Source organism: Anomaloglossus baeobatrachus, chromosome 3, assembly GCF_048569485.1.
Source record: "Anomaloglossus baeobatrachus isolate aAnoBae1 chromosome 3, aAnoBae1.hap1, whole genome shotgun sequence".
Taxonomy (NCBI): Eukaryota; Metazoa; Chordata; class Amphibia; order Anura; family Aromobatidae; genus Anomaloglossus; species Anomaloglossus baeobatrachus.
Window position 1 is genome coordinate 141,906,892 of NC_134355.1, and position 144,179 is coordinate 142,051,070.

A 144,179-nucleotide genomic window follows, 5' to 3' on the forward strand; every position below is an offset into this window, starting at 1 on the left:
ACTGTGGATCCCACCAAATACAAGACTTAAAATGAAGGATAAGTCGCAAAGGGAATTTCACTGTGCTACAATGCGGCGTAGCGGGGCTGTGCAACCACCGCCTGCCCAATCAAGTGCATCTGCATGCTCTTCATCTTCTGTGACTGTGGGGACAGCAGTCACACATGCTTTTTCACGATGAACTTCCACCCGTTTACCTGTAAGCGGGAGTGTGATTGGCCGGTCGTCACTTGTTTTGGAAGTGGAAACAGATGGTATTGTTGAGCTGTCAGACATCGAGAGAACCACCATTGGATGAAGGCAACATTATATCCACGCCTGCACCTTCATAACAGATTGGCTGGACTACCTGCAGTTAATAATTGCGTTCCAGAAATGGAAAGGAGTGTAGAATGCACATATGTTGTACCTTGCTTGGCAGCAAAGGAACATTAACTCAGTATTCCAGACAATTTTAGGATGGCAGAAAAAGTGTCAGCTCTTTGGGCAAACTAAATAGCGTGGCAAAAGTGGGCAGGTGGGTACAGTGGCCGTGTTCTGTGTGTACCAGGACAGTAAAGGAAGCCTCACTTTCTATCCCTCCTAATGATGAAATGCAGCAAGGAATTCCCTGAGTTTGCTATAAAAATAGCGTTGCAAAATGTCCATGAGGGTGTCATGCAGAGGTGCTGGAAATAGCTTGCCACCAGTGGGGCACAAATGGCGTACAACAGCCATTTTAAGCATGCCACTAACTTGCAGCATTTTTTGCTATTATTATAGCTTATTAAAAACAGAGCAAGAGGGTGTAATGCAGAGGTGTTAGAAATACCTTGGCACCATTGGGGCACAAATGGAGTACAACAGCCATTTTAAGTATGCCACTAACCTGCATCATTTTTTGCTATTATTATAGCTTATTAAAAACAGAGCAGGAGGGTGTAATGCAGAGGTGTTAGAAATACCTTGGCACCATTGGGGCACAAATGGAGTACAACAGCCATTTTAAGTATGCCACTAACTTGCAGCATTTTTTGCTATTATTATAGCTTATTAAAAACAGAGCAGGAGGGTGTAATGCAGAGGTGTTAGAAATACCTTGGCACCATTGGGGCACAAATGGAGTACAACAGCCATTTTAAATATGCCACTAACTTGCAGCATTTTTTGCTATTATTATAGCTTATTAAAAACAGAGCAGGAGGGTGTCATGCAGAGGTGCTAGGTATAGCTTGGCACCAGTGGGGCACAAATGGAGTACAACAGCCACTTCTTGGATGCTACAAACTGGCAGCATGTTTTACTATTATCATAGCTTATTAAAAACAGAGCAGGAGGGTGTCATGCAGAGGTGCTAGAAATAGCTTGGCACCAGTGGGGCACAAATGGAGTACAACAGCCACTTTTTGGATGCCACTAAGTTTACTTAGTGTTTGCTAGTATAATGGCTTAGTAACAATGAGTTTGAGTGTGCAATGCTGTGGTGCTGCAAATAGCTTTGCACCAGTGGGACAATAATGGAAGTCCAACAGCCACTTTTAGGATGCCACTAAGTTTACTCAGTGTTTGCTAGTATAAGGGCTTAGTAACAATGAGCTTGAGTGTGCAAAGGACATGAGGGTACAGTGGCAGGGTTGTGAGTCAGTGTACAGGAAAGGAAGCCTCACTTTCTATCCCTCCTAATGGGGAAATGCAGCGAGGAAGTCCCTGAGCTTAGCTACACAGACGCTGTTATCTTCTGTAGCTGTTAAAGTCTGTTTCCACGGCCCTGACTGTCACCTATGGCTCTAAGTCTGCTGTTATTACCCTTACAAGCAGTATCGGAGACAGGAGCTATGCCAGCAGTGACTGACACCCAGACGCAGAAGAGATAATGGCATCCGGACAGGCAGATACCCGTTTTTATAATGCAGGGACATGTGACATGGACATATTATCACACATGCCGTTGCTTCTCTGGCTTAAAGTCCACCTAGCTGTGTGTGTGTCTGGGATTGGCTGACATGCTGGCCCGCCCCACTACACACGCGCGCTTAGGGAAGGAAGACAAGGAAAAAAAAAAGGCGATCGCCATTATCCAAACAGCAGTGATCTGAATGCGCTGTTCCCGCACACTATACACTGAAATTTCATAATATTGTGAGTCATAGAGTGACTTACACTATTACAGCGGAAAGCCAGCTAGTAATTAGCTTGGCTTTTTGCTGCTAGAACCGTTCTCGAACGTAACTAGAACTATCGAGCTTTAGCAAAAAGCTCGAGTTCTAGTTCGATCTAGAACAGCCCCCAAAATCACTCGAACCGCGAACTGGAGAACCTCGAACCGCGAACCGTGCTCAACTCTACAGACGAGCTGAAGGCTGCTATCAAAGCAACCTGGGCTTCCATAGCACCTCAGCAGTGCCACAGGCTGAATGCCTCCTTGCCACGCTGCATTGATGCAGTAATTCATGCTAAAGGAGCCCCGACCAAATATTGAGTGCATTTACTGTACTTTTCAGTGGGAGCCAACATTTCTGTGTTTTAAATCATTTATTTCAGTTGGTCTTATATAAAATTCTAATATTCTGAGATACTTACTGTTGGGTTTTCATTGGTTAACATTAACAGAAATAAACACTTGAAATAAATCACTGTGTGTAATAACTCTATATAATATATGCGTTTCTCTTTTTGGATTGAGTTACTGAAATAAATTAACTATCCGTTGATATTCTAATTTAATGACATGCCCTTGTCAATTTGAACTAGTAAAACAGGTGTACAAAAACCGACTTGCATCACTAAATATTTACATATTTTTAATAAAAAAAATATTGTGCTGCCTTGCTTTTGCCTTTTTGTGAGTTTAAAATACAGGAAAAGCATGCATAGTTGTAATTCAAATGCAGCAGTCTAGATTCCAGATACATCATATCACTGATCAATTAGGCTGAGTCTGCTACTGCTGCTGGTGCATCTGTTATATCTTCTCCACCATTTGAATCTCTATATCATTTGCAGACTACTACTCTTATTTTATTTACTGCTGCATAATATTTAATTATATGTTGTTTGTTCAATGCTGTGATCACTATGTTGCAAATCGATATTTTGGGAAAAAGTTTCTGAACCTGCAAATTTGAATTTATTCATTTTTTTAACAATTAAGTCAATATGTGAGGAATAACCTTTATGGTAGCATCTGTTAGAAGCATCCATCCCAGACAACTAATAAAAAAAAATACATTAAATTACTGTACTTCAAGCTCATTTTTTTTCTTATAGGAGCCTATATGTGGTGATTGTTTTTTTCATGTTTGTTCAAGCAATAGATCTTGGGATTTGTTGTGTTTAAAGACAACAAAATGAAGATCACAATCTATGTCATTGGCCAGGTAATTAATGGCGGAGTTATTTGGTTGTCATGTTGCCATGGCTAGAATATGTTTCGGGACAGGCAGCATTCAGATAAAAAAAAGTCAGGAAATAGTGCAATAATTAGATGATAAGCCTGCTTTACACGTTACAATTACACATGCGATCTCGTATGCAATCGCACATGCCCCCATCGTATGTGTGGCACATTCAGTTTGTTGTCCGTGTCTCACAAACGGTTAAATCCTGTCACACGCACTTACCTTCCTAATGACTAGAGTTGAGCACGGTTCGTGGTTCGTGGTTCTCCAGTTCGCGGCTCGAGTGATTTTGGGGGCTGTTCTAGATCGAACTAGAACTCGAGCTTTTTTGCAAAAGCTCGATAGTTCTAGATACGTTCGAGAACGGTTCTAGCAGCAAAAAAAACCAGCTAATTCCTAGCTGGCTTTCCGCTGTAATAGTGTAAGTCACTCTGTGACTCACACTATTATGAAATTTCAGTATTCACATAGAGCCACAGCCACACCATGATTTACCAGATACATATATAAACGGTGAAAACCATATTATGTATGAAAGACTGGATGGGGACTGAGGATGAGTCGTAATAACTATGAGATAAAGAGAAACACACGACCAAGTATCCAAATTGCAAAGGTGAAAATCTTTATTAACAAAGGGGTAGGTGCGGGGCGGCACGGAACAAGTAGGGACACGGACAATCAATCTCCAACCATTATGTATTGCATTTAAGAATTATTCTATGCTGACATAGTCTAATCATCTGCACATATATGTATAATCAGACATAAGAGTAAACCACAAGAAGTAAGAATTTATTGATGATCCATCCTTCATCACAAGATGGGAGGATGCGTGTAACGCATGTTCCGCGGTCTTCATGGAACTATTAGTAGAATCTAACACCAAGAGCATCTCTAATATTGATACACTATTGGATGAAGCTCAGTCTAAATTTAAAGAGACATGTCCCTTGGATCAGATTTCCATTTTTGATTCAAGATTGGAGAAAAACCTTGATGGTTGTGTCAAAAAAATCCACGACACACAAGCTAAAAAATGGGCTCGTGACTCACGTGATTTTGCTCAAAAGATGGTTTATTCATGGAGACAGGATCCCACTGGATCGCCTAGGGCTGCTCGCGCCTTCTCCTTCTCATCCCTATCTACAGTTAGCGACCAATCAGATGCACCTTCTGCTCAATCTAGTATTACCACCCGATCTGGCCTATTGATTGGTAGACCAAGAGAGAACAAGACATCTACCTTGAAATCAAATAATTATAGAACTCCAGGATATAAACATTCCAACAAGGTAATTAACCTTAGTTCATATGTCTTGTCCCCTTCCGATGTCTCACTTTTGGAAAAGGGTCTCTCCTTTTCACCACTGCCAGATTCGACAGATTTGTAGCAACTAAGGATTTGCACCTGTTTGCCCGCTCTTTAATTTTTAAAAAATATTTTTTTGATACTAATCTTCAAAAACTTTTTCCCACAGAAAAGGAACAAATAGCCCTACGCGATCTTGAGCAACTGGCCATGGAACATTTCACAACTGAAGGAGGTAAGATTCCTCCTTCAATACGTCCACGGTCCAGGAAGTTCCCTCCACTGTCATCTTGCCCAAATGTGGAATTATTTGTACAATTGGTCTGTAAGGAATTTGATAACATCCCAGCAGGCATCTCACACGATAACCTTTCTTGGCAGGAGCGCACTAGATTACGTGAGTTGCGGACACTACCTGGAGTGCTTCTGAAGCCTGCAGACAAGGGTAGTAGCATTGTGGTGTGGCCAAAGGATCTCTATGAGAGGGAGGCGTTTAGACAGCTTCGGGATAGGGTCTGCTACAAAAAGCTGACCTTTAACCCCTTGTCTGCCTTCACTGCCTCTCTCCATGTGATCCTGAAAACTGCACTCGATAACAATGTTATCACCCAAGACTTGGCTTCAGCCCTCCATGTGTCCGAACCAGTGATTCCTACACTGTACCTCCTGCCAAAAATCCATAAAGATGTCAATTTTCCTCCCGGGAGACCAATTGTTTCTGGCCGAGGCAACTTCCTGGAACATGTCAATCGTTGGATTGACACTAAATTACAGCCGCTCGTGGAAGGATTACCATCTTTTATTAAGGACACTGGCGACTTCCTTAGGAAGGTCGACGGACTGAGTATTGGTGATGATTCCATGCTGGTGACGGGGGATGTAGAATCCCTCTACACTAGCATTAAGCATGGTGACGGACTTCGGGCCACCCGATTCTTTCTAAATATGTCAAATCTATCATCTGACATGGTGGCCCTTATCATGGAGTTATTGGAATTTACTTTAACTCATAATTTTTTCGTCTTCAAGGGGTCCTTTTACCTACAGCTCCAGGGAACAGCAATGGGGGCTTCTTTTGCCCCCTCGTACGCCAACCTGTTCCTGGGGCTGTGGGAGAGGGACGTCTTCCTGTCTGATCGGCTGCCATCGATGGACCGCGTCCCCTTTTGGACGCGGTACATCGATGACATCTTCTTGATCTGGCAGGGTACGCAGACGGAGCTCCATGACTTCATGAAGGTCCTTAACCTTAATGACTTAAACATTCGTATTACTTATACTCACCATGCTCAGTCCGTCAACTTTCTTGACGTTATCGTCAAGAGAGATGCCCTTAATACTGTCCAAACTGACATTTTCCGCAAGAAGACTGCTGGTAATGTGTTGTTGCACGCGTCCTCCTCACATCCAGGCCACATGATCCGATCAATTCCGGTGGGCCAGTTCCTGCGCCTCCGTAGGATCTGTTCCACCGATCTGGATTTCGAAACCCGAGCCCTAGACCTTAAGCATAGATTCTATGATAGGGGTTACAGCAAGCGGTGTGTGAAAAGAGCCTACAACAGGGCGAGACATTCTACACGTCACTCCCTGTTGTATGCTCCCCAGAGACCTCAATCGCGGGAAACCCTGAGATTTGTCACAGACTACCACGGCCAATTTTCGGCCATGAGATCGTGCCTGCAAACATTTTGGCCGGTTTTGCAGGCCGATCCGATTTTGGCCCAGATGATCCCTCATAGGCCAATGCTGAGTATTCGTAGATCTAAAAATCTTCGTGATCACCTCGTCGCCAGTCACTATGACGAGGGTACTCAGCTGCCTCCTTTTGGTCCTGTGGCCCCTCGCACTGGCTGTGCACCTTGTGGTCGCTGCGTGGCCTGTCCAAATGTGGACAGGATAGACACGTTTACGGACTCGACAGGTGAAAATACTTTCCCCATTAAGAAATTTATTTCTTGTACTACATCGGCGGTCATTTATTATGCCACCTGCCCCTGCCCCAAAATATATGTCGGTTTAACAACTAGGCAGTTTAAAGTACGTATTCGGGAACACGTTAATGGGATAGTCGCAGCGGCCAACTGCTCTGATATCCTATCACTCAAAACCATCCCACGTCACTTTAGACAATACCATCAATGTGATCCGACGGTTTTAAGGGTTAGGGGCATTGACCGCCTTGATTTAAACATCCGTGGGGGAAAGATTAGTCATAAATTAGCCCGGATGGAGACAAGATGGATCTGGACACTGAAAACTCTTCACCCTCTAGGTCTAAACGAGAATATTTCCTATGCCCCATTTTTGTGATACCCGTGGTCCTCTTTTAGTAACAGGAAGTGGTTTTTCTGTGTTTTTATGTATAGTACTTATTTTAATCTTGTTATATTTTAGGCGTCTTCCTTTCGCTTTTATGATTCAACATTGAGGATGGAAGTTGGAGTACTGCACCATATGAAGAGGTTATTTTATCTTCCTCATGAGGATATTTGGCTGCATCATGCCAGAAGTATAACGACTTTGGACAATTCATGTTATATGTTCATCGTCCTGTTGGACATATATGACTTGACGTGGGAGTACTGTGTTTACTGTCATGGTTAACATTACGCATGACAGATACTATATGTCTATTCTATTCTCTAGTGTAAAAGATCCATCCATACCAGTCACTATGTATAGTGTCATTTTTATCTTATCTGGCATGTCCCCTGACATTCTACATATATATATGTATGTGTTATATATATATATATATATATATATATATATATATATATATATATATATATATATGTATATATGTATAGATGGCCCCCTGTGTTGTATAAAAGAGATGTAAATTTATGTTTACATCTATAACAGGAGTCTTGTTGCGACATATGGGGACTATTTTGAGATGTATGTATCTATCCTCATACCCCATTCTTTACATATCAGTGTTAAAACTTTATTTTCTACATCACTTGTTTGAGTGCTGGTGCGCATGTCCAGGAGCGGTGGTGGTCGCTACGCCGCCGCGCCGCCTTTCTCTGTGTGACGTCCGCTCGCATGATGGCCACGTGATGCGCACACGTGGCGATCATGTGACCGGAACTGTCGGACGGGTGGCGGCGCGGTCAGGCGCTATGCGTCCCGCGCTGCCTTGGATACCACTTGCGTCACTAGCACGTCAACCGGTGCTGATTGGTTGACGTCCCCTTTTTAGTCTGCACTTCCCTTCACTCGGTCCACGCCCCCTGACGAAGGCTTCACCGCCGAAACGGCCGTCGGGAAGGACACGGACGCCTCTCTCTGACCTCCCCAAGTCTCCTAGGTATAGTGTGCCACTGCTCTTTCCTCTCCACATATTTGAACCTTGAATTGTTTCCCTGATCCCTGATGTAATTGTATACGCAGGTTAGGTATGGTAATATTCAACCTTAACCCTTTAGCTGCAGTTCAGTTCTGATCAGGGACTTTCATTGTTAGGATGTGAATGAATTTTCTTTACGTCCTACAGTGTCACACTTTAACCTTTCCTGACTTGTGTGGTCATATATGTAATTTGTTACCCTCTTCTCCTACCCTCATATTGATGATGGATACCATATGTGTATAATTGGTTTTAAGGACCTATATTGATATACTATGAATGAAATATTTTTTTCATCTTACAGTGATATATCTCTGTTTGATTGAATTCTCTTTGTGGTTATATACCCACTTTTCTTACTTCTTGTGGTTTACTCTTATGTCTGATTATACATATATGTGCAGATGATTAGACTATGTCAGCATAGAATAATTCTTAAATGCAATACATAATGGTTGGAGATTGATTGTCCGTGTCCCTACTTGTTCCGTGCCGCCCCGCACCTACCCCTTTGTTAATAAAGATTTTCACCTTTGCAATTTGGATACTTGGTCGTGTGTTTCTCTTTATCTCATATGAAATTTCAGTGTATAGTGTGCAGGAACAGCGCATTCAGATCACTGCTGTATGTATAATGGCGATCGCCATTTTTTTTTTTTCCTTGTCTTCCTTCCCTAAGCGCGCGCGTGTAGTGGGGAGGGCCAGCATGTCAGCCAATCCCAGACACACACACAGCTAAGTGGACTTTTAGCCAGAGAAGCAACGGCATGTGTGATAGGATGTCCATGTCACATGTCCCCTGCATTGTAAAAACGAGTATCTGCTCGCCTGGACGCTATTATCTCTTCTGCGTCCTTGGTGTCAGACATCACTGGCGCAGCTCCTATCGCCGATACAGCTGTATTACGCTCCATACTCAGCGCTGGACAGCTTACGGATAGCACTTTCTATCAGTCCTTTTAAGGGCTCATACCGGCAGGGTCAGAGCCATAGGTGACAGGTCCTGAAAGCAGAGTTTAACAGCTACACAAGATGACAGCGTCTGTGTTGCTAAGGTCAGGGATTACCTCGCTGCATTTCCCCATTGGGAGGGATAGAAAGGCAGGCTTCCTTTCTTCTACCCAGAGACCCACAACCCTGCCACTGTACCCTCCTGCCCTTTGCACACCCCAACTCATTGTTACTAAGCCATTATACTAGCAAACACTGAGTGAACCTAGTGGCATCCTAAACGTGGCTATTGGACTTCTGTATCGTCCCAGTAGTGCACAGATATTTGCAGCACGTCTGGCTGCATTGCACACTCCAACTCATTAGAACTAAGCCATTATACTAGCAAACATTGGGTGAACCTAGTGGCATCCTAAATGTGGCGATTGGACTTCTGTATAGTCAAACTAGTGCAAAGATATTTGCAGCACGTCTGCCTGCATTGCACACTCCAACTCATTATAACTAAGCCATTATACTAGCAAACACTCAGTGTACCTAGTGGCATCCTAAACGTGGCTATTGGACTTCTGTATAGTCCCAGTAGTGCACAGATATTTGCAGCACGTCTGGCTGCATTGCACACTCCAACTCATTGTTACTAAGCCTTTATACTAGCAAACACTGAGTGAACTTAGTGGCATCCTAAAAGGGGCTGTTGGACTTCCATTAGTGTCCCACTGGTGCAAACCTATGTGCAGCACCTCTGAATTGCACAATCAAACTCATTGTTACTAAGCCATTATACTAGCAAACACTGAGTGAACCTAGTGGCATCCTAAACGTGGCTATTGGACTTCTGTATAGTCCCAGTAGTGCAAAGATATTTGCAGCACGTCTGCCTGCATTGCACACTCTAACTCACTAGAACTAGATTATTATACTAGCAAACACTGAGTGAACCTAGTGGCATCCTAAACGTGGCTATTGGACTTCTGTATAGTCCCAGTAGTGCAAAGATATTTGCAGCACGTCTGCCTGCATTGCACACTCCAACTCATTATAACTAAGCCATTATACTAGCAAACACTCAGTGTACCTAGTGGCATCCTAAATGTGGCTATTGGACTTTTGTATAGTCCCAGTAGTGCACAGATATTTGCAGCACGTCTGGCTGCATTGCACACTCCAACTCATTGTTACTAAGCCATTATACTAGCAAACACTGAGTGAACTTAGTGGCATCCTAAAAGTGGCTGTTGGACTTCCATTAGTGTCCCACTGGTGCAAACCTATGTGCAGCACCTCTGAATTGCACAATCAAACTCATTGTTACTAAGCCATTATACTAGCAAACACTGAGTGAACCTAGTGGCATCCTAAACGTGGCTATTGGACTTCTGTATAGTCCCAGTAGTGCAAAGATATTTGCAGCACGTCTGCCTGCATTGCACACTCTAACTCATTAGAACTAAGCTATTATACTAGCAAACACTGAGTGAACCTAGTGGCATTCTAAACGTGGCTATTGGACTTCTGTATAGTCCCAGTAGTGCAAAGATATTTGCAGCACGTCTGCCTGCATTGCACACTCCAACTCATTATAACTAAGCCATTATACTAGCAAACACTGAGTGAACTTAGTGGCATCCTAAACGTGGCTATTGGACTTCTGTATAGTCCCAGTAGTGCACAGATATTTGCAGCACGTCTGCCTGCATTGCACACTCCAACTCATTATAACTTAGCCATTATACTAGCAAACACTGAGTGAACCTAGTGGCATCCTAAACGTGGCTATTAGACTTCTGTATAGTCCCACTAGTGCAAAGATATTTGCAGCACGTCTGCCTGCATTGCACACTCCAACTCATTATAACTAAGCTACTATACTAGCAAACACTGAGTAAACTTAGTGGCATCCTAAACGTGGCTGTTGGAATTCTGTATAGTCCCAGTAGTGCAAAGATATTTGCAGCACGTCTGCCTGCATTGCACACTCCAACTCATTATAACTAAGCCACTATACTAGCAAACACTGAGTAAACTTAGTGGCATCCTAAACGTGGCTATTAGACTTCTGTATAGTCCCAGTAGTGCAAAGATATTTGCAGCACGTCTGCCTGCATTGCACACTCCAACTCATTATAACTAAGCCATTATACTAGCAAACACTGAGTGAACCTAGTGGCATCCTAAACGTGGCTATTGGACTTCTGTATAGTTCCACTAGTGCAAAGATATTTGCAGCACGTCTGCCTGCATTGCACACTCAAACTCATGGTTACTAAGCCATTATACTAGCAAACACTGAGGAAACTTAGTGGCATCCTAAACGTGGCTGTTGGAATTCTGTATAGTCCCAGTAGTGCAAAGATATTTGCAGCACGTCTGCCTGCATTGCACACTCCAACTCATTATAACTAAGCCACTATACTAGCAAACACTGAGTGAACTTAGTGGCATCCTAAACGTGGCTATTGGACTTCTGGATAGTCCCAGTAGTGCAAAGATATTTGCAGCACGTCTGCCTGCATTGCACACTCCAACTCATTATAACTAAGCCATTATACTAGCAAACACTGAGTGAACCTAGTGGCATCCTAAACGTGGCTATTGGACTTCTGTATAGTCCCACTAGTGCAAAGATATTTGCAGCACGTCTGCCTGCATTGCACACTCCAACTCATTATAACTAAGCCATTACACTAGCAAACACTGAGTGAACTTAGTGGCATTCTAAACGTGGCTATTGGACTTCTGTATAGTCCCACTAGTGCAAAGATAGCTGCAGCACGTCTGCCTGCATTGCACACTTCAACTCATTAGAACTAAGCCATTATACTAGCAAACACTGAGTGAACCTAGTGGCATCCTAAACGTGGCTATTGGACTTCTGTATAGTCCCAGTAGTGCAAAGATATTTGCAGAACGTCTGCCTGCATTGCACACTCAAACTCATTATAACTAAGCCATTACACTAGCAAACACTGAGTGAACTTAGGGGCATCCTAAACGTGGCTATTGGACTTCTGCATAGTCCCAGTAGTGCACAGATATTTGCAGCACGTCTGGCTGCATTGCACACTCCAACTCATTATAACTAAGCCATTATACTAGCAAACACTGAGTGAACCTAGTGGCATCCTAAACGTGGCTATTGGACTTCTGTATAGTCCCAGTAGTGCAAAGATAGTTTCAGCACGTCTGCCTGCATTGCACACTCAAACTCATAGTTACTAAGCCATTATACTAGCAAACACTGAGGAAACTTAGTGGCATCCTAAACGTGGCTGTTGGAATTCTGTATAGTCCTAGTAGTGCAAAGATATTTTCAGCACGTCTGCCTGCATTGCACACTCCAACTCATTATAACTAAGCCTCTATACTAGCAAACACTGAGTAAACTTAGTGGCATCCTAAACGTGGCTATTGGACTTCTGTATAGTCCCAGTAGTGCAAAGATATTTGCAGCACGTCTGGCTGCATTTCACACTCCAACTCATTGTTACTAAGCCATTATACTAGCAAACACTGAGTGAACTTTGTGGCATCCTAAAAGTGGCTGTTGGACTTCCATTAGTGTCCCACTGGTGCAAACCTATGTGCAGCACCTCTGAATTGCACAATCAAACTCATTGTTACTAAGCCATTATACTAGCAAACACTGAGTGAACCTAGTGGCATCCTAAACGTGGCTATTGGACTTCTGTATAGTCCCAGTAGTGCAAAGATATTTGCAGCACGTCTGCCTGCATTGCACACTCTAACTCATTAGAACTAAGCTATTATACTAGCAAACACTGAGTGAACCTAGTGGCATCCTAAACGTGGCTATTGGACTTCTGTATAGTCCCAGTAGTGCAAAGATATTTGCAGCACGTCTGCCTGCATTGCACACTCCAACTCATTATAACTAAGCCATTATACTAGCAAACACTGAGTGAACTTAGTGGCATCCTAAACGTGGCTATTGGACTTCTGTATAGTCCCAGTAGTGCACAGATATTTGCAGCACGTCTGCCTGCATTGCACACTCCAACTCATTATAACTAAGCCATTATACTAGCAAACACTGAGTGAACCTAGTGGCATCCTAAACGTGGCTATTGGACTTCTGTATAGTCCCACTAGTGCAAAGATATTTGCAGCACGTCTGCCTGCATTGCACACTCCAACTCATTATAACTAAGCTACTATACTAGCAAACACTGAGTAAACTTAGTGGCATCCTAAACGTGGCTGTTGGAATTCTGTATAGTCCCAGTAGTGCAAAGATATTTGCAGCACGTCTGCCTGCATTGCACACTCCAACTCATTATAACTAAGCCACTATACTAGCAAACACTGAGTAAACTTAGTGGCATCCTAAACGTGGCTATTAGACTTCTGTATAGTCCCAGTAGTGCAAAGATATTTGCAGCACGTCTGCCTGCATTGCACACTCCAACTCATTATAACTAAGCCATTATACTAGCAAACAATGAGTGAACCTAGTGGCATCCTAAACGTGGCTATTGGACTTCTGTATAGTTCCACTAGTGCAAAGATATTTGCAGCACGTCTGCCTGCATTGCACACTCAAACTCATGGTTACTAAGCCATTATACTAGCAAACACTGAGGAAACTTAGTGGCATCCTAAACGTGGCTGTTGGAATTCTGTATAGTCCCAGTAGTGCAAAGATATTTGCAGCACGTCTGCCTGCATTGCACACTCCAACTCATTATAACTAAGCCACTATACTAGCAAACACTGAGTGAACTTAGTGGCATCCTAAACGTGGCTATTGGACTTCTGGATAGTCCCAGTAGTGCAAAGATATTTGCAGCACGTCTGCCTGCATTGCACACTCCAACTCATTATAACTAAGCCATTATACTAGCAAACACTGAGTGAACCTAGTGGCATCCTAAACGTGGCTATTGGACTTCTGTATAGTCCCACTAGTGCAAAGATATTTGCAGCACGTCTGCCTGCATTGCACACTCCAACTCATTATAACTAAGCCATTACACTAGCAAACACTGAGTGAACTTAGTGGCATTCTAAACGTGGCTATTGGACTTCTGTATAGTCCCACTAGTGCAAAGATAGCTGCAGCACGTCTGCCTGCATTGCACACTTCAACTCATTAGAACTAAGCCATTATACTAGCAAACACTGAGTGAACCTAGTGGCATCCTAAACGTGGCTATTGCACTTCTGTATAGTCCCAGTAGTGCAAAGATATTTGCAGAACGTCTGCCTGCATTGCACACTCAAACTCATTATAACTAAGCCATTACACTAGCAAACACTGAGTGAACTTAGTGGCATCCCAAACGTGGCTATTGGACTTCTGCATAGTCCCAGTAGTGCACAGATATTTGCAGCACGTCTGGCTGCATTGCACACTCCAACTCATTATAACTAAGCCATTATACTAGCAAACACTGAGTGAACCTAGTGGCATCCTAAACGTGGCTATTGGACTTCTGTATAGTCCCAGTAGTGCAAAGATAGTTTCAGCACGTCTGCCTGCATTGCACACTCAAACTCATAGTTACTAAGCCATTATACTAGCAAACACTGAGGAAACTTAGTGGCATCCTAAACGTGGCTGTTGGAATTCTGTATAGTCCTAGTAGTGCAAAGATATTTGCAGCACGTCTGCCTGCATTGCACACTCCAACTCATTATAACTAAGCCTCTATACTAGCAAACACTGAGTAAACTTAGTGGCATCCTAAACGTGGCTATTGGACTTCTGTATAGTCCCAGTAGTGCAAAGATATTTGCAGCACGTCTGGCTGCATTTCACACTCCAACTCATTGTTACTAAGCCATTATACTAGCAAACACTGAGTGAACTTTGTGGCATCCTAAAAGTGGCTGTTGGACTTCCATTAGTGTCCCACTGGTGCAAACCTATGTGCAGCACCTCTGAATTGCACAATCAAACTCATTGTTACTAAGCCATTATACTAGCAAACACTGAGTGAACCTAGTGGCATCCTAAACGTGGCTATTGGACTTCTGTATAGTCCCAGTAGTGCAAAGATATTTGCAGCACGTCTGCCTGCATTGCACACTCTAACTCATTAGAACTAAGCTATTATACTAGCAAACACTGAGTGAACCTAGTGGCATCCTAAACGTGGCTATTGGACTTCTGTATAGTCCCAGTAGTGCAAAGATATTTGCAGCACGTCTGCCTGCATTGCACACTCCAACTCATTATAACTAAGCCATTATACTAGCAAACACTGAGTGAACTTAGTGGCATCCTAAACGTGGCTATTGGACTTCTGTATAGTCCCAGTAGTGCACAGATATTTGCAGCACGTCTGCTTGCATTGCACACTCCAACTCATTATAACTAATCCATTATACTAGCAAACACTGAGTGAACCTAGTGGCATCCTAAACGTGGCTATTGGACTTCTGTATAGTCCCACTAGTGCAAAGATATTTGCAGCACGTCTGCCTGCATTGCACACTCCAACTCATTATAACTAAGCCACTATACTAGCAAACACTGAGTAAACTTAGTGGCATCCTAAACGTGGCTGTTGGAATTCTGTATAGTCCCAGTAGTGCAAAGATATTTGCAGCACGTCTGCCTGCATTGCACACTCCAACTCATTATAACTAAGCCACTATACTAGCAAACACTGAGTAAACTTAGTGGCATCCTAAACGTGGCTATTAGACTTCTGTATAGTCCCAGTAGTGCAAAGATATTTGCAGCACGTCTGCCTGCATTGCACACTCCAACTCATTATAACTAAGCCATTATACTAGCAAACATTGAGTGAACCTAGTGGCATCCTAAACGTGGCTATTGGACTTCTGTATAGTTCCACTAGTGCAAAGATATTTGCAGCACGTCTGCCTGCATTGCACACTCAAACTCATGGTTACTAAGCCATTATACTAGCAAACACTGAGGAAACTTAGTGGCATCCTAAACGTGGCTGTTGGAATTCTGTATAGTCCCAGTAGTGCAAAGATATTTGCAGCACATCTGCCTGCATTGCACACTCCAACTCATTATAACTAAGCCACTATACTAGCAAACACTGAGTGAACTTAGTGGCATCCTAAACGTGGCTATTGGACTTCTGGATAGTCCTAGTAGTGCAAAGATATTTGCAGCACGTCTGCCTGCATTGCACACTCCAACTCATTATAACTAAGCCATTATACTAGCAAACACTGAGTGAACCTAGTGGCATCCTAAACGTGGCTATTGGACTTCTGTATAGTCCCACTAGTGCAAAGAAATTTGCAGCACGTCTGCCTGCATTGCACACTCCAACTCATTATAACTAAGCCATTACACTAGCAAACACTGAGTGAACTTAGTGGCATTCTAAACGTGGCTATTGGACTTCTGTATAGTCCCACTAGTGCAAAGATAGCTGCAGCACGTCTGCCTGCATTGCACACTTCAACTCATTAGAACTAAGCCATTATACTAGCAAACACTGAGTGAACCTAGTGGCATCCTAAACGTGGCTATTGGACTTCTGTATAGTCCCAGTAGTGCAAAGATATTTGCAGAACGTCTGCCTGCATTGCACACTCAAACTCATTATAACTAAGCCATTATACTAGCAAACACTGAGTGAACATAGTGGCATCCTAAACGTGGTTATTGGACTTCTGCATAGTCCCAGTAGTGCACAGATATTTGCAGCACGTCTGGCTGCATTGCACACTCCAACTCATTATAACTAAGCCATTATACTAGCAGACACTGAGTGAACCTAGTGGCATCCTAAACGTGGCTATTGGACTTCTGTATAGTCCCAGTAGTGCAAAGATAGTTTCAGCACGTCTGCCTGCATTGCACACTCAAACTCATAGTTACTAAGCCATTATACTAGCAATCACTGAGGAAACTTAGTGGCATCCTAAACGTGGCTGTTGGAATTCTGTATAGTCCTAATAGTGCAAAGATATTTTCAGCACGTCTGCCTGCATTGCACACTCCAACTCATTATAACTAAGCCCCTATACTAGCAAACACTGAGTAAACTTAGTGGCATCCTAAACGTGGCTATTGGACTTCTGTATAGTCCCAGTAGTGCAAAGATATTTGCAGCACGTCTGCCTGCATTGCACACTCCAACTCATTATAACTAAGCCACTATACTAGCAAACACTGAGTAAATTTAGTGGCATCCTAAACGTGGCTATTAGACTTCTGTATAGTCCCAGTAGTGCAAAGATATTTGCAGCACGTCTGCCTGCATTGCACACTCCAACTCATTATAACTAAGCCATTATACTAGCAAACATTGAGTGAACCTAGTGGCATCCTAAACGTGGCTATTGGACTTCTGTATAGTTCCACTAGTGCAAAGATATTTGCAGCACGTTTGCCTGCATTGCACACTCAAACTCATGGTTACTAAGCCATTATACTAGCAAACACTGAGGAAACTTAGTGGCATCCTAAACGTGGCTGTTGGAATTCTGTATAGTCCCAGTAGTGCAAAGATATTTGCAGCACGTCTGCCTGCATTGCACACTCCAACTCATTATAACTAAGCCACTATACTAGCAAACACTGAGTGAACTTAGTGGCATCCTAAACGTGGCTATTGGACTTCTGGATAGTCCCAGTAGTGCAAAGATATTTGCAGCACATCTGCCTGCATTGCACACTCCAACTCATTATAACTAAGCCATTATACTAGCAAACACTGAGTGAACCTAGTGGCATCCTAAACGTGGCTATTGGACTTCTGTATAGTCCCACTAGTGCAAAGATATTTGCAGCACGTCTGCCTGCATTGCACACTCCAACTCATTATAACTAAGCCATTACACTAGCAAACACTGAGTGAACTTAGTGGCATTCTAAACGTGACTATTGGACTTCTGTATAGTCCCACTAGTGCAAAGATAGCTGCAGCACGTCTGCCTGCATTGCACACTTCAACTCATTAGAACTAAGCCATTATACTAGCAAACACTGAGTGAACCTAGTGGCATCCTAAACGTGGCTATTGGACTTCTGTATAGTCCCAGTAGTGCAAAGATATTTGCAGAACGTCTGCCTGCATTGCACACTCAAACTCATTATAACTAAGCCATTATACTAGCAAACACTGAGTGAACTTAGTGGCATCCTAAACGTGGCTATTGGACTTCTGCATAGTCCCAGTAGTGCACAGATATTTGCAGCACGTCTGGCTGCATTGCACACTCCAACTCATTATAACTAAGCCATTATACTAGCAGACACTGAGTGAACCTAGTGGCATCCTAAACGTGGCTATTGGACTTCTGTATAGTCCCAGTAGTGCAAAGATAGTTTCAGCACGTCTGCCTGCATTGCACACTCAAACTCATAGTTACTAAGCCATTATACTATCAATCACTGAGGAAACTTAGTGGCATCCTAAACGTGGCTGTTGGAATTCTGTATAGTCCTAGTAGTGCAAAGATATTTGCACCACGTCTGCCTGCATTGCACACTCCAACTCATTATAACTAAGCCCCTATACTAGCAAACACTGAGTAAACTTAGTGGCATCCTAAACGTGGCTATTGGACTTCTGTATAGTCCCAGTAGTGCAAAGATATTTGCAGCACGTCTGCCTGCATTGCACACTCCAACTCATTATAACTAAGCCATTATACTAGCAAACACTGAGTGAACCTAGTGGCACCCTAAACGTGGCTATTGGACTTCATTATAGTCCCACTAGTGCAAAGATATTTGCAGCTCGTCTGCCTGCACTGCACACTCCAACTCATTTTAACTAAGCCATTATACTAGCAAACACTGAGTGAACCTAGTGGCATCCTAAACGTGGCTATTGGACTTCTGTATAGTCCCACTAGTGCAAAGATATTTGCAGCACGTCTGCCTGCATTGCACACTCCAACTCATTATAACTAAGCCATTATACTAGCAAACACTGAGTGAACCTAGTGTCATCCTAAACGTGGCTGTTGGACTTCTGTATAGTCTTACTATTGGAAAGATATTTGCAGCACGTCTCCCTGCATTGCACACTCAAACTCATTATAACTAAGCCATTATACTAGCAAACAGTGAGTGAACTTAGTGGCATCCTAAACGTGGCTATTGGACTTCTGTATAGTCCCAGTAGTGCACAGATATTTGCAGCACGTCTGGCTGCATTGCACACTCCAACTCATTATAACTAAGCCATTATACTAGCAAACACTGGGTGAACCTAGTGGCATCCTAAACGTGGCTATTAGACTTCTGTATAGTCCCACTAGTGCAAAGATATTTGCAGCACGTCTGCCTGCATTGCACACTCCAACTCATTATAACTAAGCCTTTATACTAGCAAACACTGAGTGAACTTAGTGGCATCCTAAACGTGGCTATTGGACTTCTGTATAGTCCCAGTAGTGCACAGATATTTGCAGCATGTCTGCCTGCATTGCACACTCCAACTCATTATAACTAAGCCTTTATACTAGCAAACACTGAGTGAACTTAGTGGCATCCTAAACGTGGATATTGGACTTCTGTATAGTCCCAGTAGTGCACAGATATTTGCAGCACGTCTGGCTGCATTGCACACTCAAACTCATTGTTACTAAGCCATTATACTAGCAAACACTGAGTGAACCTAGTGGCATCCTAAACGTGGCTATTGGACTTCTGTATAGTCCCAGTAGTGCAAAGATATTTGCAGCACGTCTGCCTGCATTGCACACTCCAACTCATTATAACTAAGCCATTATACTAGCAAACACTGAGTGAACCTAGTGGCATCCTAAACGTGGCTATTGGACTTCTGTATAGTCCCAGTAGTGTAAAGATATTTGCAGCACGTCTGCCTGCATTGCACACTCCAACTCATTATAACTAAGCCATTATACTAGCAAACACTGAGTGAACTTAGTGGCATCCTAAACGTGGCTATTGGACTTCTGTATAGTCCCAGTAGTGCACAGATATTTGCAGCACGTCTGGCTGCATTGCACACTCCAACTCATTATAACTAAGCCGTTATACTAGCAAACACTGAGTGAACCTAGTGGCATCCTAAACGTGGCTATTAGACTTCTGTATAGTCCCACTAGTGCAAAGATATTTGCAGCACGTCTGCCTGCATTGCACACTCCAACTCATTATAACTAAGCCTTTATACTAGCAAACACTGAGTGAACTTAGTGGCATCCTAAACTTGGCTATTGGACTTCTGTATAGTCCCAGTAGTGCACAGATATTTGCAGCACGTCTGGCTGCATTGCACACTCAAACTCATAGTTACTAAGCCATTATACTAGCAAACACTGAGTGAACCTAGTGGCATCCTAAACGTGGCTATTGGACTTCTGTATAGTCCCAGTAGTGCAAAGATATTTGCAGCACGTCTGCCTGCATTGCACACTCCAACTCATTATAACTAAGCCATTATACTAGCAAACACTGAGTGAACCTAGTGGCATCCTAAACGTGGCTATTGGACTTCTGTATAGTCCCAGTAGTGCAAAGATATTTGCAGCACGTCTGCCTGCATTGCACACTCCAACTCATTATAACTAAGCCATTATACTAGCAAACACTGAGTGAACTTAGTGGCATCCTAAACGTGGCTATTGGACTTCTGTATAGTCCCAGTTGTGCACAGATATTTGCAGCACGTCTGGCTGCATTGAACACTCCAACTCATTATAACTAAGCCATTATACTAGCAAACACTGAGTGAACCTAGTGGCATCCTAAACGTGGCTATTGGACTTCTGTATAGTCCCAGTAGTGCAAAGATATTTGCAGCACGTCTACCTGCATTGCACACTCCAACTCATTATAACTAAGCCATTATACTAGCAAACACTGAGTAAACCTAGTGGCATCCTAAACGTGGCTATTGGACTTCATTATAGTCCCACTAGTGCAAAGATATTTGCAGCACGTCTGCCTGCATTGCACACTCCAACTCATTATAACTAAGCCATTATACTAGCAAACACTGAGTGAACCTAGTGGCATCCTAGACGTGGCTATTGGACTTCTGTATAGTCCCATTAGTGCAAAGATATTTGCAGCACGTCTGCCTGCATTGCACACTCCAACTCATTATAACTAAGCCATAATACTAGCAAACACTGAGTGAACCTAGTGGCATCCTAAACGTGACTATTGGACTTCTGTATAGTCCCAGTAGTGCAAAGATATTTGCAGCACGTCTGCCTGCATTGCACACTCAAACTCATTATAACTAAGCCATTATACTAGCAAACAGTAAGTGAACTTAGTGGCATCCTAAACGTGGCTATTGGACTTCTGTATAGTCCCAGAAGTGCACAGATATTTGCAGCACGTCTGGCTGCATTGCACACTCCAACTCATTATAACTAAGCCATTATACTAGCAAACACTGGGTGAACCTAGTGGCGTCCTAAAAGTGGCTGTTGGATTTCCATTAGTGTCCCACTGGTGCAAAACTATGTGCAGCACCTCTGAATTGAACAATCAAACTCATTCTTACTAAGCCATTATACTAGCAAACACTGAGTGAACCTAGTGGCATCCTAAACGTGGCTATTGGACTTCTGTATAGTCCCAGTAGTGCAAAGATATTTGCAGCACGTCTGCCTGCATTGCACACTCCAACTCATTATAACTAAGCCATTATACTAGCAAACACTGAGTGAACCTAGTGGCATCCTAAACGTGGCTATTGGACTTCTGTATAGTCCCAGTAGTGCAAAGATATTTGCAGCACGTCTGCCTGCATTGCACAATCCAACTCATTATAACTAAGCCATTATACTAGCAAACACTGAGTGAACTTAGTGGCATCCTAAACGTGGCTATTGGACTTCTGTATAGTCCCAGTAGTGCACAGATATTTGCAGCACGTCTGGCTGCATTGCACACTCCCACTCATTATAACTAAGCCATTATACTAGCAAACACTGAGTGAACCTAGTGGCATCCTAAACGTGGCTATTGGACTTCTGTATAGTCCCACTAGTGCAAAGATATTTTCAGCATGTCTGCCTGCATTGCACCCTCAAACTCATGGTTACTAAGCCATTATACTAGCAAACACTGAGGAAACTTAGTGGGATCCTAAACGTGGCTGTTGGAATTCTGTTTAGTCCCAGTAGTGCAAAGATATTTGCAGCACGTCTGCCTGCATTGCACACTCCAACTCATTATAACTAAGCCATTATACTAGCAAACACTGAGTGAACTTAGTGGCATCCTAAACGTGGCTATTGGACTTCTGTATAGTCCCAGTAGTGCACAGATATTTGCAGCACGTCTGGCTGCATTGCACACTCCATCTCATTATAACTAAGCCATTATACTAGCAAACACTGAGTGAACCTAGTGGCATCCTAAACGTGGCTATTAGACTTCTGTATAGTCCCACTAGTGCAAAGATATTTGCAGCACGTCTGCCTGCATTGCACACTCCAACTCATTATAACTAAGCCTTTATACTAGCAAACACTGAGTGAACTTAGTGGCATCCTAAACTTGGCTATTGGACTTCTGTATAGTCCCAGTAGTGCACAGATATTTGCAGCACGTCTGGCTGCATTGCACACTCAAACTCATAGTTACTAAGCCATTATACTAGCAAACACTGAGTGAACCTAGTGGCATCCTAAACGTGGCTATTGGACTTCTGTATAGTCCCAGTAGTGCAAAGATATTTGCAGCACGTCTGCCTGCATTGCACACTCCAACTCATTATAACTAAGCCATTATACTAGCAAACACTGAGTGAACCTAGTGGCATCCTAAACGTGGCTATTGGACTTCTGTATAGTCCCAGTAGTGCAAAGATATTTGCAGCACATCTGCCTGCATTGCACACTCCAACTCATTATAACTAAGCCATTATACTAGCAAACACTGAGTGAACTTAGTGGCATCCTAAACGTGGCTATTGGACTTCTGTATAGTCCCAGTTGTGCACAGATATTTGCAGCACGTCTGGCTGCATTGAACACTCCAACTCATTATAACTAAGCCATTATACTAGCAAACACTGAGTGAACCTAGTGGCATCCTAAACGTGGCTATTGGACTTCTGTATAGTCCCACTAGTGCAAAGATATTTGCAGCACGTCTACCTGCATTGCACATTCCAACTCATTATAACTAAGCCATTATACTAGCAAACACTGAGTAAACCTAGTGGCATCCTAAACGTGGCTATTGGACTTCATTATAGTCCCACTAGTGCAAAGATATTTGCAGCACGTCTGCCTGCATTGCACACTCCAACTCATTATAACTAAGCCATTATACTAGCAAACACTGAGTGAACCCAGTGGCATCCTAGACGTGGCTATTGGACTTCTGTATAGTCCCATTAGTGCAAAGATATTTGCAGCACGTCTGCCTGCATTGCACACTCCAACTCATTATAACTAAGCCATAATACTAGCAAACACTGAGTGAACCTAGTGGCATCCTAAACGTGACTATTGGACTTCTGTATAGTCCCACTAGTGCAAAGATATTTGCAGCACGTCTGCCTGCATTGCACACTCAAACTCATTTTAACTAAGCCATTATACTAGCAAACAGTGAGTGAACTTAGTGGCATCCTAAACGTGGCTATTGGACTTCTGTATAGTCCCAGAAGTGCACAGATATTTGCAGCACGTCTGGCTGCATTGCACACTCCAAACTCATTATAACTAAGCCATTATAATAGCAAACACTGGGTGAACCTAGTGGCGTCCTAAAAGTGGCTGTTGGATTTCCATTAGTGTCCCACTGGTGCAAAACTATGTGCAGCACCTCTGAATTGAACAATCAAACTCATTCTTACTAAGCCATTATACTAGCAAACACTGAGTGAACCTAGTGGCATCCTAAACGTGGCTATTGGACTTCTGTATAGTCCCAGTAGTGCAAAGATATTTGCAGCACGTCTGCCTGCATTGCACACTCCAACTCATTATAACTAAGCCATTATACTAGCAAACACTGAGTGAACCTAGTGTCATCCTAAACGTGGCTATTGGACTTCTGTATAGTCCCAGTAGTGCAAAGATATTTGCAGCACGTCTGCCTGCATTGCACAATCCAAATCATTATAACTAAGCCATTATACTAGCAAACACTGAGTGAACTTAGTGGCATCCTAAACGTGGCTATTGGACTTCTGTATAGTCCCAGTAGTGCACAGATATTTTCAGCACGTCTGGCTGCATTGCACACTCCAACTCATTATAACTAAGCCATTATACTAGCAAACACTGAGTGAACCTAGTGGCATCCTAAACGTGGCTATTGGACTTCTGTATAGTCCCACTAGTGCAAAGATATTTTCAGCATGTCTGCCTGCATTGCACCCTCAAACTCATGGTTACTAAGCCATTATACTAGCAGACACTGAGGAAACTTAGTGGGATCCTAAACGTGGCTGTTGGAATTCTGTATAGTCCCAGTAGTGCAAAGATATTTGCAGCACGTCTGCCTGCATTGCACACTCCAACTCATTATAACTAAGCCACTATACTAGCAAACACTGAGTGAACTTAGTGGCATCCTAAACGTGGCTATTGGACTTCTGTATAGTCCCAGTAGTGCAAAGATATTTGCAGCACGTCTGCCTGCATTACACACTCCAACTCATTATAACTAAGCCATTATACTAGCAAACACTGAGTGATCTTAGTGGCATCCTAAATGTGGCTATTGGACTTCTGTATAGTCCCACTAATGCAAAGATATTTGCAACACGTCTGCCTGCATTGCACACTTCAACTCATTATAACTAAGCCATTATACTAGCAAACACTGAGTGAACCTAGTGGCATCCTAAACGTGGCTATTGGACTTCTGTATAGTCCCACTAGTGCAAAGATATTTGCAGCACGTCTGCCTGCATTGCACACTCCAACTCATTATAACTAAGCCATTATACTAGCAAACACTGAGTGAACTTAGTGGCATCCTAAACGTGGCTATTGGACTTCTGTATAGTCCCAGTAGTGCAAAGATAGTTGCAGCACGTCTGCCTGCATTGCACACTCCAACTCATTATAACTAAGCCATGATACTAGCAAACACTGAGTGAACTTAGTGGCATCCTAAACGTGGCTATTGGACTTCTGTATAGTCCCAGTAGTGCAAAGATATTTGCAGCACGTCTGCCTGCATTGCACACTCCAACTCATTATAACTAAGCCATTATACTAGCAAACACTGAGTCAACTTAGTGGCATCCTAAACGTGGCTATTGGACTTCTGTATAGTCCCAGTAGTGCAAAGATATTTGCAGCACGTCTGCCTGCATTGCACACTCCAACTCATTATAACTAAGCCATTATACTAGCAAACACTGAGTGAACCTAGTGGCATCCTAAACGTGGCTATTGGACTTCTGTATAGTCCCACTAGTGCAAAGATATTTGCAGCACGTCTGCCTGCATTGCACACTCCAACTCTTTATAACTAAGCCATTATACTAGCAAACACTGAGTGAACCTAGTGGCATCCTAAACGTGGCTATTGGACTTCTGTTTAGTCCCACTAGTGCAAAGATATTTGCAGCACGTCTGCCTGCATTGCACACTCCAACTCATTATAACTAAGCCATTATACTAGCAAACACTGAGTGAACTTAGTGGCATCCTAAACGTGGCTATTGGACTTCTGTATAGTCCCAGTAGTGCAAAGATAGTTGCAGCACGTCTGCCTGCATTGCACACTCCAACTCATTATAACTAAGCCATGATACTAGCAAACACTGAGTGAACTTAGTGGCATCCTAAACGTGGCTATTGGACTTCTGTATAGTCCCAGTAGTGCAAAGATATTTGCAGCACGTCTGCCTGCATTGCACACTCCAACTCATTATAACTAAGCCATTATACTAGCAAACACTGAGACAACTTAGTGGCATCCTAAACGTGGCTATTGGACTTCTGTATAGTCCCAGTAGTGCAAAGATATTTGCAGCACGTCTGCCTGCATTGCACACTCCAACTCATTATAACTAAGCCATTATACTAGCAAACACTGAGTGAACCTAGTGGCATCCTAAACGTGGCTATTGGACTTCTGTATAGTCCCACTAGTGCAAAGATATTTGCAGCACGTCTGCCTGCATTGCACACTCCAACTCTTTATAACTAAGCCATTATACTAGCAAACACTGAGTGAACCTAGTGGCATCCTAAACGTGGCTATTGGACTTCTGTTTAGTCCCACTAGTGCAAAGATATTTGCAGCACGTCTGCCTGCATTGCACACTCCAACTCATTATAACTAAGCCATTATACTAGCAAACAGTGAGTGAACTTAGTGGCATCCTAAACGTGGCTATTGGACTTCTGTATAGTCCCAGTAGTGCAAAGATAGTTGCAGCACGTCTGCCTGCATTGCACACTCCAACTCATTATAACTAAGCCATTATACTAGCAATTTATGCTGCCAGTTTAAGGGCCGTAGTTGCATTGTCAGGGATATTTATTCTTTATTATTCTGCTGTTAATAAAGCTAGACCACCGCAGCAATCTACACCACCTCTCAATTTTTACTACCACATTTTCAGTGCACAATCTTGTCGCAATCAACATGAGTGGCAAAATGACAGATGCTGGTGGAAAGGGGAAGAGGCATGGTGGAAAAGGAAAAAAAGGGTTTGTCCGTGGGGAAGGTGGCAAAGCTCCATTATCATCTGCTGAAGATAGACCATCTACCAGCAAAAGTAAGATGTCTACTCCTTACCGTGGACAATCTGATGTGCTCCCTTTTTTACGGACACGAACAACAGGAACAAAGGTAGATGATGGCCAAAAAAGGAAAATGCTTGAATGGATCTCAAGTGGTCCAACAAGTGCCCTCTCAGCCACTTCAAGTACCGCATCCAAAAAACACCAGTCCTCTGAGTTGTCATCCCAATCCAACTTGCTTTCTCCCAGCTCTGAAGTCTCCATCAGCCCTGCACAGTATGGTGGAACTGAGATGGCTGAGTCTGCAGAGCTGTTCAGTCACACTATAGCCTGGGAATCAGAGGTCTGCTCCCAAGCTACATTGAGTACAGACCAGGAAATGGTCTGCAGTGATGCCCAGAACCTTTGTGACTCTGATTCAGGCCATGAGGACCAAGTTTCTGAGCATAATGTTGACCCTTTGTCACAAACTGTAACACCTGTGGTTATAGACAATGAGGAACATACTGATGACGATGAGACGCAGATACCAGATTGGGATGACAACTTAAATATTCGGTCAGGGCAAGAAAAGGCTCGGTCTGAGGGTGAGGGGAGTGCAAACACAACAATTGATGATGAAGTTCTAGATCCCACCTACTGTCAACCCACAGTCAGGCACTCGAGGAGGTCAACAGAGGTGGTGGAGGAGGATGCAACCGACGACGAAGTTACCTTGCGCCTTCCTGGACAGAGTCGGAGCACTGGTAGCACGTCTACAACTGCATCATCAGCCACCACTCTGCCTCTGAGCACTAGTCGGGGGGGCTCAGCAGGTCACATGCCCTCTAAGCCTTGCCTAGCCTGGTCCTTTTTTGACATAGAAAAAGATCGCCCAAATTATGTGATGTGTAAAATTTGTCATGATTCTATTAGTAGAGGTCAAAACCTCAGCAGTTTGACAACTTCTTCCATGAATCGTCACATGAATAAATATCATATGTCCCGGTGGGAAGCTCACCGTGCTGCAATGCGGCCTAACGGAGCGAACCATCCACGGCCTGCCCCTTCCAGTACATCCGCGCGCTCTTCATCTTCTAGGACTGTGGGGACAGCTGTCACACCTGGTTTTCCACGCACAACTTCCACCACTGTAACCGCATTAGGCAGTTTGCTTGGTAGGTCGTCAGTTGGTTTGGAAGGGGAAACAAGTGAGTGTGTACAGCTCTCTCAGACATCGATAGCACCAACATTGGATGAAGGCAATATCATGTCTCCACCTGCACTTTCCTCACAAACCTGCATTTTTCCAGGGACACCCTACTCAACACCGTCTACACACAGCAGCCAGATCTCTGTCCCTCAGATGTGGTCAAATAAAAGGCCATTTCCTGCGACCCATGACAAAGCTAAGAGGTTGACTCTATCCCTCTGTAAGCTCTTGGCTACCGAAATGCTGCCTTTCCGCCTAGTGGACACACAGGATTTTAGAGACCTTATGTCTGTCGCTGTGCCCCAGTACCAGATGCCTAGTCGCCACTGCTTCTCTAAGAAAGGTGTGCCCGCGCTACACCAGCATGTCGCACACAACATCACCACTTCCTTGAGAAACTCTGTGTGTGAACGGGTGCATTTCATCACCGATACTTGGACCAGTAAGCATGGACAGGGACGTTACATGTCGCTGACTGGGCACTGGGTAACTATGGTGATAGATGGTGAAGGGTCTACTGCACAAGTCTTGCCGTCCCCACGACTTGTGTGTCAATCCTCTGTCTGTCCAAGTTCTGCCACTGCTTCTGCCTCCTCCACCTCATCTGGGTCCTCCACCTCCGCCCCAAGCCTGCCTGGTCAGGCCACCAGCATTCTCACTGCGCAGAATGAATCACGCACCCCTCATTACTATGCTGGCAGCAGAGCGCAACGGCATCAGGCGGTCTTTAGCTTGACATGTCTTGGGAATAGGAGTCACACAGCTGAGGAGTTGTGGTCAGCTCTGCGGTCCGAGTTTAATAAATAGTTGTCTCCACTCAACCTGCAGCCTGGTAAGGCCGTGTGCGACAATGCTGCAAACCTGGGTGCGGCCCTTCACCTGGGCAAGGTGACACACGTGCCTTGTATGGCTCACGTGTCGAACCTTGTTGTCCAGCAATTTTTAACACACTATCCCGGCCTAGATGGCCTTCTGACCAGGGCACGAAAACTGTCTGCTCACTTCCGCCGTTCAACCGCCGCAGCCGAGCGACTTGCATCGCTCCAGAAGTCTTTCGGCCTGCCGGTTCATCGCCTGAAATGCGATGTGGCGACACGCTGGAATTCGACTCTCCACATGTTACAGCGACTGTGGCAGCAACGCCGAGCCCTGGTGCAATACGTCATGACATATAGCCTGGGCCAACGAGATGCAGAGGTGGGGAAGACCACCCTGATGGAGTGGTCTCAGATCAAGGACCTATGCACCCTTCTGCACAGTTTCGACATGGCGATGAATATGTTTAGCGCTGACAATGCCATTATCAGCATGACAATTCCAGTCATTCACATGCTGGAGCACACGCTAAACACTATTCGGAGTCAGGGGGTGGGACAACAGGAATGGGAGGAACTACAGGAGGATTCATATGCGCAAGGGACAACAACATCACCAAGGTCCAGACGTTCATCATCACCAACGCAGCAGGCATGGGACCATGGTGGACAGGGATCAACAAGGGCGCATAGTAGCAGGCGAAATGTTGAGGAAGGTGCAGGAGAACATGAAGAAATGGAGGACGAACTGTCCATGGACATGGAAAACTCAGCGGATGAGGGAGACCTTGGTCAAATTTCAGTTGAAAGAGGTTGGGGGGAGATGTCAGAGGAAGAAAGAACGGGTAGCACCTCTATGCCACAAACACTGCGTGGACTTGGTCCGCATGGCTGCGCAAGACACATGAGTGCCTTCTTGTTGCACTACCTCCAACATGACCCTCGTATTGTCAAAATTAGAAGTGATGATGACTACTTGATTGCCACACTATTAGATCCCCGGTACAAGTCCAAATTTTGTGACATAATTCCAGCCATAGAAAGGGACGCACGTATGCAGGAGTATCAGCAGAAGCTGTTACTCGATCTTAGCTCGGCTTTTCCACCAAACAACCGTGCAGGTGCAAGGAGTGAATCTCCCAGATGTAACTTGACAAACATGGGACGGTCTCGTCATCTTCAACAGTCTACTCGTACCAGTAGGACTGTATCTGGTGCTGGTAACAGCAATTTTATGGAATCTTTTCATAATTTTTTTAGACCCTCCTTTGCAAGGCCACCAGAGACAACAAGTCTCACACATAGTCAACGGCTGGAGAGGATGATACAGGAGTATCTCCAAATGAACATCGATGCCATGACTTTGCAAATGGAGCCTTGCTCATTTGGGCTTCAAATCTAGAAAAATGGCCAGAGCTCTCCAGTTACGCCTTGGAGATTTTGTCGTGTCCAGCTGCCAGCGTTGTCTCTGAACGTGTCTTCAGTGCTGCTGGGTGTGTGCTGACAGATAAGCGCACGCGTCTGTCCAGTGACAATGTGGACAGACTAATGTTCATCAAAATGAACAAGTCATGGATCCACTAGGATTTTACTACCCCTGTGTCATCCTGGGGAGAGTAAATGCTTGTGGATTTGGAATGTGCTTGATGCAAATTTAGCTGTGAAGTGTACAACTAGGGCACAAGTGCTGCCACTGAATGGGTGGGTTGTGTGGGGCCCAATTTTTGGAAAAAAGGGAGACTCCGCTTGGAGTAACCCTTGCTTACATTGTTTTTAAAAGAAGCCAAGATGAACAGAGCTGGGATAAGGAAAGACTTTGCTACCTACCCCGGTGTCATCCTGGGGACGGTTAAGTATGGCGTATTTTTGAATGTGCTTGATGCAAATCTAGCTGTGAAGTGTACAACTGGGGCACAACTGCTGCCACTGAAGAGGTGGGTGTGTGTGTGGCCCAATTTTTGGAAAAAAGGGAGACTCCGCTTGGAGTAACCCTTGCTTACATTGTTTTTAAAAGAAGCCAAGATGAACAAGTCATGGTTCAGCAAAGACTTTGCTATCTACCCCGGTGTCATCCTGGGGACGGTTAAGTATGGCGTATTTTTTAATGTGCTTGATGCAAATCTAGCTGTGAAGTGTACAACTAGGGCACAAGTGCTGCCACTGAATGGGTGGGTGTGTGTGGGGCACAATTTTTGGAAAAAAGGGAGACTCCGCTTGGAGTAACCCTTGCTTACATTGTTTTTAAAAGAAGCCAAGATGAACAAGTCATGGTTCAGCAAAGACTTTGCTACCTACCCCGGTGTCATCCTCGGGACAGTTAAGTATGGCATATTTTTTAATGTGCTTGATGCAAATCTAGCTGTGAAATGTACAACTAGGGCACAAGTGCTGCCACTGAATGGGTGGGTGTGTGTGGGGCACAATTTTTGGAAAAAAGGGAGACTCCGCTTGGAGTAACCCTTGCTTACGTTGTTTTTAAAAGAAGCCAAGATGAACAAGTCATGGTTCAGCAAAGATTTTGCTACCTACCCCGGTGTAATCCTGGGGACGGTTAAGTATGGCGTATTTTTGAATGTGCTTGAGGCAAATCTAGCTGTGAAGTGTACAACTAGGGCACAAGTGCTGCCACTGAATGGGTGGGTGTGTGTGGGGCACAATTTTTGGAAAAAAGGGAGACTCCGCTTGGAGTAACCCTTGCTTACATTGTTTTTAAAAGAAGCCAAGATGAACAGAGCTGGGATCAGGAAAGACTTTGCTACCTACCCCGGTGTCATCCTAGGGACGGTTAAGTATGGCGTATTTTTGAATGTGCTTGATGCAACTCTAGCTGTGAAGTGTACAGCTAGGGCACAAGTGCTGCCACTGAATGGGTGGGTGTGTGTGGGGCCCAATTTTTGGAAAAAAGGGAGTCTCTGCTTGGAGTAACTCTTGCTTACATTGTTTTTAAAAGAAGCCAAGATGAACAGAGCTGGGATCAGGAAAGACTTTGCTACCTACCCCAGTGTCATGCTGGGGACGGTTAAGAATGGCGTATTTTTGAATGTGCTTGATGCAAATCTAGCGGTGAAGTGTACAACTGGGGCACAACTGCTGCCACTGAAGGGGTGTCTGTGTGGCCCAATTTTTGGAAAAAAGGGAGACTCCGCTTGGAGTCACCTTGCGATGTTTTAAATGATTTTAGAAGGGCATGCCATGCCTATATCTGTGTTTCGTCCTCTTTTTCCTCGTAACGCTGTTTTGTTTTCACATGAGAATTTGTCCTTGTCACTTTCCCATGTGTTTGTGTTGTGTTTTGAGTTGTTTGTCACCTTTTGGACACCTTTGAGGGTGTTTTCTAGGTGTTTTTATGTGTTTGTGAATGCCTGCCATTGTTTCCTATGCAGTTCGAGTTCGGTTCGTCGAACGTTCGATGAACCGAACTCGAACGGGAGCTCCGTTCGGCGAACCGACCTCGAGCCGAACCGCGACCGGTTCGCTCATCTCTACTAATGACCTCACTGTGAGCGTCGAACAACCATTTCCTGTAGTGGGAGGGACGTTCGGCGTCACAGCAACGTCACACGGCAGCTGGCCAATAGAAGCAGAGGGGCGGAGATGAGCGGGACGTAAACATCCCGCCCACCTCCTTCGTTCCGCATTGCAGGCGGGATGCAGGTAAGATGTGTTCATTGTTCCTGGGGTGTCACACGCAGCGATGTGTGCTGCCTCGGGAACAATGAACAACCGGACGTTCAATTTTTAGTAATTGAACGACGTGTATGCGATCAACGGTTTTTCATTCAATCACAATCGCACGTAGGTTTCACACACTACAATATCACTAACGATGCCGGATGTGCGTCACTTACGACGTAACAGTGCAGACACATCGTTAGATATATTGTGGCGTGTAAAGCCCGCTTAACTTGTAGCTTTTGGCCTACATTACACTTTAAAGGTTTACAAAAATCAGTTACTATGTAATATGTCAAAATGATGTTTTTTCACTTACTGTACCAGTTTACAGGTTAAAATAAAACCACTCCAGAGAAATATAATAGTAAACTGCAGGCTACAAATGCAAAATGATTTAATTGGTTGTAGAGCATTACGGCATGAAACCTTGACCTTTCCACTTGAGCCTACTGTTTTAGACATAATTCACAAAGTGTGAAAATCACCTAATTGGTAATTACATTACAGTCAGCAAGAAAAAAATGTACAAAATGAAGTTAAGTTCTATTTTAATTGGGATACTCACTATGAACATGATTATATGATCATCTTTTTTTTGTAATCTGCAAAGATTACAAATAGTTTGTGTGGCACCAAGCCATGACATTTCAGTGCAGGAGACTCCACCACTCATCTGTCTAGAGCTAATGAAGGTGCACAGGATAGGATGCTAAAAGTCAAATGAAATCAAGAATATCTGCCCGTAAAAGAAAAGCGCTGGAGAAATTGTGCTTAATAATACAAGCAGGGGAAGGGAATGTATGATTAGAAAACAACGTATTTAAATCAGGATTTAGTGTTTAATGTAATTTTTTCAATGTTTTTTCTTTGCGGCACAATTTTTATTTAGAAATTAAAAAAAAAGACAAAATAGAAATCTTGTACTTTTCGCACTTGACACTTTAGCTATTTTACACTCATGCTTTCTGATTTTTTACAAAAGACTATTCACAAGCCTCATTTTCTTTAAAGACAGGATTACAATGACAAATAACAGCGCTATACACAGCTAATAACACAGAACCCAACTTTCACAATAAGCAATGTTACAGCTCCCCTGCTCCCCCTCTCTTCACAGTTCTCTTTGTGCACGCTTATTAGATCTAAGTCAGGCTAATGCTGCTAATGTACATGTGAATTTTCCATAAAAACAGAAAATATGAGTTTAGAATTGCTCACATATTCAATATTTCAGATAACACATAGTAAAATCAAGAGATCTATTACAATTAGGCTCATATAGGAAAAAATGCACCCTAAAAACAAAATAGCCCCAATAGAAATTACTCAAATATACAAGATTGGGTGAGACTAATGTTTGTACTAAGGAGTATATATTATTATTATTATTATTATTATTATTATTATTATTATTATTATTTATTTATAGAGCACCATTAGTTCCATGGTGCTGTACATGAGAAGGGGGTTACATACAAAATACATATACAAGTTACAGTAGACAGACTAGTACAGAGGGAAGAGGGCCCTGCCCTTGCGGGCTTACATTCTATAGGATTATGGGGAGGAGACAGTAGGTGGGGTGTAGATGGGGCGGCAGCTACGCACGGTGGTGGGGCGGCAGCTCCGCACGGTGGTGGGGCGGCAGCTCCGCACGGTGGTGGGGCGGCAGCTCCGCACGGTGGTGGGGCGGCAGCTCCGCACGGTGGTGGGGCGGCAGCTCCGCACAGTGGTGAAGCAGTGAGGTCATTGAAGGTTATAGGCATTTCTGAACAGATGAGTCTTTAGGTTCCGTTTGAAGTTTGCAAGTGTAGTAGATAGTCTGACGTGTTGAGGCAGAGAGTTCCAGAAGACTGGGGATGTTCGGGAGAAGTCTTGGAGGCGATTGCATGAGGAGCGAATGAGAGAGGAGGAGAAAAGGAGATCTTGGGAGGACCGGAGATTACGTTTTGGAGTGTAGCGAGATATTAGTTCAGAGATATATGGAGGAGACAATTTGTGGATGGCTTTGTAAGTCAGTATTAGTAGTTTGAATTGGATACTATGGAAGATTGGGAGCCAGTGAAGGGACATGCAGAGAGGAGAAGCGGGGTGGTAGTGAGGCGAGAGGTGGATCAGTCGGGCAGCAGCATTAAGGATGGACTGAAGAGGGGTGAGCGTGTTAGCAGGGAGACCACATAGGAGGATGTTGCAGTAGTCGAGGCGGGAGATTATGAGAGCATGCACTAGCATTTTTGTAGATTGAGAATTGATGAAGGGACGGATTCTGGAAATATTTTTGAGTTGAAGACGACAGGAGGTGGTGAGGGATTGAATGTGTGGTATGAAGGACAAGGCAGAGTCAAAGGTCACTCCGAGGCACCGAACTTTGGGTGCTGGGGAGAGCGTGATGTTATTTATTGTAATAGATAGATCAGGTAGAGAGTGTAGGTGAGATGGAGGAAAGATGATCAGCTCAGTTTTGGCCACATTGAGCTTTAGGAAGCGAGAGGAGAAGAAGGAAGATATAGCAGATAGGCACTCTGGGATTCTGGACAGCAGAGATATGACATCTGGACCAGAGAGGTAGATCTGAGTGTCATCGGCATATAAGTGGTACTGGAAGCCATGGGACTTTATGAGTTGTCCCAGGCCAAATGTATAGATAGAAAAAAGTAATGGTCCCAGGACAGAGCCTTGAGGGACACCAACAGAGAAAGGACGGGATGAAGAGGTTGTGTGGGAGTGGGAGACACTAAAAGTGCGGTTGGAGAGGTATGAAGAGATCCAAGAGAGGGCGAGGTCTCTGACACCAAGGGCAGAGAGGATCTGTAGTAGGAGGGAGTGGTCAACAGTGTCAAAAGCTGAGGATAGGTCTAGAAGTAGGAGTATAGAGAAGTGGTTGTTAGCTTTGGCAGTAAGTAAGTCATTTGTGATTTGTGTCAGGGCAGTTTCAGTGGAATGATGTGGATGGAAGCCGGACTGTAGGTTGTCAAAGTGAGAGTTAGAGGAGAGGTGGGAGGAGAGTTCAGCATGGACGTGCTGTTCCAGTAGTTTTGAGGCGAATGGGAGTAGCGATATGGGGCGATAGCTGGCAGCAGAGGTTGGGTCGAGGGAAGGTTTCTTTAGGATGGGTGTGACTGTTGCATGTTTAAAGGCAGAATGGAAGGTACCAGTCGTTAAAGATAGGTTGAAGAGATGGGTTAAGGCTGGAATTAGGATAGTGGTGAGGTTGGGGAGGAGGTGGGTTGGGATGGGATCACGTGCGCAGGTGGTGAGGTGCGCTTTTGAGAGAAGATGTGCAAGCTCTTCTTCGGTGATAGTAGAGAGGACGTTTATGGGGGAGGAGCAGTGGTCTGTTATATGAAGGGGTTGTGGTGGTTGAGCAAAAAAGACTTGTCTGGTTTGGTCGATCTTTTCTTTGAAATATGTGGCAAATTCTTCTGCGGAAATGAGGGAGGTTGGAGGGGGCAGTGGTGGGCGAAGGAGGGAGTTGAAAGTATTGAATAACTGTTTGGGGTTGTGTGTTAAAGAGGATATGAGGTTTCTGAAGTATTCCTGTTTAGCCGAAGTAAGGGCCAAGCGAAACGTGTGAATTGCATTTTTGAATGTGGTGAAGTCTTCCTGGGAGTGCGTTTTCTTCCAGCGCCGCTCTGCGGCCCTAGACACTTGCCGAAGCTTTTTAGTGAGGCTGTTGTGCCAGGGTTGTCTATTGATTTGTCTCACTCTGCCATGCACAAGAGGAGCAACTGAATCAATAGCTGATGTGAGAGTGGCGTTGAAGAAAGTGGTGGCACTGTTTGTGTCGTGCACTGAAGATATGGAGGACAGTGGTAGGATAGAGTCAGAAAGGGTGTGTATGTTGACGTGTGCGAGGTTTCTGCGAGGGTGTGATACGTGCAGGGCAGGAGGGGCAGGTGAGGAGGACAGAGCAGAGAAGGTCAATAGATGGTGGTCAGATAAAGGGAGGGGGGAGGTAGTGAGGTTAGATAGAGAGCAGAGACGGGTGAAGATAAGGTCTAATGTGTGTCCATCTTTATGGGTGGCAGAGGTGGACCACTGAGATAGACCAAAAGATGAAGCAAGGGAGAGTAGTTTGGAGGCTGCTGACTGGCGGGTGTCAGTGGGGATGTTGAAGTCACCCATGATGATAGTGGGAATGTCAGCAGAGAGAAAGTGTAGAAGCCAGGCAGAGAACTGGTCGATAAAGGAAGTGGTAGGGCCTGGGGGTCTTTATATGATGGCCACTTGGAGGTTGGAAGGAGAATAGATGCGGACAGAGTGCACTTCAAAAGAAGGCAGGACAAGGGAGGGTAGAGGTGGGATTGGATTAAAGCTGCAGTTGTTAGAAAGAAGGAGGCCCACTCCTCCACCTTGTCTATTGCCAGAGCGAGGAGTGTGGGTGAAGTGAAGGCCACCGTAGCATAGCGCAGCAGGGGAGGCAGTGTTGGATGGTGTCAGCCATGTTTCAGTGATGCCCAGAAAGGATATATATATCAATATATATATATATATATATATATATATATATATATATCAAGATAGATACACCTAGGTCTGACTGTGGATGTTGGTATCTTACAGATGATGGCTTTGGCACACTTGCCCTCTGTTGTCATACCATGTTTTGCCTTGGAAAACTGTAATGTGAGCTGAGACAGTAGTCATTACTCATCTTCCACACAGCGCCACACTACAATAAAATGGAGTTCCTGGCTAGTTGAGTGCTGCTGTTACCTCAGCGATATGCCTTTGCAGACCACATACTGTTGTTTTACATGGCAGGACAGGACCAAATGAAGTAGCGTTGAATAATATAGACCAAAGTCCAAACATATATTTTTTACTGAACAACAACTTGAGGAAAAGTGTACATATCAGATAGCATGCACAACTCTTGATGAACCATTCTTCGGCACCAAATAGAGATGGACACTTTACAATTGCATATCGTGGTACAATACTTCCTTTACATGTTACAACACTAAGGATCTTGTCCTCCTTTTTATCTTAACTAGGGTCCCCTATGTCTGAAATCTGGATTCCTTCTCCCACTTAATCTTCACTTTCCTTCAGAACGTACTGATATATGTTAACGTTTCTATGCAAGTATGCAAACAGCCAGAACAAAGGTCGGTTATTTTTCAACATTTAATCACTATATAATCATTTAACAGGAAATTGCTTCACTTGTGTTCCCATGTAACATCCTGAGCTGGTCCCCAACTATTAACTCTTTCTGCTCCTAACTCACTGTTGCTGATAACATAATATATAAAACAACATTTTAAAATTAAAAATGCATTAAACAATCAAACGATCTTCAAGGAGGAGTGTGAGCAGTTTTCCACTTATTTACAAATCCCCCTCTTTTAACGACGCCTGTCCTCAGTCATCGAAGACTTGCTAAACACCAAAAGCAACCACACTATAAAATGATACATAATGCATTCTTAAGTTTTGGAGCTCTGGGATGTTTTCTCATATAAAGTGCAACAGTCTCTAGCGTTGATTGGTAGGGACACTGGAACAACAATAAATAAAGTCCTTTAATCCTATAACAGTCCATAGGATTGCTCTGTTTTGTCCTGGTAAGAACCCTGGTGCAGAAGCAAACACAATCATTCAACTCGAAAACTGTCCATAAGACAGAAGTACAGTCCATTAATTGCCATGAGAGTCCTGAGATGGCTCTCTAAATAGTTGAGGATTAAGGATTCTCCAGCAGCTTTAATGCCTTTAACCCAGAAAAAAAGGGTGCAATAGGTACAACAAAAGAAGATAACACTTCTGCCATCCAGCTACTGTAAAGTGAGGTCATCCTTGGCCTATCTGATGCCATAACCAGTTATTATCTCATTAACAAGAGGCTTGATCAGCTGTAGGCTACAACATACTCTCTTTCCATGAGTCCCAGAGTTTTGGACCATAGTTTTGCTGGGTTTCTGTTGCTTAGAGAGTCTTAAATAACTCTAGCTCATTTGAGATGCAACAGGCACAACTTAGCAGCTTCTCTATCTTCTGGCTCTCTTCATTTTATTCTATATTCTATTTATTCTTCTGTTGGGGACATAGGACGTAATCTCTGTCTCCCAAATGGTCCCCATCCTCTCAGATGTTGGGCAGTGTTTTATCCCTACTTAGATGTGGAAAAGGTGTCTGAAATTTAAATATAGGTTACAGCTCCTTGTGCCACTTTGACTGTCACAATCCAATGTGAGGTAGAAAAGGGTCGTTTGCTTCCCTTTACATCATGAATGTTTTTCTAACCTTATTCATGTCAAGCAAAGTGTCCTAAGGCCTCACAGCTGATTTGTATCATAATATCTAACCAGTTGTTCTTCCGTAACCTTTCTATCTTTGGCACTAGCTCCCTTTAGTGCCTTCCCTACATTACATCCCTACAGACTAGCCAACTTGCACTGTCACATCACTCCATTTGCAAACCACCTGTGGGGTCCAGCCAAATTCAGAAAAATTACTTGTTCATCTGGGAAGAGATCATATAGTTTTTGGTGTAGGTACTTCTTCTTTACTGTATTTCGGTTGACATAGATATTGTGACCAGTTCCATGCTCACGGATAAACCCATACCACGTCATCCAACTTAAGTAGATTACCTCATCATGAGAACACTGTTTCTTGATGTACTCTTCCAGGAGACCCACCAGCCTCTCTTGAGCTAGAGGTTTTGGCACTCTTCTTTTTATAGACATCAGATCCATTGCATTGCATAGAGCTGGTTAAGGATCAGGTAAAATCTCTCTGATCTGCTCTCAGTCATCAGGTGAAACCGGGGCATGGGATACTATTCAGTCACTGAACCTAGAATATGCACTGAAGTGGGCCCTTGTGGATTTTCTGTCTGGTTCTCTGCTGCTTCCATACACATTCCAGGGAGTCCCAAGTCCTCTTTGTCACTTTCGTTTTTTTACAACAGGGGTCTTGCTTCTGCCATATTAGAGCTGCTTTACCTCAGCCTTATCTCTTGTTACATGTACACTAATAGCGCTGACCTTCTCCAGGCTTTGCACTTCCTGGTAGCACTCCACCTTCTGTGGGCTGGACTTTTTTCTGCAAGTGACGGTCCTGCTTTGATGTCTCTTCCATACTTCACCTGCCAGTGGACAGGCCTTTTCTTTCCATTGCCCCTACCTCAAGTGGTCACCTTCTACAACAGGCTGCCTACTCTTTATAAGTATGACAACATTCACAGAGGAGAAAAAAAAAACAGTTTCAAATAGAAAACATGATGTTAAACAAAAATGTGTTTGTCTGTTTTAATTAAGGTAAATGGACAGTAAAGTTTTGAATATACTCCTTTATGTATAGAAGCTATGTGGTAAAAGAGAATTGGAGTTCTATATTCATATAAAATTACAAATACTTTATTATATTATAACACGTAAACAACATACAATAGAATAAAAAATTATGTCAAAAGGAGGTATAGTAAGAGGACAAGTAAATGATCCCACCAGTTATTTAGTCGAAAAGCACTAGCTAAGTCTCCCACAATATATAAGCTAATCACCAGATTTGATTTGTGGCAACAATAGTGCATTTAATAATATGCTATGATTGAGGACTGATAAAAACATGCATAGCAAAGGACCCGGAATACAGAGCGGTTTTAGGCTATGTGCGCACAGTGCGTTTTTCCGCGGCGTTTTTGCTCGTTTTTCGGGTGCGTTTTTGGCCTCAAAACTGCAGGACTTTGCTTCCCCACACATCTGTTTTTTTTCAGCTGCGTTTTTGTGGTGCCACAAAAACGCAGCATGTCAATTATTCCCGCGTTTTTCACCGCGCTTTTCATCCATTGAGTTCAATGGGATGTTGAAAGACGCAATGAGAAACGCAAATAGCTGCGTTTTGGTGCGTTTCTAAGACCAAAAACGCAGCTATAAACGCAGGAGGTGGGTAGTAAAGTGACGTGTACAGGAAGAGGATTCCTTCTGTCAGTATATACAGAAGCGTGAATCCTCCCGGTACGGTCACCGTCGCGTTCACCTCCCGTCCTGTGCATGTATGCTGCCGTGCGGCGCCATGTACAGGCAGGAGGTGGAAGCGGCTGCGAAAACAAAAGTAGTAGTAGAAAAAATAAAAAAAAGTTATACTCACCTGTCTGCAGACTCCCGGTGCTATGCCCGCTCCCAGCTCCTCTCACGGTATCGCTGCTCCGGCTGTGTGCAGACGGCCGGGAAACCTCCGATGGATGCAGGACCTGGCGATGGATCACCTAATGCAGTCACCTGACGCATCAGGTGATCGTAAGTATCGCGGTGACGCGGGCGCCCGGCCGGTTTCAGCGGATGCGTCAGGAGACTTCATCCCTGATTACCGGCAGCTGCTGCAGCAATCGGACGGGATCAGACTCCCGCCCCATCGCTGCAGGAGCTGCCGGTAATCAGCACATAAGTGAGTATTATTTATTTTTTTTTTTTTTTTGCACTGATGCATCTGCTGATTGTATAAACGGCTTTTATACAATCAGCTGATGTGTGATGGGATTCAGGCACTTGATCCTGACACATCATCTGATCGCTTTGCCTTCCAGCAAACCAAACCGATCAGATGATATTGGATCCAGATTGGACGGCGCGGGACCCTTGACCCAGGATTACTGCGGAGGGGGGTTCTTTATTTCAATAAAGATGGAGTCACTAATTGTGTTGTGTTTTATTTCTAATAAAAATATTTTTCTGTGTGTTGTGTTTTTTTTTTTATCTTTACTAGAAATTCATGGTGGCCATGTCTAATATTGGCGTGACACCATGAATTTCGGGCTTAGGGCCAGCTATACAGCTAGCCCTAACCCCATTATTACCCAGCGAGCCACCCGGCATCAGGGCAGCTGGAAGAGTTGGATACAGCGCCAGAAGATGGCGCTTCTATGAAAGCGCCATTTTCTGGGGTGGCTGCGGGACTGCAATTCACAGCGGGGGTGCCCAGAAAGCATGGGCACCCTGCACTGTGGATTCCAATCCCCAGCTGCCTAGTTGTACCCGGCTGGACTCAAAAATTGGGCGAAGCTCACGTCATTTTTTTTTTTAAATTATTTCATGAAATTCATGAAATAATTTAAAAAAAAAGGGCTTCCCTATATTTTTGGTTCCCAGCCGGGTACAAATAGGCAGTTGGGGGTTGGGGGGAGCCTGTACCTGCCTGCTGTACCCGGCTAGCATACAAAAATATGGCGAAGCCCACGTCATTTTTTTTGTTTGGGGGGGCAAAGAAATCCTGCATACAGTCCTGGAAGGAGGATGCTGAGCCTTGTAGTTCGACAGCTGCTGTCTGCTCTCCTGCATACACTATTGGATGGAGGATGCTGAGCCTTGTAGGTCTGCTCCCCCTGACTCTCCCTCAAGCATACAGTCCTGGATGGAGCATGCTGAGCCTTGTAGTTCTGCAGCTGCTGTCTGCTCTTCTGCATACACTAGTGGAGAATGAAGAACACATTGAATAAGGAAATGACATCAGACCTTTTTTTTTTGTTCACTGATAAAAAGCGCATAAGGACGCAGTGAGCAAAAACGCAGCAAAACGCAGCAAAAAACGCACGAAATCGCGGCAAAACGCAGGTGCGTTTTTTCGATGCAGGTGCGTTTTTGTGCGTTTTTAGCGGCCAAAAACGCACAAAAACGCAGCGTCAAAAAAACGCAGTGTGCGCACATAGCCTAAAAAAAAAAGCTGTGCTGCTGGAGAATATTCAAATAGCCAAATGCTTTGAGGACGATATAAAAGGGGGTTTATTTTCTACACATTTCAGAGTGATTCTCACTCCTTTCCCAGGAAAACCACCCAGTTACTTGAGCAATGTTCGACACTGTTAGTAAGGCCTCCTGACTTGCAATAAGTACCTCCTCATGCTGCTCCCCTTGAATAATGTTCCATTTTGTTAGTTGGCCACCTAGCCTGTAAAAAAAGACCTTGTCTGGCTCAATATCTTCATTAGGGCCCCCTCTGCCTGAGATCCCAAATTTTTGGTTTAGTTCAGAATGTGGTATCTGATATATGGTGGTCTCCGTCCATACAGAATACCATTTTTATGCATGTTGGCAAGTAGCAAGACCTGGAAGTCTGTTACTTCCCAACACTAATCCCTATCACTAATCACTAATACTTATCAGATCAGTAAACTGAAAATTGCTTTCCATGTGTGCCCATGCAACTCCTTCCATTCTGAGCTGGTCCTCAGCCATTAACTCTGTCTGCTATTAACTCACTGTTGCTGGGCACATAATAGATAAAACTACATTTAAAATATAGCACTACATTAAATTATCAGCAAAGGGAAGTATGGACAGATTTCCCACTCCTTTACAAAAGCCTAGTATGTAAACTCTTATACACAAAGCTTTAAAAAAAACACAAACACTTAAAAAATTCCCAAAAAAAGACAATATTTGCCAACAGTACTGCTATCAGATCAGTTCAATAATATAAAGTTGCATGCTGAAAAATCAACTCATTATGTATATATAGTGCCAGTTTTCTTATATGTTACAGAATTAAAAAAGGTTCGGAAAAACTTAAGGAACCTATATATCAATCTAAATGCAGTAATTACAAGAAAAGACAATGTAGGTAGAGTATGTATTTAGCCCTCTAGAAATTATGTGTGAGGGCCCGCTACTGGCTCTCTAAAAATTGAGTGAGGGCCAGCTGCTGGCCCTCTAAAAATTATGAGTGAGAGTTGACTACTGGCCTTCTAAAAATTGTGAATGAGGGCCGGCTACTGGTCATCTAAAAATTATGAAGGATAGCAAGCTGCTGGCCCTCTAAAAATTGAATTAGGGGCAGCAGCTGGCCCTCTAAAAATTATGAGTGAGAGCCTAGCCTGCCTAAGCCTGCTAGCCTTATAAAAATTTATTGAGCTCCGCCCGCTTTTTAGGTTTGAAGGGGTTCATGGGAATGCACCAGAGAAAAAAGATTATTTCAATTCGTTTTATGTTCCTCTGCTGTGATCCACTAGGGTTGACCAATCAGAGTCAACTCATGTCTTGTTCATTTTGAGAACAATTAGCCTGTCAGCATTTTCACTTGACAGACAGATGTGCCTAATAATAGTTATTTTGCGCTCAGTTGTACTATAAACCCATGGAATCAACTTAACCAAGGAGAGAGCAGTGAATGCAGCCTGTGAGACTATGATTTGGCTCTCTTCTGAGTAAAATTATGTCTAAGGACTCACTGATGGCCCTGTATAAATTTGAAATGATGGCCACATGATAGATCTGTTGATGAGGTGTAGGAGGAAAAGGAGGAGGCCAAAAAAAAAATAATGATCTCCATTTGTGTGAATAAAGGACAAAGGAGGTATTATTTCCTCTGGAATGGGTAGGAGAAGTTCCCTCATGGTTCATGAATTTTCATTGGCAAGGATTTCCAAGGAGATAAAAAAAAGTTTGGAAACCCCTGCTTCAATCTATTTGAAGTGTTGGGGCTGGCTGATGCCCTTAGCCAGCACAGTCGGAAATGTCTTAGCTGGACCGAAATTGCAGTTGGATGTCTGAAGGTCTTTCCTTCTTGTGCTGGCCAAAGGAGTCCCACTCTTTCTAAATGTAAATGTTTTCTGAGGTCCTACTCTACATGTGTTCCAAGGTGTATTGGAGTTCCTCCAAATTTTTGGCAGTCCTCTCACATAGTGTATGCATGATACCAGTCTAGGAGTCCCAGTCCTTCCAAACTGGGAAAGTGTTTTCTAAGGCCATCCTGTATGTATATTGCAGGGTGTATTGCATTCCCTCCTTTTAATTTTTTATAGGCCTTGCACTTAATACATAGGTTTCACCAGTCGTGGAGTCCCACTCCTTAAAATTGGAAAAAAATAGAGAAATCTCATGCACACAATTCCTTTTTTTTCCGGACTGAAATGGAAAAATGCTGCATTTTTGACATGCCAATCCTTTCAGTGTTTATGCAGCATTTTTCACATTTTTTTTACCACTGAAAGCTTTGAGAGTGCAAAAATGCTGCAAAAACTGTTTGAACATAGCTTAAAGGGTGGAGGAGGTGTTTTTTCTCTCTATTTAAATTTGCCTTATATCCAAGTCATTATGCAGGAAAGAATGTTTCCTAATATTTTTTCCTGTTAAATCATGTTATCTTTAGTTTGAAATGTTTTATTGCCCGTCCATAAAAGTGGCATAATACTCTGACAACATTGTTTCTAGCAGTGACCTGGGAGTCAGAGATGTGTCCAGGTAGCTTTCCCATGCTTTTTTTATTACATTTGACCCCTGCTTCCATCCATTTCATTGATTTTTCTGCCCCTTCCAAACCTCCTGGGATGGTCTGTCTAAAAAATGCTCAAGTTTTCTATTGTGTTCCATTATGTCTGTTACTTGAGATGAGCACTCAAGCATTACAAATCACTTGACTCAAGTACTGAGCACCTGAGCATTGTAGTGGTTGCCCATCGCTTATCAGCACCCATGATCATCTTAGGGGAAGGGGGAATCAATGGGGGACAGAAAGTCTCTTTGTTCTATCCAATCAGCTAGATCCAACAATTTCTATTGTCCATAAGATGAACAGGGGATAACAACAAGGATTTTCACTACTACCTGTCATTGAGGTTGAGTCAGGATCAAGGCGAAGAAGTCATCAATTGCTGCACCTCCCACTGATCTCACTTGTGCACAGCAGATGCAAAATCACCCTAATGAAAATATAGGCCATCATGTAGTAAAGTGGTTTCCATCTGCAAAATACATTTTGGTTGTTTAGCAGGAAGAATCCCTTAATGTGGCTATTAGTTGTTCCCAAACTAGCTTGCTCAACTGACAGTTATTCGCAGCCTTTAATGTCATGTTATGGCAAAGTCTATTCCCCCTGAGCAAATCAACCTTGTAGCAATAGTCTCAAATGTGTAGAATATGTTCTTTATATTGTAACAATTACATAAGACAAGTTATCCAACATAATATTCTATCTAAATAGATATGTTATCGTTAACAGCATGGTCTTTGATAATGGCATAAAAATCGTAATAAAAAAAGAACATTCCTGAAAGAAATGAATAGAGACTTAGTAAAAGTGAACCTTAACACCTTTCGTCTTCTAATTAGCTGAACTAGAGCACGGTGTGAATGAGTCATTCAATCAATTTTGGATTTTTAGCAGCCCCACTAGCTATGAAATTTGCTGATGTTATCATTACTTAGGATGGAGACACTTGGTTAGCATTTTAATAAGCACATATATTGTAATAATATTTCTGAGAACAAGTATCGAATGTAACCAAGAATATAATCTGCATAATATGGTTTCATAGAGGACAGAATTAAACCACCCTCAGGAAGTTTTATGGAAAATGTAATTTCTCCTTTACTGATCAGACAGTAATAATATTTTCACAATTTGGAAGATTAAAAAGCAATTATTTGGTCAAAACCAGCTGGAATATAGTTTGTGAATGAAAATAATTTTACATTGTTATAGTTTTCAAGCATGTTTACCTACAAGATCACCCACATTAAAATATATGGCAAAAGGGTGTGCAATGCGAAAAGTTCTGTACTATAAAATAATGTACAACTCCAATTCCAAAAAATATGGGATGCTATGTAACGTATAAAGAAAGCAAAAATGAAAGGATTTGGAAATCTCTCATAGTCATGTCTTATATACATGGGGCTGCTGACAAGTCTTTGGTTTTACCCAGAAAGAAACGAAATAGGATGATGAAACTTTACATTTATTCCACATACTCTCCACTGATGTCAACACACTTCTTACATCGGTATTTCAAGTTCTGTAAGCCTAGCAAAAAGAAGGATTTCAGCTGTGCCTCAAACCAGGCATCCGTAGCAGCCATGGCATCAGAAATGGTGAGAAATTTGATACCCTCGAGGTGTTTTTCCAAGTTTGGAAACAGATGATAGTCGGAGGGAGCTAGATCTTGTGGATAAGGTGGGTGGTCAACCAGCTGGAAGTCCAGCTCTGCCAGTTTTGCCGTGGTTGTTTGTGCAGTGTGAGTGGAGGCGTTGTTTTACAGGAACAAGATTCCTTTGGACATCTTGCAGCACCTTTTGGCCTTCAGTGCTGTCTTTAATTGGTCCAAAATTTCAATGTAATACCTTGCATTTCAATGTAATAACTAGCAGCACACCCTCCGTATCCCACAACACAGACGCCATCACCTCTGTGGCTGATTTTTGTACCCTGAACGTCTTTGGATGGGAAGAACCACTGTGCCTTAACTCTTTGGACTGCTCCTTGTTTTCAGGGTCATACAAATAAATCCAGGTCTCATCCATAGTGACCAGTCGATCCAGGAAGTTCTTATCAGTCCAGAAACGTTGACAAATAGACCGGGAAGTTTTCACTCGCATGCTTCTCTGATCTGTTGTCAAACATTTGGGGACCCACTTTGCAGATAGGTTCCACATGTCCAAATGTTCATGGATAATGACACAAACACGTTCATGGGAAATCCCCATGATGTCTGTTATTGCTTTAGCTGAAATTCATCCATTCTCCAGTATGAGGTTGTGCACAGCATCGACGATCTCCAGAACAACAACCACTCTCGGTCGTCTAGGACATTCCTCATCATTGGTGGTGAAGTGACCCGTTTTAAATTTAGCAACCCAGTTCTTAACTGTGGAATATGAAGGGCATTGATCCCCAATGTCTGCGACATATCACCATGAATATCCTTTACAGACTTTCCTTCCAGAAACAAGAATTTTATCACTCCTCTGCGCTCAGTTGCTATGAATATTGCATTAGACTCTGCCATTTTGTTTTCCCACGAGCGTAGACTACTGTTGAAATAAGCAACAAACACAAAATGTTGGAAACATATATTAGACACATAATAATAATAATAATAATAATAATAGTTAGACACATAATCATGTGATGTAACATTCATTACAATAGCCGTAAAAAAAGATCACAAAGCCAAAGACTTATCAGCAGCCCTTCATAGAACATAAAACACATATTTGAAGTTGATAGACATTCTTCCATTTTATTTAATAAAAAAAATAACTCATTTAGAAATTGATGGCAGCATCATATCTCAGAGAAGATGAGACAGGGTTAACAAAAAGTTGGAAAAATAAGTGGTACTAATAATAAACAGCAGGGGGTCAATCTTAAAATAAGTCGCATGAGTATGAATTAAAAATATGCATGTTAGAGAGGCAAAATCATTCAGAAGAAAGGGTAATCAGAAGGTCACTGATCTGTGTAGAAATGCTTGTGAAAATTGTGTAAAAATATCATAAAAGTGCTCTTCAATGTAAAATTGAAAAGACTTGCAATAATAATAACAATAAATAATCTCATCAAAAGATTCAGAGATTCTGATGATGGAAGAATATTGTAGAGTGCAACAAATTGATAAAAAAATATATTATACAATGCATCATATACTGTAATGGTTGCACTGTTTGTAGAAGCATGTCAGCTTCAATGGATAGGTTTAGAGCAAGCCACTCCGTTTACCAGATCTCATTGATGGCCCTGGCCTTCACGCTTTAACCCCTGTAAAGTGATCTGGACTTATAGATTGGCTCCTGGGCTGAGGCCACAGAATAGCTGCTGACCGGTGGAAAAATCCGAAGACAAGAAGAGTTGCCACTCAGGGTCATTGAGAAGAGGTCACATCAAGAACAAAATCAGAAAGTAAGTGGATGATCAAAAATCAAGCAAAGGTCAGAAAACAGAAGAAATTAGGAAGATAACACAAGAACAAGCACTAAAGCTACAAGCCAAGTTAAAATAACTCATTGAATGGTTGTAATACTATTGTATGTACTGAGGATTTCGATTGCGTTAGGGCAATGACAACCAGAGACGAGTTCTTGGTGCAAAAGACGTTTTATAATATGTAACCGCAATATGTGCACAGAACAGAATATACACAATAATATGTAACCGCAATATGTAAACAGAACAAAATATACACAGTAATATGTAACCGCAATATGTACACAGAACAGTATATACACAGTGGAACATAAACACAGTAAATACCTGCTGGGTTCAGAGCAAAGGGGAATTCCCGGGGCCGCGCACTGGACTCCCCCAGGGAGACCGCCAGAAGCGAACCCCTATACAGGGGCTGTCCGGCAATCACCCCAGAAGGCCCAAATGTACAGCAGCCGGGACACAAAAGGGCAACAGATATAGTCCAAAAAATGTCCGTACGGGATGTGAGTCCTAGGGTGGATATGAACGGAAGGGACCGGGCAGAAGTGCCGACCAGAGATGGCAGACAGAGTCCGAGCACAGTTAGATGAGAGGTGAAGTCCAGAGCTGGTGTCAGGTGTTGCAACCGGATCCAAACAGCAATCAGGAGATGAGAGCAGCAGGGTAGGAGTACACAGGAAGCAGTATACTCAGGCAACTAGACTAAGCTTAGGGGCTGGCTTTTAAACAGATGAACAGGAAGTAGGGTAACAGAACAGAAAACTCCATGTTAACAAAGGGCAAGATCCTTCAAAAGAAAACTGGAAATCCCGGAACTCTGACAGTACCCCCCCCCCAGAAACGGCTTCAGGACGGATCAGGGCCAGGCTTGTCCGGGTACCTCCGATGAAACTGAGCAACCTTCCGGGGCGCTCGGATGTTACCCACAGGTTCCCAGAAATCATCCTCGGGGGAGTACCCCTGCCAACGTACCAGATACTGAAGCCGATGCCGATGGAGCCGGGAGTCAATAATGTCCTCAACCACGAACTGCTCCTGGCCATCAACCATCACCGGCGGAGGAGAAGGCACGATACAACCATGAAATGTATTAGGGGAAACTGGTTTTAGCAGAGAAACGTGAAAGACCGGGTGTACCTTTAAATTGTGCGACAACCTCAGCCGACAGGCCACAGAGCTCACTATCCCGGTGATCTTAAATGGACCAATGAATTTCTGCCCCAGCTTCTGTGAAGCAACACCTAATTTCAGATTTTTGGTGGATAACCACACAGAGTCCCCTACCTTATACATGGGTGCCTGTTTCCGGTGAGTGTCTGCCGACTTCTTGTAACGTTCCTGAGCCGAAGCCAAAGAGTCCTTCAAAACCTCCAGATTCCGTCGTAGCTCCGTCAATCTGTCCTCCACCGCTGGCACCGAAACCGCCACCGGTGACCTAGGCAAAATATTCGGATGGTAACCCAAGTTAGCGAAAAAGGGCGTTACCTTAGTGGAGCTGCTCTGAGTGTTGTTATACGAGAACTCCGCCAAAGGAAGCAGCTTCAACCAATCGTCCTGCAGATGGCTGACATAATATCGTAGGTACTGCTCCAGGGTTTGATTAGTCCGTTCGGTTTGCCCATTTGTCTGGGGATGGTATGCAGAAGACAAACAGACATCAATATGGAGTGCCGAACAAAACCCTTTCCAGAACTTAGATGTGAACTGCACGCCCCGGTCAGAGATGATCTCATCCGGTACCCCATGCAATCGAAATATATTCTGGATAACCAAATCCACTGTCTCTGCGGCTGAGGGAAGACCGGTACATGGAAAAAAGTGAGCAGCCTTTGTCAACCGATCCACCACCACCAAAATGGTATTGTTACCGCCTGAGACGGGCAACTCCACAATAAAATCCATTGAGATGGATCCCCAAGGGCGAGATGGTACGGGTAACGGTTGAAGGAGTCCCGTAGGAACCACACGAGGGACCTTGCACTGGGCACAAACCACACATGAGTGGACATAGTCTTTCACATCCTTTAAACAGGTAGGCCACCAGAAAAAACGACTCAGAAATTCCTGCGTCTTCTGTACCCCCCTATGACCTGCCAACACGGAGTCATGGACCAACTTGAGAACCCGAAGTCTTACAGCCTCCGGGACATAAATACGTCGCTCTCTCAACCACACACCATTCCGAAGGACAAGAGTCACATCATTCGGGGGGGCAGCAAGAAATACGTCACCATCATAGGCCAGCTTGATGTCCTTCCACAAGTCCCGGTCCCGGATTACTCCAACAAAATTGGCATCTGATAAAACGGTCTGAGACGGGGTTCCAGGCACGGAGTCCATGGCATGGATTCGGGACAAGGCATCGGCTTTCCCATTACGTGACCCTGGACGGTATGTAATGATAAAATTAAACTAGTTAAGGAACAGGCTCCAACGGGCTTGCCGTGGAGACAGGCACCTGGCAGATTTAAGGAATTCTAGGTTACGATGGTCTGTGAGAACTATCACTTGTTGCGCTGCTCCCTATAAGTGGTGTCTCCATTCCTTAAAAGCAGAAATAATCGCCAACAATTCCTTGTCTGCAATGTCATAGTTCTTTTCTACAGGGGACAATCGGCGAGAAAAGAAAGCACACGGGTGCAAGAGACTCTTGTCCCCAGTCCTTTGTGAAAGGATAGCCCCTAATGCATAATCGGAAGCATCGACTTCCACAATAATAGGGAGTGCGGGATTCGGGTGTATTAGTATTGGTGCTGAGGTAAAACAAACCTTGAGACGATTGAAAGCTTCCTGGGCCTGGGCGGACCACACAAACTTCTGCCCTTTTTTGGTTAACAGAGTGATAGGACGGACGATCTCTGAAAAGTTACGGATAAAGCGTCTGTAAAAGTTAGCAAAACCGACAAAGCGTTGTACCTCCTTGATGTTTCCCGGTTCCGGCCAGTCTAGAATTGCCCGTATCTTGCCAGACTCCATGTTCAGTCCCTGAGGAGAGATGACATATCCTAAAAATTGTATCTTTGAGCAATGGAATTCGCACTTCTCCAGTTTAATATACAGGTGGTTATCCCTCAGACGGGTAAGTACTGTCTTGACGTGCTCCTGGTGTTCCTGTAGGGAATCAGAAAAGATCAAGATATCATCCAGGTAAATCACCATGAACTGGTCCATTATATCCCTAAGAATATCGTTGACTAGGTGTTGGAAAGCTGCTGGGGCGTTACAAAGTCCAAAAGGCATCACTAGATACTCATAATGTCCATACCGACATCTGAACGCTGTTTTCCACTCGTCCCCGGGACGTATGCGGAGTAGATTATATGCCCCACGGAGATCCAATTTAGTAAATATTTTGGCCTGTTGTACTCTCTCCAATAGTTCGGGAATCAACGGTAACGGATACCGGTTCCGGATGGTTATCTTATTTAGTTCCCAGTAGTCGATACAAGGTCTCAGAGTCCCCTCTTTCTTTTTCACGAAAAAGATGGGTGCCCCTGCTGGTGAGGTAGAAGGTCGAATAAATCCCTTGGCTAGGTTTTCATCGATGTAATCTTTTAGTGCTTGTAACTCAGGTGCCTCCAACGGGTAGACATGACCAAACGGGATCTCTGCCCCTGGGAGTAAGTCTATGGGACAATCATACGGTCTATGCGGGGGAAGCCGATCTGCTTTTCTTTTGTCGCATATATCAGCGAAGTCATTATAAACCGGGGGTAGAACAGGTACCTGTACAGTGCCCTCCGCATTCGGTGTTACTGGAACCGGTACAGTTGGACTAATAGTCGGACCACTCTGGGGTGGGAAGGATATTTCTTTAGTCTCCCAATCGATGACTGGATTTGTAGACCGCAGCCAAGGAATTCCTAAAATTATCGTAAAATGGGGAGAAGAAATCAACATGAAAACAAGGGTCTCCTGCTGACCTGGTTTCATCACACATTCAAGGGGTACTGTCTCCCGATCAACTGGTCCGGAAACTAATGGAGAACCGTCTACCATCTCCATGGTAACTGGTGAGGATCTTTGTTGAATCTAGATACCGTGTTTCCTGGCAAAAGAAGAGTCCATGAAATTTCCCCCTGCCCCAGAGTCTATCATAGCAGATGTAGGAATTAACTGTCCCTCCCACCGTATCTGAATGGGAAGTGAGCAATGGGTGTATTTCCCTTCTGGGTCCTTAGGTGAAGTTGACATCAATGTCGAGGGAAATACCGCATCCAGGTGTAAACTTGCCTCAGAGATATCGGACTCTGCGTCCGTGTTGTCACACTCTGCCATTGCTGCCAGTACCTTATTCGGGCGATTTGGACGTTTTGGGCAGTCAATCAGAAAATGGTCCGATTGACCACAATAGAAACACAAACGCTCACGGAGCCGGTGTTCATGACGTTTGTTGGTCTCTTGCTTTTGTAGAGAGTCCATTTGCATAGGAACATCCTCGGCCTCCCGTGGCGTCTTGTGAGCGGGTTCTCTAGAAGGAAACGCAAAGTTGGTTACCCGGTTTACAGCTGCCCATTTTTCCTGTCGGCGTTCCGTCAAGCGGGTATCGATACGCACACAGTGTTGGAGAAACAGTTCAAAATCCCGTGGAGATTCAGCACGAGCTAACTCGTCCTTGATGGTACCGGACAAACCCTTTCTGAACACTGATAATAGCGCATTATTTCCCCAGTCGGTGTCTACCACTAACCTTTTGAACTCAGTGGCGTATTCGACGACAGACCGCTTTCCCTGACGTAAGGAAAACAGAGCTGATTCAGTGGTAGCACGGCGATTAGGATCATCAAACATTTGCGCCATTGCTGTTAAAAAGTCATCCAGGTTATTTAAACGGTTATCACGATTCTCTATCATAGGATTAGCCCAAGCCAGTGCTCGTGAGGTTAACAACATGATTATACATAACACTTTTGACCGGTCAGACCGGTAATAATCAGCATGTACATCAAAAAACAGTATACACTGGTTAACAAACCCACGGAACTGGCTTCGATCACCACTGAAACGAAATGGGGGTAACCTAGGCATACCGGCAGCTGATACGGACGTAGCGGGGGTGGCTTCCTGAGCCTTCATTCTGGTTTGCAAATCCTGAATAGCCGGACCCAGTACCTGGTGATCATGGCCCAGCTGTACCTCCACATCTCTAAGCTTAGTTTGCACCGCCTCCATCTCCTGCTGCAAGGAGTTAATCATGGAGAAAAGCTGATCTACTCGTGTCTCAGTCATTGCCCCAGTGAAATCCTCTTAGTGGCCTGAGTATAATGTAATACTATTGTATGTACTGAGGATTTCGATTGCGTTAGGGCAATGACAACCAGAGACGAGTTCTTGGTGCAAAAGACGTTTTATAATATGTAACCGCAATATGTGCACAGAACAGAATATACACAATAATATGTAACCGCAATATGTAAACAGAACAAAATATACACAGTAATATGTAACCGCAATATGTACACAGAACAGTATATACACAGTGGAACATAAACACAGTAATCCAAACAGCAATCAGGAGATGAGAGCAGCAGGGCAGGAGTACACAGGAAGCAGTATACTCAGGCAACTAGACTAAGCTTAGGGGCTGGCTTTTAAACAGATGAACAGGAAGTAGGGCAACAGAACAGAAAACTCCATGTTAACAAAGGGCAAGATCCTTCAAAAGAAAACTGGAAATCCCGGAACTTTGACAATGGTAGTGGAAGTCAGAGACTCAGAGTTTTAAAAAGCTATATCCAGGGCCTTCAGAAAGGAGTCATCAAATGCAAACAGTTACCACATAGCTCCCTGATCTAGCAGCACGAAAAATCTCAGGAATAAAATAGGACTGTCACACATCACGTGCAATAAAGGCATAGCGCCACCTAATGGCAAAAAAAAGGGACAAGAATTGGCCCAGATGGTGCAGACACTGGGTTTATTAGAAATAGGTTAATTACTCAATCATTACTATATAAAAAGACAAAAATGTGAATCAAATAATTCATTACATTAATATAGTTGTTATTCATTAGTAGAACCAATTACAACTGATTCAAAGGTGTAATACAGGAAACCAAGACATTGGATATGATGGAGATGAAGGGTTAATAGCCATAATAGGGTTAATAGCTTGTCCACAAAAAAAGATACCGGTGTTGAAAAGAGTGATTTTATTCAACTCGTTTTGGAGTTGATAATCCTTCATCAGGATATTCACACACTGTGTATCCTAATGAAGGACTATCAACTCCAAAATGGGTTGAATAAATTCCCCTTTTCCAGAATTACCATCTTCTTTTGTGCGTGGCTATTAACCCTTTATATCAATTCTCTATACTTTACTCTGTGGGGGCTTCTCCAGCTGTCTTTATGTTTCAATAGTTTTTGTGTCTCACACTACCCTACCAGGTGAGCAGGCTTTTTGCCCTGAATCTTCACAGATAAACCCTATTTGCATTTATCCCTTCCTTGTCTAGTAAACAAAGAAAGACATGTTAAAAATTAGACAAATTGGATCAACAAGGATAAACATAAAAGTGAAACAACTGAAAAGTAAGGTGCAGGAATTCAATATATGAAACATAAAAGACATAGGTGAATACATATACACTGGAGATCAAAATTAGACACTATTTCCTAAATGTTAAGGTCATTGTGTAGTCCTATGTGATTATATCCTAACATGAGTAAACTAGAAGTATTTTAATTTTATTTCATTAATTGAATTTATTGTAAAGCATAAAATAAAAATTGAAATGAGATAAATGAAAAAGAACACTGATCAAAATCAGAGAACACTTTCACATACCTGCAAGTTATTGGTGTTAATCTGGCACCTGATACTACTTTCTTTAATTATCTAACAAACCCTATTTAACTGATAGCCTAACCTTCCAGTTTGCACTGACTTTGCAAAAATGGTGTGCCATTCCAAAGTAACTGAAATCCTCTGGCAGCATTTTGTCCAGATGAAGGCCATAGGGGTGATCCTCTGAGCCATAGCAAGAGAAGTTGGTCATTCCAAGTCTGTGATTTCGAGAATATTGCATCTTTACAACATCACAAACTCTTTCAAGTCCCCCAAGAAGGTTGGTCGCCCTCAAAAGACAAATGCAAGAGTGGACAGGATAATGCGGAGAATCTCCATGGGTAATCATTTCAACAACGCAACTGGAATTGATCACCAGTTCAGCACTGAACAGGGTAAGGATCTGTCTCGGCATACAGTATCATTATGTTTAAGAGCATTTGGACTGAAAGCCCACTCTACAGTGATCAACCCTCTCATTAGCAGAAATAATAAAAAGGCTAGACTCACCTTTGGTGAGGAGCATGTTGTGTAAACAGAGGAGATGTGGTCCACAGTCCATTTTAGTAATTAAAGCAAGTTTAAATTATTTGGGTCTGATAGGAAACATAATGTTCGTAGACCAACTGGGGAACGACTGAACCCAAAGTATGTTTAGAATAGGGCTGTGGAGTCGGAGTCGGAGTCGTGGAGTCGGAGTCGGAGCTCATTTTGGTGGAGTCGGAGTCGGTATAAAATGCACCGACTCCGACTCCTAAAATATATAATAAATTGGGGACAGTAGTGCAACGCAGAATGTGCTGAATATTTTACTAAATAATAACATTTAGTATAACGCTTATATTTAAGTGAAAAATTTATTGTAGTACAATGTGAACATCAGACATTAAATTATTTTTATGATACAATAATAAATATATTTTGATAGAACATAAAATATACTTATTAGAATACAACTCTAGAACACAAAAAACTAATAAATTGTAAATATGTAATACAATATATATATATATATATATATATATATGTATATATATACACACACACAAGATAAATACATAAAAGATAAATACACACACAAAACAAGATATATATGTAATCTACTGTATATTACATAGTGTATTACATATTTACAATTTATGATTACCAAAAGTATGTCACATAACAGGGGAAAACACAGTGTCTGGTGGTGATAATACACCAACACCCTGAATATAATAAATGGATAGGCTGTAACCAAGAACACATAACCTATAAAAAATACAGCCAAAACACAGGTAGTAATAAATAGAATTCAGGTTTTATTAATGAGTAAAAATCTTAAAAGTGCAAAAGCACAAGGACAGCACGACAGAGGACAAGGTTAGAAACAAAAGTACATATAAACATAAATATGCATTTCTCCACAATATATATAGAAAATAGAAAAATATCAGCATATGGAAGTAGAAAAAATATATTTTTATGTCAATAACAAAGCCCAAGAAAAAATGTGTATATGACAAGTGACAAGGAATAGCACAATTCCCTGTGCAAGGAAATGATGTTAATAAAATGGAAAAATATATATTGTGAATATTAAATGAAAAAGTGTAAAAAGTAGAAAAATTATATTATATATAAAAAGGGGCTATTGCACAATAAATAAAGTGCAAAGCCAGTGTAACAAAATACACTTATCAGTGAAATATGTAGGTAATAAATCCAAGTGGAATTTCCATAGTCAGGCACTTGCACAATCTCTAAATAGTGGGGCTATCAAAGATTTTAATATTCAATCATAGATTCATATTAAGTAAGATGGAGATAGACAGCCGAGAATATTGGCACATAAAGTCAAATGACAAGAGACAATGGTGAGGAGGGGTTACCTGCGGTCATGTCCTGCTGCCGTGCCGACGCCAAACCAACACGTGTTTTGGCACGTGGCCTTCGTCAGAGGTTATATATTTACAATTTATTACAGTTTTTTTGTGTTATAAAGTTGTATTCCAATAAATATATTTTATGTTCTATCCAAATATATTGATTATTGTATCATAAAAATTATTATATGTCTGATGTTCACATACACATGTTCATGTACTACAATAAATTTTTCACCTAACTATAAGCAATATATGTAGGAGTCGGAGTCGGAGTTGGAGCCGGAGTCGGTGCAAGAGAAATTGAGGAGTCGGAGTCGGAGTCGAAGGTTTGGCTTACCGACTCCACAGCCCTGGTTTAGAAGTCAGTGAAAGGTAATGGAGGACGTGTCATGGTTTGGGGAATGTTTTCTGCAGCAGGAGTTGGATCTCTCATACAGCTACATGGCAGAAAAATGAACCTTATTCAACAACACGTGGTTCCTTACTTGCATTCATCACTCAATCAGCCAGCAATTTTCATGCAGGACACACAGCTGTCACACAGCAAAACGGGTTAAGTAGTCCCTTGAAACAGAAAACATTGAAATAATGAAATGGCCAGCCCAGAGTCCTGATCTAAACCCAAATAGAAAACCTCTGCAAAATCCTTGGTGACAAAGTTATGGCCAAGAAACTCCCAACAGTCAAAGAACTGTGGAAGAGACTGGAAGAAGAGTGCACCAAAATCACACCAGAGCAGTGTGACAGACTAGTGATGTTCTGTGGCCGTAGAAGTGCTGAAGTCATTCAACGCAAAGGCCTGTACACATCCTACTGATTGGAGACTGTTGTTGCCTTCAGAAAATTTAGTTACAGTGGAACCTTGCTTAACGAGAACAATCCGTTCTGGGACTGTGCTTGTTAATCAAGGTACTCGTTCAGCAGAGCAAGATTTCCCATAGGAAATCATTGCAATGCTGACGATCCGTTCCACAACTTCTAAAATGTCCCATCCTGGTCCCCTATTCTATCATTCCACACATGCCCAACCACACACACAAACACACACAAACACACACAAACTCACACAAACACACATGCACGCATGCCCACACACATATTATATGCTCACCTTACCTTCCGTTCCATTTCAGCTTTGCAGCAACTTTATTTTCATAACCTAAACCAAATTTGGGAGGGTTTCAGCTTTCAAAAGAGTAATTTATAAAACCAATGGATGAATTTAAAGTCAGGTTATAAGCTTTTATTTACATAACATGGATACGACAGAACTTCTGTCAGGGAGTGTAGAGCAGTGATGTTTTGGGCCCGTCACTGGGCAACACAGACTTTCAACTCCCTCAAAAGGCCATGACGAGCTTCATAAAACTGTGATCACACAGTGAGGGAGCTCTGTTCCGCTGTGAACTATCTAGATGCCACTGTCTCTATTGACAATGTCATATATGAGGTTAATCCATGTAGCATGGTGTCACGGTTTCAGGGTGATTGCACTTAAACACACATTACCTTTCAACTGTGTCAGTTTTTTTGTGACATCATTGAGAAAAATGGAACTAGGAGAGCTGGATAAACCAGCCTCTCTCCCTGTGATTGACCTATTTATACAAAGCAGATTAGTCGTGAGCTCTCTAGCTTCATGTCTCCCTGTGTAAAAGGCAGAAGGTTTCATTGAACTGGCTATATGCAATTTCATGAGACAGTTTATGTAAGTGATTCCCAAAATATCCAGTCCTCATAGCACACCAACAGATCATGTTTTCTGGATTTTCTTAGTATTACCCAGGTGAGAAAATTTGGCAGTTTCTGAGTCTTTGATAATAATTCTATTACCTGTGCAATACTAAGGAAATCCTGAAAATATGATCTGTTCAGGGCTGCTAAAGGGTTAAACGATTGGTCACACATCATGGCTCCATCATCAACATATCCCCTTCTGCCAACTTTTTAAAACATAAAATACCAAAAATTAGGATAAACCAATGGCTTATTGTAAGAAAATTTGGATTTACTATTCAATGTAAAATAAATGACTGCAGGCTAATAAAACGTCCAAACCTTCTTTGGACTTTCCTTGGTCTTATCTTCTATGCAATTGATGTATATGCTTTTTATCATACATTTATTACAAAACATGTGTCACAATATTCATGATTTTTTTCATATATTTTTATGAAAATTCAATATAGTGGGCATTTTATTTGATTCCAGATGACATGCACTTAATTGACAGAAATTAAGAGAATAGTGCAAATGTTACTGTGATTGTGAGATTAAAGACAATTCTATCCGTCTTACAAAATTGTGGTGTTAGTTTGCTGAGTGAAAAAAAAATAAATGGGACTTTGATTTTTATAAAAAAATAAATAAATAAATTTGTCACTCCTCACAAGAAAAAAAACAAAACAATGAAAACAGAGTATTAATCTTTTTTAATTCCATGGTATAACAAACCCACGTATGTATAAAGTACTAAACTTCACCACAATTCAAGGATATTTTTTTATATATATCTTTTGTAAGTGGAAATAATGTCCTTGTAAATATGTTCAAAATATACCTCTGTCAGCAATGATTGTCTTGGCTACAAAAGAGTTTGAAAGCCAGCAATTGAAATTATTTTAGCTTTAAGAAAATAATAGCATTGGCTTTTGTCTAAGAAAATAGTTATGATCCTTTGTAAAAGTAGCTATTAAAATTAAATATTTTTTTCTTCTAGAAAGTAATATTTCAAAAGAAGTTGTTTTTTTAATAAAAAAATAACTGTTTCTTGTTCTATATTTTAAAAAAAAAAATGATACATTGAAAGATGAATAACTTTATTGGAAAATTTGGTTCTTTAACCCCTTCACGACCGGCCGATTTTTCGCTTTCCGGTTTTTTTTTTCGCCATTCTTTTTCTGAGAGACGTAACTTTTTTATTTTTCAGTCAATATGGTCATGTGAGGGCTCATTTTTTGCGGAACGAGCTGTACTTTTAAATGAAACCATAAGTTTTACCATATAGTGTACTGGAAAACGGCAAAAAAATTCCAAAATCCAGAAAAATTGCAAAAAAAGTGCAATACCACTATTGTTTTTGAGATATTTTATTCACTGTGTTCACTATATGGTAAAACTGAGGTGTGGGTGTGATGCCTCAGGTCAGTGCGAGTTCGTAGACACCAAACATATATAGGTTTACTTTTATATAAGGGGTTAAAAAAAATCGGAAGTTTGACCGAAAAAAGTGGTGCACGTTTTACGCCATATTCCGTGACCCGTAGCGTTCTCATTTTTCGGGATCTATGGCTCACTGATGGCTTATTTTTTGCGGCTCGAGCTGATGTGTTTAACGGTGCCATTTTTGCGCAGATGCTACGTTTTGATCGCCTCTTACAGCATTTTGCGCAAACGTTGTGGTGACAAAAAAACGTCGTTTTGGCGGTTGGAATTTTTTTGCCGCTACGCTGTATACTGATCAGATTAATTGATTTTATCTTTTGATAGATCGGGCGTTTCTGAACGCGGCGATACCAAATGTGTGTATATTTTTTATTTTTTTATCCCTTTAATTTTCAATGGGGCGAATGGGGGGTGATTTGAACTTTTAGGTTTTTTTGTTTTTTTTTAATTTTTTAAAACTTTTTTTTTTACTTTTTTTTTTATTTTACTAGTCCCCCTAGGGGGCTATGGCGATCAGCATTCTGATTGCTCTGCACTCTCTGCTGATCACAGCTATACAGCTGTAAACATCAGATACGCTCTCTTTCTCTTTTGCTGTGCCGCTGGCACAGCAAAAGTGAAAGCAATTCATGTGTACTACAGGAGTCATCACATGACCCTGTGCTACCATGACAACTAACGGAAGTCACGTGATCGCATCACGTGACTTCCGGAATCGGGCTGTAAGTTTACCGCGATCGCGCTTATAATGGCGCTGTCACATATTGACAGCGCCATTTAAGGGTTAAACGGCACGAGCAGATAACGATTCTGCTCGTGCCTAGCAGGCACACATCTCAGCTGTGAAAATCAGCTGAGATGTGTGCCGATCGCGGCATGCTGCCGCCAGCAGACCGCGAGCAGTAACATTATGACCGCTAGTACGTAATTTTACGGCCCACGGTCGTTAAGGGGTTAAATTTAGTGTTGAGCGAACCCGAACGGTAAAGTTCAGCATTCGTTCCGGACACCTAGTGTCCATGTCTCGAACTTGAACATGGACTTCTTAGGGAAGTCCGTGTCCAAGATCGGCTTTAGAGGCCAAATTAGCTTTTTTTCTTTTGAAACATTTGCGAGCACCATAACCTACTTCTAATGGACGGTTTGATGTGGAGTTGTGGGTGGGATAAGTATGGAGCTTGGAGCTACTGTAGATCTGGACTGGGAATCCCTGGGACTGACACGACCAGTGAAAGCTGGGATAGTACAGGTAGAATGGAAGGAAAATCTGGAACTGTACGCTTCGGAAACAAGTAACAGAATGTGTTGAGCTTGATATTACATATTGCAAAATGATGAATATGGACTGTTCAGTAAAGATGAGCGAACCAGTCGCGGTTCGGCTCGAGGTCGGTTCGCCGAACGGAGCTCCCGTTCGAGTTCGGTTCGTCAAACGTTCGACGAACCGAACTCGAACTGCATAGAAAACAATGGCAGGCAATCACAAACACATAAAAACACCTAGAAAACACCCTCAAAGGTGTCCAAAAGGTGACAAACAACTCACAACACAACACAAACACATGGGAAAGTGACAAGAACAAATTCTCATGCAAAAACAAAACAGCGTTACGAGGAAAAAGAGGACGAGACACAGATATAGGCATGGCATGCCCTTCTAAAATCATGTAAAACACCGCAAGGTGACTCCAAGCGGAGTGTCCCTTTTTTCCAAAAATTGGGCCACACAGACACCCCTTCAGTGGCAGCACTTGTGCCCCAGTTGTACACTTCACAGGTAGATTTGCATCAAGCACATTCAAAAATACGCCATACTTAACCGTCCCCAGGATGACACCGGGGTAGGTAGCAAAGTCTTTCCTGATCCCAGCTGTATGCATCTTGGATCATTTTTTAAAACTATGTAAGCAAGGGTTACTCCAAGCGGAGTGTCCCTTTTTCCAAAAATTGTGCCCCACACACACCCACCCATTCAGTGGCAGCACTTGTGCTCTAGTTGTACACTTCACAGCTAGATTTGCATCAAGCACATTAAAAAATACGCCATACTTAAACGTCCCCAGGATGACACCGGGGTAGGTAGCAAAGTCTTTCCTGATCCCGGCTGTATCCATCTTGGATCATTTTTTAAAACTATGTAAGCAAGGGTTACTCCAAGCGGAGTGTCCCTTTTTCCAAAAATTGTGCCCCACATACACCCACCCATTCAGTGGCAGCACTTGTGCTCTAGTTGTACACTTCACAGCTAGATTTGCATCAAGCACATTCAAAAATACGCCATACTTAACCGTCCCCAGGATGACACCGGGGTAGGTAGCAAAGTCTTTCCTGATCCCAGCTGTATGCATCTTGGATCATTTTTTAAAACTATGTAAGCCAAAACCAGATTCTTACTACTTTTATATAAAAACGTATAATTTTATTATTATCAAATTTACGTACATAACACACAATTAAAAGGCAGGATGAAATAGAGGAAGGATGATCTTGCCCTATCCTATTCCTTCCTCACTACGGGGGTCGGCGTCCTAATGTGAAGACGCCCCCGTTCTACGACGGCTATCCCTGGGTATTGCCCTCCCTATTGGTAAAAGGTGATCCCTCTCAGATAGAAACAACCCCTACAGTAGTAACACCACAGTGAGGAAGAGGTGCTCAGTCCGCAGTGGCTAATTTATCTGTATCACCACTCAGATGAGTAGGGATACGGGGCATAGGGAAGTCGTCAGATGTTTCATAAGTCTACGTGCTCAGCTAAGGTAAACAGATGAGTCACACTTCTTCATAAGTCTATGTGCTCAGTTAAAGGTAGACAGATGAGTCACACTTCATATGAAAACAAAGAAATGCCCAATAGAAGGTAAGTAACATTTCTTATAAAACTCAATTCAAGAAATGCCCGACGCGTTTCGCCCTTGGCAATATCAGGGGCTCATCAGGGGCTTTTCAACAATTTCTTGAGAGAATTTTCCGTCTTTGGACAGATCTGTGACAAATACAATAAAAATAGCCCAGTATGTATTATTGGGTGAGCGACCGCTGGACGCCATACCTGGAATCCCCCATACGGACCTCCCTAAGGTAGGACTTTTACAACCCCCCGGTGAGCAATATCAGACTCAGGTGGCTTTATTAGTATTGTATATCTTTGCACTGTAGATACCGGTTGCTGTGGATCCTTGTGGTTACCCTTTGCCCTACTGTGGGATAGCAACCAGGTATGTGGTTTTTCTACTGCAACTGTAAATGGGATGAGTGAGAAGGGCAAGCTCCGTACCATATGGAACTATAAATGCATTTTCTCGGTTTATATAGGACTTGGAGTACATGTACCCCCTCTTTTATTTCTAGAGGCTGCATATGTGGGTATATTGCTAAGAATACGTGAGTGATTGTCCAAAACGCACTCAGTCCTTTGGATGTACCTGAGGTATTTTCCTATGGTCTTTTGATAATTATAATCATGCTGCTCTGATTCTCTTTGGGGCTGAATATTGTTCCTTTTCATTTTTCTCCCAATAGGTCCCCCCAATGGGAGTAATTTGACTCTCTTGGAGGTTATACATATGGGTATATTTCCCAGCCATAAATTCGAGTGATATATTGCATGGTCCAGAGCGGACATCTATAACCAGTCTAGGTAACATTACACAGAGATGGAGTATAAAATTATGTATTCAAACCTGGTTGCATAATTGTCCCCTAATACCATAACTATGGAGCAAATTGTTGTCTGTTCCTTTATTGACAGTATCCATTAGGACCCTGAACTCCATTGTGGTATGAGTAACATAGGAATTATCAGCCAGAAAGGTACTGGTCGTCTAACAATGGCCCCTAACCCAGGATATAGGGTTGTTATCTGAAGATGAATTTATTTACAGTGTGTCTACCCATATAGGTGAAAAAGCCATCCTGACATACTTTATGATAAACCAGCCGAACAGGCAGCACGGTTGTCCCACCATATCTCTTTGAAGTGGCAATCAGCGATTGTTGGTTAGTATCGGTGTTTTTGATGCACACCTATATTTGCTATCTAATTGGATCCTTGAACTTGTAATTAATGTGGGTTTTATTTTATTGTATTTGTCACAGATCTGTCCAAAGACGGAAAATTCTCTCAAGAAATTGTTGAAAAGCCCCTGATGAGCCCCTGATATTGACAAGGGCGAAACGCATCGGGCATTTCTTGAATTGAGTTTTATAAGAAATGTTACTTACCTTCTATTGGGCATTTCTTTGTTTTCATATGAAGTGTGACTCATCTGTCTACCTTTAACTGCCTACCCTCTCTTTTTTAGAACAAGGCAGAGTCAACCACTACAATCTCAGAAGTGGGGGAGACATGAGACCAAAATGACCACAGCAAGTATGAATAGGGATATTGAGATGCAAATAATTAATCTATCCAAATATACACTGTCACCCATTGAAGACAAAGTACTCAGAGCCGGGTTAACTTTCGTACCAACCAAACGCTTTGATGCCTTTAACTGGGTAAAAGATGTCCATTTATTTATAAGAAAGTTGAAGTGGAGGAAACACTTCGCGTTGGAAAATAAAAAGAGGAGTCAATAATTGGAGGTATCAGTAGACATGTTAGAGGACATTGACATCCTTATGGAACTTGAGAATGAAGGCACACATAAAGTGGGAGAGGGTCCCTTCTCCACCCTAAAAAAGAAAAGTAAAAAGGCACCTCCCTTGGGGGACTACACTAATCTCGATCTGTTCTGTAATATTGTTACAGATGAGATAAAAATGATTCATCCTAAAAAGAACGCAACAGTCTCTAATGTCACGCAAGAAGAGAGGGAAGCCATATGTTGTTTGAAGAGCAACAGCAACATAATAATAAAACCTTCAGACAAAGGGGGGAACATTGTTATTCTGGACCAAGAGACCTATGTACTCATGTGTGCCCAACTGTTAAAGGACCAAAAATCATACGAACGACTAACTGGAGACCCTACCCCCCAGTACCACTTGCAGTTAAAACAAATACTTGATGTGGCAAAGCAACAAAAACTTATCTCATCCAATGAATATGATTTCCTATTTCCACGCTACCCTAAGTTAGCGACCTTTTATGCTATTCCCAAAATACACAAAGGCACCAACCCCATCAAAGGCAGGCCTATAGTGTCTGGGATTGATTCTTTAACTCAGAACAGTAGTACCTATATAGATCAGATACTCAGATCTTTTGTTACCCCTTTACCGTCATACATACGTGATACCCTAGACTTACTGGCAAAAATAGAAGACATCACCCTAGAGGAAAACATGATACTCACTTCCATAGATGTGGAGTCCCTTTACACAAGTATTCCTCATGATAAAGGGATGGAAGCTGTCAACTATTTCTTGAGTATGCGTGGGAATCAAATGGAGGCCCATAATAGGTTCATCGGAGAGCTCCTGTACTTTATCCTTACCAGAAACGCGTTTTTGTTCAATTCCAAGTTCTACCATCAGCTCAGGGGCACAGCAATGGGGAGCCCCTGTGCCCCCACATACGCTAATTTGCTCCTGGGCTGGTGGGAGAACACCGTCGTTTTTAAGGACGATGGGGATAACCACTGCTCCCAGATTTATTTCTGGGGTAGGTATATTGATGACATACTGGTTATCTGGGATGGAACAGCTCAATCCTTTAAAGAATTTGTAGAAGAACTTAACATATATCAAATCGGACTTAAATTCACTTATGAAATCGGAATTGACAGGATCGCGTTTCTGGACATTTTCATCAAAAAGGATGTGGACGGTACACTGCAGACAACTCTATATAGGAAGGTAAGTCCAAGAGGGTCTGGCTCACTGTATTTTTTAGATCTGTTCGGTTAAAAGTTCACTTTAATCAGATACTGCCTGATCCGAGTTCCACCTTGTCTGGTTCACTATTTTCATTCACATCATTAAATTTGGCTATGCCCAGTAGTTTCATGCCTCCACGCAACTATCACCCAGCAGAAACCTTTGTATCTCTCGTTAAGACTGACATTAATAATTTCATTGATACTGTCAAACGGGGTGAGTTACGGGTCAAGAATAATTTAACTCCATGTGAGACCCAAGCATTACAGTCCCTTAAGAATAATTCTTCGATAATTATCAAGCCAGCGGACAAGGGCGGCTCACTGGTGGTTATGGACAAGAGTTATTACACATCTGAGATTTTGTCACAGTTATCAGACAGTTCCACTTATTTACCTATATCGGGTGACCCTTCCCATGATATCAAACGTACCATCTTAGAGTTGATTCAACGTTTTTCCATCTCGGGTGTCATTGATTCTAAATTAGCTACTTATCTTAATAAGGTGAATCCGGTCATTCCGGTCATGTACACACTACCTAAGATACATAAGAATCTATGGCATCCACCTGGACGCCCGATTGTTGCTGCCACTGATTCTTTATTGTCACCATTGGCAATAACCTTAGATCGTATTTTATCTCCTCTTGTCACCAAGACCCCCTCGTATTTACGGGATACGGATGATTTTCTTCACCAACTTAAATCTCACAGTCCATTTCCACCTGACTCGTTTCTCGTCACGCTGGATGTAAATTCACTATACACCAGTATTGATCACGATTTAGGCTCACGAGCGGTCAATTGGTTTTTGGATACTTACAGTGATTTTTCATCCCCACAGAAAGAATTTTGCTTGGAATTATTACATGTTATTCTTCATAAGAATTTTTTTCTTTTCCAAGATCAATTCTATTTCCAAATTAAGGGTACCGCTATGGGTTCTAATGCTGCTCCCCCTTATGCCAATATCTTTATGACGCATTTCGAGTCATTATTTGTATATAATCATCCTCTTTTTCAATCCCATATAACCTTTTACAAACGTTATATTGATGATATTTTTATCGTTTTTTCGGGTTCTCATGCCCTTTTTGACGATTTTTTCAACTTTCTCAATACAAGGGTTCCTGGTTTAACATTTACACAACATACTGATTCTTCAGCTATTAATTTTTTGGATACGCTTATCTCCATGGATCATCTGGGTAATATTGTGTCTGATTTATATGTAAAACCCACAGACCGCAACAGTCTTTTGCATTATTCCAGCAGTCATCCCCGCCATCTGAAACAATCATTACCTTGTTCTCAATATAAACGGGTTTCACGCATAGTTACCAATCATGAGCTACGCTCTCGCAGACATCAAGAAATGTCTCATAAATTTCTCCAACGGGGTTATCCTCCATCAGTGGTTTGCTCTGCTCTTCAAAAAAGTTTTTCCACTGGTTCGGTTAAACGCACAGGACCTTTTACTACATTTGTTAATACATTTCATCCTTTTCATTCCGTTATTAAAAGCATCATATTGAGGCATTGGCCAGTTTTGCAGCGATCATATCCGAAAATATCTGAATTTTCTATCCCACCCCTTTTTTCTTATAAACGTTCCCCCAATCTCCGTGACCTTCTAGTTAGGGCCGATATTGGGTCATCTATTCGTCAATCCCGTCAATCCTTCCTCTCTACACCACGACAGGGCACTTATCCTTGTTTACATTGCCCACATTGTTCCAATGTTATTAAAGGCAGTCAGTTTACTCATCCACGTACAGGAAAGATTTTTCACATTAAAGATGTTTTTACTTGTGATACATCATACGTAGTTTATCTTATCAAGTGTCCGTGCGGTCTCGGATATGTTGGGGAGACCACCCAGCATATCCGAGACCGCATCGGGAAACACAAATCCACTATTCGTTGCAAGTTGACAATGTTACCCATCCCTCAGCATTTCATTCAGTGTGGCCACACTGTTTCCCAGCTCCGGTTTCAAGTTCTCGAACATGTTCCTCCACTGAGACGTGGCGGTGACAGGGTTGGTATACTTAAAAATAGGGAATCCTATTGGATCCATACGCTGGGTACCCTGTCCCCTCACGGTCTCAATAGGGAGTATGAGTATCATTAAGTTTATCTTATTTTATTTGAGGTCCGTCTTATCTGTGCTGTTTTCTATACCGACACATCATTATTCTGATATTTCAGATTATTTCCGTGTGTCTTCATATACCCTTGTGATGTATTTCTCACCATTTTGTAAGCATATTAAACCCACTCTTGCTGTTTAATTAAATGCCGTATATCTAATGATATGATATTGCTTCTTTGACATGTAATTTTACTTCTTTCCCCTCTTTCCTATAGTTACGCTGACGCTCACCGCCATCTCCATGGAAGTTTTTGGGTCCTCCTTTCTCTGTTTCTCCTGTTTTCTCTTTTTTTTTTTTTTTTTTTTTTTTTCTATTCCATCTTCAGGAAATTGCTTCAATTGTCTCGCCCTTCCCCTTTATAAACCCTCTCTGTCAGTTCACTCTACTCACTCCACCGCTGATCACCCTGGACACAGGTAACACTGCTTTGCTCTCCAGCTTATCCAATGGGCCTTTTTGCTTTGTATTGTCTTATTGTTAGTAAGGTGTTCTAAACTTCCTTTTTTCTACTCTTATTATTTCCCAGCTTTCCACATAGCGGTGTTATACCCTTATACACTGGATTTCACTTAATGTCTTCTATCCCTTTTCAGGTAAAAAAACCCTTATTACTTTATTCTCTTGTACTCTTTTTGGCCCTTGGAATTTTGTTCCCTTATGTGATTCATATAATATGTTCTTTATATTTTTGGGCATATACACCTTATTGTATAGTTCTTATGATATGTCTTTTTCAATTAATGGACCCTCCTTTTTCTTGATGTCTGTCACAGGATAATCCATCAAGATTCCTATATTGAGAGAATTATCTGTTATATACCATATAGGTATTTTTTCTTTGTTGTATTTTCTATATATTATAATGAGTTGACATAGTATGGTACTAATACATGTATGTATATATTTTTTTCCTTTGTCTAGTTGAATTTTGATGAAGGCTAAAATTGCCGAAACGTCAATTTCAATCAAAATAAACTCTAGTTTGAACACAAATTAATTGTTTCTTATGACTCAGAAGTGTGCCGGGATTTTTTTCTACTAACTCTATATAGGAAACCTAGTGCCACTAACAACTTTCTCCAATGGGACAGTCATCACCCTGTTAGTTTAAAAAGGGGTATACCCAAGGGCCAATTCCTACGTATTCGTAGGAATTGTTCTGACGATCAGGAGTTTGGGAGACAGGCTGGTCAACTGACAAAAAGGTTCCTTGATAGGGGATATCCTAAAAAGGTCGTTCACAGGGCCTTTAATTCTGCAGTGGTGAAAGACAGACATGAATTACTAAACTGTAAGACTAGGGAAGAAAGCAAAGGGACAACGAGGTTAGTAGGCACTTTTGACGACCAAAATAATCAAGTAATGAAAATCCTCAGGAAATACTGGGGTATTCTTAAACAGGATCCAGACATAAAAGACAATATTCTCCCTTATCCATTGGTGACTTTCCGCAGAGGCCGTAACTTGAGGGATCATGTGGTGAAAAGCCACTATGTGGCCCCCGGGACATCCGGGAGTGCGTGGCTTAGGACACGTGAGAATGGCACCTTTCGGTGCGGAGCTTGCAAGTTTTGCAAATACATCTCCCCATCAAACACGTTTCAGAGTGTCACAACAGGAAGAACGTACCAAAATAGAAATTTCGCCAACTGTCGGACCCAAGGAGTCATCTATCTATTTAGATGTGGTTGTCCAAAAAATTATATTGGCAAAACCAAAAGACAGCTCAGGGTACGTATTGGCGAACACCTTGGTGATGTTCGCAACTTACGTGACACACCAATAGCACGCCATATGAATCACGAACATGCAGGCAAAATGGAGGGTGCATGTTTCAAATCCATCGAAACAGTACCAGAGCCTGAGAGGAATGGAGACTGGGATGTCCTCCTATTACAAAGAGAGGCAAGGTGGATCTTCTGGATGGCCTCTGTGCATCCTGATGGCCTAAATGAAACAATTAGTTTTACGCCCTTTATCCAATAGCAATTGGATCCAGCCATCATGTCTGGGAAAATTGTGTCTGTAGTGGACCTTCCCTCTAAATTAATAGACCCGCAATATTGGAGATGGGTCCTTAGTTACAGTAACATACTTTACTGTTTCTTTATACCGTATCGTAATTTGCATACATAATTTATCTATGTGTTCCCCCAAGAAAAATTTCCCCCCCCCTTCCACCTTATATTGGCTATGTCCAATGATCCAATTATTGATATACCGAGGTTATACTAGTATACTTCGCTCCCCCTGGTCAGAGCTAAAGTGCCCGAACAATATGACAAATAATGGGACTTGATAACCCTGCACTGTCATGGAAGACATGAAAGTTTATCTCCGTTTCTGTGGTGACTTTGCTGGTTTCCAGCACGTATATCTTTACCATCTAAGTCATGTACCGTATGGTGCGGATTTGGCGGTTTTATAGTTCTCTATCATTAAACGCCAGCATTTATCTATGTAAACAGGATAATAACTTCACTGCGCATGCGCGAATACTTCGTGCATAAACTAACAACTAGGAACCTAGTCTGCTGGTTCCGGGGATCTTATTCAGAGATGCGCATCCCTAAATCACGTGACCGAAAATGACGAGTACGGCTGGGAAGCACGTTGGGACGATGATGCGAGTAGCGTTACGTCACTTCCGGGTTCTCTCATGCTGGCGCCAAAACTGGCTTTAAATAGCCCAGTATGTATTATTGGGTGAGCGACCGCTGGACCCCATACCTGGAATCCCCCATACGGACCTCCCTAAGGTAGGACTTTTACAACCCCCCGGTGAGCAATATCAGACTCAGGTGGCTTTATTAGTATTGTATATCTTTGCACTGTAGATACCGGTTGCTGTGGATCCTTGTGGTTACCCTTTGCCCTACTGTGGGATAGCAACCAGGTATGTGGTTTTTCTACTGCAACTGTAAATGGGATGAGTGAGAAGGGCAAGCTCCGTACCATATGGAACTATAAATGCATTTTCTCGGTTTATATAGGACTTGGAGTACATGTACCCCCTCTTTTATTACTAGAGGCTGCATATGTGGGTATATTGCCAAGAATACGTGAGTGATTGTCCAAAACGCACTCAGTCCTTTTGATGTACCTGAGGTATTTTCCTATGGTCTTTTGATAATTATAATCATGCTGCTCTGATTCTCTTTGGGGCTGAATATTGTTCCTTTTCATTTTTCTCCCAATAGGTCCCCCCGATGGGAGTAATTTGACTCTCTTGGAGGTTATACATATGGGTATATTTCCCAGCCATAAATTCGAGTGATATATTGCATGGTCCAGAGCGGACATCTATAACCAGTCTAGGTAACATTACACAGAGATGGAGTATAAAATTATGTATTCAAACCTGGTTGCATAATTGTCCCCTAATACCATAACTATGGAGCAAATTGTTGTCTGTTCCTTTATTGACAGTATCCATTAGGACCCTGAACTCCATTGTGGTATGAGTAACATAGGAATTATCAGTCAGAAAGGTACTGATCGTCTAACAATGGCCCCTAACCCAGGATATAGGGTTGTTATCTGAAGATGAATTTATTTACAGTGTGTCTACCCAAATAGGTGAAAAAGCCATCCTGACATACTTTATGATAAACCAGCCGAACAGACAGCACGGTTGTCCCCCCATATCTCTTTGAAGTGGCAATCAGTGATTGTTGGTTAGTATCGGTGTTTTTGATGCACACCTATATTTGCTATCTAATTGGATCCTTGGACATGTAATTATTGTGGGTTTTATTTTATTGTATTTGTCACAGATCTGTCCAAAGACGGAAAATTCTCTCAAGAAATTGTTGAAAAGCCCCTGATGAGCCCCTGATATTGACAAGGGCGAAACGCGTCGGGCATCTCTTGAATTGAGTTTTATAAGAAATGTTACTTACCTTCTATTGGGCATTTCTTTGCTTTCATATGAAGTGTGACTCATCTGTCTACCTCTAACTGAGCACATAGACTTATGAAGAAGTGTGACTCATCTGTTTACCTTAGCTGAGCACGTAGACTTATGAAACATCTGACGACTTCCCTATGCTCCGTATCCCTACTCATCTGAGTGGTGATACAGACAAATTAGCCAGTGCGGACTGAGCACCTCTTCCTCACTGTGGTGTTACTACTGTAGGGGTTGTTTCTATCTGAAAGGGATCACCTTTTACCAATAGGGAGGGCAATACCCAGGGAAAGCCGTCGTAGAACGGGGGCGTCTTCACATTAGGACGCCGACCCCCGTAGTGAGGAAGGAATAGGATAGGGTAAGATCATCCTTCCTCTATTTTATCCTGCCTTTTAATTGTGTGTTATGTACGTAAATTTGATAATAATAAAATTATACGTTTTTATATAAAAGTAGTAAGAATCTGGTTTTGGAAAATATCTACTTCTAGTATTCAGAATTGGTTTAGTGTTAAAACTATGTAAGCAAGGGTTACTCCAAGCGGAGTGTCCCTTTTTCCAAAAATTGTGCCCCACACACACCCACCCATTCAGTGGCAGCACTTGTGCCCTAGTTGTACACTTCACAGCTAGATTTGCATCAAGCACATTCAAAAATACGCCATACTTAACCGTCCCCAGGATGACACCGGGGTCGGTAGCAAAGTCTTTCCTGATCCCAGCTGTATGCATCTTGGATCATTTTTTAAAACTATGTAAGCAAGGGTTACTCCAAGCGGAGTGTCCCTTTTTCCAAAAATTGTGCCCCACACACACCCACCCATTCAGTGGCAGCACTTGTGCCCTAGTTGTACACTTCACAGCTAGATTTGCATCAAGCACATTCAAAAATACGCCATACTTAACCGTCCCCAGGATGACACCGGGGTAGGTAGCAAAGTCTTTCCTGATGCCAGCTGTATGCATTTTGGATCATTTTTTAAAACTATGTAAGCAAGGGTTACTCCAAGCGGAGTGTCCCTTTTTCCAAAAATTGTGCCCCACACACACCCACCCATTCAGTGGCAGCACTTGTGCCTTAGTTGTACACTTCACAGCTAGATTTGCATCAAGCACATTCAAAAATACGCCATACTTAACCATCCCCAGGATGACACCGGGGTAGGTAGCAAAGTCTTTCCTGATCCCAGCTGTATGCATCTTGGATCATTTTTTTAAACTATGTAAGCAAGGGTTACTCCAAGCGGAGTGTCCCTTTTTCCAAAAATTGTGCCCCAAACACCCACCCATTCAGTGGCAGCACTTGTGCCCTAGTTGTACACTTCACAGCTAGATTTGCATCAAGCACATTCAAAAATACGCCATACTTAACCGTCCCCAGGATGACACCGGGGTAGGTAGGAAAGTCTTTCCTGATCCCAGCTGTATGCATCTTGGCTCATTTTTTAAAACTATGTAAGCAAGGGTTACTCCAAGCGGAGTGTCCCTTTTTCCAAAAATTGTGCCCCACACACACCCACCCATTCCGTGGCAGCACTTGTGCCCTAGTTGTACATTTCACAGCTAGATTTGCATCAAGCACATTCAAAAATACGCCATACTTAACCGTCCCCAGGATGACACCGGGGTAGGTAGCAAAGTCTTTCCTGATCCCAGCTGTATGCATCTTGGCTCATTTTTTAAAACTATGTAAGCAAGGGTTACTCCAAGCGGAGTGTCCCTTTTTCCAAAAATTGTGCCCCACACACACCCACCCATTCAGTGGCAGCACTTGTTCCCTAGTTGTACACTTCACAGCTAGATTTGCATCAAGCACATTCCAAATCCACAAGCATTTACTCTCCCCAGGATGACACAGGGGTAGTAAATTCCTTGTGGATCCAGGACTTGTTCATTTTGATGAACGTTAGTCTGTCCACATTGTCACTGGACAGACGCGTGCGCTTATCTGTCAGCACACACCCAGCAGCACTGAAGACACGTTCAGAGACAACGCTGGCAGCTGGACACGACAAAATCTCCAAGGCGTAACTGGAGAGCTCTGGCCATTTTTCAAGATTTGAAGCCCAAAATGAGCAAGGCTCCATTTGCAAAGTCATGGCATCGATGTTCATTTGGAGATACTCCTGTATCATCCTCTCCAGCCGTTGACTATGTGTCAGACTTGTTGTCTCTGATGGCCTTGCAAAGGAGGGTCTTAAAAAAATTATGAAAAGATTCCATAAAATTGCTGTTACCAGCACCAGATACAGTTCTACTGGTACGGGTAGACTGTTGAAGATGAAGAGACCGTCCCATGTTTGTCAAGTTACAACTGTGAGATTCACTCCCTGCACCTGCACGGTTGTTTGGTGGAAAAGCCGAGCTAAGATCGAGTAACAGCTTCTGCTGATACTCCTGCATACGTGCGTCCCTTTCTATGGCTGGAATTATTTCACAAAATTTGGACTTGTACCGGGGATCTAATAGTGTGGCAAGCCAGTAGTCATCATCACTTCTAATTTTGACAATACGAGGGTCATGTTGGAGGTAGTGCAACAAGAAGGCACTCATGTGTCTTGCGCAGCCATGCGGACCAAGTCCACGCTGTGTTTGTGGCATAGAGGTGCTACCCGTTTTTCTTCCTCTGACATCTACCCCCAACCTCTTTCAACTGAAATTTGACCAAGGTCTCCCTCATCCGCTGAGTCTTCCATGTCCATGGACAGTTCGTCCTCCATTTCTTCATGTTCTCCTGCACCTTCCTCAACATTTCACCTGCTACTATGCGCCCTTGTTGATCCCTGTCTCTCACGGTCCCATGCCTGCCGCGTTGGTGATGATTAACGTCTGGACCTTGGTGATGTTGTTGTCCCTTGCGCATATGAATCCTCCTGTAGTTCCTCCCCTTCCTGTTGTCCCACCCCCTGACTCAAAATAGTGTTTAGTGTGTGCTCCAGCATGTAAATGACTGGAATTGTCATGCTGATAATGGCATTGTCAGCGCTAAACATATTCGTCGCCATGTCGAAACTGTGCAGAAGGGTGCATAGGTCCTTGATCTGAGACCACTCCATCAGGGTGATCTGCCCCACCTCTGCATCTCGTTGGCCCAGGCTATACGTCATGACGTTTTGCACCAGGGCTCGGCGGTGCTGCCACATTCGCTGTAACATGTGGAGAGTCGAATTCCAGCGTGTCGCCACATCGCATTTCAGGCGATGAACCGGCAGGCCGAAAGACTTCTGGAGCGATGCAAGTCGCTCAGCTGCGGCGGTTGAACGGCGGCAGTGAGCAGACAGTTTTCGTGCCCTGGTCAGAAGGCCATCTAGGCCGGGATAGTGTGTTAAAAATTGCTGGACAACAAGGTTCAACACGTGAGCCATACAAGGCACGTGTGTCACCTTGCCCAGGCGAAGGGCCGCACCCAGGTTTGCAGCATTGTCGCACACGGCCTTACCAGGCTGCAGGTTGAGTGGAGACAACCATTTATTAAACTCAGTCTCCAGAGCTGCCCACAAGTCAGCCACTGTGTGACTCTTATTTCCAAGACATTTCAAGCTAAAGACCGCCTGATGCCGTTGCGCTCTGCTGCCAGCATAGTAATGAGGGGTGTGTGATTCCTTCTGCGCAGTGAGAACGCTGGTGGCCTGACCAGGCAGGCTTGGGGCAGAGGTGGAGGACCCAGATGAGGTGGAGGAGGCAGAAGCAGTGGAGAAACTTGGACAGACAGAGGATTGACACACAAGTCGTGGGGACGGCAAGACTTGTGCAGCAGACCCTTCACCATCTATCACCATAGTTACCCAGTGCCCAGTCAGCGACATGTAACGTCCCTGTCCATGCTTACTGGTCCAAGTATCGGTGGTGAAATGCACCCGTTCACACACAGAGTTTTTCAAGGAAGCGGTGATGTTGTGTGCAACATGCTGGTGTAGCGCGGGCACACCTTTCTTAGAGAAGTAGTGGCGACTAGGCATCTGGTATTGGGGCACAGCGAGAGACATAACGTCTCTAAAATCCTGTATGTCCACTAGGCGGAAAGGCAGCATTTCGGTAGCCAAGAGCTTACAGAGGGATAGAGTCAACCTCTTAGCTTTGTCATGGGTCGCAGGAAATGGCCTTTTATTTGACCACATCTGAGGGACAGAGATCTGGCTGCTGTGTGTAGACGGTGTTAAGTAGGGTGTCCCTGGAAAAATGCAGGTTTGTGAGGAAAGTGCAGGCGAAGACATGATGTTGCCTTCATCCAACGTTGGTGCTATCGATGTCTGAGAGAGCTGTACACACTCACTTGTTTCCCCTTCCAAACCAACTGACGACCTACCAAGAAAACTGCCTGTTGCGGTTACAGTGGTGGAAGTTGTGCGTGGAAAACCAGGTGTGACAGCTGTCCCCACAGTCCTAGAAGATGAAGAGCGCGCGGATGCACTGGAAGGGTCAGGCCGTGGATGGTTCGCTCTGCTAGGCCGCATTGCAGCACGGTGAACTTCCCACTGGGACCTATGATATTTATTCATGTGACGACTCATGGAAGAAGTTGTCAAACTGCTGAGGTTTTGACCTCTACTAACAGAATCACGACAAATTTTACACATCACATAATTTGGGCGATCTTTTTCTATGTCAAAAAAGGACCAGGCTAGGCAAGGCTTAGAGGGCATGCGACCTGCTGAGCCCCCCCGACTAGTGCTCAGAGGCAGAGTGGTGGCTGATGATGCAGTTGTAGACGTGCTACCAGTGCTCCGACTCTGTCCAGGAAGGTGCAAGGTAACTTCGTCGTCAGTTGCATCCTCCTCCACCGCCTCTGTTTACCTCCTCGAGTGCCTGACTGGGGGTTGACAGTAGGTGGGATCTAGAACTTCATCATCAATTGTTGTGTTTGCACTCCCCTCCCCCTCAGACCGAGCCTCTTCTTGCCCTGACCGAATATTAAAGTTGTCATCCCAATCTGGTATCTGCGTCTCATCGTCATCAGTATGTTCCTCATTGTCTATAACCACAGGTGTTACAGTTTGTGACAAAGGGTCAACATTATGCTCAGAAACTTGGTCCTCATGGCCTGAATCAGAGTCACAAAGGTTCTGGGCATCACTGCAGACCATTTCCTGGTCTGTACTCACTGTAGCTTGGGAGCAGACCTCTGATTCCCAGGCTATAGTGTGACTGAACAGCTCTGCAGACTCAGCCATCTCAGTTCCACCATACTGTACAGGGCTGATGGAGACTTCAGAGCTGGGAGAAAGCAAGTTTGATTGGGATGACAACTCAGAGGACTGGTGTTATTTGGATGCGGTAGTTGAGGTGGCTGAGAGGGCACTTGTTGGACCACTTGAGATCCATTCAAGCATTTTCCTTTTTTGGCCATCATCTACCTTTGTTCCTGTTGTTTGTGTCCGTAAAAAAGGGAGCACATCGGATTGTCCACGGTAAGTAGTAGACATCTTACTTTTGCTGGTAGATGGTCTATCTTCAGCAGATGATAATGGAGCTTTGCCACCTTCCCCACGGACAAACCCTTTTTTTTCCTTTTCCACCATGCCTCTTCCCCTTTCCACCAGCATCTGTCATTTTGCCACTCATGTTGATTGCGACAAGATTGTGCACTTAAAATGTGGTAGTAAAAATTGAGAGGTGGTGTAGATTGCAGCGGTGGTCTAGCTTTATTAACAGCAGAATAATAAAGAATAAATATCCCTGACAATGCAACTACGGCCCTTAAACTGGCAGCATAAATTGCTAGTATAATGGCTTAGTAACAATGAGTAGGAGTGTGCATTGCAGGCAGACGTGCTGCAAATATCTTTGCACTACTGGGACTATACAGAAGTCCAATAGCCACGTTTAGGATGCCACTAAGTTCACTGAGTGTTTGCTAGTATAATGGCTTAGTTACAATGAGTTTGAGTGTGCAATGCAGGCAGACGTACTGCAAATATCTTTGCACTACTGGGACTATACTGAAGTCCAATAGCCATGTTTAGGATGCCACTAAGTTCACTGAGTGTTTGCTAGTATAATGGCTTAGTTATAATGAGTTTGAGTGTGCAATGCAGCCAGACGTGCTGCAAATATCTTTACACTACTGGGACTATAGAGAAGTCCAATAGCCACGTTTAGGATGCCACTAAGTTCACTGAGTGTTTGCTAGTATAATGGCTTAGTTATAATGAGTTTGAGTGTGCAATGCAGGCAGAGGTGCTGCAAATATCTTTGCACTAGTGGGACTATACAGAAGTCCAATAGCCACGTTTAGGATGCCACTAAGTTCACTGAGTGTTTGCTAGTATAATGGCTTAGTTATATTGAGTTTGAGTGTGCAATGCAGCCAGACGTGCTGCAAATATCTTTGCACTACTGGGACTATACAGAAGTCCAATAGCCACGTTTAGGATGCCACCAAGTTCACTGAGTGTTTGCTAATATAATGGCTTAGTTATAATGAGTTTGAGTGTGCAATGCAGGCAGACGTGCTGCAAATATCTTTGTACTAGTGGGACTATACAGAAGTCGAATAGCCACGTTTAGGATGCCACTAAGTTCACTGAGTGTTTGCTAGTATAATGGCTTAGTTACAATGAGTTTGAGTGTGCAATGCAGGCAGACGTACTGCAAATATCTTTGCACTACTGGGACTATACAGAAGTCCAATAGCCACGTTTAGGATGCCACTAAGTTCACTGAGTGTTTGCTAGTATAATGGCTTAGTTATAATGAGTTTGAGTGTGCAATGCAGCCAGACGTGCTGCAAATATCTTTGCACTACTGCGACTATAGAGAAGTCCAATAGCCACGTTTAGGATGCCACTAAGTTCACTGAGTGTTTGCTAGTATAATGGCTTAGTTATAATGAGTTTGAGTGTGCAATGCAGGCAGAGGTGCTGCAAATATCTTTGCACTAGTGGGACTATACAGAAGTCCAATAGCCATGTTTAGGATGCCACTAAGTTCACTCAGTGTTTGCTAGTATAATGGCTTAGTTATAATGAGTTTGAGTGTGCAATGCAGCCGGACGTGCTGCAAATATCTTTGCACTACTGGGACTATACAGAAGTCCAATAGCCACGTTTAGGATGCCACTAAGTTCACTGAGTGTTTGCTAGTATAATGGCTTAGTTATATTGAGTTTGAGTGTGCAATGCAGCCAGACGTGCTGCAAATATCTTTGCACTACTGGGACTATACAGAAGTCCAATAGCCACGTTTAGGATGCCACTAAGTTCACTGAGTGTTTGCTAGTATAATGGCTTAGTTACAATGAGTTTGAGTTTGCAATGCAGGCAGACGTGCCGCAAATATCTTTGTACTAGTGGGACTATACAGAAGTCCAATAGCCACGTTTAGGATGCCACTAAGTTCACTCAGTGTTTGCTAGTATAATGGCTTAGTAACAATGAGTTTGAGTGTGCAAAGTCAGGAGGGTACAGTGGCAGGGTTGTGGGTCTCTGGGTAGAGGAAAGGAAGCCTGCCTTTCTATCCCTCCTAATGGGGAAATGCAGCGAGGAAATCCCTGACCTTAGCTACACAGACGCTGTCAACTTGTGTAGCTGTTAAACTCTCTTTTCAGGACCTGTCATCTATGGCTCTGACCCTGCCGGTATGAGCCCTTAAAAGGACTGATAGAAAGTGCTATCCCTATGCTGTCCAGCGCAGTGTATGGAGCGTATACAGCTGTATCGGTGATAGGAGCTGCGCCAGTGATGTCTGACTTCAAGGACGCAGAAGGCAGATAATGGCGTGCTGGAGGAAAATGTCTGGTTTTATAATGCAGGGACATGTGACATGGACATCTTATCACACATGCCGTTGCTTCTCTGGCTAAAAGTCCACTTAGCTGTGTGTGTGTGTCTGGGATTGGCTGACATGCTGGCCCGCCCCACTACACGCGCGCGCTTAGGGAAGGAAGACAAGGAAAAAAAAAAAAATGGTGATCGCCATTATCCAAACAGCAGTGATCTGAATGCGCTGTTCCCACACACTATACACTGAAATGTCATAATAGTGTGAGTCACAGAGTGACTTACACTATTGCAGCGGAAAGCCAGCTAGGAATTAGCTGCATTTTTTGCTGCTAGAACCGTTCTCGAACGTATCTAGAACTATCGAGCTTTTGCAAAAAAGCTCGAGTTCTAGTTCGATCTAGAACAGCCCCCAAAATCACTCGAGCCGCGAACTGGAGAACCATGAACCGCGAACCGCGCTCAACTCTACTGTTCAGTAAACTTTTTTGGTTTGAAACAAACTGGGCGTCCATTGGTTCATATGCGGTGGCTACTGAAATGGAAGATTTGGAGTCAGCAGAGGCCGGTATCTCACCAGTGAGTACAATGTACTCCACACAAAACAGCACATATAATCAGGGATATAATCTCTATGTAGAGTGTCGGGGCACTATGTAGCAGCAGCTCAATTACGACTTCAGCCCTCTTGAACTCTACACTGAAATACGGGCACCATCGAACTGAGGTCATAGTGCAAATTATCTCTTATTGCCTCATTATAGCAAATGGTTTCATTGGGAGTTTTATCTGAGTCACATTATTCGGAGATTTAAATGTAAACCCCAAAGAAATTGCTCAGCGTAGAGCACAGGATTAATGTGATCCAAAATGTCATTTAAAATGTTCACAATAAAAGCTTCAGCTCATTCCACACAAAAAAAATCCTTCACTTATGTCCATCATCTGTCAGTGGAAATAAAGGGTCTTTCCACGTTATAAGAGAAAACGAGCAAAACTGCACTCCCAAATCCAAATGCCCCCTTCTCTCTTAGTCCTACAGTGTGCCTAAAACACATCTAGCATCCACATGTTTTGCATTTCTGTAGACAGGAGAGTCTGTTTAATTTACCAGGTGCGTGTCTGTAGAAGCAAAGCTGGGAAAAATCAATGAACACTATAATGTACAGGCACTAGAATGGCAGATTGCCATTTTCATTCAGCAACATCAATTGTTGCTTATGTGACGCCCCTGGACTATTAGGTCGTCACAGGGTATTGCACAATCTACCCTCCCGTGCAGTATTCACCTCCCTCTTGGTTATGAGTCCCTAACCAAGTGGTGTTGCCTACATCAGCTAATCAAATCCTAGGTACAATCTGCACCACACCCACAAGACACACCAGTGGACGGCTTGAGTGGAATGGAGTCGCCCACCTGGGGGGTCAGGGAGGGGAGGTGAGGAGGGTAGTGAGTAGAGGAGTAGGAGAGAGGAAGTCGGGAGTGGTGGCTCCTGGACAAGTCATCTAGGTTGCAGATGGTGGTCTGGGCCTAGAGGAGTCGGACACCCGGTCGCAGGGGATCGTGGCAAGGAGCTTGGAACTGTCAAGCAGCACAGCTGGCGGCCATGCACCATCACTGGTAAGGGACAGAAGCACGACGGGGTACGTGGACCTTAAGTCAGGGAGTAGCTGCATGCAGCCTGATAATTTACCCGTGGAGAACAGAGCCTTCAAGATTCGTTCCCAACCACTCCAAAATTGGGGCACTAGCACAACGAGGGGGATAGGACTTTCCATCCAAAGCGGTCCAGAAAATCCCAAGCGTGAGCTCTGAGAGCAAGCTCCAACACTTAGCCATAGTGGGGAATGGGACCCAGCAAGTTCCACACTACCGGGACCACCAGAGAAGTAAACTTAGTGCAAGAAGGCAGTTCACGGATCATCAGGCAGCACGTTTGGGGACAGGACCCAAACTAGCTCCCCTCAGCGGCAGTGGTGTCCAGAGACTTGGTTTACCCAGTTGTCGGTGTCTGCTTAATGGACTGAGTGAGTACAAGAGTGATCCCTGCATCCCACGGCCTCTTCCCCCACACCAAGACCAGGGGCATTCCCCCTACCCGTGGAGGTTTCTAACACCTTGCTGCCCCGTTTCATCACCCCCGGGTACTCCCAACTGCAGCGGTGGTACTCCTAATTACCACACACCATGGGTGGCATCACGAACTCTATAATCCCTTGTAAATACTCTCTTCATTTGAGTGGCCACATGATTCCCGGGTCCGGAGACCCTCGAGCCAATGAGAATCCGCATCCGAGCAGCTCAGCTGCTGCCATGGGGGCGGCACATTTATTTTTGGAAAACATCCATGAAGTAAAAATCTGTGCACCAATGTTTAAATAGCACTCCATCCTTCCCTCACAAGTCTTGCCGTGTGACTGAGCAATACTGCACAGCCACATGTTGGCTATTGCCATGCTTAGTAGAAATTATCTGACACATTTTGGTGCCATTTTTACCCATTTTCCCTTGTGAAAATGTAAAATCTGAGGCTGGTGTAGTGACCGTAGGTCCGAAAAGAATCCAGTGGGTCACAAACCGAGACAGAGGCAGAAATAAACAAGGGTTCCTTTACTGGGTTGAGAATTAGAGAATGATTCAGAATAAATAATAATTGACTTTACAACCCTTCAAAGGACCACAAAAGGGGAACTAACACACTCAGCTTTTAGCCGGAATCAATGTGCCGATTTCAGAGTTCCCGGGTTATGTATATTACCTCAGGAACCGGGAAGAAATTTACCTACTCACCAGGTTGAACAAAGAAAAACAATTAACTATAAAGGCAAGAGGTGTAAATCCAATGGTGGCACTCTGAGGAAACCTCTGAGATGGCGCACTGAGTATAACTTATCACCACTAATAATAAAGCCTTAAATTTTACCAACGTTGGTTTTACACTGAACAAAGGTATACCCGGGTATCTTAAAACTATGGTACCGTTAACTTCAAGGGAAGTTTCACACAGGCCTGTGCTCCGAGTCCGCTCTGATCTCTTTCTCTTTTCAGACTCTTTTTTTTTTAGCCCGCAGTCCCACAACTGTCTTTCTCAGGCAGCCCGGGCTCAGTTCCCTTTCCCTGAGGTAACTCCTGCATCTACAGGGTCTCTGACCCAAAACCCTGCTGATCAGTGCAGGCAGGCAGAACTCACAGGGTCCTACTGCACTGCTGACACAATCACATTTCAGGCTCTCACACTAGAACGAGAGTTTTGTTGTAAAAATGTAATTATTTTTCCTTCACTGAAAAAAAAAGCATCCAAAATCATGTAAAATGCATCCAAAATGCATGCGTTTAGGATGCTTTTTTTTTTTTTGTCAAATGCATTGTTTACAGTTGTCAAAGTCTACCAGAGGGTGCATTTTTTTTTTTACAATTGCAGAACGCAGCATGCGCACATAACCTTAATGCCACTGTCAGAGATTGACCCATGGCTGTTAGGCTAAGTTCACATTTCCGCTAAAATCTATCAGTCACAATCCGCTGCTCTTGTAAACAGCGAAATCCGTTTAGCGGATTCCGCTGCTCCCATAGACTTGTATGAGCAGCGGATTGTGACTGATGATGCTGCGTTGCACCCTCCGCCCGACTGATCAGTCGTGGAACGACTGACCGCCGGGCGGGAGGAACGCAGCATGTAACGTTTTTTGAGCAGCGAGATCCGTCGGATTTCGCTGCGCATGCTCTCTGGCTCACGTCACCAGCTTTGGTTGGTTACCCGATATTTACCCTGGTTACGGTGCATGGAGCCAGCGCTAAGCGGTGTAGGCCCGTAACCAAGGTAAATATCGGGTAACCAAGGTAAACATCGGGTGCTTTGCTGTTACCCGATATTTAGGCTGGTTACGTGTGCAGGGAGGCCGACACTTACCCGCTCGGCCCCGCCCCCTCCCGCACTCCGCACATGTATGTACACACACACACACACACACCTGTCCCCAGCCATGCAGACAAGCACTGACACCCTCGTCTGGCCCCGCCCCCTGCTCGGCTCCGCCCCCTCCCGCACTTTGCATGTGCACACACACACATACATACATACATACATGCACATACACACACTCACTCACACATACACTCACCTGTCCCCAGCCATGCAGACCGCAGCACTTCCACTGACATCCTCAGCGCCTGGCCCCGCCCCCCGCTCGGCTCCGCCCCCTCCCGCACTTTGCATGTGCACACACATACATACATACATACATACATACATGCACATACACACACTCACTCACAGATACACTCACCTGTCCCCAGCCATGCAGACCGCAGCACTTCCACTGACATCCTCAGCGCCTGGCCCCGCCCCCCGCTCGGCTCTGCCCCAGAACTCCGCCCCCCGCACACAACGGAATCCGACAAAGAATTCTGTTCTTTGTCATCCGTTGTACAGCGTTGAACAGCGCATCAGTCACATGCGTCAAGCGACGCATGTGACTGATACAAATCAACGGAAATGTGAACTTAGCCTTAGAGACAGATTTTAGCCGTGAAACTCAGCAGCCATCATCTGTTGAGTATGAAACAGGCTTATGCTCTGAGCCAGCTTCATACTCTCACAATATATACGGTGGATGTCAGGACGTTTTACAGATGAAATAGTTCAACATTAATAAGTCTGAGGTTGTCCCATCTGGAACTATTAAAGAGGACATTTAACCAGTTTCCGCTTGTTAAACTGGGCACATGATGAAATTGTGGTTTCCAAGGTAAGTAAAATGTAGTTTTCATTTTGTAATTTCTCTTCTCCATTGCAGAGATATTAGCATGTAAAGTTTAGATTGTAATTTATACTATATATGAAAACGGAGACAGAAGTCTTTAACCCCTTAGTGACGGAGCTAATTTTCACCTTAATGACCAGACCAAATTTTGCAATTCTGACCAGTGTCACTTTATGAGGTTATAACTCTAGAACGCTTCAACGGATCCCGGTGATTCTGAGATTGTTTTTTCGTCACATATTGGACTTCATGTTAGTACCAAATTTAGGACAATATTTTTTGCGTTTATTTATGAAAAAAATTGAATATTGGCAAAAATTTTGAAAATTTTGCAATTTTCAACTTTTGAATTTTTATACCGTTAAACCAGAGATTTCTGTGACACAAAATAGTTAATAAATAACATTTCCCACTTATCTACTTTACATCAGACCAATTTTGGAAACAAAATTTTTTTTTGTTAGGAAGTTAGAGGGGTTCAAAGTTTATCAGCGATTTCTCATTTTTACATCAAAATTTACAAAACCATTTTTTTAGGGACCACATCACATTTGAAGTGACTTTGAGAGGCCTAGATGATAGAAAATACCCAAAAGTGACACCATTCTAAAAACTGCACCCCCCAAAGTACTCAAAACCACGTTCAAGAAGTTTATTAACCCTTCAGGTGCTTCACATGAACAAAAGCAATGTGGAATGAAAAAAAGCAAAAATTAAATTTTACCTAAAAATGTTGCTCTAACCCAAATTTATTCACTTTTAGAAGAAATAACACAACAAAATGGACCCCAAAACTTGTTCCCCACTTTCTTATGAGCACGCCGATACCCCACATGTGATCAGAAACCTCTGTTTGGACAAATGGGAGGGCTCGGAACAGAAGGAGCAATATTTGAATTTTGGAAAGCAAATTTGGCTGAAATAGATTGCGGGCACCATGTTGCATTTACAGGTCCGCTAAGGTACCTAAACAGAAGAAATCCCTCACAAGTGACACCATTTTGGAAACTAGACCCCTCAAGGCTTCTATTTAGGGGTATAGTGAGCATTTTAGATCCACAGGTACTTCACAGATTTTGTTAACGTTACGTTGTCATATTGAAAATTTTAATAATTTTCTCAAAAATGTTGCTTTAGCATCAATTTTCTCACTTTTTCAAGAGGTAATTCCAAAAATTTGACCTCAAGGTTTGTTAACCACTTTTTTATGAGCGCGGTGATACCTCACATGTGGTCTGAAACCTTTGTTTGGACAAATGGGAGGGCTTGGAACGAAAGGGGCAATATTTGAATTTTGGAAAGGAAATTTGGCTGAAAAAGGGCACCATGTCACATTTGGAGGACCCCTAAGGTACCTAAACAGCAGAAACCCCGCACAAGTGACCCCATTTTGGAAACTAGGCCCCTCAAGGAATTTATCTAGATGTTTGGTGAGTACCCTGAACCCCCAGGTGCTTCACAGAATTTTATAACGTTGAGCCATGAAAAAAAAAAAATAAAATTTTACCACAAAATTGTTATTTCAACCAGGTAGCTTTTTTTTTTACAAGAGTAAAAGGAAAATATTCAGCATAACATTTATTGTGCAATTTCTCCTGAGTTTGGCGATACCTTATATGTGGTGGAAATCAACTGTTTGGGTGCACAGCAGGGCTCGGAAGGGAAGGAGTGCCATTTGACTGCAAAATTGGCTGGAATCAATAGCGGACGCCAGGTTGCATTTGGAGAGCCCCTGAGGTGCCTAAACAGTGGCTGTCCCCCACAAGTGACTCCATTCTGGAAACAAGACACCTCAAGGCTTTTATCTAGGTGTATAGTGAGCAGTTTGAATCCACGAATACTTCACAGATTTTGATAAGCTTAGGTTGCCATATTGAAAATTTTCATTTTTTTCACAAAAATGTTGCTTCAGCATCAAATTTCTCACTTTTTCAAGAGACAACAACAAACCGTGGACCCAACAGGTTGTTATCCAATGTCTTATGAGCACAGGGATACCCCACATGTGGCCAAAAACCTCTGTTTGGATAAATGGGAGGGCTTGGAATGGAAGGAGCACCATTTGAATTCTGGAAAAGTTGAGATAAATTGCGGGCACTATGTCACATTTGCAGGGCCCCTTGGGTACCTATACAGCAGAAACCCCCCACAAATGACTCCATTTTGGAAACTGGATTTTATTCAGGAGTATAGTAGCATTTTGAATCCACAGGTACTTCACAAAAATGTTGCTGTAGCAACAAATGTCTCACTTTTAGGCTATGTGGCCATGATCCAGCGACACGGCGTCTAGTACACAGTGTCAGCCTCCTGCAGAGATGTGAGTGTTGTCCACGGGAGAACGCAGCTGCCCATGCCCACGATTTGGGTTCAGGCCGCTGTGGAGCTCTATGCTACCTGCAGAGAACACTCATCTCCGCAGCATAAATTGACATGCTGAGGCTCGGGAAGCTGCCGCCACAGGTCGGTTTATGCTGCGGAGAAGAGAAGTACATTGGGCAAGCACATTGGGCATGGGATTTCTAAAAATCCTTCCACTGTGCTTCTACTGCACAATGCAGCGTTATGGACGCAGGGAAAACACTCTGCGCCCAAAACGCTGCAAATCCCGATTGTGGGCGCACAGCCTAAAATGCTACAATGGATGAATGGATAGATGTCAAACAAATATAACGTCCCACCCCCTGCATATTCTAAGCTGGCGCCCTTTAGTGCCTTTCATGTGGCACTAAAAGGTGCCTAGCCTTGTATTTAGCCCCCCAAAAAATTAATAATTAAAATAAACGACGTGGGGTCCCCCCTATTTTTGATAGCCAGCTAGGGTAAAGCAGACAGCTGTAGCCTGCAAACCACAGCTGACAGCTTCACCTTGGCTGGTGATCAATTTGGAGGGCTCCCCAGGCGTTTTTTAAAAAAAAAAAAAAAAACGTGGGGTCCCCCCAAATTAGATCACCAGCCAAGGTGAAGCAGACAGCTGGGGTCTGGTATTCTCAGGGTGGGAAGAGCCATGGTTATTGGACTCTTCCCAGCCTAAAAATAGCAGGCCGCAGCCGCCCCAGAAGTGGCGCATCCATTAGATGCGCCAATCCTGGCGCTTCGCTCCAGCTCATCCCGCGCCCTGGTGCGGTGGCAGACGGGGTAATATATGGAGTTGATACCAGCTGTAATGTCACCTGGCATCAAGCCCTGGGGTTAGTGATGTCACGGCATCTGAACAGATACCCGACATCACTAACCCAGTCAAGAAATCGAAAAAAATAAAGACAAAAAAAAAATTTATTTGAAAAAAAACTCCCCGAAACATTCCTCTTTTACCAATTTATTGTAAATAAATAAATTTCGGTCGCTGTAATCCATTTTTGAGGTCCCACGCCGTCTCTGGATCTTCTATAATATGGGGGGCACGTTCAGGGAACGTATCCCCCATTTTCTGGAAGAGCAAGCTCTCCATGAGCAGTGTGGGTGCAGTAATCTGAGAATACTGCACTCACACTGCCCCGGTCCAACCTAGGGCAGAGTGACCTGCAGTAACCTCATTCTAGAATATGAGGGGCACGCTCACAGAACGTACTCCCATTTTCTAGAACAGCAGGCTCTCCATGTGAGGAGTGTGTCTGCAGATTACTGCACTCACCCTCCCCCGGTCCACAGTGGAGCAGCCTACTGCAGCAGCGACGTCAGCGTCCCTGCTTGCAGGGATCCAGCTGACAGCCGCTGTCTGCGCATGCGCCGCCAGCATTCAAGAGAAGGAGGCGGCGTGATCGCGGGGCCGGAGCACCAGCAGCCAGGTAACGTATGACCGGGGGCTGGGGGGGGTGACGGGGGGTGACGGGGGGTGACGGGGGGACCTGAGGACAACTTTCTGCCGCATGTGACGTGTCACATGCGGCAGAAAGAGTAGGATGAATGCGGCCGCCATTTTCCACGCTCCGGAGGGGAGAGGGGGGAGGCGGCTCTGGAGAACCGGAGGGGGCTCCGGGGACCAGAGATCTCCGGTGTACCGGAGGAGGGGTCAGGGGGAGGACATTTCCCTCCGATCTGAAATGTTTGATCATTTCAGATCGGAGGGAAATGAATGCAGAGCCGACGGCGGCGGCAGTTTTCAGCGCGCGTCGGCGCCATCTTGGATTTTCCGGAGGGGGGGTAGGGGTGGTGGGGGGACTCTCCGGTACCGGGGGCTTTGGGGGCACTAGAGGATTATATTTATTTCTCATCTGGCATGTTTGATCACGTCAGATGAGAAATAAATCAATTTTACCGGCCATTTTTTTTTTTTAATGTTGTCGCCGGTATACGGTGTATACCGGCGATCGCATTAACGGGGTCCAAAAAAACCACCCCGATTCATAATCTTGGGGGTCTCAGCTACCTCCGGTAGCTGAAACCCCCGAGATTTTTCGTCACTGGGGGGCGCTACAAGCTTTTTCCGGCCTGACGTCTCAAGACGTCGGAACAGAATAAGTACCCTGTTTTTCCGACGTCTTGAGACGTTAGGCCGTCGCTATGGGGTTAAATTTGCCTAATGAACACTATACCCCATAATCACATAGTCACCAATTAACAGCGCTAGTGCACATAATTTTTTTTTTTTTATTTTTAATTGGTCAGACACAAAGTATAACAGGGGTATAGACAATAACAGTGTTTTAAGAGCAGGTTAAGACAGACTTGATGACCCAGCGCTCACCACTGTGGGGAATTAAGTGTACCACCTATATCATTGTATGTACCTTTGCAACATGTGGCTTCACATGGGTATTTAATAGCCTCTCTCTGTCTTAACCTGCTCTTAAAACACTGTTATTGTCTATACCCCTGTTATACTTTGTGTCTGACCAATTAAAAATAAAAAAAGATTAAAAAAATGTATGTGCACTAGCGCTGTTGATTGGTTACTATGTGATTATGGGGTATAGTGTTCATTAGGCAAATTTAAAGACTTCTGTCTCCGTTTTCATATATATGCTTTTTGAAGTTGTTGTCTTTTATCTTTGATGAAGTCCATATATACTGCCCTATGTTTTCTAATTTATACTATAGTATATTTTTTTAGAGGAATATATTTCTTCCCTTGCATGAGGTTTACCAATCATAAGCAGGCAGGGGGGTAAAGAACATGCTTTCCTCTCCTCACTGATCTCCACAGCTACTGTGTAGACATATTGCATAGCTGAGATATGTATCATTAGAAACTCTTGTAGATATCATCTCATGGCAGTCAGTGTGGCAGAAATTAGCTCTGCTGCACCTTACACATTAATGCAGATTAATGTATCATTGTAACTCTCTCCCCCATACATACACTTTCAATACACAGAATGCTATGAGATGAGATCTGAAAGGTCTTATAATGATATATTACTCAGCTTTGTTGTACCTTTACACAGTAGCTGTAAAAATCAGCTCTGCAGCCAGTCTTCCAAAAAGTAGCCATTAACGTGCTCAACCTGGTGAAAGGTCCTTATAAATTGATTAATTGATAGATACTGGATTAGCCTACACTCCCTGACAGAAGTTTTGTCGCTTATCCATGTTATGTAAATAAAAGCTTATAACCGGACTTTAAATTCATCCATTGGTTTTATAAATTACTCTTTTGAAAGCCCAGTCACCAGATATGAACATCATTGAGCATCTTTGGGGTAGGATGAAAGAGGAAGCTTGGAAGACAAAACCAAAGAATCTAGATGAATCTGGGAGACATGTAAGACTGCATTCTTTGCTTTCACTGATGACTTCATTAATAAATTGTATGAATCGTTGTTGAACCGCATGGATGCAGTCCTTCAAGCTCATGGAAGTCACACAAAATATTAAATATGGCTCTAATAACACCACAACTTCATTCACCAATGTTATGCAACATATCTTTGTATTAGAAGTTAATTATTTGTTTGAATTTCACATTACTTTCTGTGGGCGACAAAACTTTTGTCTTGCCAAAATCTGACCTTTCTGTGTTCACTGAATGATCAATATTTCAGCTTTGCATCAACTTTATTTTCATAACTTAAACCAAATTTGGGAGGGTTTCAGTTTTCATGAGTAATTTATAAAACCAATGGATGATTTTAAAGTCAGGTTATAAGCTTTTATTTACCTAACATGGATAAGCGACAGAACTTCTGTCAGGGAGTATAAAAGCTAAAACAGGGAACACAGTATTCATTTTATGGTGTTACAGCTGTAGAGGGGACAGAATACACAGCATGGCAATACAGAAGGGGAAACAAAGTTTTAAATATTAAGTCCAGTCACAAATTGAAATTCCGTCATCTAAATAGAGATTGAAGGGACAGAACTTCTGTCAGGGAGCGTATCTCTGGCAGCACACAAGACCATGATATGAGGTCCTTAGTCTTGCGATTTATGCAAGTTCTATGGCTGAGACCAAGTTTATTGAATATTTATGGAATAAGATACCAATATATCAAATAAAAAAAATTGAGTCAGCATTCGAAATCCAAAGATATTTTATTCACTCATTCAATATTTTAGCTCTGCTAAATAGAGCCTTTGCAAAGTTTTTCATTTTTTAATGTTGGGTAGCATAAAGCTAGTGATTTTGCACACCATAGTGGCATAAAAGTCCTTGATGGGTAACATCCCTTTAACTCTTTAAAATACCTTGTTCATATTTATGCAGGAAAAAAGCACCTAAATACTATTTAAAGCGTTTTCCAAACATTAAAAATGATCACCCCCACCCATACAGAGAATGGCGTCCTGACAAGCCCTGTTGAAACAGTGTGATTGTCACACATGCATAACACTGATCTGTTCTTTCTCTATGAAAATGTCACAGAAGGCTTCAACTCCCCATTCTCAGGATCAAGGGAATCCCAGTGGTTGAAGAGGTAATAACTAAAGCTGGGCGAATACTAAAATATTCGGGTTCAGATTATTGAAGCCAAATAATTTATATTATTTGTGTATTCGTACCAAATAAGTCTAATGCAAGCCAATGGGAAACTAATAATTTTCCGGAGGACATTGGAAATAGGTCTATGAAAGATGTAAAAATGCTGCAATGGATGGAAAAATAATTAAACTGTATGGGAACAGCATAGGTAAGATGACTGGATAAATTTCTGACTCACATTTGGTTTCTGCGAATGATATCACTTTTACTGAGTGACAATAAAAGCCCAATATGAATTTAATTTTACAGTGACAAATGTTCAGAAACTTTCTTCCCTGTATAATGACTTCTATATAAGTTAAAAAAAAAAATAAAGACCCTTTAGCCTATGTCCACACATAGCATTTTTTTCTCATTGCTATAAATGTTGAAAACAAGTTCACCTGGAAATGTACGGCTGTGTGCACATTGCGTCTTTTATGTATTTTCAATGCATTTGTTGATACAGATTTCTCACAAATCTGTACGTCTAGCCATATGCCAGCAGAGACCAAGAGAATTCTACAGTGACCTTGTGCATGTTGCTTACTTTTTCCTTGCAGATTTGGTACAGAAAATAATTTGTAGCATTTCAATTCTTTGAGTGCTTTTGCCTGCATTGTTCAGCCCTTCAACCCATAAACTTCAACCCATTGATTTCAACACATGATGAAAAACCTAAAAAAGAAAACATTTTTGGTGTGTTTTTCTATCAGAAGGTGCAGATTTGATGCATAAAACTTCTGCACATAGCCAATAGTAACATTTTACTACTTTATCTGGGTATGTGGTGTGTGACATGGTCAGACACCTCCTGTTTTATTTATGAATATCTGTATTAATCCACACTAGCCTGGATTGTAAATAGAATTGTTTTCTTGAATATTATACCAGCAGGTCTAAAAATACAGCCCAAAATACAGCTCCCCCTACACTAACTCAGGACACACTGCGCACAAGATCTTGTTTTTTTCGGGGCCTTCTCTTCCTACTCCACTATATCTACAGATCATTATAAGGCCCTCTACTATAATTTTTAGAGGGCCATGAAGAGGCCCTCAGTCATTCATTTTGGAGGCTTCTCTCATACATTTGGTAGGGCAGCACGTTGGCTCAGTGATTAGCGTTGCTGTATCTGGACACACTGTGCACAAGATGGTGTCTGTGGATTTCATATACAGTGGAACCTTGGATTAAGAGTAACTTGGTTTGAGAACGTTTTGCAAGACAAGCAAAGCTTTTTAAAAAAATATACAGTAACTTGGCTTAAAAGCAATGCAATAACAGCAAATACTCACTGTGCACACTTCTGGTTCCGTCCTTTCACCCCGCTCTGACCTGCTGTGGAGGTAACTTTCTGTACATCTGCACTGCATATGTGGTGCCCCTGACCTGGTCAGGCACCACTGAGTACTGCACCCATGCTGGGACAATACTTCCAGGTAATCCTGAAGGCTGAATTGGATGTGTACGCACAGACACATAGCAACCAGGTCTCCCACACCTTAGAGGGGACCCTTGGGCAGACCCAAGAGGGGGTGTTCCTCCACATCTCAGCTAGGGGTGTAGGGGAGGGTCTGGAAGCTAAGGTGGCAGTGGCTGTCATGAAAGTAGGAGGAGTTAGCCAGTCTGAAGTGAAGAAGCGCAGAGAAAGTGGCAGGAGGGTGACGTGCGTGGACACGCTAGTCAGACCCTGCACGTGTAGTAGCCATTATCGAGTGAGAACGGTTACCAGCAAGACGGTCAGAAAGACGCTGAGGAAGTCAGCTGGTCAAGTACGGAGTCTCCTGGTGGCTAGGCACGCATGGGGAAAAGGTCCCTAGAGTAAATGTCCATTTATTTGGTCTGCTAAACCTGCCAGTGGGGGGACCACTAGTCCCACACCAACCAACTAGAGTCCGAGCATCGAGGGGGCCCATAAGGAGGATTGAGCCTGGAGCCATTTTCCTTGGTCCACGCTGCCAGCAAACGGGCCAAAAAGGGGAGAAAAGGCAGTAGCGACTTCCCTGGATGAATCCCACAGTACTTCAAGTCAGGGGTTAGTCGAAACAAGAAAAGCTAAGAAGCCAAGTTAACGGTTACCCTTAGACCAGCCTGAAGGATACCTGGTTTCACCTGGTTTATCTCAGCATCGCCCGGGTTACCTCATAAAACCATCTGAAAGTAAGTAAACAAGTTGAAAGACACTTTGGACTTTGACTGAGTTATCCTGGAACCTGTTGTTCTACACACCCAAGCCCCTGGGGCCAGCCTCACTCACGGGAGGCCACATCATCTGGCTGCAGACTCCATCAGCACCAGACGCTCGTTAAACCTGCAGTGGCGGTCACCCATACCCCTGACCGCAAAACCATGAGTGGCGTCACGACTCCTATGCAAATAAACCTGACATACCTGTGGCCAGAAGTACCAACAAGTGGAGACCCCATGGCGTCCCTTCAGGTGGATAGATGTCCTTGGGAGCGGTGGGCGACACATATATGGTATACCATTGTACAGTACAGTATATACTATATAGCATGTCTATCAATTTGAATTTGTGTAAATAGTAGTGTACTTTATTTCTGCTAAGCACTGCAGTACAGCAAATTGCTTGTACTGTACCAATTCTATTGGAAGGTGCAGTTTAATTTGTTTTATGTTTTTACTGTACTGTACAATATTTTGTATTAGTGTACTGTAATAATTATATATGAACACAGTACAGTATTTTGTATTACTGTAATAAATTTATATAAATACAGTAAATATTTTTGCATTGTGGAATGAATTGTCTGAGTCTCAATTGGGAAAATTTGCTTTGATATAAGAGTAACTTGTTTAAGAGCACACGCCCAGAACGAATTATGCTTGTAATCCAAGGATTCACTATTTACTTTTTTGGCTACTTCCTCCTTCTCAACTCATAGCCACAGAATCATTATGAGGCCCTCAACTATAATTTTTGACAGCCATGAGGCAGCTATAACTCATACATTTTGGAAGCCCGTCTCTTATACATTTGGTAGGGCAGCATGGTGGCTCAGTGGTTAGCACTGCAGTCTCTGAACACATTGCGCACAAGATGATATCTGTTAATCTTTATTTGAGGAGGGCCTCTTCATCTTCCTCCTCCTCTACTCTATCCACAGACTCCTCATTCGGTCCTCAATCATAATTTTTGGGAGACCCTCAAGTGGCCCTCACTCATACGGTTCTCAGGGCTCTCTCACATACATTTGGTAGGGCACCACGGTGGCTAAGTGGTTGGCACTGCAGTTTCTGGGCACACTGTGCACAAGATGGCATCTGTGGATCTTATTTTATTGATGGCCACAGACACATTATGTGGCCATCAACCATAATTTTTGGAGGGCCATCAGGTAGCCTTCACACATACATTTTGGAGGGCTCTCTATCATATATTTGTAGGCCAGCATGGTGGTTCAGTGGTTAGCACTGCAGTCTCTTGACACACTGCGCACAAAATGACATCTGTGAATCATATTTTTTTGTGGGGGGTCTCCTCCTTCTCCTTTTCCACCATATCCACAGACTTCTCATGCAGCCCTCAACCATAATTTATAGAGGGCTATCAGACAGCTCTCACACATACATTTGGAAGGGTCCACAGGTGGCTCTCTACTAAAAATTTGGGAGAGCATTCACTCTCTCATGCATTTGGTAGGGCCCTACCTCATACATCTGGGAGGGTAAACATGTGGTCCTTTCCCAGAAATTTTTGAGATCCCTCCCTCTAGTTCCTTTCATCTTACTTGGAATTACCCTCCCCATCAGTCCCAATCTAGAAGCACTGCAGCACTGCCACAGTGAAGTAGCAACAGACTGTTAAAATTACTATCCTTAGGTGATAAATCGCCCCCTGCAGCAGAGTTGTGAAAGATTTAAAGACCAGACAAAACTGTGGCTCTTGCCAACCGAACCTACAACCAGCCATGGTCTGGTATGGGAACGTGCCTGTGTGCCGCCCCCGTGCCAGCAGCCGGCGCTGCTCGGGTCCGGGCCTTCTGGGGTGGTAGCTCGAGGGTCTCGCGGACACGCCGAATAAAAAAAGGTAACAAAAATGTACGGGCTAGGCCGTATTAAGTTCGTGACGCCACCCACGGTGTGTGGTGAAGTGGGACACCACCGCTGCTGTTGTAGGGCACCCGGGAGAGATGATGTGGCAGCTAGTTGTTAACCCCTCCGTGGGTAGGGATGGTGACCCCGGGTGTTACATTTCGTGGCTCTCCTGAGGCAATCTCCCATTCCTTGCCTGCCACGAGCACTCCTGCTCAGCAGCGCCGAAGGTCTGCCAGACTGCGCAGTGTGCAGGAGATACCTTCTCAGAGAGGCAGCAGAAGGGTGACACCTAGTGGTTCTCCTGTTACAAGGAGTGAAGCGGTCTCCCATTCCTGGCCTGCCACAGACTCTCCTGCTCAGCAGCCCCGCAGGTCTGCGAGGCTGCGCAATGTGCAGAGGTTTACTGCTCAGGGAAGCAGTGAGATTCCCGTTATCTCTGCACATTGTGAGACCGAGGATCCCGCCTCTATTTCCCAGAGGCAGGAGGGTGAGCATGTGCAATGCGTGGTGGGTCCTGATTCGCTCACTGACGTCACACGGCTTGATGACAAGGCTGGTGACGTGGTGAATCCTGACTGGCCAGGCTGGGACGTCGTGGACCCTGATTGGGTCAAGTCCGTCATCTCCGCCTCGCGCCCGCCCTCGGGTGGAGCTGCACCTCCTTAAAAGCTCCCCCTGCCATCATGGCGGCGCGCGACCGTCCTTCTATGTTTGGATGTCTGGCAGCGTGCTGCCACGCCACTGCTCAGGCATTACTGTCTCTTGTGGGCTTGGCCCTTGCTGCTCCGGCAGTACCTCGTTTGCAGGCCGTGTTCCTGCCTTGCTGCTCCGGCAGTACCCCCGTCAACAGGCCGTGTTCCTGTCCCAGGTGAGCTCCTCAAGTCTCCATTGGACTCACCTGGTTATTGAAAGCACACGTGCGTGGGCACCTCTGTGCTACCCTCGTGCCATATTCTCGTGACTTCCACTGGCACACGTGCGTGGGCACCTCTGTGCTTCCCCGTGCAACAGGTACACTGAGCCGTGAGATCTGTGCCATACAACCCTCACGGGTTAGGGCAGATCGGTGTACATAGATCGTCTGTGACATTCCAGACGATCGCTAGCAGCAACCCGCTCACTCTTCACCCACCATAGCAGCGGTCCCTTACACCGCACAGTGGACCTTGACCGGTGGAAGCAGTCCATTTCCCATCTTGGCACGCTTCCCCGGGTCCCCCTCGTAACATTACGGTCGCGCCAAAGGTCTGGCTATGGCTGAAGAGCAGCAGCAGTTGCTGCGTTATGTGCAGCAGTTGGAGTCACGATTGGCAGCAGTGGAGCAGTCTTCCTCCGATAAAACTACTCTGACGACAGTCGCCACCCAGGCGGCTACCCAGGCTGTGCTATTGGGCGGAAGGTCTCATCGCCTTGCGCTTCCAGAGCGCTTTAGCGGCAACAGCTCTGAGTGCCGTGGTTTTATAAACCAGGTTACCACCTACTTAGAGCTGTCCGCGACTCTTTACGCTACCGAGAAGGCGAAGGTAGCCTTCGTCCAGTCCCTGCTCACAGGGAGAGCGCTGAAGTGGTCCACGCCGTTGTGGGAGCGCGGAGATCGTGTGGTGAATAACTTAGCAGCTTATCTTGGGGCCATGAGAATGGTGTTCCTCGGGCCTCAAGTCACCCACGATTCCGCGCTGCGCCTCCTACGACTTCGGCAAGGGTCTGCTTCAGTCGGGGACTTTGCTGTACACTTTAGGACACTGGCCGCAGAGCTGGACTGGCCGGATAAGGTCCTTGTCCCTGTGTTTTGGGAGGGCCTGGCAGGGTTTGTCAAAGACGCACTGGCCACACGTGAGGTGCCTGCCACTTTAGAGTCCTTGATTCAGGTTGCCTCTCGCATAGACATCCGCCAGGCGGAGCGAAGGCTCAAGGTCTCTTCAGCACCCACGTCTTCTCGGCCTAAAAAGCGTCTGACTCCCATCTTCCATCAGACAGGTCCCCCAGCCAGTCCTGTAGGCGACTCCGTGGAGTCAATGGAGGTGTCCAAGGTGGTCTCCTCTGTCCCAGGTTCTCGGTCTTGTGTCATCTGCTTTTCCTGTGGGCAGAGGGGACACATAGCTACCCGATGTCCCAAACCGTCGGGAAAAGACAGCGTCTAGTTTCTATCAGAGGGGGGACTCTAGACGCTACTTCTCCCTCTAGGTTGACTATCAGCGCCCAGTTGCAGTTCGGCACTACTCTCTTCTCTGCCCTGGCTTGCTTGGACTCAGGCGCTGAAGGCAATTTCATCTCGACCTCCCTGGCAACCCGATACTCAGTTCCCCTGGTTCTGTTGCCCAAGCCACTCAGGGTCCGGGTAGTCAACGGGTCCATACTACTCGATCCTATCACCCAGATCACCATCCCTCTCAGGATGGATGTACCACCGGGACACCATGAGCAGGTGTCCTTCCTGGTGCTTCCAGGGGGGACGGATGAGATCCTACTGGGCCTTCCCTGGTTGAGACAGCATGCTCCTATACTCAACTGGGCAACAGGGGAGATCTCATCCTGGGCAGGATCCTGTAGAGAGCACCTCGTGACTACCGAACCACCCGCTACCATTAGGTCGGTTGGGTCCTCAGGGAATACTGAGGGGCCGGGTTTACCGACACCTTATGAGGCCTACAGGGATGTCTTTTCCAAAAGGGCCGCAGATACTCTTCCTCCCCACCGGCCATATGATTGCCGAATAGACCTGAAGCCAGGCTCCGAGCCCCCTAGGGGCAGAGTGTATCCACTCTCTGCTCCAGAGACGGAGGCTATGTCCAAATATATTCAGGACAGCCTGGCGAAGGGGTTCATTCGCAAGTCTATTTCACCGGCTGGTGCAGGGTTCTTTTTTGTGCAGAAGAAGGAAGGGGATCTGCGCCCCTGTATCGATTACAGGGGATTAAATGCAATCACAATCAAGAACAAATACCCTTTGCCCCTCATTACTGAGCTATTTGATCGATTCCGCGGGGCAAAGGTCTTCACAAAGCTGGATCTACGCGGGGCGTATAATCTAGTGCGAGTCCGAAAGGGCGATGAGTGGAAGACCGCCTTTAACACCAGGGACGGTCACTACGAGTATCTAGTAATGCCCTTCGGACTCTGCAATGCCCCCGCCGTATTTCAAGACTTTGTGAATGACATTTTCCGGGATTTGTATCTTTCCATGGTTGCATACCTGGATGACATTCTTATCTTCTCCCCCGATCTTACCACCCATCGGAGGGATGTCATCCGAGTACTTAAGAGGCTCCGCACCCATTCGTGATATGCTAAGCTGGAAAAGTGCGTTTTTGAACAGGAATCCTTGCCGTTCCTGGGGTACATAGTGTCCAGTCAGGGGTTAGCTATGGATCCGGGGAAGTTGGAGACAGTGATGAACTGGCCTGAGCCCCGCTCGCTAAAGGCGATCCAGCGATTCTTGGGGTTTATCAATTATTATCGCCAGTTCATTCCCAACTTCTCGACGGTGGCAGCACCCATCATTGCCCTTACCCGCAAGGGCGCTAATCCCAAAGCATGGACACGGGAAACGGTAGAGGCATTTCACACTCTCAAAACTCACTTCTCCAGAGCTCTCATCCTTCATCGTCCAGACATCTCCAAACCCTTCCTACTGGAGGTAGACGCCTCTTCGGTCGGTGCAGGTGCAGTCCTGTACCAGAAAAACGAACGAGGAAGGAAACATCCGTGTTTCTTTTTCTCCAAGACCTTTTCTCCGGCCGAGAGGAACTACTCCATAGGGGATAGGGAGTTACTGGCGATGAAACTAGCATTCCAGGAATGGCTGCATCTCCTGGAGGGTGCGAAGCATCCATTTGAGGTTTTTTCTGACCACAAAAACCTCACATACCTCCAGACAGCACAACGCCTGAACCCAAGGCAGGCCCGTTGGTCTTTATTCTTCTCCCGGTTCCGCTTTATTATCCGCCACCTGGCCGGTGAGAAAAACGTACGGGCCGATGCCTTGTCACGTTGTATGGTTGTGTTGGAGGAGGACGAGGAGGAGCCTCGTCTTATACTACCCCCGGACAGCTTGAGGATGGTCACTCCCACTTCTTTGGACCAGGTGCCACCTGGCAAAACCCTCGTTCCCCCTGAACTACGGAACGAGGTGCTATCGTGGGCCCATGCCTCCAAGGTCGGGGGTCACTTCGGGGTCAAAAGGACCAGAGACCTGGTGACCAGGCATTATTGGTGGCCGAGACTACCCCAGGACATACAGGAATATGTGGGAGCCTGTATGTCGTGTGCTCGGAATAAGCCGTCCCGGCAGAGACCGGCAGGTCTTCTTCACCCACTGCCAGTGCCGGATCGTCCCTGGGAAGTGGTAGGGATGGACTTCCTGGGCGATCTGCCCAAGTCAGCAGGGCACAGGGTCGTATGGGTCATCACGGACCACTTCTCTAAAATGGTCCACTTGGTGCCTCTCCCACGACTCCCGACGTCACGTGCTCTCGCCACCTTGTTCATTCGGCATGTATTTAGGTTGCATGGGATGCCTGACAAGGTGGTGAGCGACCGGGGTCCCCAGTTCGCGTCTCGCTTCTGGAGAGAGCTCTGTAAGCTCCTGCAGATAGAGCTGAACATCTCCTCCGCATACCATCCCGAGACCAATGGACTAGTGGAGAGGACTAATCAGACCTTGGTAACTTACCTCCGCCATTTTATATCCGCGCACCACGACAACTGGGCTAACCTCCTTCCTTGGGCCGAATTTGCCATTAACAATTCGGTCCATGAATCCTCTGGCCATACTCCGTTCCTACTCAATAACGGACAACATCCCAGAATCCCGGTTCCGATGCCCATTACGTCACCCGATACTAGAGTGGAGGATTGGGCGACCAAGGCCCGGGAGATCTGGGATGATACCCAAGAGGCTCTTAAAAGGGCTAAAGACCGGATGGTGACAACGGCTGATGTTCGCCGCCGCCCTGCACCATCCTTCACCCCTGGTGACCTAGTATGGCTGTCCTCTAAGAATGTTAACCTACGGGTACAGGCAGCCAAATTCGCCCCTAGGTATCTGGGTCCGTTTAAAGTACTACAGCAGGTAAACCCAGTGGCATATCGACTCCAGCTCCCTCCACGCTGGGCTATAGCCAACACCTTTCACGTGTCCCTCCTGAAACCCGTACGACTTAATAAATTCTCGGGGTCCCTGCCGACTCAAACCGACTCCCCGTCCGATGACCCTGAGGTGGCAAAACTTGTGGAGACAAAAGTCATACAGGGCAAGAGGTACTACCTCGTGGAGTGGGCCGGCCGTGGTCCGGAGCATAGATCCTGGGAGTTGGAGGATCATATCCGCGCCCCGGGTTTGATAGCGGCCTTCGAGCACGGACAGGGGGGGGGGGGGGCCTAGACGGGGGGGTAATGTTACATTTCGTGGCTCTCCTGCGGCAAGGACTGAGGCAGTCTCCCATTCCTTGCCTGCCACGAGCACTCCTGCTCAGCAGCGCCGAAGGTCTGCCAGACTGCGCAGTGTGCAGGAGATACCTTCTCAGAGAGGCAGCAGAAGGGTGACACCTAGTGGTTCTCCTGTTACAAGGAGTGAAGCGGTCTCCCATTCCTGGCCTGCCACAGACTCTCCTGCTCAGCGGCCCCGAAGGTCTGCGAGGCTGCGCAATGTGCAGAGGTTTACTGCTCAGGGAAGCAGTGAGATTCCCGTTATCTCTGCACATTGTGAGACCGAGGATCCCGCCTCTATTTCCCAGAGGCAGGAGGGTGAGCATGTGCAATGCGTGGTGGGTCCTGATTCGCTCACTGACGTCACACGGCTTGATGACAAGGCTGGTGACGTGGTGAATCCTGACTGGCCAGGCTGGGACGTCGTGGACCCTGATTGGGTCAAGTCCGTCATCTCCGCCTCGCGCCCGCCCTCGGGTGGAGCTGCACCTCCTTAAAAGCTCCCCCTGCCATCATGGCGGCGCGCGACCGTCCTTCTATGTTTGGATGTCTGGCAGCGTGCTGCCACGCCACTGCTCAGGCATTACTGTCTCTTGTGGGCTTGGCCCTTGCTGCTCCGGCAGTACCTCGTTTGCAGGCCGTGTTCCTGCCTTGCTGCTCCGGCAGTACCCCCGTCAACAGGCCGTGTTCCTGTCCCAGGTGAGCTCCTCAAGTCTCCATTGGACTCACCTGGTTATTGAAAGCACACGTGCATGGGCACCTCTGTGCTACCCTCGTGCCATATTCTTGTGACTTCCACTGGCACACGTGCGTGGGCACCTCTGTGCTTCCCCGTGCAACAGGTACACCGAGCCGTGAGATCTGTGCCATACAACCCTCACGGGTTAGGGCAGATCGGTGTACATAGATCGTCTGTGACATTCCAGACGATCGCTAGCAGCAACCCGCTCACTCTTCACCCACCATAGCGGCGGTCCCTTACACCGCACAGTGGACCTTGACCGGCGGAAGCAGTCCATTTCCCATCTTGGCACGCTTCCCCGGGTCCCCCTCGTAACACCCGGGACCCGGTGTCTCTGTGCAGGGTGTAGCGACCGCAGGGAGTGTTTGTGTACTCACAGTTAATAAACCACACAAGTCTCTGGTTACCCAAGGTGCTGGTGGCCAGTGCCTCGGCCTGTTGTATTCGGGTCCCCCACCCGGCTGGTGGTCTCTATCCTTTTCTCTGCACTGTTTTGTGTAAGGTGGACTTTCCAGCGTGAAACTCAGGAGTCCGCTCCCGGCTGGATGTGGCCTAAGGAGCCGTGCCCGCAGACGCTGGCCCGTGGGATCTATGGGCCCTGGCGGTGACCTCTTATCCCTGTTGGTGGGCTGTTGTCTTGAATGAGGGACTTTGGGTGGGACAGAACCTCTAGTCCTGGCCTCAATCGGTGAATTAACCAGTCCGCTTGTTTCCGGTTCTGGCTTCAGGGTCCAAGTATCCCCCTTTGTTCTACGGTTTCCAGGTCGGTTCCCCGTGTCGGTACCAGCAGGCTACAACCCTGTCCCGGTCCACCTCGGTTCTGCCGAGCCGTCTTCCCATCTCCTGCTGACGGAGACCACCGTCTGCCTCCTAGCCAGTGGCACCAGGGCTCCTACCCTGGTACCGTTCAACTTGAACTTTCCTGCTGGAGCTACACTTAGCTCCAGCCCACACTCCTCTCCAAACTGAACTTCAGACTAATCTGACTAAACTAGATTAACTGTTTTCCTGCCCTGGGCTGTCTGGACCCCTTGGTGGGCGTGTTCCAACTGCCTGGTCACGCCCACTGGTGTGTCTGTATTTCCCTAAGGGGGGTTGACTAGGGTTTCTAGGTTGGCTGTGTGTTGCCTAGTGAGGGAAGGTGTTATGCAGGGGCCTATTTGTGACTACCTGGTTTTGCCAGGGCATCACACCTGTAACTTTGTGGTGGTTCTGAAGCTTGGCAAGCTCGCACATATACCATGGGCAGGCCATGTACTTAACTTAGTACTTCAGCGGTTTATGTAAAATGAATCCAATTTGCCTGAGCTACTTCTGAAGGTATGCTGTGTACGCCCATTTCCAACACCAGCTGCTACCTGTATGGCAGTGCTTCAGTAGCACTTGCAAGTGGAAGCTCACCGGCAGGTATGTGACATGACCATATGCTGGATTCGGAAAGACATGATTGCTATTTTATTTTATATGATTGTATTTTTTTATTTTCATGGTTCAATCTCATAAAATTGTGTGTTACCTGTTGGTTCAAAATGCTAATTACGCATTTAGGTCAATTCTTTGAACAGTGTAGTTTCCCGTAAAAAAAATTCTGGTTTTGCCCCTCAGGTGCTCTGCAAATGTAAGCCACCAGTTTGTGCTCCTTTCCATCTCCGCCCTGACGTGTGCCCAAAAAGTAGTTTTCCGTCAGATATAGCTGACTGCTGCATTCAGGATAAATTGTGTGATACATTTATAACTAATATAGTTTAGTTTTCATTTTCACAAATGATAATAGGTGAAAATGTACCTAACAATACGTTACACAATTTTTCCTGAATGCTGTCATACCCCAATTGTCTAAATAGGATAACTGAAGTGAGCACTAATATATATTATTAGTGCAAGCCAAAAAAATGCATAGTACATAAGGATAAGGCTGCACATCAAAGTTAGATAATAGTATACTGCTATAAGCATACTGAAAAACATTGAAGCATACAATGAAAAATGCCACTTGCTAACTTGAAAGTGTGAATAATGAAATGCATACCTGCCATGAATATTAGGAAAAAGGAGATATTTAGCAATCGCATTGATCAATGTAACTGAGCCCCAAAACCTCGTCAAGGTATATCTCTATATTGGGGTCCCTAGCTCTATGACCCCAACTGTGTGTCACCTCATTGCAATTAAAAACTGCTGTGTGTGGAGAGGGGTAACCAAGGACTTTCTTATATTGGAGATGGAAAATATACCTTGATGAGGTTTTGGGGCTCAGTTACATTGATCAATGTGATTGCTAAATATCTCCTTTTTCCTAATATTCATGGCAGGTATGCATTTCATTATTCACACTTTCAAGTTAGCAAGTGGCATTTTTCATTGTATGCTTCAATGTTTTTCGGTATGCTTATAGCATTATACTATTATCTAACTTTGATGTGCAGCCTTATCCTTATATTCCCCAATTGTCATCAGAAAATACTTTTTGGCCACATGGCCCCGAAGGAAGGAGCGGTATTTGACAATTGTAATGTTGATTTTGCTGGAAAAGTTTGTAGCTGTTCTTTCCAAAGCAAGTAATGTGCCAAAAAAAAACCTAGAAATAACCCTATTTTGGAAACTAGATCTTTTAATTAATTGATTTATGGGTAAAATAACTATTTTGCAACCACAGGTAAAAAAAAAAGCATACAGTAGATGCTGCAAACTGAAAATTTCAAGTATGACAGCTTAATACCTTATAAATTGTGCCCAGCTTGTGGTGATGAACACATGCACCCCATAAATTGTTCAACGGATTCTATTCACTACAATAATGCCACATAAGTGGATGCTAACTATTGTGTAGGAACACTGTGGGGACCATCAGGAAGAGAGATATTTGGATTTGATAGGGCAGAGTTCACTTAATTTTATTTGTGGTGTACCATGTTGTATATTGTAAAGCCTTTGTGCTTCCATTAACAAGGAAACTCGCAATTTCTTCATTGTCAGCTAATTCTAATGTAGTTTATCATACGGGACAAATAACGTAACAGTTTTACAGTTCGCGCTATTTCGGATGGAGTGATACCAATTATGTGTACTTTTTTTGGTTTACTTTTATTTTTACATAAAAGCAGCTTTTTTTTCTCTCTCCAGATCCTAGAACATAATAAGGAACATTGAGTTTGTGGAGAATACATTAGCTGTTTGGTGAATTTGAATCTTATTATATCTGCTCATCTTTAGTGGATAGCAAATATCACTAGAAAGGCAGCATATAATCAGGGTTCTTGAACATCAGGGAGGGGAATATATTGGTAATTAAAACATTTCTTTATTTCTTTATAACAATTTTTTTGTCCTTTAAAATTTTAAGAAGTCCTGGAAAACCATTGAAGTAAACCTTCAAAAACAAAAAAAGGGGTAAAAATTATTTTTTAATACATTATTAGTAGGTAGATTTAACAACTACAGTGTTGTGCCCTTAGAAAATGATTATAATATATTAACCCTTTACGACAGAGGACATACTGGTATGTCCTTGATCGCCTCCCTCCGGGTACCACAGACTCCAGCGGTATGCCCGGGGTAATTCCCGCACATGTTTGCTGATCTGATCAGCAGATATATATGGCTAACAGGCACTGGTGGATCGGAGATCCACCTGCACCTGTTAATTCCTTACATCACTCTGTCAAATACTGACAGTGCAATTTAAATGGCTGTGGCAAGGATCACACTATTCCCCACTGCCATCAGTGGCCTCGCAATGCAATCACGAGACTCCGATGTGTTGACATGATAGTGCAGGGTCAGCTGTTCATCATTGATGTTGCCATGACTCACTTCCTGTGAGAGTCGGCAGAGTAACGGCACTCACAGGAAAGCAGCATTGCTCCTGAGCAGAGCGATGCTGCTCTGATCAGGAGAAATGCACAGGTGATCGGACTGTGCAGGCATAAAGTCCCCTAGGGGACTAATAAAATAAATAAAAAATGTAAAAAAAAGTTTTTTAAAAATATGAAAAACTAAAGAACTAAAAGTTCAAATCATCCCCTTTTGCCCCATTGAAAACAAAAACAGTTAAAATATTCAAAAATACACATATTTGGTATTGCCGCATGCAGAAATGCCTGATCGTGGCGAGAAAAAAATTCCAAACACCAAAGTTAGGTTTTTTTGGTCCCTGCAACATTTCTGTAAAATACAATAACACGTGGTCAAAACAGCACATCTACACAAATATGATATAATTAAAAACCATCAGCTCAAGATGGAAAAAATAAGCCTTCATTAAGCCATAGATCCCAAAATTGAAAATTATACAGGTCTCGGAAAATGACGACAAAAGGGCTACTATGTATACATGTTTGGTATCTATGAACGCGTATCGATGTAAAGCATCATACTGACATTTTAGCTTTACCATATAGTGAACATGGGAATTAAAAAAAACACACTTGTGCAATTGCACTTTTTCACAATTTCTCCAAATTTGGATTTTTTTTTTCCCCCCATTTTCAAGTACACTATATGGTAAAACTAATGGTTCCATTCAAAAGTACAACTCGTCACGCAAAAAAAATAAGCGCTCACATGGCTAAATTGATGGGAAAATAAAAGATGTATGGCTCTTGGAAGAAGGAGAGGAAAACAGGAAAATGAAAAATGGAAAATTGCTGGGGTGTAAAGGGGTTAAACAGATGACGAAAAAGCTGTTGGAAACACATGCAGACATGAAAATCCAATGGAATTTTTAACTATAGCAAATAGAGATGAGCCAGTTGATTCGCTTAGAAAGAAGTTCAAGTTGAATCTCCTGAAACTTGCGGTTTCGCAAGAGTTTGAATATTTTGAGATTTGGTTTGCAAAAATAAAACAAAACTTGTCGAGTACTATGTTCCATACTGCTGAAGCAACAGAGAGTGGGCTAATATAATTTTGTGATGCCACACTGGCTTCCCCATAATGTTTTGAAGCTATGAAAGGTAGCAGACCATATTTTGTACAGTGGTGGTTAGTACCTGAGCCATCACTGATCAGCTATCAGCAGTTTGCACAGCAGTTGTTTTCCATCTTTGGACTTACTGACTAAAGGCCACTTTACACGCTGCGATATTGGTACCGATATCGCTAGCGTGGGAACCCGCCCCCATCGGTTGTGCGACATGAGAAAATCGCTGCCCGTGGAGCACAACATTGCCCAGAACCGTCACACTACTTACCTGCCCTGCGACGTCGCTGTGACTGGCAAAACGCCTCCTTTATAAGGGGGCAGTTCGTTCAGCGTCACAGCGACGTCACATCTGCGTCACTGAACCGCCGCCCAATAGAAGCGGAGGGGCTGAGATGAGCGGGACGTAACATTCCGCCCACCTTCTTCCTTCTGCATTGCAGGCGGGAGGAAGGCAAGGAGAGGTTCCTCGTTCCTGCGGTGTCACACATACCAATATGTGCTGCCGCAGGAACGAGGAACAACATCATTACTGCTGCAGCAACGATATTAGAGAATGGACCCCTATGTCACTGATGAGCCATTTTGCACATTTTTGCAACGATGCAAAATCGCTCATAGGTGTCACATGCAACGGCATCGCTAAAGCGACCGGATGTGCGTCACAAATTCCGTGACCCCAACAAGATCGCTTGAGCGATGTTGCAGCGTGTAAAGCGGCCTTTAGTCTCTTTCTCATTCTTTCTTTCACTAGAGAGGAAAGAGAGCGTATTTGTCATGCTGTTCAAAGGGCTAGTAAGACATAGTACAACGTATTCCCCACTAGGTGGCAGCAGAGTAGTGAAGGAGAGTCAAAGTTACACTGTAACAGAAAGGCAGCAGAAGTACAGCAGAGTAACTTCAGCAGGCAACTAACAGGCGAACCACCAGGGGGCAATAGAGTAGTCAAACAATCAGGGTCTAGCAAGGAAAGTCAAGTCACTGCAAAGGGAGGATCAAAGTCAAGTCAGAAAACACAACCGAGTCAGAAGCCGGGAGATCAGGAATGCAGAGGGAAACACAAACAACAGACAGGAGCGGGAAGTCAGGGACTGGGACAGATGGCCGAACGGGGGAGGGCACAGGTCAGTGCACGACAACAAGGAGTCAGATAAACCAGGAAATCTCACCAGAGAAAGTCACAGGCTGCAGAGCAAAACTATAACCAGCACAGGAATGCAGGTTCAGAGACCATATATAGTGTCTCCTGAAACCAGAATGAAGCTGATGGGAGTTAACCCCTGACATGGCCAGGCCGGGTCTGTGAAACTCTGGTACATATAATACAGGTCCTTGATCATGACAGTATTTGAAAGGATCTAGACACACTCGAACAATGGGCTGAGGAGAACAGAATGGTTTTTAACAGGGACAAATGCAAAGTCCTACAACTGGGTAAAAAATGTAAAAAGCATATATAGTATGGGAGGAACAGAACCAGGTGATAGCACCAGGGGAAAAGGACTTGGGCATAATAGTAGATCATAGATTTAACAAGAGCCAACAGTTTGCTGCAGCAGCTAAAAAGGCCAACAAAACTCTGGGATGTTTCAAGACAAACAGTGAATCTAGATCAAGAGAGGTAATTATTCCCCTATACTCTGCCCTGGTCAGACCCCACCTGGAATACCGTGCACAGTTCTGGGCACCTGTCATGTCCCCCTTGGTGTCTGCCTCTGCGACTTCTGCTCCGATCACCAGGCAACGCTGTGTTCCCACCGTGGATCGTGATGGGAGAGGAGTCGATGCCAGTGGCTCTGCTGGGTGCAGGCTCTGTTCATCCACTAGGCTGGGTTTCCCTGGGACCTGCAGTACCACTGTCTGACTGTAGGTGACGTGTGTCTTCCAGCTGAAGTTTACCTTCATTCAGCTGCAGCCAATGGGAAGACACCACACCCTTCTTATTCCATCTCCTATCATCTGACCACTGCCAGAGATAGTTCTGTACTCCTGGTTATAGTGCTGTTTGTATTTTGATTCCTGTGCGCTGACCTTTGCTTATTTTTTGACTACCGTCCTGCCTGTCGTTTTTGTACCTTGGTGCCAGTTCCGGATTTGACCTCTGCTTTGTCTCCTCACTACGCCCTTACCTGCCAATTCTGTTCCTGTTTAGCATTTCCTGGTTTTTGACCCTGCCTGACCACCATGGACTACAGCCTTCCACAGGTGGTGATTTCTGGGGTTCTGTGTAATTCCAAATTCCTGTATAGGGGTTAAAGGGTTGCAGAGTTCTCGAGGTCCTGCTTTGTGAGCAGCTTTTCTCTAGCCTCTCTTTACAGCCAGTCTGTGTCTGTGGCTCCAGGCAGGCGTTACAGCACCCCAATTCAAGAAAGACATCAATATATTGGAGCAAGTCCAGAGAAGAGCAACCAAGATGTTAGAAGGTCTGCAAACCATGTCATATGAAGAACGGCTAAAAGAACTAGGGATCTTTAGTTTGAAAAAGTGAAGGCTGAGAGGAAACTTAATAGCAGTCTACAAATATCTGAAAGGTAGTCAAAGTGCAGAGGGAACTACCCTATTCTCATTACTAGCACAAGGAAGTACAAGAAGCAATGGGATGAAACTTAATGGAAGGAGATTCAGATTAGACATTAGGAAAAACTTTCTGACAATGAGAGCAGTCAGGGAGTGGAACAGGCTACCATGCGAGGTGGTGAGCTCTCCATCAATGGAAATCTTCAAGCAAAAACTGGATAAACATATAGCTGGGATGATTTAGGAAAGCCTGCACTTGCAGGGGGTTGGACCCGATGGCCCTTGAGGTCCCTTCTAACTCTACCATTCTATGATTCTATGATTCATAGAGTGCAAGCTCTTATAGTCAGCTGAGTCCTCTCTCTCTTGAGTAGTCTTTTTATTTCCAGCTCCAAGATCCTATCCCAATATGCATAGGTGTAACAATAATAATAATAATATTTGCAAATGCCTCCAATTAGAAATGTAGTATAGTTTTTCTGATTCACTGTCATTTACATCATGTTCAGAGCATTGCAGGACCTTAAGTATCCATGGTTACAACCACTAGCAACTAAATGACTATATGTGTAGTCGTAGTCATGTATACCTAAGGTCCTGCAATGCCATGAACATTAGGTATGTGACATAGAGAATCAAAAGAACTATATTACATTTCTAATTGGAGATATTTGCTAATATTATTATTACACCAACTAGATATTGGGATAAGAGGATGGAGATGGGAATGCCTCTTTAAGCTTTTATGGCCAGCACTGTCCTCTCTCTTTTGTAGTCTTTAAGCTTTTATGGCCTGCACTGTCCTCTCTCTTTTGTAGTCTTTAAGCTTTTATGACCAGCAGGGTTCTCTCTCTCTTGCATGTAAAGTATATGTATATTCAGCAAGGTTCTCACTCTTTCTTCTCATCCATGTGTATTTTTCGACTCTGTTATTTTGCAGACTCGTGATAATTTCTCATGCATGCATGTTCGCACATGCGTGTGTCCCACATTTCTTCTCATTTTTTCATTCTTTCATTCATTTTTTCCTTTCCCTTCCCACCCTCCCCCCCCTTTTTTTTTCCTTAACATTTCAATATATATAGACTAGCTAGCATAATAACCACAAATAAACAAATAAATAGGGGATCATTTAATTAATGACTACTTATTACCCTTCATTTTCTGTTAACCATACATTGGCTTGACTCTGATTATGTGTCACTACCCACCCACACAATTTGTTCATTTATCCCAATTCCTCACAAGGAATTTTTTTGAGCCTGCATATTGGTAGAATTATTATATAGATAAATGATGAAACCTAACGTACCATATGCCCCCCCCCCCCCTCTTCCTTCTATTACATACATAATAATCTCACGAATAGAGAACAAATGATGAAGGATAAATAAATACAAGACATATGAAATACATAAAAAATAATAATCAATAAATAAATATAAATAATGAAGAACTCAATATTAATATAAATATAAATAAAAATAATAATAAAAATAAATAACATAAGAATATGAATAATATATATAAAAACAAAAAATAATAAATAGTTTAATAGCAATTAATTTATATAACATCCTTGAGTAATAATATATAATGCCGATTATATTGGACATACATTAATATGACACAATATAATGATTATCCATAGTGTCACGAAATGAATACTCATCATAAACATGTTTTATTTTAACTATTCATAGCTTATAACATGCGTAATATTTTGATTTCTACTTTCAACAACTATATATTTATTTATTTATTTATTTTTAACACCTATGCATTTATCTCATGCTCACATACTTCCCATCTGCTATATTCTCCCCCATTATATCATATGTTACTGCAGGGGTTAATGGGATCATACCTCTTTTTTTTTTTTTTCCTTTGCTCTTTCATTTGCATGTTTTGAGGGAACACCCTTCCCGTTTCCTGATTAGTTTTTTCTACTCATGAAGTGCTATATATACCTCTTGCCTCATATATAACATGGCTTATGATTAAGGACTGGTTTTAATCCCCTCTTTCCATCCGAAACGTGTCAAGCCGCATGGCGTTTTTTCTGGATGACCTGTGATCATTTTAATTTTTGAAATAAAACTTCCAAGTTTTATCATACAGAATTGGTGCTGAGTCCCATCCCTCTTTTCCTGCTGTTGCCTTGGATCACGGACCTGCCTGTCCGGGCGACTACGGGCATCCACTCCAGCCTGAAGGACATCACACGGGTGAGCTGAAATCCATATTTTTCTGTTTTTCGAGCATTTACAAGTTTTCCAGTATTGATATTCACGTTCATTTTTTTGTCTTCAAATCTAATTTTATTGAGAATTTCAAAAGAATGCTGAGTGTTTAACCATGCAAGAAGTACAGGATGAGTGCGTGTATTAAAAAAGTAGGCCCAGAAATTATAGGTCTGTTAAAAGAGGTAATAGGTGAATCCCCCTAAAATCATACTCATATTGTGGCAAAATATTAAAAGTCCATAATGTTGGAGATAAAATCTCAATGCGTTTCTGGTGCCACGCACCCTTAGTCACTGAATTGTTGACTAAGGGCGTATGGCGTCAGAATAGCGTAGAGATTTTATCTCCAACAGTATGGACTTGTAATATTTTGCCACAATAAAAGTATGATTTTATGGTACTTTGTCCATTACCTGTTTTATCATACATTAGCCCATGGTCCGTTCTTTTGGCTGAAGTCCCACATAATTTGAACGTGGTCATTTCTATTTTCTACATGGTGAGGCTTTTTTTTCTTTGAAATATTGACTTATAGGTCTGTTAGATTAACTTTTATTGGGGTCAGAATATTTGAAGGTTATCTTGAATATAGCACCCTCATAACCCAGCATTGAGAGATTTTTGTTGGATCTGTTGTAGAATATAAGTGGGTCAGCATTAGTGATGAGTGAACATGCGCCGCAATGCTCATTATATGATTGGGCATTGGGGTGCTCAGGTACTCGCATCACTTGGCCGAGTATCGTGGATGTTCAGATATATTGTTCACAAAACAATGACCACAATGCACAGGCTTGCTTTACTGCATGATGTGTTCAAGCACCCAGTGAGAAGAATTTGCAATCTCTGGCTCTCCCATAGGATAAAACAACATTCTCAGACGTAGTGTGACCAAGAAAATAAACCCTCCCTCAATACTGCCGGAAAAGCTCTGTTTATGGCTGGCTGTATGTGGGCGGACTCACAAGGAGGCAAAAAAATGACTTTCCATAATGCTCGTTACTTGCGTCGTGTTCGTCTGAGAGTCTGAACAGCTTGAAAAAGTAACAAGCATATTAGTGCTCACCCATCACTATTAAGCATGTATATGGAAATGTGTATCAGTCCGGACCAAGTTAAGGTCATGATGTTGTGTATCTGGATTGCTATAAAGTATTTGAGAAATGCTTGGTGAATAAAATCAGAACTATGTGAATAAGAAGCAAAATATGTAATGTACTGTGTGTGCATCAATCTCAGGCTGTACCATTTAATATCTACACAGCAGTCCAAGCATATCATATATTATGTATTTAGAAGTATCAGTGTATTCTTAAGACATATAGAGCACTCTCAGTGTACCCTATGTGGTGTTTACAGTAGGGAACCATATAGGTAAGGATTGAGTCCTTTTTTAATACATTTGTGGTGCCCCTGAATACATCAGGGTGTCACAGGGAACTGCATCCTTACCCAGAGTGCAGGGCCTACCCTCCATGGTTTCAGGTACACAAGAAATTGGTGTCACTCCCATCTGCACCACAAAAACCCAATCGCCTCACATCAGTCACTGTCAGACACACCAGTGGGTTGGTCTAGCTGGAAAAAGGGCCATCCACCTAGGGGTCAAGCAGACTGTAAGAGGGAGACAGAGAGAGAGGAAGTAGGCTCTTGAAAGTGAGGAGATGGGAGAGTGAGCTCCTGTGGAGCTAAGGATAACTGATTGGGTCGCAATTAGTGATTTGGGTACAGAGGAGTCAGGGACCGGTTGCAGGAACGTTGGACAGGGGTGTGATGGACGTAGTCTTGGAGGGACTGTCGGCACCAGAAGGGTGCAACAGAACTGACCGGTACCGAGCACAACAGGGTACAGGACCCTAGGTCAGGAGCCGATTCAACATCCTAACAATTCACTTGAAAGGGAGTGGATCTTCAAGGACTTCCCTAGACTCTCAGAGATTGAAGGCATAAGCACAACGAAGGGGACAGGTTTTTTCCAGACACAGTGACACACTGAAGTCCCAAGTGCCAGCACTTAAGTGCACATCTACACTACACATAGTGAGCAGGGCTCCCAACAGCTTCAAGCCATGGGGACCATCTATGGATAACAAATTGTGCATGGAGGCAGGCTCCGAATCACTAACTGACACCGGTAGGATCGGGTACTTGGACAGGCTCCCGGCTGTGGCAGCTGTACGCAGAGACTTTGGTTTACTTACAGTGTGTGTGTCTCCTTTCTCCACCTCATCCAGCACCATGACTACCCGCAATGAGTACCCTGATCCCTGCACCCTGTCCTCCCAAAGCTACCAACCCCCTGAGCTCGGGGCCTTCCCTACTTGCGGAAGGACTGACACCTTGCTGCTTCACACCATCTGCCCCGGTCCTCCTTCCAGCAGCGGCGGTACCCCCATTACTGCAACCCGCAGGTGGCGTCACAAACTTTTCCCCTGTAAATAACCCCTTTTACGGATAAAAGTGTCCGCCAAGCCAGGTCCGGACCCCTCGAGCCACGACGATCCCAGATACGAGCAGCCTGACCCACCCTGGGGTGGTACACATTTATGAAAAACTTTGTAGAAGACACCCAGAGGGGACTGTTATTATCCGATGTTCAATGACTACCATGAACACAATTCACCAGAGTCGTAAGTAGAGATGAGCCACTCCCCTAGCGTTCGAGTTCGGTTCGGTTCGTCGAACCGCGGGTGTGTTATGCGAACAAATGCCTTTGAACCCCATTGAAAACAATGGCAGGCAAACACAAACACATACAAACACATTATACATGTACACATACAGTTAATAAACATTGCCATTATAATTACAGGTCCCCGCGATGTGTCCTGCAGACTCTGTCTCTCACCGCTTCTCCTTCCGATCATCGCTGCACCCTCTTGATAACCAGCACTGATGATAGGACCTTCTGTGATGTCGTCATAGCATGTGACCAGTCACGTGTCTATTATCTCATTGGCTACACACTGGTCACACGGCTAGACGTCATACTAGGTCCTGTCAGTGCATCTCTCCGGTACACGGTGCTCATTTGAGCATCTCCGTGTACCAGCGAGATGCTTGGGCACATGCTTGGCTCCCCATTCCTGCATGTCAGCGCTTTTTACAGAGTCAGCTCACATACAAGGACTGCCTGCCACAGCCGGTCAATAGCGGCACCGGGAATCAGGTGATCGGAGATCACCATTTCTATAGTAACCCGCCTGCCAGATTACTATTTCAACGTTTGCAGCGGTGACATCCCCGCTTACAACCCGCAGCCTCTGCTCACTCACTGAGTGATTAGACTGCACAGGAGCAGCAGCATCTTCCTCCCATGCATTACTGTATGATGCAGCAGAGCTGCATGGGTTGAAGGAGAAAGAAGACAGAAGACCAGGATCATGGAGGGGTGAGAGGGAGTAATAAACATGGAGGCTCTAAGTGTGTCTGTGTATTTATTTCTATTAAAGTATTTTTTCTCTGTGTGGTGTCTTTTTTTTAACCCTTTATTGGAGATTCCTAATGGCCGGGTCAAACTTTGCTGACATTAAAAATCTCTGGCTTAATACTAACTAGTAAAACAAAGCTAGTATTAACCCTTTATTACCCAGCAAGCCACCCAGCATAAGGGCTGCTGGAAGAGTTGGATACAGCGCTAGATGATGGCGCTTCTATGAAAGCTCCATTTTCTGGGGCGGCTGCGGACTGCAATTCGCAGCAGAGGTGCCCAGAAATCTCCGGACAACCTGTCCTGCGGATTCCAATCCCCAGCTGTCTAGTTGTACCTGGCTGGACACAAAAATGGGGCAAAGTTTTTTTTTTACTTATTTCATGAAATTCATGAAATAATTAAAAAAAGGGCTTCCCTATATTTTTAGTTCCAGCCGGGTACAAATAGGCAGCTGGGGGTTGAGGGCAGTTGTACCTGCCTGCTGTACCTGGCTAGCATACAAAAATATGGCGAAGCCCACGTCATTTCTTTGGTGGGCAAAAAACTCCTGCATACAGTCCTCGATGGAGTATGCTGAGCCTTGTAGTTCTGCAGCTTCTGCAGAGAGAGAGGAGAGAGAGAAGAGAGATAGAGAGAGAGGAGAGAGAGGAGAGACAGAGAGAGAGGAGAGACAAGAGAAAAGATAAGAGAAAGAGAAGAGAGAGAAAAGAGAAAGAGGGAGAGGAGAGAGAAGAGAGAGGAGAGAGCAATGCAGCCTCATTCTGTGAACTGCTCCGATTTTAGAGGTGTGTCCCGCGGCTCACTGCTGAAGTCTGGCTCCTCCCCTTAGTGCAAACTTAAATTAAATAATAATTTAAAAAAAATAATAATTATAATTTAAAATTATAAATACATTAAATTCTTTACCGGGACGGCCGGGACTCGAACTCGTGAACTAATTCTCCATAGGCAGTAGCTCTACCCATTGAGCCTTTACTGACTGTAATGAAAAGCATAGGAAATTTTGGTAATCTTAACCTCTGTATTGCAGTAGAGAATCCAGAAGTAGATTATTCAGCTACAAAGATGAGAAAGATGAGAGAGTGAGATGAGTGAGAGAGAGAAAGAAGGGAGAGAGAGGAGAGAGGAGAAGAGAGAGAGAAGAGAGAGAGAAGAGAGAGAGAAGAGAGAGAGATGAGTGAGATGAGTGCATAATTAAATTATAAATAAATAATAATTATAATTTTCAAGTATAAATAAATTAAATTCTTTACCGGGACGGGCAGGACTCGAACTCGTGAACTAATTCTCTATAGGCAGTAGCTCTACCCAATGAGCCTGTACTGTCTGTAATGAAAAGCATAGGAAATTTTGTGAATCTTGACCTCTGTATTGCAGTAGAGAATCCAGAAGTAGATTATTCAGCTACAAAGATTAGAGAGATGAGTGAGAGAGTGAGATGAGTGATAGAGAGAGAGAAGAGAGGTGAGAAGAGAGAGAGAGAAGAGAGAGAGGAGAGAGAAGGGGAGAGGAGAGAGAGAGGAGAGAGAGAATAGAGAAAGCGAGAGGAGAGCGAGAAGAGAGAGGAGAGAGAAGAGAGAGAGAGGAGAGAGGAGAGAGAGAGGAGGTAGAGAGATGGGAGCGAGAAGAGAGCGAGAAGAGAGCGAGAAGAGAGCGAGAAGAGAGGAGAGAGAGAAGAGAGAGTAGAGAAGGAGTAGAGAGAAGAGAGAGGAGAGAGAGAGAGATAGAAGAGAGAGAGAGGAGAGAGACAGGAGAGAGGGGTCAGAGAGAGGGGAGAGAGAGAGGGAGAGAGAGAAGAGAGAGAGAAGAGAGAGAGAGAGAGAGGAAGAGAGAAGAGAGAAAGAGAGAGAGGACCCCAACTCCCCATAACCCTGATCCCCTCCCACCACACTTACTGTATTTCTCTTGCTTTGGCAACACTAATTGTATTTTGGTCCTACCAATAAAGCATATTTGAATTTGAATTTGAATTTGAGAGAGAGGAGAGAGAGGAGAGAGAGGACAGAGAGGAGAGAGAGAGAGAGAGAGAGAGAGGAGAGATAGGAGAGTGAGATAGAAGAGAGAGCAGAGAGGAGGGAGGGGAGAGAGAGGAGAGAGAGGGGAGAGAGAGAAGAGAGAGAAGAGAGAGGAGAGAGAGAGGAGAGAGTGAGGGGAGAGGGAAGAGAGAGGGGGGAGAGAGAGAAGAGAGAGAGAAGAGAGAGAGAGACACGCAGGGACTACTGCCCCTATCCTCATCAACGCAAACACAAGCACTAACACACTCATCATCATCATCTTCGCACACACGAGCACTACCGCGCACTCATCATCATCCTCGCACACACGCAGGCACTACCGCTGTCATCATCACCACCGCACACACGTGCACTACCGCCCCCATCATCATCCTCGCACAAACGCAGGCACTACCTGGGTGAAGTCTCCAGTGACAGCTTGGCTCACTTCAGTTGCTGCGTGGAGCTGACACAGAGCTGTCGTGTTCTATGGTGCTCCCTGTCAGCTTCATGTAGCAGAGCTGAAAGCGTCGTGTGGATTACTTCGGACCTTGATGGGTGTTTGGGATTAATAAAGTGGTAAAGGAGGGGGGGGGGTTGTCTTTTATTCCAAATACAGGATTTTTTCAGGTGTATGTGTTTATTTACTTTCACTTACAGGTTAATCATGGAAGGTATCTCGGGGAGATGCCTGTCATGATTAACCTAATCTTATTACACCGCTTGCCACCGCACCAGGGCAATTCGGGATGAGCCGGGGAGAGTCCTGGGACTATCGCATCTAATGGATGCGGCAATTCCGGGTGGCTGCTGGCTGATATTGTTAGGGTGGTGGGCTCCCCATAACGTGGCGCTCTTCATCCTGATGATGTGTGGCTTTATCTTGGCTGTTATCAAAATTGGGGGAACCGCAGGTTTTTTTTTTTTGTTTTTTTTTATTATTTATTTCACTGCACGATATAGACCCGCCCGCCGGCAGCTGTGATTGGTTGCAGTGAGACAGCTGTCACTCATCATGGGGGCGTGTCTGACTGCAACCAATCATGGGCACCGGTGGGCGGGGAAAGCAGGCAATACCAGATTGCATAATGATCGGCTGCCATTTCCAAAAGAGGAAAAGCCACTGTAGCTTTGTGACAGCTGTGCAGCGCCACGCCCGTGATCGGTGAGTAGGAAAGAGAGAGAGATTGTGCTGGGGACGCAGGACGCATGCAGATACGCAATGTGCACACATAGCCTTACTGTGAAAAGCCAAGCTTTTGGGGATCGGAATGTTATCGAACGGTAACTCGAACAGCCAAACTTGAAGCAAATCGTTCAAGTTTGTCGAACGACTCGAACATCGCGCAAAATCACTCGAATTTGAAATTGGTGAATGGTTTGATTCGAACATCGCACATCTCTAGTCATAGGTAATAAAGTACTGACCGCAAGCCCTGAACTTAACACCACAGTAGAAGTAGCTGGGCAGCATGCCTAGCAATCTAGATGCCTCAAACCCAGCCGGAGGACTACATAACCTACAAGGCAGAAAGTAGAAAGAAACTATCTTGCCTCAGAGTAGATTTCCCCAAAGAAAAATAGGCAGTCTCCCATATGTACAGCCTGTGAGCAAAGATGAAAAAAGACATACACAGTAAGAGCAAGATGGAGCAAAGAGAGGCCACACTATACTAAATATGAAAGACAGGATAGGGAACTCTTGCGGTCGGCATGAAAAATTCTATCAAAACTTCCTACACGGAATATACTTTTTGCACAAAGAGTAATCTAATACTCGCACGTTCACAATCCGTACAAGACTCTGGTGAAACTGTAGGAAAAAACTAGCAATTACCCTGCCGACTAACCCTTGCTAAGATAAATACCATATACAGACTAGGAAGATAAATCTTCCTTATCTGAAAGCACAAACAAAACAGGATACAATACAAAAACCTTCAGAGATAATTCACAGAACCAATAAGCAAATAAGGGTGCCTTCACACTTAGCGATGCAGCAGCGATCCGACCAGCGATCTGACCTGGTCAGGATCGCTGCTGCATCGCTACATGGTCGCTGGTGAGCTGTCAAACAGGCAGATCTCACCAGCGACCAGTGACCAGCCCCCAGCCAGCAGCGACGTGCAAGCGACCCTGCGCTTGCACGGAGCCGGCGTCTGGAAGCTGCGGACACTGGTAACTAAGGTAAACATCGGGTATGGTTACCCGATGTTTACATTAGTTACCAGCGCATCCTAGCTACAGTACACATTGGGTTAATTAACCCGATGTGTAATGCAGCTACATGTACAGAGAGCAGGGAGCCGCGCACACTGTTTAGCGCTGGCTCCTTGCTCTCCTAGCTACAGTACACATCGGGTTAATTAACCCGATGTGTAATGCAGCTACATGTGCAGAGAGCCGGAGCCGGCAGCACAGGCAGCGTGAGAGCTGCGGAGGCTGGTAACTAAGGTAAATATCGGGTAACCACCTTGGTTACCCGATGTTTATCTTGGATACAGCTTACCGCAGCTGCCAGACGCCGGCTCCTGCTCCCCTGCTCGCTTCATTCGTCGCTCTCTCGCTGTCACACACAGCGATCTGTGTGTCACAGTGGGAGAGCGCCTTTGAAGAAAACGAACCAGGGCTGTGTGTAACGAGCAGCGATCTCGCAGCAGGGGCCAGATCGCTGCTCAGTGTCACACACAGCGAGATCGCTAATGAGGTCACTGCTGCGTCACAAAAAGCGTGACTCAGCAGCGATCTCGGCAGCGAGCTCTCTGTGTGTGAAGCACCCCTAACACACAATAAGTATGAAGCAAAACCAAGAACTTATCTTAGCTTGATAGCGGACAGCCAGGAGGACAAGAGACAGATTCCTATTCACTCAGGAATTTCAGACAACTGGCAAGGACAAACAGCCAGCACACACCTATGTCCAAAATCAAGGTTTGAGCTGCCAACCAGGTGTGTAGAACTGAGGAACGGAATCCAACCCACGAACATCAACAACCACAGGAGGGAGTCCAAGAGCGGAGCTCCACCAGACAGCATTCACAACAGGGGAATTTCAATATTTGCAGATGATACTAATCTCTGCAGGATGATAAGGATTTAAGGAATTTAGAGACTTGAGGCCCAGTCACACTAAGCAACATCACTAGCAACATCGCTGCTAATGAACAACTTTTGTGACGTAACAGCGATGTTGCTAGTGATGTTGCTGTGTGTGACATCCAGCAACAACCTGGCCCCTGCTGTGAGGTCGTTGGTTGTTGCTGAATGTCCTGGGCCATTTTTTAGTTGTTGATGTCGCGCTGTGAAGCACAGATTGCTGTGTGTGACAGCGACAGTGCAACAACTAAATGTGCAGGCAGCAGGAGCCGACTTCTGCGGAGGTTGGTAACCACAGTAAACATCGGGTAACCAAGAAGCCCTGTCCTTGGTTACCCGATATTTACCTTCGTTACCAGCGTACTCTGCTCTCACTGTGTGCCGGCTCCTGCTCTCTGCACATGTAGCTGCAGGACACATTGGGTTAATTAACCCGATGTGTACTGTAGCTAGGAGAGCAGGAAGCCAGCGCTAAGCGGTGTGCGCTGCTCCCTGCTCTGTGCACATGTAGCTGCAGCACACATCGGGTAATGAACCCGATGTGTGCTGTAACTAGGAGAGCAGGGAGCCAGCGCTAAGCAGTGTGCGCTGCTCCCTGCTCTCTGCACATGTAGCTGCGTGCGCTAGTAACCAAGGTAAATATCGGGTTGGTTACCCGATATTTACCTTAGTTACCAAGCGCAGCATCTTCCACGCGGCGCTGGGGGCTGGTCACTGGTTGCTGGTGAGCTCACCAGCAACTCGTGTAGCGACGCTCCAGCGATCCCTGCCAGGTCAGGTTGCTGGTGGGATCACTGGAGCGTCGCAGTGTGACATCTCACCAGCAACCTCCTAGCAACTTACCAGCGATCCCTATCGTTGTTGGGATCGCTGGTAAGTTTTTTAGTGTGACTTTAGCCTGAGAAATAGAAATTGATGTTTGACATAGATAATTCTAAGGTCACGCACTTAGAAAAAACAACAACTTTGGGGTCATCTAATTACACAAGCAGTGAGACTATGGAAATTTCTGCTAAACAATTCTGAAATGGTTGAATTATTGAACAAGTACAAAGAAAGCCTCAATGACTTTCTTTGAAAATATGATATTCATCAGGGAGAACTCTTATTAGAAGGCTGAAAGCTATTCATATGGCTTCCATGGACAAGCTTTGAACTAGCCCTCCAAGTAGAATCTCTCATGGGATGTCCAGGCCTTCACCCATTAATCCTTGTTCAGTATTCTGGATTTACAAAGGGGTTCCTGAGTTGGTTCCCCTGAATGACTGCTGATCAATGGAGTAAGCTGTCAGAGGATAGCCAGAAACCCATGTCAATGCCAGGAGCTCAGAAAGATAAACAGGCAGAAGAATAATCTAAACACAGGCCATTGTCAGAAACAGTAATCAAACAGGCTGAAGAAGAGCTGATTAACATGAGAGTACCAGAGCAATTATAAATTATAACTGACAGCTCTCATCATTTTGATAAGAATTCTCATTGGTCTCCCGTAGTTTGTGACCTGCCAGATCGCTCCAGTATTTCAAGGAGGTCAGCCAGAAGTCAATCTTCAATTCATGTCTGACAGCTTCATTCTGACCTTGTTTTGGCTCTAGTAGAATTGCATTGAGAGTTTGCAGCGTAACTTCTAACTTCCTGCCAATCAAAAGTTGAGGTCACAAGATGGCGTTCAGGGACCAAAGCACCATAAACAAAAAGTGAAGATAACAGCGAGTGAGTATATGAGTAAGGTAAGAGACCTCAGATTAAGCGCATGATTAAAAAAAAAAATCACTGGAGTGGTGCTTTAACAACTAAGATGATATATGTGTCACATGCATAAGGACAGACGCAGGGTCAACTTTCTCATTTACCATCTGGGACCATGCACTTTTTATGTAGTTTTTTCATTTGGGCACATTAAGGGTTAATTCCTTCACTGGTGCAGCAGACTTGCTCAGCTGTCAGCACTTAATCACTTCTTCCCGGGGATATAAGCCCTCTGCTTCCTGGGTATTTTGCTGGTTATTGTATTCAGTTAGGAGCTAGCCTGGGAGCAGGGAGAACGTGGTGGTTGCTGCTGTGTTGTCTGCTGCGGTTTGTGCAAGTTGTTTGTTTTGTACTACCTCTTTTCCCTTATTATACCGTACCCATTTTTTCTTGTTTGTTCCTGGTGTAGGTTTTTGGTGTGTATGAGGTTTTATTTTACCCCTGTTTGTCATACCTTGTTGGTGGGTTTTTGGGATCTCTGTCCCACTCTGTTCCCTGGGTGGTAGGAACGTAGTCATCAGGGCCAGGACAGGAGATAGGGCCACATTGGAGGCTCGATCTAGACTACCATTAAGTCTACTGTCATGGTAAGGGACCCAGTCTTAGGGTCAGCCGAGGAGCCCCTGTACTATCCGTATCGCTCCATTACAATACGAAGGAAAAAAAATATTTGAAGTATAACTTTAAAAACTCTAAGAATCATTTTCTGGACCTATTTTTAACGGAATCCTACAATTTTCACTCATAGCTTAAGTTTAGGAAGACAGTTTTCTAAATACATTGGACAAATCATACATCAGTGTGCTAATTATTTTGTCTGGATACAAATGATTGCCACTGTAAGGTTACATTTCTCAGTGTTTTGAACTGGCACAAAATACAATTACGCCTTTTTCATAGCCTTATATTATAGTATGCTCCATAATGTTTCACTGAATGGGAATGACTTCTTTAATTCATGCTGTACTTTCAAATCTGCTTCTTGAATAGATGACAAATAAATTATTTTGCAGAAGACATTTTTCTCCATAGTAATATTATTGCTGGTCTTAATGCCTTTGCTCTTTAGTTTTTATGTCTCACTATAAAATTTTTATGATGCTATAAATTAGGATTTTAAGTGCCAATATTGTTTTCCAAACATCTGAGCCACAGGCCTTCTTTAATTGTAGAGGTATCTCCTGTGATATGTAATGTACTTTAGACGAACTATGTAAGATTTTGCCATCTGCTTTCAATGAGACTTTACAGAAATCTAATTTTATTGGTTCCCTTTTAAAAATAAAAATAATTATTGAAGATCAAATTTTCTTTTTACAAAATGAATTTGTGGAAATAATTACATTTCTTCTTTTTTCCTAGAATAATTACAATTTAAAGGGAACCTCTCACCAGGTTTTTCTCTTATGAGCTGCGTCCGTATAACATAAAAGAACATCTTTATAATACTTACCTATTGGGAGGTCCGGTCTGATGGGCATCGCTGGTCTCGGTCTGATGCCTCCTCCATCTTGTGCGATTGTGGTCCTCCTTCTTCTTAGCCCCAAGTGGATGACATGTTCTATGTCATCCACATGGGCTGGCATTGAATTCCTGTGTAGGTGCATTTTGACCTGCCCTGCATAGGTAAGATCAAAGTACTATAATGCGCAGGCACAAGGAAAGGTCAAAGACTGCATGCGCATGCGCACTACTATATTTTGATCTGCCCTGAGCAGGACCGCAATGCCGGCCTTTGTGAATGACGTAGAAGAAAGAGGAGGACGATCACACAAGATGGAGGAGGCACTGGACCGATAATAGCGACACCCATTGGACCAGACTGTCCTCTAGGTGAGTATAATAAAGATGTCTTTTACATTATGCAGAGCGGTCTGGGCTCTTATATACAGAATTCTGGAATGCTGTATATAAGGGCTCACTGGTGTTGGCCGCAGCTTGAAAGGGAAAAACATGGTGACAGGTTCCCTTTAAATATGGAGTGTTGAGATGGGAATAAAGTTAAAAAAAGCCACAGTGAATGCAATGCTGACTGTGTTGCATGAAAACAGCCTAGCTCGTTGAGCTATGATGACTCCATAACTCCTGTTCACCTCTATGGGAGTTAATGAAATAGCAAAAATGAGCTGATGTCTCCTCTGCTTTGTTTCTTTAGTTACTGCATTACTAATGATAAGGGCACTAATTTATTAAAACTGGTATTTCATACATCATTCTTAGAGGGAATCTGTCTTCAGGTTTTTGCTCATCTGAGAGCAGCATAATGTAGGAAAAGAGACATTGATTTCAGTGATGTGTCACTTATTTTTCTGGGTACAGCAGTTGAGATACAGTCAGAGTTTTTAGATGTGGCATGTAGTAGAGCTTAGAAAGCTGCCCCCACCTGCAATACAGCTTTCTGTATACATTGTCTATTGACAGTGAGCTGCTTATCAGAGAAGAGGGCATAGTTGGTTTAGCAGGTAACTGAACTGTAGTCCAGGCAGTGAAAATCTTCTGCTGATAACACCCTTATTGTTTTGAAAAAACACACTGCCTAAAGGGTGCTTTACACAAGACGACGGATCGTGCGATGCAACGTTGGGATCACGGTTTTCGTGACGCACATCCGGCATCATACACGACGTCGTCTCGTGTGAAACCTCTGAGCGACGCAGTATCGCTCACAAATCGTGAGTCGTGTACTCGTCGCTCAGTTTCATAATATCGTTTATTTTTACTTGTGCCAGTTGTTCATCGCTCCTGTGGTAGCACACGTCACTCCGTGTGACACCATGGCAGCGATGAACTCTGCTTACCTGCGTCCCACAGCTCCCGCCGGCTATGCGGAAGGAAGGAGGTGGGCGGGTTGATTACATCCTGCTCATCTCCGCCCCTCCGCTTCTATTGGCCGGCGGCTGTGTGACGTCGCTGTGACGCCGAACGTCCCTCCCCATTCAGGAAGTGGACGTTTGCCGCCCACAGCGAGGTCACTCAGCAGGTAAGTACATGTGATGGTGATTTCACGACTTTGTGCAACACGGGCAGCGATTTGCCCGTGATGCACAAACGACGGGGTCGGGTACGATCGATCGTGAAATTGCACGATCGGTCGTCCCGTGTAAAGCAGGCTTAACAAGTGACACATTCCTGAAATCAGTGTCTCCCAACATTCCTCACACCATACCTCTTTAATGAAGAGAGTATAAAGGCCCTGTCACACATAGAGATAAATCTTTGGCAGATATGTGGTTGCAGTGAAATCATGGGCATATTGTTCCATTTGTACACAGCCACAAACCTGGCACTGATTGTCCACAATTTCACTGCAACCACAGATCTGCCGCAGATTTATCTCTGTGTGTGACAGGGCCTTAAGAGTTGTGTAGCAAGAGGGTGCTGACTTTATATATTTTTTTTTCATATTTTGCGCTACTATTGTGGTATAAATTATGTTGAATCATCAGTGCTTGGCCATGTACCATCCCACATGAACTACATCAATTTTTCAAAATGTTGCTGAAGCTAACCATGACTGGCATAAAAATACCGAAAATCTCAACAGTTTTGCACTATTTTAAGTTACGCAAAAATGTTCCAACACTTCTTACAGGTTTTCTTTCCAGAATCCTGTCAAAAATGTCAAATTAATGAAAGTTTTTATACTGATTATAGCAGAAAGGCTGCAGATAGAAATCAAAAATGTTAATGAAAAATGTCTTTTAAAAAATGTATGTAATAACCAATTATGTTGCACTTTAAAATTATATATTAAGTAGTAGCTATGAGTTTTCATTATGACATTAGATTAATGGCTTTTGAAAATGTACTGACGTCATAGGTGACACTGACAAACTTTGGCTTAAGGAATTTAAAGGGTATTAATATCTCCAAATTCTTATCCCAATATGTAATAGATGTAAAAATAAGATTATTAGCAAATACCTCCAATTAGAAATGTAGTACAGTTCTCCTGATTAGCTATGTCTCTTACCTTATGTACAGGGCATTGTAAATTAGGTATCCATGGCTATGACCACTCAGATATTGACAGTTAGTTAGTAGTGATGGGCAGACTTGCAGATAACCAAGATTGGCGGGTCTAACCAGATTTTCAAAAAAATGGTTCTGGCGCGGAATTGATCCTCGATATCTGACCGGACACAAGTCCCCATATAAGTCTAGAAGAAGGTGATAGTAAGGATAATGGGATTGAAGCAATTGAATCAAGCACACAATACTTACAGAGTCTCTGATGCAGCTGCAACTGCTCCTGTGGCCGCTTGTTCTACTTCCAGGGCCACTTATTATTGCTCATCCATATTCACTGCTTCCCCCGCCAACCATCAGTACCCCCATCTCTGATTGGTTGAAGTCAGACATGCCTCCAGCTTGAGTGACAGAGTTTTGGACTGTAACCAAATACATACCATTTCTGTGGGTCTCTATTGTGGTTTAAAACTAAATTAACAAAAAAAATTGTAATAGGGTCTCCCCGTATTATGATACCCAGCACAGATAAAGCATACGGCTACAGGCTGCAGCCCTCAGCCATGCAGTTATTTTGGCTGTGTATCAAAATAAGAGGAACTGCATGCAGCTAGTTTTTTTAAATTATTTCAAGAAATAATTTAATAAAAAAAGCCATGCGGTCCCCATTTTGATAGCCAGCCATGATAAAGCCTGACAACTAGGAGCTGGTATTCTCAGGGTGGGGGACCCATGATTATTGGGCACCCCCAGCCTAAACATAGCAGCCTGCAGTCACCCAGGATTATCACATCCCAATAATAATAGGTCTCCCCAGCCTGAGAATAACAGCCCACAGCTGTTGGGCTTTATCATGGGTGAGTATCAAAATTGGTGGGACTGTAGGCCGTTTTTAAAATTATTTATTTAAATAATTTTTAAAAAGCTGCATACTGTTCCTCTTTTTTTAATACACAGCCAGTGTTGGGGGCTGCAGCCTGTGGCTGTATGCTTTATCTGTCCTGGGTAGCATAATATGGGGAAACCCTATGACAATTTTATTTTTAAAAATATTTTGTTTTACACCATGTTAGGGACACACAGACAGGGTCTGTGATTGCAAGCAAAAACTGTCACACAGGCTAGGGAAGCGTATCATTGCAACCAATTACAGACTCCAGGGCTGGGTGAGAGAACTAGTTAATTTGGATGAGCAATAATGAGTGGCCCCTGAAGTAGAATGAGCAGCCCAGAAGCAGTTACAGCTGCACCGGAGTCTCGGTAACTATAATATGCTTGCTTGATTCTTATTTTCTCTATCTTTCCTTTATTTTCTTTTTATTTCCCGAGTTGCCGGATCATTTATTGGAATTCCCTGAGAACTCCATGCCTGGGCCCAGCACTCGGGATTGGGTCCGCCCATCACTATTAGTTAGTCATTTGCTCATGGTCATCACCATGGATACCTATGTTGCAATGCCCTGCACATAACGTAAGAGACATGGCTAATCTAGAAAACTATACTATATTTCTAATTGGAGGTATTTACTAATATTAATATTATTACACCTATTACATATTGGGACAGGATCTTAAAGATGGGAATACCCCTTTAAAGGTTTATTTTTAAATATGTAATAGCATCTCTTATTGGCAGACAAATTACTGTCCAGTAAAAGCCCCCATGTCTGTGTGCCTGTATTGCTTGCTGTTGGTAGTGCACATAAGCTAGGAATTGCTTCTGCATTTATTAGAACACTAGAAGGTGGCCCGATTCTACGCATCGGGTATTCTAGAATTTACGTAATGTGTAGTTCATGTATGATTTTTGTTTTTTATATATATATATATATATATATATATATATATATATATATATATATATATATATATATATATAGATGTTGTGTTTAGTTACCAAGTGTTTGTGTAGGGGCTGTACATGTTCTGGGTGTTGTCTGGGTGTGACGGGGGGTGAGAGCGGTGTTATATGTGTGTTGCATTGTTTGTGGAGCGCAGTGTGTCTGTAGCGTTGTGTGTGTGTGTGTGTGTGTGTTGCGTGGTTTGTGTGTGTGTGGTGTGTTTTGGGGGAGGTATGTTTTGTGCAATGTGTGTGCTGTGCGGTATGTGCGTATATTTGTGTGTGCCACGGTGTTTGTGTGTTGGGTGTTGTGTGTGTGCAGCATTGTCTGTGTGTGTGGGTGTCTGTGTAGGGCAGTTGTTTGTGGTTGCCAGTGTGTGTGTGTGTGTGTGTGGTCTGTTGTGCAGTGCGCGCGTGTGTGTGTGTGTGTTGGGGGGAGGTGTGCACTTCCCATCGTGCTCCATCCCCCATGCAGCGCACTCCCCATCGTGCTCCATCCCCCATGCAGCGCACTCCCCATCGTGCTCCATCCCCTATGCTGTGCACCCCCCATCGTGCTCCATCTCCCATGCTGTGCACTCCCAAACGTGCTCCATCCGCCATGCTGCGCACTCCCAAACGTGCTCAATCCGCCATGCTGCGCACTCCCAAACGTGCTCAATCCGCCATGCTGCGCACTCCCAAACGTGCTCCATCTCCCATGCTGTGCACTCCCAAACGTGCTCCATCCGCCATGCTGCGCACTTCCAAACGTGCTCCATCCGCCATGCTGCGCACTCCCAAACGTGGTCCATCCGCCATGCTGCGCACTCCCAAACGTGCTCCATCCGCCATACTCTGCACTCCCCATCGTGCTGCATCCCCCATGCTGCGCACTCCCAAACGTGCTCCATCCACCATGCTGCGCACTCCCAAACGTGTTCCATCCGCCATGCTGCGCACTCCCAAACGTGCTACATCCGCCATGCTGCGCACTCCCAAACGTGGTCCATCCGCCATGCTGCGCACTCCCAAACGTGCTCCATCCGCCATGCTGCGCACTCCCAAACGTGCTCCATCCGCCATGCTGCGCACTCCCAAACGTGCTCCATCCGCCATGCTGCGCACTCCCAAACGTGCTCCATCCGCCATGCTGCGCACTCCCAAACGTGCTCCATCCGCCATGCTGCGCACTCCCAAACGTGCTCCATCCCCCATGCTGCGCACCCCCATCGTGCTCCATCCCCCATGCTGCACCAGCATCAGCCTCTCTACCCGCAGCATCAGCCTCTCTGCCCGCAGCATCAGCCTCTCTCCTCCCAGCATCAGCCTCTCTACCCGCAGCATCAGCCTCTCTCCTCCCAGCATCAGCCTCTCTGTCTCCAGCATCAGTCTCTCTGTCCCCAGCATCAGCCTCTCTGTCCCCAGCATCAGCCTCTCTGTCCCCAGCATCAGCCTCTCTCATCCCAGCATCAGCCTCTCTCCTCCCAGCATCAGCCTTTTCGGTCCCCAGCATCAGCCTCTCTCCTCCCAGCCTACCCCAGCCTCAGCCTCCCCCAGCATCAGCCTCTCTCCTCCCAGCCTACATCAGCCTCAGCCTTCCCCAGGATCAGCCTCTCTCCTCCCAGCCTCCTCCAGCACGCCGTGCTCCTCTGTCGACACTCACAGATCCGATCGCATACACTCACACACACTCGCACACACCCGATCGCATACACTCACACACACACCCGATCGCATATACTCACACACACACCCGATCGCATACACTCACACACACCCGATCGCATACACTCACACACACCCGATCGCATACACTCACACACACCCGATCGCATACACTCACACACACCCGATCGCATACACTCACACACACCTGATCGCATACACTCACACACACTCACATTGACGATATTACACATACGCGCTTATACTCACAACATCCGGAGATACCACATGCTTCTGGCCATGTGATCCTCCGGCAGGTCCTGGAAGCTCACAGCACAATATCGCCGCCGAGAAGCAAGCGATATCCCAGGATGTTGTGAGTATGTGGATGCCATGTGATGTGTGTGTGAGGTGTGTGTGAGAGTGAGTGTGATCTGATGTGTGTGTGTGTGTGTGTGTTGTTATGTGTGTGCGTGTGTGTATTTTCCGCCGCTGCAGGACCTTGATGCACTGGTAACTAAGCTACCATGGTTACCAGCGTATCTCGTCCCCCGCTCGCACGGGAGCCCACACCAGCATACGCCGGCCAGCCCCAGCAATGCGAGGGTATGTGTTGGCTGGTTTGGCGGCGTACGCTGATGTGGGCTCCCAGGGGTACAGTACTCACCTGGTAGTCGTGGCTCCCTGACCGTGTCGGTTCGGGGAATGCGTGGGGGGGCAGGGCCAGAGCTAGCGTGCATTGCGTGAGGGGGGCGGGGCGTGGCCGAGTTGCCAATGCCTGCAGGGTGCCGGGGCGACAGGCCAATCTGTGGGGGGGCGGAGCCTCGGCAAGCGGCCGGCCAATCCGTGTGGGGGCGCAGCCTGGGCGAGCGGCCAATCCGTGCGGGGGGGCGGGGCCATGGCGAGCCCAGCGGCCAATCAGCTTTGTGTCACCGTAAGTGTCACCGTAAGGACACAATTTTGGAGCAAGACAGACAGACAGACAGACAGACAGACAGAATAAGGCAATTATATATAGATAGGTTATTATACTGAATCTATGCCATAATATAATAGTTAAAAACTAAAGATGGAAAGTAAAAAAAATCCCCTTTGGAATTAGATTATTTAGAGAAATAACCATACCGAAAGAGTTTTCATGAGAAACACATTTTCATATTACTTAAACATGGAATAAAATGAGCAGTAAACCCCATCATCTTATAGAATGTAAGCCTGCAAGGACAGGACCCTCTCCTCGCTGTACCAGTCTGTCACTGTTAGTTTTTTTTATTGTAATCTATATTATCTATGGAACCCCTTCTCATGTACTACACCATGGACTCAATGGTGCTCTATAAATAATAATAATAATAATAATAATAATAATAATAATAATAATAATAATAATAATTAGGGATGATCGAATACCTCAAATATTTGCCGAATAAATCACTGCTATTCGACTATTCGCAAATATTCGATACGCAATTCGGAACTATTCGGGCTTCCCATAGACTTAAATTGTGCATCGAATATTCACATAGCGGCGACCTATTCGGAAAATATCCGCAAAGCCGAATATTTCAGTTATTCGATCATCCCTAATAATAATAATACTACTACTACTACTACTACTACTACTACTAATAATAATAATAATAATAATAATAATAATAATAATAATAATAATAATAATAATAATAATAATAATAATGATAAGTAGAATAAGAATATCTAAAGAATTAGTTTAAATCCTAACACAATTGTATATGTATTCTTTTCCCAATCTAGTGATGGCAGGTGGCCTCACTGACATGGTAATTTTTCTCTAAAATTCATGGAGATACTATCTAACTAAAGAGATAAAAAAATACATAATAATATTTCCATTATTTGATACTTTTCATTCCATTTTTTTTTTTTTTTTACTTTACGCTGCACCACATTTACAATCTTCTCTGGATATGGCGTAGTGTTTGTCCTCAGGAAGATCTGACCAATAAATCAGCCATATTCTACAGGGAAAGATATGGATTGGCATGTGAGTCCACATTAATGTCAGAAAGTTGGCATATGACATACCACGATATCACGTGGGTTAGGGTTTAAGAACTTTTAAGATAACTTGCCAATTACTTTTGGCCCCTTTATAAAGAGACAGTTAGGCTGGGGCCACACGGGCACTACTGCGATCCACTTGCATGAGACTCGGCTCGTGCTGGCAGTACAGCAGAGCCGAGTGTCATGCCTGTGTCTTTGCAACTGAGGTCCGTTCGTGCGAGCAGACCTCAGCTGCGGGGGGCGTGCCGGCACACAGGAGGGAAGGGAGGGATTTCTCTCCCTCTCGCCTGTGTAGCCGGCTATAGACATTCTCGCTCTGCACGCACGGTACACCGGTGTACCGCGAGTGCAGTGCGATTTTTCTCTCGCCCCATTCACTTGAATGGCTGCGAGAGAAAGAGTCTCGGATTACAATCGCAGCATGCTGCGATTGTTTTCTCAGTCCGATTAGGGCTGAGAAAATAATCGCTCATGTGTGCTCACACACAGGCTAGAATTGGTCCGAGGGGAATGCGATGTTTTATCGCACTCCACTCGCACCGATTTTCTCGCCGTGTGGCTTAGCCCTTACATATGAAAGAGCTGTAATTCCTAAACCCTTAATCCAATGAGGATGTGAATAACCTCAAAGCTGAGGGTCTGCACTTTAAGCTCATATTGATTATAACTGTATGTTGAATATGTTTTGCTAAAATGTTAAAACTTGTGTCACTGTCCAAATAATTCTGGACCAAACTGTATTTGTGTTTACAATGTCCATATCTCAAGTTCAGTACTATTCAGTATTATTACAGTGAAGTCCGAGCATACAGGACTTGCAAAGGAGCAATTCACCGAGTTTTAATTAACTGTTGCAGAAAACTCATATGTTCATAAGAATTCTACCTTAAATGAGTAATCTAGAATTGTTATTTTTACATCTTTTACATAAAAAAAAAAAAAAACTATTGCTGTTTAGATGAATGCTGAGCAGGGTCCTCTTTATGAATTTAATATAATAAACTAAATTGCAGTTTGCAACCTTGTCTGTTGAGAAACTACAATTTTTATTCATAGTTATCTATAAAGAATTTGATTAAAATGCACACATTCATAACAGATGCACTGGCAGTTTTAGAAGGCTTACGGTGTTAATAATCTAGTCAAATAGTTTTCTTAACTCCATATGTAATAAGTAATTTACATTTTTTAATTTTAACATTATACTTATGCTATGTATTTATCTGAAGGGTGAGATTTCTCGAAGAATTATTGCTGTAATTTTGAAAACAACAAAAGACAAACAATCATGCCTCATTCTAATGCTGATGATGCTTATCTGCATACATAAGCGCCATTTTCTGTAACCCTATTCCAGCATGCACCGCGGCACTGTCGGTTGCGAAGGAGCAATTCGGACTGCGCCTATGCAAGTGACATACATGTCACCGCAGCTTCTGGGCACGAACTGCGCGTGCGCAAGTAGCGGTGACGTCACCTCTTTTCCCACACACACACAGTAGCAGCCGTGGCTCGCAGCTGGTACTGAGCCTGCGTGGGAAGAGCGGTGATGTCACCGCTACTTGCGCATGTGCAGTTCATGCCCGGAAGCTGCAGTGACATGTATGCATACGAATACCAGTGCTATAGCAACCATAGAAAAAATACAAACAAACATGTGGCAACAGCTTTGCCATTATTTTTGACATGTGAATAAATTGTATCCTTTCACTTCATTTGTGCTTTTTAGTACACTTTGGCGAACGTACAATCACATACACATCAAACTTCACAAAACAATGTAGCACCTTCAATTATAGTCAGAACAGCTTACAAAAGATCATATAGTGTAAACACACACACAGCACACGAGAGACACCACATAGTGAACATAGCTCAAGAGACACAACATAAGATACCAATATACTGCACATAATAAGGAAGATACAGTGCACAGGGGTTACAGAAGTCAAATGACGCAACACATACAATATACAAATGCAGAGGGATGACATACAACAGATATATTGGAAAGCGCAAACAGTGTGACACATGTCCATTGCTCCTGTCAGCACCACTAAGCATACACAGATGTTCATTTCATCGGACTCCCGATGCAATAGCATCGGGCCTCTTTCTAATCTAATATACCGTGTGCAAAATATTAGGCAAATGAGTATTTTGATCACATGATACTTTTTATACATGTTGTCCTACTTCAAGCTGTATAGGCTTGAGAGCCAACTATCAATTAAGTAAATTAGGTGATGTGCATCTCTGTAATGATGAGGGGTGTGGTGTAATGACATCAACACCGTGTATAAGGTGTGCTTAATTATTAGGCAACTTCCTTTCCTTTGGCAAAATGGGTCAGAAGAGAGATTTGACGGGCTCTGAAAAGTCAAAAATTGTGAGATGTCTTGAAGAGGATGCAGCAGTCTTGAAATTGCCAAACGTTTGAAGCGTGACCATCAAACAATCAAGCGTTTCATGGCAAATAGCCAACAGGGTCGCAAGAAGCATGTTGGGCAAAAAAGTCGCAAAATAACTGCTCATGAATTGAGGAAAATCAAGCGTGAAGCTGCCAAGATGCCATTTGCCACCAGTTTGGCCATATTTCAGAGCTGCAATATTACTGGAGTATCAAAAAGCACAAGGAGTGCCATACTCAGGGACATGGCCAAGGTTAAAAAGGCTGAAAAACGACCACCTTTGAACAAGAAACATAAGATAAAATGTCAAGACTGAGCCAAGAAATATCTTATGACTGATTTTTCAAAGGTTTTATGGACTGATGAAATGAGAGTGACTCTTGATGGGCCAGATGGATGGGCCAGAGACTGGATCAGTAAAAGGCAGAAAGCTCCACTCCGACTCAGACGCCAGCAAGGTGGAGGTGGGGTACTGGTATGGGCTGGTATCATCAAATATAAACTTGTGGGACGTTTTCGGGTTGAGGATGGAGTGAAGCTCAACTTCCAGATCTACTGCCAGTTTCTGGAAGACAACTTCTTCAAGCAGTGGTACAGGAAGAAGTTGGTATCGTTCAAGAAAAACATGATTTTCATGCAGGACAATGCTCCATCACATGCATTCAACTACGCCCATCCAACTGCTCCACAGCGTGGCTGGCCAGTAAAGGAGGCTGTGGTGGCTGCTGTACGCAATGTTGATCATAAACAGAGCAAGCAACTGACAGAATCTATGGATGGTCGGCTGTTGATTGTCATCATAAAAAGGTGGCTATTTTGATCACTAATTTTTTTTTAGGGGGGTTGCATGTTAGAAATGTTTATTTCTATATTGTGTGTAGTTATATTGGTTTATTTGGTGAAAATAAACAAGTGAGATGGGAATATAATTGGTTTTTATTAAGTTGACTAATATTTCTGCACAATAATAGTTACCTGCACAAACAGATATCCTCCTAAGATAGCCAAATCTAAAAAAAAAACCACTCCAACTTCCAAAAATATTAAGCTTTGTTGTTTATGAGTCTTTTGGGTTGATTGAGAACATAGTTGTTGATCAATAATAAAAAAAATCCTCTAAAATACAACTTGCCTAATAATTCTGCACACGATGTACATAAAGCTCAGTGTATGTGTGTGTGTGTGTGTGTGTGTGTGTGTGTGTGTGTGTGTGTGTAAGAGAAAAAGTTTTGGTACCATGTTAGCCAGTTGAAATCAATCACATGTGTGTGTGTATGCATGTCCGCTAAAGGAATGTGCACCGTAGCGTTTACAATAACAACATTTTGCACAGCCCCCTCATTTGATTCAGGAAATGTCATAGACTATGTTTTGAGTGGAAAATGTAACCCTGCACTTTACAGTTATTCGCCAAAAATCTGCTTACATTAAAGTCAATGGAGCTGGGAGCCGCAGGTCATCAACCCCTTCACCCTCGGCCGATTTTCCATTTTTCAGGGGGGTTTTGCTTCCCTTTTTCTGAGAGCCGTAACTTTTTTATTTTTCCATCAATCTTGTCATATGAGGGCTTGGTTTTTGATGGACGATTTTTACTTTTAAATGAACCATAAGTTTTACAATATAGTGTACTGGAAAATGGCAAAAAAATTCTAAGTGTGGAAAATGCAAGAAAAGTGCGATTGCGTGATTGTTTTTGGGGTATTTTATTCACCGAGTTCACTATATGATAAAACTGATTTGTCCATACCAGATGGACTCAGTTCACGTGTCCTTAAAGTGTGTGCAGACCAGCTGTGAACGGTCTTTACACAGCTATTTAATGGAAGTCTACAAACACAGAGGGTACCAGTGTTATGGAAAATGTCCTGTCTGGTTCCAGTACCCAAGACTACTTCTCCTGCAACCCTAAATGACTATCGTCCTGTAGCCTTAACATCTCATACTATGAAGGCCTTGGAAAGATTAGTGCTTGCTCACTTGAGTCCGAGGTTGAGGGCTTTTATTGATCCCCTACAGTTTGCTTACCAGCATAGATTGGGGGTGGACGATGCTATTCTTTCTCTGTTACATACTGTACATTCATTTTTGGAGAATGACGGAACCACTGTGCGAGCGATGTTCTTTGATTTCTCGAGTGCATTTAACACCCTGCAGCCACTTTTACTACTCAAAAAGATGACTGATATGAAGGTGGAGGAGGGGATGAGAAATTGGATAACTGACTACCTATCAGATCGGCCACAGTTTGTACAGATGGGAGCAGTTGAGTCTAGCAGATTATTGAGCAGTGTAGGTGCCCCTCAGGGAACGGTGCTAGCGCCCTTTCTATTCACACTGTATACATCAGACTTTCAGTATAAATCTGATTTTTGCCACCTTCAAAAATTCTCGGATGACTCTGTGGTTGTTGGATGTATTAGGGGGGACCAGGGGGATGAGGAATATAGAAGGGTGGTGTCGAATTTTGTGGATTGGTGCCATGGTAACTATCTACAACTAAATGTCAAGAAAACTAAGGAGTTGGTGGCCAACTATAGCAGGAGAAAGATGGAATGTTTACCGATCACTATTGCTGGTCAGGAGGTAGAGCAGGTGGAGAGTTACAAATATTTGGGGTCCACCTGGATAGCAAACTGGACTGGAGATGCCACTCAGAGATGGTCTACAAGAAGGGGATGAGCAGATTGTATTTCTTAAGGAAACTGAGGTCTTTTAATGCGTGCAGCAAAATGTTAGAAGTGTTCTACCAGTCTGTAGTGGCAAGTGCCATCTTTTTTGCACTCATATGCTGGGGTAGTAGTGTGCGGGTCTCTGATGCTAATAAGCTGAATAAGCTTATCAAGAAGGCAAGCTCTGCTGTTGGCTGCAATCTGGACTCTTTTGAGGAGGTAGTGGAGAGAAGAACTCTGAAAAAGTGTATGGCGATTATGAATAATCATTCACATCCATTATATGAGCTATTCATGAGACAGAAGAGCACCTTCAGTAACCGGCTAATCCTTCTGAGGTGTAAGAAGGAAAAATATAGGGAAATAATTTGTGCCAACTGCTATGGGAATGTACAACAATAACATTAGTGTTAAATCATCAAGGTGCATGTCTACTTTATTTCTTCTACTTTCAGTTCACCCGCTGTGTATGTCCTAATCTAATGTATAATGCTCTTCTGTCAACTCTACTGTCTTGTCAATTATGTAATTCATGTTATGATTTAAGTTGTGCTGCTGTGATACCAGAATTTCCCACGGGATCAATAAAGTGTATCGTATCATATCGTATATGATGCGTCAGGTCGGTATGAGTTTCTAGACACCAAACATGTATAGGTTTACCTTTATCTAAAGGGTTAAAAAAAATTCAAAATTTTGTCCAAAAAAGTGGCACACTTTTTGCGCCATTTTCCGCAACCTGTAGCGTTCTCATTTTTCAGGATCTATGGCTCAGTGACAGCTTATTTTTTATGACTCGAGCTGATGTTTTAATGGTACCATTTTTGCGCAGATGCTACATTTTGATCACCTGTTATTCCCTTTTGCGGAAAATTTGGGCGACCAAAAAATGTATTTTTGACGTTTGAAATTTTTTTGCTGCTATGCTGTTTACTGATCAGATTAATTGATTTTATATTTTGATAGATCAGCCATTTCTGAATACAGCGATACCAAATGTGTGTTTATTTTTCATTGTTTTAACGCTTTAATTTTCATTGGGGTGAAAGGAGAGTGATTTGAACTTTTAATTTTCTTTTTTTTATTTTACTAGTTCCCTTAGGGGACTATAAGGATCAGCAGTCTGATCGCTCATTCATTTCTGTTGATCACAGCTATACAGCTGAGATCACCAGAAATGCTCGTCTCTTGTAACAGGCAGTACTCGGCCGGCACTTACAAGAAGTGAGTCATGATAGATACAGGACCCTGTGCTACCATGTCAACAATCGGCTTCACGCACGTAACTTCCGATAGCGGCGGGTGAGTGCTTGTTTACCGCGGCGGGGATTTAAATCGTGCTGTCACATTTTAACTGCGCAATTTAAGGGGTTAATTGGTGCAGGTGGATCACTGATCCATCTGTGCCAGCGAGGTACATATGTCTGCTGTATAAATCAGCTGACATGTGCAGGACTCACCTCCGGCTCACCGCAACATCCACAGGTGATTACACCTTGATGGTTTAGGATGTACCAGTAAGGCCCGCGGCCGTTAAAGAGTTTATATGAGCTCTGATTGGTTGCTATAAGCAACAAAGGACATTCATAGTATAAGACAGCTTATGTATGAGGTAATATGATATCAGTAGAGAGATGTATAGAGAGAAAGACAGACAGACAAAGTTAGACACACAGAGACACAGACACGTACAGAAATACTGTGCACACACTGATACAGAGACAGACACAGAGACAGACACAGAGACACACAAACTGTTACACACGCACAGACAGAGACAGAAAGAGACAGAGACACAACGAGACAGACACAGAGACATGCACAGAGACTGACACAGAGACACACAGAGATGGAGACACATACAGACAGAGACAAATACAAAGACACACACAGAGACAGACAAACAGACAGACAGAGTGACAAAGACACACACAAACAGACACGCAGACACAGAGACCCAAATAGAAAGACACAGATACACAAACAGACATACACACAGGCACATAGAGAGACACACCCAGTGACAGAGGCACATAGAGACAGACAAAGAGACTGAGAGACACAGAGACACACAGACAGACACAGAGATGGAGGAGGTGTGACTCAACCAGGAGTCGACCCAGTCCAATTGGCATTGCTAGTCTTTATTGTGAGGAGGCGCAAAATAAAGACTAGCAATGGTCAATGGACTGGGTTGCCCCATAGTTGAGTGTAAGAAAAGGTCATTTTTTATGATATGCAAGTTGGTTTGAGGACGGATATAAAGTATTCTATATTTATGTATATAAAGGCTTACTGGTAGTGCTTGAACTTTATATAGGAAAAACCTGGTGACAGGTTCAATTTAAAGTCCCATAGAAGGACTATGTAAAAAAAAAAATGTAAAATATTTTTAAAAAACACTAAATGAATAGTAAGAAAGGAAAAAACATTATTTATGCAATAACAAAATGAAACAAAAAGTACATGTGCCGCCCCCGTGCCAACAGCCGGGCTGCTGCTCGGATCCGGATCCGCGGTGGCTCGAGGGGTCTCCGGACCCGGGGGGGGGGGGTGAATCGCTCGGCTACTCGATAAAAGGGGGGCTATGCACAGGGGTTGTTTTGGAAAGTTTGTGACGTCACCCACGTTGCGTGGTAATATGGAGTACCACAGCTGCGGTTGGGGAGCCCGGTGACAATGGTGTGGCAGCCTGATGTTTTAACACTAGAAGTCCCAGAGAGGGGTCATTTAACATTTCTACCTTTGGAACCCAGAGACTGGTCGAATGACCTGAAGGATTTTAGCTAACATCCTATAATCACTGTCTTTTGTTCTGTAATTAAGGCCATTACTATCGCACCACAGGAGGTTGTTGTTTTCCATTGAGTTTAGCCATTTAGTTTCTAGTTAGTTCTATTCAGTTTATTGTATGTCATTTGACACTCTTTCGGGACTTCAGGGGGAGCTCGAAATTTCTGGGACTTCTAGTGTCAACCCCTCCGTGGGTAGGGGGTTTGTGTCCTGGGGCCCGTTGGATGGTTGGTGAATGGGTGAAGCTGGGGTAGGAACAGGGGTATTTCAGTGTACTCACTCAGTCGAGGAATAACAACACCGACAGCTTGTAAACCAAAATTCTGAGCACCACTGCAGCTTGTAGGGAGCACGCTTGGGTCCGTGCCCTTGGTGTTGCTGTTAGCCTGCGACCAAGTCTTTGGCACCTCTGTCTCTGTTTGACCTGTGGGTATAAAACTCTTTGGGTCCCGCTCACCCGTAATGGAGTGAGCTTGCTCCCAGGGTTCATGCGTAGAATTTATTTGGACTGTATTAGGAAAGTCCTATCCCATCGGTGTGCTAGTACCCCGATTTTGGAGTGGGTTGGGGATGACACTTGAAGTCTTCTTCACCTCCATCAGGTAAATTACCGGAACGCGTGAAGCTACTTTCCAGCCTAGGGTCCACGTACCCTGTTGTGCCCTGGCCCCTGCCCGGTGATAGCTCAAGGCCACCGGCCACCCTCCTCAGCAGTCCGTGCCCCTTGACACTGTCCCCTGCAACCGGCGTTCCAGCTCCTACCAGGCCCAGACCAACGTCTGCCACCTAGTACACAGGAGCTCTCCTCCGTGGTCTCTCCTCACGAGAGTCACCACACACCTCCTCTCCTTTCACTCTCCACTGCTCAACTCCCCAAGCTCAACTGTCACATTCCCCTCACCAACTCCCCATGTGGGTGGCCCTATTCCCTTCAGGCCCCCCAATGGTGTGTCTGGTGGGTTAAAGTGGGAAGTGTTCCTAGGATTTGATTGGCTAAGGTGTTAGCAACACCAAAGGACCAGGATCCGTAACCAAGGAGGGTGGATACTGTGCAGAAGGGCAGATTGCACAATACCCTGTGACAACCTGATAGGCCAGGGTGTCACATACACATATTTAGTATCATCGTATCCTTTAAAACCTGATCTTTAATCTGAAACGTTAGTTAGTTAACCTCTTCAGTGAATGTCATAAAAAAACCTGGTATTTATTCATTACTAGAAATAGGCGGTGCGGTGAAATGAACATCTGTGTATGCTTAGTTGTGCTGACAGGAGCAGTGGACATGTGTTACACTGTTTACGCTTTCCCATATATCTGTTGTATGTCATCTCACTGCATTTGTGTTTTGTATGTGTTGCGTCATTTTACCTCTTTCGTCAGTGTCACCATTTCTCGTCAGTGTTGCCATGTCTCGTCGCTCAACGCAACATCGCTCAAGGCATGGCGATGTCAGGCAAGGGCGGACATACCCGACCACGCCTCCTTACAGCTCCATGACATCGCAAATGTGTAATTTGAAACACCAACACCTCATTATACCTGGATGTGGTATGGGTAGCACAATGTTAGACTGGGAACAGAATTGTGCTTACTCAGCCCAAAATTTGGGTTCCGCCCGCACGGTTGTCCCTGGTTACAATGGCTATGATGTGGGAATGAACTGCGGCTGTGCAACTGACAGTGCCGCAGTGCATTGCGGAATATGGTTACACCCGCAATTGGCAATTATGTATGAAGACTATTTATTCATTCTGCTATTTAATCTGTGATCTAGAAACTCGTATACTTAGAACATTTTCTGCTGCAAGTGACTCTCCTAGTTTTAAATCTACTAGTACACAGATGCATAACTTTTCATTTATTAACATTAAACTCATTTGCTAAGTGGATGCCCAAACATTTAGGTTGCCCAGGTCAGTCTATAATTCATGAACAGCTTCCACTAGCGGCATTATTCTACAAAGTTTGATGTCATTTACAAAAATAGAAACAACACACACAGTTCATCCCATCTTCTATATTGTTAATAAAAAAGTTGATTACTACCGGACCCAACCCTGAACCTTTAGTTGTTTAAAGAAGTTGTCCGACCATAAACTCCAATCTTTTGTTTAAGCTAATGTGTGCTGCATTGTCATCTAAAACACCCCTTCCATTTTTTTTATTTCTAACTTTTGTTCCTCTTGAATTATTACTAGAGATGAGCGATGTTCGAGTCGAATGGTTCCCCAATTTCATGTTCGAGTGATTTTGGGGGGGGGGTTCGAGTCGTTCGACGAACTCGAATGATTTGCTAAAAGTTTGGTAGTTCGAGTTACGTTCGAGAACCAAAAAGCGTGGCTAGTTACTAGCTGGCTTTTCACTGTAATAGTGTGAGTCACTGTGAATCATGATATTATCAAAATTCAGCGTATAGTGTGCGGGGCGGATGGAGTTTAGATCAGTGCTGCTGCTGAATGCTGAAAGAATGGCGATCGTCATTTTTTTTTTCCTAACCGCGCGTACAGTGTGGCAGGCCAGGCTGTCTGCAAATCACAGACACACACACAGCAAAGTGGATTTTTGCCAGACAAGCAAGGGCATATGTTATAGGCTGTGCATGACACATGTCCTTGCCTTATAAGACACGGCCATTTTCCCCATTGCTGACATTATCTCTCTGCTGCGGGTGGGTGACAGTCACCACTCCCGCTGCTGCTGTGTGCGCTATAGACATACAGTGCAATCTACAAAGCACTTTAGGGATTAGGGACTATTTGTAATTTCAGCCCTTTTAAGGGGTGTATTACAGCCATTCATAGCCATTGTTGCTAGGTAGGTCCATGCCAACGCTGTGCAGGGGTTTATATAAATAACAGCATCTGGCTGCATCAGCTCAGGCAATTCCTTGGTGCATTTTTTCATTCGCAGGGATAGAAAGTGAGGCTTTCTTTGCTATCCAGCTACCTACAGCACCTGTGCATTCTACACACCTGCCTATTTTTGCTACGCAATTTTAATTGCAAACAGTGCTGACACTTTTAGTGGCATATTAAAATTGTCTGGGATACTAACTTAGTGTTCCTTTGCTGTCCAGCTATCTACAGCACCTGTGCATTCTACACTCCTCTCCATTTCCGCAACGCAATTTTAAATTCCAAAAGTGCTGACACTTTTAGGGGCATAGTAAAATTGTCAGGGACACTACATTAGGGTTTCTTTGCTGTCAAGCAAGGTACACCACATGTGCATTCTACACTCCTCTCCATTTCTGCAACACAATTTTAATTTCCAAAAGTGCTGACACTTTTAGGGGCATAGTAAAATTGTCAGGGACACTACATTAGGGTTTCTTTGCTGTCAAGCAAGGTACACCACATGTGCATTCTACACTCCTCTCCATTTCTGCTACGCAATTTTAAAATCCAAAAGTGCTGACACTTTTAGGGGCATAGTAAAATTGTCAGGGATACTACCTTAGGGTTCCTCTCCTGTCAAGCAAGGTACACCACATGTGCATTCTACACTCCTCACCATTTCTGCTAAGTAATTTTAAATTCCAAAAGTGCTGACACTTTTAGGGGCATAGTAAAATTGTCTGGGATACTACCTTAGGGTTCCTCTCCTTTCAAGCAAGGTACACCACATGTGTATTCTACACTCCTCTCCATTTCTGCGACGCAATTTTAATTTCCAAAGTGATGACACTTTTAGTGGCATAGTAAAATTGTCAGGGAAACTACCTTAGGGTTTCTTTGCTGTCAAGCAAGGTACACCACATGTGCATTCTACACTCCTCTCCATTTCTCCTACGCAATTTTAAATTCCAAAAGTGCTGACACTTTTAGGGGCATAGTAAAATTATCAGGGATACTACCTTAGGGTTCCTCTCCTGTCAAGCAAGGTACACCACACGTGCATTCTACACTCCTCTACATTTCTCCTACGCAATTTTAAATTCCAAAAGTGCTGACACTTTTAGGGGCATAGTAAAATTGTCAGGGATACTACCTTAGGGTTCCTCTCCTGTCAAGCAAGGTACACCACATGTGCATTCTACACTCCTCTACATTTCTCCTACGCAATTTTAAATTCCAAAAGTGCTGACACTTTTAGGGGCATAGTAAAATTGTCAGGGATACTACCTTAGGGTTCCTCTCCTGTCAAGCAAGGTACACCACATGTGCATTCTACACTCCTCACCATTTCTGCTAAGTAATTTTAAATTCCAAAAGTGCTGACACTTTTAGGGGCATAGTAAAATTGTCTGGGATACTACCTTAGGGTTCCTCTCCTTTCAAGCAAGGTACACCACATGTGGATTCTACACTCCTCTCCATTTCTGTGACGCAATTTTAATTTCCAAAGTGATGACACTTTTAGTGGCATAGTAAAATTGTCAGGGAAACTACCTTAGGGTTTCTTTGCTGTCAAGCAAGGTACACCACATGTGCATTCTACACTCCTCTCCATTTCTCCTACGCAATTTTAAATTCCAAAAGTGCTGACACTTTTAGGGGCATAGTAAAATTATCAGGGATACTACCTTAGGGTTCCTCTCCTGTCAAGCAAGGTACACCACACGTGCATTCTACACTCCTCTACATTTCTGCAATGCAATTTTAATTTCCAAAAGTGCTGACACTTTTAGGGGCATAGTAAAATTGTCAGGGATACTACCTTAGGGTTCCTCTCCTTTCAAGCAAGGTACACCACATGTGTATTCTACACTTCTCTCCATTTCTGCTACGCAATTTTTAACTGCAGGTAGTCCAGGCAATCTTTGACGAAGGTGCAGGTGTAGATATGCTGTTGCCTTCATCCAAAGGTGGTTCTCTTGATGTCTGAGAGAGCTCAACACCAGCAGCTGTTTCCACTTCAAAAACAACTGACGACCTGCCAATCACACTGCCTGTTGCAGGTAAAGGGGGTGGAAGGTTAGCATCAAAAAGCATGTGTGACTGCTGTCTTCACAGTCACAGAGGATGAAGAGCTCACAGATGCCATTGATGGGGCAGACGGTGGTTGCACAGCCCTGCTAGGCCGCATTGTAGCACAGTGAACTTCCCATTGTGACTTATGCTTCATTTAAAGTAGTGTACAGGGTGGGCTCCCCAATATACAGCAAAACCACACAATAGGAAAAGGACTCTAGGCAGTTGGGTTGATAAATGACTGTTTAACTTTCCAAAAACAAACAATAAGAACCATACATAAAACATAAAGAATAGAACAATCTATTCACAATTCCAAAAGCCTATACCACTATGCTTCGACACTCGTAATGGCGATTTATACCCCTGCTCACCAACTTTTGCCTAACCAAGGGACTGTCTTAACAGTTGCCTACTACCTGGTATTTCCTCTGCGTAGCAGGAGTAATTGTGTGTGTGTGTGTGTGTGTGTGTGAACACGACTTACCAGTGTCGCATCACAAGAGCTTACAACTTATCTACCTAAACATAGACAAAACCCATTACCCCTCTTAATACCCTTGTTAGCTGAAGCCTCACAGGTTAAGGCAGATGACAGTGTGCAGGCAAACCACACAGCTCAGCAACACAGTCCTGGATATCTTGTAAAGCCACAG